Source organism: Corvus hawaiiensis, chromosome 5, assembly GCF_020740725.1.
Source record: "Corvus hawaiiensis isolate bCorHaw1 chromosome 5, bCorHaw1.pri.cur, whole genome shotgun sequence".
Classification (NCBI taxonomy): Eukaryota; Metazoa; Chordata; class Aves; order Passeriformes; family Corvidae; genus Corvus; species Corvus hawaiiensis.
In genome coordinates this window covers 9,429,239-9,573,417 of record NC_063217.1, presented here as the reverse complement: position 1 = coordinate 9,573,417, position 144,179 = coordinate 9,429,239, and the positions used below count along the sequence as shown (strand labels likewise).

The following is a 144,179-nucleotide window of genomic DNA, read 5'->3' as shown; positions in this document are numbered from 1 at the left end:
CTGCTCAGTATTTTACGCTTTCATTCTCCACATTTTGTCAGTTTATTTTTGAAGGAATTTCTGCCTTTCACTTACTGAGTTATGTTGATGAGGTGGTATTTGTATATGAGGATGCTGCTCAGGATCACTTTGAACCATAGAGGAACCACTGCATGTGTAAAGGTGATGAGATCAAGTTTTTACTGTTGAGCAGAAGATCCAAAATAGCTGTTGGGGATGGCAGCTTCCCCCAAAAAGCAGGAGTCAAAAAACTGAGTCCACTGAATATAGATACCTGACAACTTGGACACAGACTAAAACTTCTCTACAGGTCAGGAAGGAAATGAGTGATATAATGTCCAGGTTTCCAACACTGAAGGATGGGAAAATGCTATAAAAAGGGAGCAGAAGAGCCAAATTTTCCACTGTTTACCTCTGCTACCATCCATTTCCATGACACCAAACAAGGAAAGCAACAAAACTACTAAAAATATGGAAAAGATCTGATATGGCTCTCCAGTGTCAGTCTATTACTCTACAGGATATTTTATTAAAGATATGACAGATGCCACTTAGAAATGAAGATGCCCAGTGACTGCCAATTTCAAGGCACTGCTCCACCAAGTGTCAAGTATCGTGTTGGAAGTGAGGAACAGCAGCTGAATTCTTTTTTAACAGCATCATTTCTCAGCTTCTTCCATAATCTGTTTGACTTCACAGCAGTCAGATGGACATTTTTTTCTCCATTCTTTTTTAAAATAAATCAATACTAAGCCTGAATGTACATCAACATGTTTGGTACTATCATAATAATAGAAGGGAAGTGGCTGAGAGCTAAAAATGAAAGAGTTCAGGACAGAAACCTGAAACCTGAACATTTGTGGGAAAGGACATCAGACTCATACTGTCAGTGTAAACTCAGATGAATAATAAATTTAGTTTCAATGGCCTTGCCATGGTAAGTTTAAGTCAGCTGGCTCTGAAGAAGGGGTCAGGCTTATTTGAAGTGAGATGAGAAAAAAATCTGTGACAGGAAGAACTGAATCTCTGGTATCGAATTTGCCTCCTTCTCTAGAACAAAAGCTGGAGTTTTTTCCCTCCACTGGCCACAGTACACAGCATTACTAAAACCACAGCAGCTTTACTGGTAGCACAGAAGGAAACTGAGAAGCACCGTGTAAACTGCACTGTACATGATGGGAAAACGATGACACAGATGAAACTTGTGAAACAGCACATTCTCCTGTTGGTGTAAAAGCGCTTTTTGGCTTTGCATTTTTGATTCACCTTTTTCTTCTTTCTAGAAAAAAACATGTGGCAGTAATGTGGAAAAATGAGTGATGACGTCAGAACTGGCTTATGAAACAGAACGGTGTGTCTTTACAGTGAACAGGTATTAGAACAGATTTCACTTTGTCTCATGCTCTTTCTGACACCTCACCCTCCCCATTAAATTTCTTTATTTGGGCTCCTTTATATATTAATAAATACACCTGTTTTTTCTCTGCTTGTATTTTTAAATTGTCGCTTAGTTCCTCTTCATCCAAAGCTTCCTATCACTAAAAGGGGAATAAGAATACTGACTTATCTCTGTAAACTGTTAAAAAAGCAGATGAAGACTCTAGGTAACATTGCTGCTAAGAAATTGCAATTTGCAGTGTATTTTATCTGAGCCAGATAAACATTCTATATTTTTTATTAGATGTAAATCAATAATTCGAGGAAACATTAATGTTTAATAAATGTTAAATGAAATCTGTAACAGTTTCCTAGTAATTGCATCCATTCTGATGAATGTTTTGCTTTATTCAACATTTTAGAAAGGGCTCAACTGAATACATTTATTAATTAGGCTACAGGGATTTTTCTTCTCTTTTTGTATTGAATTAGAAAATTCTTGTGAGACTGTGGCTTCTACGAAGATGAGGCAAATCAATTTATTAGCCCAGGGTGACAAACTTGGTAAACTCACAGCGTGCACTTCCTTTTACTTTACTGAAAACCAAACATGTCACAGTCTCCTATTTAGATCACAAAAGAACAGAGAAAAGGAACAATTGGTAATGGGAAAATGTTTACAAATCTTACTGTAAAGTATTATTTGGACCTCTTTGTATTACAGCTTTCACACAGCTGTATTATGATGCAATGATGATGGAAATAACTTATGTTTTGAGAAAGATGTCAGTTCAGCACAAATCTATACATTACCAGAATCTGCTGGTTCAATTTCTTGAAGCCAAATGAGAACTTTTCTCCATTAAGAAGCACTACAGAAATGCACCTGTAAATATTAAAATCCTGTTGACTGAAACTAAATAGACCTCACAGGGTTGCTTACTTGTGACTAATTTACTTTGAAAATTTTTCACTTGTGATTTTCCTGCTGACCCCTATAGTAACCTTCCTGTACTTCTTGGTTTGTTTATATTGGGTGGGGTTCTTGTTTGTTTGCTTGCTTTGTTTTGTTTCTTTTTTTTTTTTAATGGAGAAACATAACCAGAAAATGGAACTGATCATAGTGTTACTTTTTTATCTTGGCCATGTGGTGTTAGAACTTTGAGCTATGGTGCCTGAGTAACATGTCAAGAGCATCAGGAACTCTGACCTGTTAGTAAACTGGGTACTACTAGAGTAAAAATTGATAAAAAATATATTAAGTAGAGGAGTGATTTCAGTTTCAGTTTCTCTGCGATGCTGTGACTCACAGGATTTCTGAAGTAAATGGGTGCAATCCATAATCTTTTGGTAAGACGACTGTATCAAACAAGAGTAGTTAATTATCAGCACATTGAAATACACTGCCTTAGGTCGAATTCTGAGACACACAAAATAAACCCACAGCCCAAGCTCAACAATCAAGGATCCAGCGTAACCAAAAACACTCATTACTGCTCTAAACAGAGTGAGGCACTCAACTGAACATAATCTGTCACTTTATAATCTAGATTTCTCCAGTATGTTGCATCACTTATGAACTATATTTGCCAAGACTGTAGAGCACTGGCTCTATGTGTGTGTGTCTACACATGCACACAAGTGTGAACTTACAATATATAAACAGCTCCTATGATATGCAATATCATTTCTATTTCTATACAACATTTTATAATAGCAGATAAGAAAAGTTCTTACTCCAGAGTTCTTCTATGAAAAGTTTTTTTCTTCTAAAAGCCTTGTAATTAGCCTTCAGGGAAAATCTGTATTTACATGGAAATAACACACTGAGGCAATGGGATCTTCTGTACCTTGCAACAACCCCAGTGAGCATGTTAGTGCCTATGAAAGATGTCTCAGATGGACAGATAAAGGGGAATACAAATTAAGAACTTGTTTTCACAAAGATCCCAAGTTAAAGAAACACAGGACCGGCATCACCCTGGCAAAGGAATAAGAAATGAATGATCCATGCCCTAAAAAATAACTGAACCCATGAAAAGGAATAAGAAAAAAGAAAATGCTGAAAAAAATGCTGAAAAAAAATGCTGAAAAAAACCCCAGAATGCTGAAAACTAACTGTAAATTATCTCCCCATTCTTTTTAATCTTGCTTTCTGTTTGCTGCTGGTTATGGGAAAGAAGCACAAGATGTTTTACCATCCATTGGTATTTTTCTGCAGGCATCAGGTGCATCTGAGTAAGCAGAGCTATTTTTACATCCCCGGCCGTCTCAACACAGTAAAGTAATCACATTAAGTGCAGAGTCATGCACAGCACACAGGGGAATCACTCCTCTTGGTTTGCAGCGTCATACACAGGGAAAGGCACACAAAGTGCATCCTGTAGATTTTCACGAGTCAGTGACAAAGTCTCAGTTTCAGACTCTGCCCTTACCCATAACAAAATGTTCTCAGAAATTTTCCTCTAGTTGCACTAACATGGTTAAGTCCAGATTCAGTCAGATTTCTTTTGGTGGCAAGAAAATTTCAGAAAGTCCCGAGTACAGCCGTGACAGCCACTTTCTTGGCTGACACATCAAGGAATGCACTGGGGACCTCCAGAACAAGAAACGTGACAGTCCTGAGCACTTAACCCTGATAACGCAAACTGCAGTGCTACAACTTCTGCTTTTGCTTGTTTGGCACACAGGCTTGAGTACTCGCTGCAGCTCATTAAATAGATACAACCAGAAACAAAGTTCAGAACTATGCACATTGGAAGAAATCACATATTTTCCCAGGAGGTGTCTAGGAAGTGTTGTGACATTAAATTGGCCTGATTGTTGTAGGTCAATCAGCATCATACAAGAAGAGATACTCAGCTAAACATTAACACGGCCCAGGGATGAATATATAAGCCGAGTGTATCCAAGTGGAGATGTTCTTCACAGAGGTGTGCTAATGGGGCCTGGCATCATTTATGCCAGGATCTGCACACAGCAGGATGTCACTGCAAATATTCTGACCTCCTGACATAACCTTGTTGAAGTTTGACATCACCTTTTAGAATTTTAAATGGAAACACCTCCAGAGTGACAGTGATAAATGTTGCTGAACCTTTCAGTATGTGCAGGCTAACCATTTTCAAGCGTATGGCAAAATTTCAACTTTCACTTCATCCAAGTACAATGCAGCACACAGACTTTAAACAAAAAACAACAGCAGGCATGTGGCAAGTAAAATAACCCAAGCTTTTCTTGGGGAAAATAAAACAGAGCTAATGCCATAAGGTCCTTTCTGTGCTTTTAGCAGCAGCTCAGACCCTGTGATAAGCCAGCTCCCCATAGAGATTTAAGGATTTATTCCATTTTGAAGTTCATTTCCTCCTGCATTCTGATCCCTGCTACCTAGTGTGTTAGTGAGCTCCTGGGTGTTCTTTTCGGGATAAAACAACTACATCATTAAGAGCACAGTAAGGGGACTATTTGGTCTCAATGGTCAGACAATATGCACAGGACTCAGCTGAGCTTTTTCCTCTTCCAGTAGCCTCACTCAGATGAAGGAGGAGAGCAATGCAAGGAGGAGTTACATGCCCAAACCCATGTGCTAGAGCATGTGCTATGTGCCTGAGACTATTAACATGAGAATCAGGAGGATACAAAGCAGTACTTCCGTAATTTTGGACACCTTAACAAAACAAGGAGACAGCAATGCAGGCAGGGGCAGCATCCTCACCATGAAAGCCACGGTCCCACAGGAGTCATTCCAGAAGCGCAGAGCAGCTCCTTGGGCAGGAACCAGGGACAGCCAACAGCTGCATATTTCCTAGATGAGTCCCTACGGAGGGAGGTGAGGGGCAGTGAGGGAGGGTCGGGGTCAACAAGGTCCATGGCCACTGTCCCAGGATCCCAGTGGTGCTCGGGCATGGACCAAGGCTGTTGACCTGAGCTAAAGGCAGCTGCAGAGCTGCTTGTCCACCCAGTGCAGGTTACATGTGCAATGCTGCTTGAAATACAGAAAGTTAAAAGCTCCTTGCATAGAAACTAGGATGTGAACCAAAGACTACTGGCTGTGCATCCATGGTTTTTAAGCTGGATGCTGCATCACACGGTCTGGGAAGCAGGATGATCTGCCAGCCTGATTCCTCAGGCAAAAGATGTGTGAAGGGGGCCTATTCTCAACCACTTTTTTTATGTCCCCCATCACTACAAGCCCCCACAGTGTTGCTGGGTGTTTTTCCCTGCTTCAGTGAAGGAGTAAAAATATGGAAAAACAATCTTTTTGAACAGTTTGCTTCATGTAAGCAGCAGGATGACTTCTGCATGTTAACCAACTACATCACACTTTGAATCGTCATCGGGCAAGAGTACATATTTCATAGAACCATGGAATTGTTTAGGTTGGAAAAGAACTTTAAGATCATTGAGCCCAAATGTTAACCCAGCATTGCCAAGTCCACCACTAAATCATGATCCCAAGTGCCACAGCTACAGATCTTTTAAAGACCTCCAGATGCTGATTTCACCACTGCCCTGGGCAGCCTGCTCCAGTGCTTGATAAACCTTCTGGTGAAAACTTTTTCCTAGTATCCAGCCTAAGCTTTTCCTGGCACAACTTGCAACAGATACACATGATGCAGGTATTTCCCTGTTGGTTTCCATACCAGTTGCTACACGTACATGTCTTTCCATCTTCTGCAAGAATCAAATAATATCATTTTACTTTAAAAGTGGTGAGGCACCTGCCGGGAAAATGAAGGACACATCTCACACAAATTTGAAATCAAGAACCATAAATGGCAGACATTTATTCAAATTAGTCAGCATCACCCTTCAGAAGTAACAGTAATAATACACTTTTGCCACTCGACATCATACTGAGCGTGCTACACTTAAAGAAAGGTATCACTTCCCCATTCTATCACATCTCATGTTGTATTTAGCTAAACCTATCCAGTCTGTGGACAAGCCATATGGGCCATAGTCACTGCAAGGCTGACACTCTCAGAGGGCTGGGGAGAATTATGGACATTATCCATTTCCACACACGGAAAAACCTGTGTAAACAAGGATAGGAGCAGAGAGGAGGGCCCTTCTCCCTCATTGTCTGCCCTCATGGATCCCAAAGACTCCAAGTTTCTTTGTAAGACTAAAGCCACAGCATGACAGATATGGACCAAATCACCAGGCTGACTCCTCTGACAAGGCTTTGAGCATCTGTGCATTAGTGAGGAACAGCCCTGAACTTCCCTGGAGCACTGACCCGCTCCAGACTGAAACAGCAGCACAGGGTTCACAAGCATGCAGAGACAGCACTCCTCTGCTCCATGAAAAAGCATCTCCTCTTTCCAACAGGGCACAAGACTCTCAAGCTGCTTCCCACACAGAGCAGCCAGGAAAGCCCTTTTATCACCGTGGTTCTCTCTCAATGCACAGGAAGGTCAGCTTCTCAATTCCATTTGCCTCTGGCCGAGGGAATTAGATCTCGGGTAGCAAACCCCTGTAGAGGCTGCTGCAGGAATAAATACACAGTGATCACCGTGGGGATAACAGCACTTTGAATGTCATGTGCTCAGTCAGAGCTGCAGAAAAGCCATTGGCATGACAGGGATCACAGTTCACTTGTGGCAAAGCCATCCTGTAGCTGTTATGGAGATATGCTGGGAAATTTTAAAGCTGTTATGGAGATATGCTGCTCTGGCAGAGACTAGTTCCATTTGGCTTATATTGCTCTGCAGGAAATGTACTTCTGAGAATTTTGCTGAGGTTGGAGACATTCTTAATAAAGACGGGAAAAGGAGAGGCTGGAAAATGTCTTTCAAGTGTAATCTTCCAGTATAAATTGACATTAATCCATGGGTAAACCTGGGAAAGAGACAATTTTTGTCTTCTGACCATTCTAACTATAATTTTTTCTATTAGCAGGAGTCATTAATGAATTCTTGATCCTATTATTATCAGATATTACATCTTGAAAACTGCCTATTCTTTTCCAATGTGTTTTCAGTGTTTTTAGCTCAAGGATTTTTTGCTTCTTCAGCTCATAATCTTTTGATATTATATGCAACTTCGAGCAAACCTCTTGGTATCTCATTGCTTCAGGTCTCCTCGTTCCAAAATAGAGAAAAAAAAAATCCTTGCCTGCTTTCATTCTGTCAAAAGAAACTTGAAAGAGCCTTGTAAGTGCTACAAAATATCAGTGATTTTCCCCACCTCTGTTTGGAGTAACACTTGTGGCACTGGGTGTGGTTGGGATGGAGCTAATTTTAATAACAGCAGCCCGAGCAATGCTGTGTTTTAGATCTGAGACCAAAGCAGTGCTGGTAACAGAGCAGTGCTTCAGCTATTGCTGAACAGTGCTTGCACAGCCTCAAGGCCTTCCCTGCTTCTCTCTCTGCCCCCACGAGAAGGCTGGGGTGGGCAGGAGGGAGAGGCCACGGCCAGGACAGCTGCCCCCAAATGACCAAAACAATTTTCTGTGCTGTTGCACATTGCTCAGCAATAGAACTGGGGGTGGGGATGGTGTGTCAAAACAAGCCATTACTCAGAGGTTGTCTGGCCATCGGGCTGCTGGTGGGAGGTGGTGAGTGATGCCTTTGCATCAGTTGTTTGGTTTCCTTTTCTTTTCTCTGTTATTAAACTGTCCTTACCTCAGCCCACAAGTTTTTCTTGCATTTGCCCCTCTGATTCTCTCCCCCATCCTGCTGGGGAGGGGACTGAGTGGCTGGGGGATTTTACCTGCCAGCTGGGAACCACCCATCACACTCCTCTAGTACCTCTGGAAATAAATAATGCCTGAAGCAGAGCTTTCTTCTCAACAGCTAATCAATCATTTGGCTACTCTCATTATCACACAAGTGAACTCCTTCACTCCACTTCCTTTAAATTTACAAGAAACCTATAATTTTGCCTACAGGAAAGAACCAAGATTCGGATTCATTATCTGGCAAATTCATAGCTTTTCTTTCATTCTGAGACACTTCCTGCATAGCTCACAGGAAATAAGAGATGGGGGCAATTCTGTTTAATTTTTTTTAAAGCTGTTGGGTGAGCTAATGGCCACCATCATGTCAAAAATCTGATTTAAAAAAATATTACAAGGAGTTGTTTTATCTCTAAGTCACAGTAGTGATCATGCAAATGTGATATACAGATATAATAGAAGCAAAGTTTGTAGGGAGAGAGAAACCAAGTAATCTGAGGAAGTAGAGATGATTTCAAAACATCTTTGCTCTTTTTCCAGATACAGCAGAGGGTCCAACAAAAACACTCTCCCTCCAAATCCACTCTTGTAACAATATCTCTATGGTTTTTTTAAAGGTGTAATTTCAGTAAATACAAGATAATGGCAATATTATAATCTGCTCTCAGAGAAAAGGGAGTATTTCCAAAGTGGGTTACAAGAAAATTGTGACTGGTGGAAATCCTCGAAGTTCAAACCCACCGTTTCTGAAACCAGTCCTTTTAAAGATGTCTATATATCTGCATGCCCTGAAACTGGAACATCACAATTATACTAAATCTGACTTACTAGCCCCCAAATGAGCCAGTATGTGGAGTATTCCAGTGTAGAGAACCTTTTTTATTTTGTTTATGCAAGGCCTAACACAGTTAACTTTCTCACAGCTGACTTCTAAGCATTTCAGTCAAAACCAGGTAAGTGCGTCAATTAAATGGTCATAATGGGTCATTCTGTTAAACCAGTTTGAAGTCAAAACTTTGATATTTTGTCTAAAAATTAGGTAAGGATAAGCACAGACTGATATGATCTTCATTCCACGGACCAAATACTTGATATTCTGCAGTTTTTTTGCCTTTAAGCCATCTACAGCAATGTCACTGTTGTCAGTAGTGGAAAATTCAAATGGCAAAGCAAACTAAGCTGTTACAAAACTTACTCAAAATCTAGCAGCAAATTCAAGGGAAGAGAGAGCAGAGATCAGTGTCAATCAATTCTTAAACTCACTCCATTAGGTGGTGGCCTCTCTATTTGTTCAGTTAAATATATTAGTAGCTCTCATCAGAAACTTCAATGAAAACCTTACATCTAGAATTCCCTGCAGTATTCCCTCTACAGCTTAGAGCACTAAGATAGTAAAGACTTTGCCAAACAGCCACCTACCCTAAAATGTACATTAACCCAGCAGTCATCATAACATATTGCATAAATTTAATGTAATTAATTGGAAAAAGTATTTAATTTAGAGCTGAAAATATTTATTCCTGTAGACAGAGGCATATTTCACTGTACCACAAGTGTAAGTTTCTGGGCCACTGGGTGGCTCAGACACATTCAGCCATGAAAAAGCTGCAGTGGCTTTTTTTCAGGAATTATCACTTCCAAGAAATACATTATTTTTTCTTATGGTCTGATTTAATCTTCTACAACCCATACCTACCTGCATGCCCACATTAGACTCATTTATTGTGCTAAGCCTGAGCAGGTACTGGCATGAAGGCTCCTCAGAAATACTATTTTTCCTTGTTCCATTAATTCTGTTTGAGAGCAGAAAGTGTCAAAATGCTTGTCTGCTTCAAGCATGACCTATGACTGAGAACATACTTACTCTGGCTTATAATAAAAATACACTTGAACAAGAGCTGAAGTTTTCAGCAGCTGGTATCTACATGGCATTAGTCCTTCACTTCAGCCTGCAAAGGACTACATTAATGACTTGAATTTAAAACTCTGCTGAGAACTGCTTTTCCCTTTCCTGCCAGGACAATTGATGGATTTTCTGCTTTAGAGATGGAGCTCCAGAGGAACATTACTGTACTGTGCTGTTTCTTGCCTCTGAACTGGACACTAGTCTGAATTTTGGGAAATGTTGCTACTTCTGTGGAAAAAGAGTGAATGGTGTGGTAAGGACACTTCCACTTTCTTGTTCTAGTTACTTAATTCCTCCAGACACTTCTTCAATATTATAGTTCTGAAAACTATTTCACCATCTAGTACCAAGGACATTCTAAGAAGCATCCAATATTTCTTTTCCTGATTTAGAATTCTAGTAGAATTGAATTTCTACTCAACTATTACTTCTTTTGAGGTTCCCGATAGACTTTGACTTTCCCCACCATCCTCTAAAACACACGTTTAAAATAAGATATTTAAATCAGAAAATTATCTAACCAAACTCTAGAGGTCTGTTTGCTCCCTAGGTCAGAAAAGCTAAATATTAAAAATATTTGAACAGGTTTTTGTTCTAGTTAGAATGAGTGGTCTGGATCAGAGACATCATGTACACTGCTTTAAGAAGTTTCATTACACAACATTAATATATCAAATAATTCTGCAAACAATTAGGTTTTCACCAGCGAACCTTTGGTTTCCAGTCTTGCAAGTGAATGCCAAGTACTTAGTGATACTTAATAATTTTATTTTTTCCCCCTCAAGTTAGCTTTACAACTGTCTGGCCTTTGAGGAAAGGTGAATAACAGAAACCAGAAAACTCACAGCATTCTATATTAACCAAAGCAGAAAATCCAATTAGTATATATAAAATCCCCAAAGAGTCTGTAATATGGATTTCATATTACAAGTTAGGAGAGTGTTTCCTGCAACACAAAAAAAGTTTGTCTGCAGTATTTCAAATTATCAGATTCGGAAAAAATGTCCTATGACAACTACAAGCCAACATATCCTGCACTGCTCAGCAGGAATAAAGAGATGTGCGCAAATCCCAAGGTTTTATCCGGTTCAAGCTCAAAAAAGTAACTTGCCTCTAAGTAGGAGCAGCTGAAGTGATCTAAGCCTGTGAGTAAGGAAACAGCCTCCACTTTTTGATAACTTACATTCACCAGAGAGATTTTTACATTCCTGTAAATAGAATCAGTGATATCATGATAGGGTTTTCTAAAGAACCAAGCAAACTGACCTTCTCGGATCCAGAGACAGCATCAGCACTACAATAAATTCCAGTCTGCAAGGTCAGACCCAGCCAAGTGGTACTATTGCGCCATGGGCAGACAAAAGAGAAACTGCTAAAAGTGAGAATATCCAGGGGAAACTAAAGCAGGGCTGAAATAGCTGGACTTCTGGGGGGATATAGACAGTACCAGTAAGCACAGGAAGGTGAACTGCAGCAAAGATCCAAAGCACTGAGGAATAACAATAACAATAATCTGATATACTCATGTAACAATAACAAGGCATAACAGAAACCTGTTGCCTGGATATGGACACACACAGATCAAGGGCCTAGTGAGAGACCCATACACGTACTTATGCAGCTCATCTACTAACACCCATGAGACTGAACCACCCTAGTCCATGTAAATGTGAAAGAAACACTTCTTAGGGAACAGAGATGTGACTGCTATGGATCTGACCAATGTCATGGCTTTTTATGGTTCATCCTGGTTATTTCAGCCTTACTGTGATTTAAGAACATGAGCCCTGGGACTCTGCCCTCTGCATCAAAACACTTTTGGTTTTTACATCCTCCTAAGTGCAAACCGTGCAAAAAATGCAGGGAAAATCTTACATTAGAATTAAATAAACCTTATTCTATTTCCCCTAGCTAAACTAAATATTTTCATGTGTGTAAACAGAAAACAAGATTGAAAAAAGGAATGTTGTGTTCCAAGTCAGAGCCTTGATGCAGAGAGATGGCCACATACATACTTCATAGCAATGAGTTCATCCAGTTTCGGGAATCCTGGAAGCCCTTGGGCCAACCTTTCAATAAGTTTGTCGTTCCAGCCGTAAAATATGTCGAACATTACATCATCAGAACATCCCACAGAGTGATGTATATAAAGGATGTTTAGTCCTGCCCATGGAAGAAGTGTAAACATGCCTGCAGTTCATAATCATTGTTAATCTATGAGTCACAAAAGCATCAACACTTCAGTTGCTCAGCATGACAATCAGATTTTTGGACCCACATAGACCTCTCAGGCAGGCATCTTATGTAGCAAGGAGTATATCAGATTATTTCTTTACAGGTTATTTTTCCCCTTTTGCACTGCAAAATCTACAGCAAAGGAAACGCAAATTTACCCTTTTTTTTTCAGCCTACAGCAGCCAGAGGATCACTTACTAATTTCTAATCAGTTCTGTTTAGGTAAATCAGCTCAAGGCAATTCTAACACTTTATATTTACCCTCCAGGACAATTAGTGGTGACTTAAGACCATGGGGTAAACCACAGCTTGATTGGCTGAACGACATCTGGAGTTCACAATGAAAAATACAATTTCTTACAAATTGAGCAGATGCCACTATTTAGAAAATGACAGAACCCCCCCATATGTTGTATAGTCATGTCCACAAAGAATTACTCTTTTAAATACAAAAACTCATAAGATTTTCACTAATATTACAGAACTAGAACTACCACATTCAGAGGAATTATTCTTACCACCTCTACAAAAAACTTATGCTTAAAAATGAAATTTTAAATATATCTACATCTATGAACCCTTAATTAATCTAACCATATCATTCACCTTTCTTTCTTCCTGCTTTCCTAGGAGCAGCTTCACTTCCTTTTTGTTTCTAGGCAGTATCTGATCACTTCTGTTCATGCACTGTATGGTGCGTCTCACACATTATAGTAAGTTCTCATGTGCACAGAATTACTTATTCAAAACCAATTTGTAAAGAGCTGTTTAACAAAACTCGAGGTTAAATTTTTCCCACATGGGTTTAGTATCCTGTTACACCCTATACTGAGAAAGAGTTAAAGTGAATTTCACCTTGTGTTTAATGTTGAAACCAGTACAATATGGAAAATGAAGTTTTTCTTTATATTGAGTCGTGCAGAGCATATTTGCTGTTCATACAGTACTTCATAAGCCCTCATGATTGTGCAAAGCCAAAAAAGGACAAGTGTGCCACAGCACAAACCAGCAGCTTTATCAACAAACAGGAAAACAGCATACAAGAGGCAATCCAGGAAAAGCCAGGTACTACGAAACACGGCTTAAGATGTGACTCATTCTTTGGCACAGTTTCTTTGACTGAATTCCCAGGAATTCCTCTGCATTTCAGAACTGACAAAAGGAAACAGTCATCTAAGGACATCCCCAAGAACACATGGGACCAGTTTCTTACTCAGCACTTACGCAGGTCAAATTTCCCTTAAGTCAGTGGTGTTTTCCTGGGGGAATGCTGGCTTCATCCAAGGCACTACTAATACCAAGTTTTCGGTAATGCTTCATTTTAATATACTAATACATACTACAAATACAACTGTATTATAAAGGATTCTATTTGGTAGCTAACTAAATTCCCTGGTGGTTGATCTAAGGATATCACTGCCCCATCTGCAAACATGGGATCGCTGAGTTTCCTTGTAGTTTGCTACTTAAATTGGCAGGAAACGAAACATTTCTCCATTACCAGGGCTTCATCATATGTTTCTACAAAATATTTTGACAGTCAGCAAAAGCAATCTCACTCCAAATTTGTCATTTAGCTCTGATTGTAACACAATAATGAAAATACAACATGAAGTCTATCTGGTTTTTTTGCTTTTCTAATGGATATGAAAGTGATAAGGTACAAGTATTTCAAAGCAGGAGCTTTCTTCACAGCAAAATTAGCATCTTAAGGTTCTAGAATATAACTCTGTACAAGTAAAAAGTCAAAATTTGTATTCCCTCAACTTCCACACAGATTTTTCATTGTCCTTAATCATTTGATATTTACAGTATTAGACGCAATAGCAAATATGCCAGAGACCTGTACCATAAACAAGTACTTTATCATTTTCTGTCACACAGGTCTTCTATGCAATAAAATTCTATAAAATTCAGTTATATTTTTAGAATCAGCTAACGAGCTGGTTTGAATTTATTATTCCTAATACTTGGGATAATTCTTTCTAGCATAATTAAGGTGACAAAATAATGACTTTCCACCTCGAAAAAGCTTAATTGAATCACAGGATAATTCATGTTGGGAGGAATCTCAGGAGGTCTTTAGCCCTTACTCCAGCACCCTATGTTTGATTATCCTTACAGAAAAATAGTTTTCCCTGTACTTGATTGCAACTTAGGTTGCTTGAATTTGCACCCATTGTCTTCATGAAAGGCTGAAATATTCTATCTTGTGTTTCATATGCATCATGAGGCTTCTGATCCATCACCAGTGCAACTGACAGTCTCAGCTTTGAAATTCACTATCTTTTCCTTTCATCATGTTCCTGTTCCTGTAAATTCTTCCACACAAATTATTCATTGCTGTCTTTTTACCCTGAGACCTGCTAACACAGGAGGCTGCTTTCTATCACATTATCTAAAGTCTTCTCTTTTTGCTGCCTCCACCAGTAGCATGTGGTGATTTTCACTTGCTGTATTTTGGGCACTTGGCCCAGAAACATCTCCTGTGATTGTGCTGAACCTTGTGTACTAAGGCTGTGTGCACACATGGAGCTCCACGTTGTACATGTTATGATGCACACGCATACACGTACACACAATAAACACTATTGCAAATAGTAACAAATGCAACCTGGGTCTTAATTTTGTACTGGTTTAAGGCTTTTTCCTCCCAGCTGGTTCCACCAGAATGGTAGCATGGACATAACGAAACCAATCCAAACCATGCTTTCTCTCAGTCCAGCTTATCATACTCTCCTCTTCCTATGAGAAATACTACAGCAGCATTATTCTCTGACAGGGATATTCTTGATTAACAAGTTCTGTCTCTACGTCACCAATAAAAAAGTTCTCCACTGCAAGGGCGCCCAGCAGGCACTAGTTTGTTCAGCGTCAGCCACTTAGTTTTGCCCTCATCGATTCATCCTGAGAGTATAAACACTGGCTGGTGATACTGATTTCGACGACCGAAGATTTTGTTCTCTTCGAGGTCCTTGCTAAGGAAGTTCCTCCTCTATACCTGCACAGGTACCCGGCTTGTGAAGAGGGATGTTCTTCTTTGCCTGTGTCTGGAGCCATTCCCTCACAACCGATGCAGACACACCAACAGATGATTCCTGGGTGTTTCTTCTCCTGCTGCTGCCCCGGGCATCGGGGCCGGGATCGGTCGGAGAGGTGAGAGCTCCATCCCGGCCGCCCCGGGGCCGCTCGGGCAGGCGGCGCGGGTAGAGCGGAGAGCCCCGGGGTCGACGCCAGCGGGGAAAGTCCCGCTCCGAGCCGGGAATTCCCGCAGCGGCGCCGGAAGGATGCCGCGCTCCGGGGCTTTCGCAATGCGGGGCCAGCGCCGCCCGCCAGCCCCCCGAGGGACCCTCGCTCCGCCGGGACCCCTTCTCCCCCTCAGAGCCCCGCCTGCAGCCGCCTGCCCGCATTCCCCCCGTTCAGCCGGGACTTCCCCCGTGCCCTCGGAGCCTCCCGCTCGCCCCACGCCTCTCCCTCGCCCCCAGGTTTCTCCTCCCGCCCCCAGCGCCGGTTCTCCCGCTCGCCCCTGCCGGGGTTCCCCGGGCAGCGCTGCCCCCGGGGTCGCATCCCGCGCTGGCCGCGGGGGAAAGCGCTCCCTGCTCGTCCGGGGCTCTCCCCGGGGGCGGAGCTCGGCGCGGCCCGGCCCCAGCTGTAGAAAAAAGCCGCCGCACAGGCGGGTCCTGCGAGCCCTTAAGGGGAGCGGCCGCCTCCTCCCGCGGCGGTGAAGGTGGAAGAGTGAAACTTCTGCTTCGGCCCTGCTCGGCTCCGGGGTTTTATGCACTTGTCCGGGCTCCTGCTCGCCCTGGAGAAGGAAGAGAAGGAACCTGCCCCGGCCATGTGCTCGGTAAGCGAGGCCGGCAGCACAGACCCCTTGGTGACCCGGTTTAGGCAGGTGGAGGAGACGCTGGAGAAGCTGCACCGGGAAAACAGGAGCTTGAAGAATAAAGTGCCTCGGTACAACGCGCTCTGCACCTTGTACCACGAGTCCGCGCAGCAGCTGAAGCACCTCCAGCTGCAGCTGGCGGCCAAGGAGGCGACGATCCGGGAGCTGCGGGGCAGCCTGGCCCAGCAGCGGCTGCCCCCGGCGCCGGGCGGGGATGCGGCGGCGGGCGCGGAGCCGGCCCGCTCGCTGGTGGAGAGCCTGCTGGAGCAGCTGGGGCAGGCCCGCGAGCAGCTGAGGGACAGCGAGCGGCTCTCGGCGCGGAGAGTGGAGGCGCTGAGCCAGGTAAAGCCGAGGGTGCGCAGGGAGCGGCGCAGCATCACCGCGCCTTTCCGCGCTGCTCCCTAGAAAGCGAGGGACTTGAGCGCAGTAGGGCCAGTGGTGGTGCGGAACGGAGGGTGCGGGCGTTCTGCCCCCAGAGCGCTCGCTGGGTGCTGGGAAGAGCTGGGGGCGCGCAGGAACCAGCGCTGACAGCGGGGGCTGAGCGAGGGTTTGAGCCCCGCCGAGCGATGCCGCTGCCTTTGACAAGACTTGCTCCATCCCCAGGTGCCCAAAGCAACTCGCCCGTCTGTATCCAATGGTAGCTCCCCCTGCGTTAAGATCAAAAAGGCAAACTATAAAATCCTAAACCAAAAGCTTAGCATGACACTATAGATCTTCATGCAACTATTTTCATAAGGAGAAAGAAAAATAGTAAAAAACTCCCTGAATTTAGCACATGCAACAACTTCATTCTCAAAGATAATCAGCTGATGCCACCAATTTTTCTATAAAAGTGGTTTGTTTAAAGTGCTCTTAGAAATGGATTTTTGTATTGACACTAAGGTAGCACATTCATATTTGAAGAAGTAACTGACAAGACTGGATTGTGAGGAGAGAGATTAGGGAAATCAGTATCTTTCTTGACAGAAGAAGTCTCAAAACGGCATCCCTCCCCATCCAGCACAAGTGCTGCTTTGGTTACTGTCATTAAGACTTTCCCAGGTTCAGTCTGAAATACTCAAAGATTTTTAAAGCATTTATTTCTAGATGAAGCTGTATAAAGTAATTTCCAAACCGAGCAGCAGTACTTAAAACTGAAACAAGTGTTTTTGTCATAAGTAATTTCTTGACCTAATGCTTATACAAAACATTTTCAATATATGACACTCACCTAAAATACATTTTAAGAAGTTAATGTTTGAAAATTTATTATAAGAGATGATCTCACTGACACTTTGCAGACAGATGACAAACCTGTGGTATCTGAACATATTTGAAAGGCTGGTGCTGAATATCTTTAAAGGGGAAGTTTAGCATTTAGCATGATGCTAAAGAATTTAAATGTCAGTAATAAGAACAAGTGCTGTTTATCTATATTAAACATTAATATTTATTTATTGAAAGAATAAAATGTTATGCCCAATCAGAACACCAAAAGAATTGGCACTAAATAATAACCAAATAAAAAAGACATTTTTGTTAAGTCAGAGACTAGTGTGCTGGCAAAGATGGGTGATCCCAGTGGTTTACAGCTCTATTAGCACTCCTGAGAACTGGAATGGTAGAGCTGAGATTGTAGCTGTCTCATGGTCTGCCACTCCACGGAGATCCCAGATTCTGGAGGAGCAGTGCTGCAGAGGTTTCTAGTACCAGCATCTGCTCCTTCTTGAGGGTGTGGAGTACAGCTTGTTTTTCACAAAGTCAGGACCAGTGCCTTTCAGGTGCATTGGAACTACAGGCGGTTTGCTCCAGTCACCAAGCAAACCTCTTCCTTCTCAAAACACCTACAGAGATGTTAATGCAGTGTGGATGATCCCACAGAGCTTCCAACAGGACAAGGAGATGTAGAAACAAGTTGCTTCCTCGGGGTGTATCAGACCCCCTCATGTACCTGGGAGTCAGCTGTGGCCAAACTAAAGCCTCTGCTGCCACATGGATTTTATTTTCTGCTTGTTTGTCCTTACCTTACCCATTCCCATCCTTTCCTAGGTGGGAAAGTTGCTCTGTGTACTGCCTCTGCTTTGTCCTTGTGACAGTGCCAGGCAGTGAATACACTTCACTGGATTCACTGGATTTGATGACTTTTCAGTTCTTTTTTTTTTTGACAAAAATCTCTATTATCTGATAATTTAGTGTGCGGGACCAATAAATATTTTTCAGTCTCCACAGTTATTAATTTTAAACTACTCTGTTTCTTGTTTTTGTTGCTGCTGTATAGTCATAAAATCTTCCTGAATTTTTGCTGCTTGTTCCTCCATTCTACTGATTAGAAAGTGTTTCCATGGCTGCCTGAGCAGTTTTGATTGATTGATCCATCAGTTTCAAGGTCTTGTGATCATACAGAAATGAAATGGATTTATTCTACTTTTTCAGTACTTTGCAATGAGTACAGGAGCAATAAGGAATTACTGCAATATGGAAGTCAGACATATTTTGGCTCTTGCTTTTAAATAACTTCCCTTCCCCCTCTGTTTAGGAAGTGCAGAAGTTGAATCAGCAGCTAGAGGAGAAAAATGGAGAGATACAGCAGATGATAAATCAGCCTCCATATGAAAAGGAGAGAGAAATCTTACGACTGCAGAAGACCTTGGCAGAGAGGGAAAAGGCTCAGGCCACCAGTGATGTTTTGTGCCGTTCACTCACTGATGAAACTCACCAACTTCAACGCAAATTAGCATCCACAGCAGAAATGTGTCAACATCTGGCAAAATGTCTAGAAGAGAAGCAAAGAAAAGAGAAGGGGAATTCAGATGACCAGATACCTACAGAAAGATCTAATCAGGTATTCTTACAGCTACTATGTGTCTCTAAAGTCTTATTAGCTTCTGAGGTGTTAATTATAATATGATAGCTGTAACTGGGGAATGGTGAGAAACAGCCTTTAAATAATGTCATGTAGGGTGTTAAGACAGCCATGGCAATGGTAAATAGTTCAGCGCATCTAAAATTTGGGATGGAACCACTTGTCTACCACTTCAACTCTGGCCATCTCATCATCAGAGGCTTTTTTTGGAGAGGAGAGCTAGAGAGGTTCCATCCAACCTCAGCAATGCCACAATTACAGTTCTTTCCTCTATACACGGGGACAGTACCTACCTTGTAGTACCCCTGCTTCTGTGCAGCACTAGGTGGTCCTGTGATTTTGAAGCCGATCTCTCCTGATTACTTCTTTAAGCATCAAAATCACAAAACAAAGTAGAGATATTTCAAAGTAGTATTTATATTAAGAACTCTGTAACATGTGGTCTTCTCAGATCAGGATTTGGCTTTGCACACGTAGTACAGACCTACAGAAAGTTGGTTTGGGGAATATGACTCTAGGTGTCTTACCTTTTTTTTTTTTTGGCTCTGGGATTCCCCCAGCCTCTGAGTGCAGGGCAATGTTTCTCTTCGGGAGGGATGTTTAAAAAAAATGCTTTATAATAGGACAGTGCCAGAAATGCTACTGCAGGGCACAAAGAAACACCTGGCTTTTGGTGTACTTTGCTAATGGCTGTTGAGGCTTCAGTTGAATTTCTCAGCATAGGGCAGAGGTAGATCATTGTTCTGTTGTTCCTGAAGTCCTGATGGCTGAGAGTCATTAGGTAATTCATTAAAATACCATACGGAAACAACATTAGCAGTGCTGCCTCTAGTAACAGATCAGAGTATTGAGTAGGGTGCTACAGACAGTTCTCACGAAAAAGAGTAATTCTGACTTATTCTCTTACTGCTACATGGCGGTAATGCTGTTTTTCACATGACCACTCATCTGTGCTGTTGTGATGAACTCTACACATGCTCATGTCTGCTTTGTCAAACATTCCAGCAGTGTTTCCAAAGAAAATTTATTCACATTAAAGTTACTTGTTAGAAATAGGGGTTGAGCAGATAGATGAGAAAAGGACTTTTTAAGGGACTTGAAGCATTTGGCATTATCATATTTAACATGTAATTGATAGACAGGAAACTTGATTGACTTTGATATATGTAATAAGAAGCTAACCTTGTACAGTGGGGACTTCCCTGTTGAAGAGGAGAAATTTCAGATGCCATTACTAGCTGATTCTAGGGAATTTTACACAAAAGTGTTCTATATTACTCATGTACACTGGGGTTTTTTTAAGCAGATGTCACAACTGTAAAAAAGAGGTATCATTTTAGTCAATTATATAGCAAGCAGGGTTTTTTCCCCTCAGTAATTTCTTCCTAGTACTGGCCAAAATTGACAGTAATAACAAAGCAAGATGAAGGCATATCTGTGCCTTTGTCATACATTCTCCCACTCCAGACAAGTAGTAGTTTTCCAAGGAGTTTGTCTAAACTGTTAAACTCTGTTGTCATCAGGTCTATTTAAAAGCAGTACCAAGGTCACAAGAAACAGAGTACATTTTTGCTTTTCTTAATAATAAAAGTTGTAGGGTATACTATTAATATTTAGAAATAAACCATATAGGAATAATAGACCTAGATGTATGTCATTACACATAACTTAAAAAAACCCCATTACTTCCAGTTTCACAGTATAGCCAAACAGCATCTGAGATTTTTAAGTTAAAGTAACATCTAACTTTATCTGAAAATTACAGCTTTTAGACAATGAAACTTCACTTCGAGCTCTTATCTGCAACCTACAAGAGGAAAACAGGATGTTAAAACAAAAAGTAGCTCACGTGAGTACTTTCATTTTGTTACAGATTAATATTTGTTAAGTATTTTAAATTAGAGTAAATTTGGAATAGATAAGGTCTGGTTAATCTAATTAAATGGCAGTTTAATGCAAGACAGTTTTTCTTAGTCATTTCAACATGGCACATAGTTTTTGTTCCCTTAGCTAAGAACAATTTGCTACATAGTTTTTAACATAGTGGGTTTTTGTTGTTAAAAACACAGTGCAGAAGAAAATTTTCATGTTCCTTCCATGGATCAGTATTCCAACCCAGAAGAACAGCACTAGGCCCAGAGTAACCACCAACCCCTCCCTTTCCATATTATTTAATACTGTCCCTTTGGACTGGGAGATGGGAAGGCTGCCCATGAAGAGTCTGCACAACCATCTCCTGCTCTCCTGCACAGTGACTTACCCACCCTCAGGGGTCGAGTCAGCATGTTGCATTATCCCCTAGAGAATTTTGGCCCTGCACAAATAGACAGCCTATAAAACCTTGGAAATTTGTGTCCTCCTGTTCTTCATGCCTCTCCTGGATAAACTTGCAGGTGGAAGATTTAAATGCAAAATGGCAGAAGTACGATGCGAGTAGGGATGAGTATGTGAAGCGACTCCACTTGCAGCTGAAGGAGATGAAGTCACAGCTGGAGCAGCACCATGGTGGAACTTCAGCACAAAGGAATTCTGACCTGATGCACAAGGAGATATTCCGGTTAAACAAGCTACTGGAAGAAAAAATGAACGAGTGCATAAAAACCAAGAAAGAACTAGAAGACATGAAGAAGGCTAGTGAAGGAGATCATGAGCGCATACAAATGCTGGAGCAACAGGTCATTAAGTTTCTTTTTCCTAGAGATGGGAATTCTTAGTGTCTTCCCAGACCACCGAAGTCCAAGGGGGAGAAATGGATTTTTTTTTTTTGACATTTGCCTGTTTTTGGACATTTGGCCATACAGATACGTAACAACACAGATTTAAAGGAAATCTTACTACTTAAAGAACCCCATGCAGTTCTGCTGGCCTTAATACAGAATATGAAAGATCTGTAAAAGAAATACAAACAGCATTGAAGTACAGATAGGATAGAGAAGATAATACTGAGATTCTGGGAATAGGTAACCAAGGAATCATAGCCTCAGCTTTTCAATCTAACCTGCCAATGCTCTAATTTATAAAATATTAACGTAATAATTCAATTTCAGGTCCTGGTTTATAAAGATGATTTCACATCTGAGAGATCAGACAGAGAACGAGCACAGAGTAAAATACAAGAACTTCAGGCGGAAGTTGCATGTCTGCAACACCAGCTAGCAAGAAGACAGGTAAGAAAGCAGCATGCTCCTTTTTTAATTTAAGCATGTCAACAGGACTGAAGACTAAAATATACTTTTAAATATATTTTAAAAATATCTTAGTATTTCTAAAAGAGTTTCAGCTCAGTGCAGCTATCAAAAACTTAGATTATTTCATAGTCAGTTCTGGTGGAGATGCTTCCCAGTTCAGATGTAATACCCCTTTCTAGTCCATTTTCCTTCTACTTTTGGATCAACATAGTAAGGGTGAATTCTTAGAAGGCAGAGGACAGCCGTAACTCTTGGCATCTTTAAAGTAGCACATTGGCTGTATTCTGTGTTTTCTACAAACCTTCTTTAGAACTATATTAACACTGAAAAAACTGATCAATAATTTATTTACAAGTCCTCTGATAAATATTTGAGTGGTGTTTCAGATAAAGGTGATAAAATATCACCTGTTAAAGAATATATTTTTACTGCATCTTTTTCAAGAGCTCTCCTTTCTCTTTCTAGGACTCAAGGGACACAAGTAGTCATTTCAGAGTTCACGCTGGTAACCAAAATAATTTGTACGTTCAGACGAATGTCGAACATCTACGAGGCAACAGCCCGGGCCAGACAAGCACGAGAAGAACAAACTCACAGTCTGAACAAGCTTCTCCTCCTGGGGATAATGGAAACTTGGGATCTGAAGGCAGGGCACAGGGTGAACTCAGATGCCCTCATTGCATGAGGTTTTTCAGTGATGAACTCAGTGATGAATTCCTCAAACATGTTGCTGAATGTTGTCAGTGACCACAGGATGTGAGGGGTGTAAGTTAATCACTACTTTTATAGACATAAAACTTGCTCTATACATATCTCCTACAGTCCTAAAAGAGAATAATTCAAATGGAGAGCTCTGGGAAATTAGGAGGATGAACAATACCTACCTCTTGCTTGATTTTGCCTTCTCTTGGACTGTGTGAAAGGCTTCAAGAGAAAGCATTTTTCTGAAGAATTATTTTTGACAGCTACAAGGAAGGCAAGTGTAATGCAGATTCTACTACAAACTAAACTGAAACCTACGGTGGTAGTTCAGCTTCAGAGCGCAGCTTGACTTTATTTGGATCTAATTCTCTACCGCAGTCTGATGGCTTGTGAAAAAAATTACTGAACTTGAAATTTTCCTCCTCTTCCAAAAAATGTAGGCTGAAGAACATTTTGGCAGAAGATAAGAAAAAGCTTACTGTGCTGTATCTGGATTAAAAGTGAAAGTATTTTCTTGACTCTTGAGGCTGAACTTTCAGACATCTAATCTGAAAATCCTTCTGTTTAATTGAAATCAGAAGAAGTGAAGAAAACATAAAAGGGCTGGTTATTGACTTAAAACCAGTCTGCATTTTTTGCACAGAAACAAGGTACAGGGATATTTATATTTTCTGTGCCAGATTTGTAAATGTATATCTGTGTAATTATTGATTGTATTCCTATTTGACGTAAGGATTATTTTTATAATAAAAATGATTGTGCATTTGCTTTACTACGTTAGTAAAGGGGTCAAAACATCTCTTTTGGTGTAAGTATTTAAATGTGAAATAGTCCCAGTAACTACACTAAGGGCTAATTAAATGTCATGGTTTCAGATATGAGTTATTTCATTACTTTAGTGATAACCAGCTTCTCAGACTATTTTCAAATATGTTGAAAAAAAAAAAATCATTCCTCATCTCTGAGCAGAAGATTGACCTTTCAGAGGCACAGGAAGACATTTAACCCCCTACCCTGCCACACACATGTGACTATGCCAGTGCTACCTTGAATTTCTTCTTGTCTGCACTGGAGAGAACCTTAACATCTAGCAGGGGACTGCTTTGAGAAGAGTATCAGCAATTAAAGTGTACAAATATAAGAGGTTTTTGCAGCCTTGGCTCCACGTGTTTCTCACTGTGTCAGAGCAGGGGTTAAGGAGGGGATAGAAAGTAAAGGTCTAGTGCAACCATCACACTTCATAATTAAAGAAAACTTGCTTAGTGTAACAACACTCCTGTCCTCTGCTTTGCTTCATTCCCTATTCTACACTTCAGGAGGAATGTGGATATTTTTCTGGATATTTCCTTTTCAGGATCCTGTTGCAGCCCCAAAAGAAGATGATGGTTTATGCCACTGTTGTGGGATATTACCAAAAGCAATGCCTAGGCCTTTGCATGCAGCAATGGTTGCTATTAACCTAATCTACAACTGATTGCAGTCCTGTGATTCACTACTAGCTTGTTCTTCCCAACACAACATGCAAAAACATGCAGAAAGTTTTATTTCTTTCTCTTTTTTTTAGTGACCATTTTTTACATTGCCTTTTAAGGTCTTAGAGATCAGAGGCAGCCCAGAGAATATAAGCTGAGAAACATGATTAAACTTCCTGTGGCATAAGCTAATCTTACTTTTTTTGACTGTTCTCATTAGACAAGCCTGGTTTACAGCTTCAATGTACATCAAGATGTAAACTGTAGTGCCAGTGATTGATACAGCAAAATAGGGACTTGACTTTTGTATTGACTCACACTAGAAGACACTTAAGAAAACACAACAGTAAAGTAAGTTAGATCTTGGCATCTTGGCAGTACCTTTTTTTAATTGCATTGAGATGATGACTGCTTTAATATATATCAGAAGCTGAAGTCTGCTGTAGGTTTCCACTGATGCTAATCCCTGTGGGTATAGAGTTGGATAGACTGACCTACAATAAGAAATAACAATTTCTAATAAGAAATAGATGCAGGAATTAGATAGGTGAATCTGCAGTACACAAAAATTAATAGTGCTTATCCTTGTGGATTTAAGTTCTGTGAATTAGTCCCCAGTCAAAGCAGTGGTTAGTTTCACACTAATCCTGGGGAAGGAGAGCACTTCAGTGCTGGGAAACTGGATATACCTACAGCAAGGACAACACTGGACCAACAAACAGGTGAAGTTACCGATCAAGCACAGATTAAAGCTACCACATAATGCAGTAAGAGCAATAAATGAGGACTGGCATTTGACTATCTGTGGCATAAATCTAGGACAAATCTGCTGGTTCTCTGTACAAAAATACCTCTCTTCAGAGCTCTTTGACTTTACTGAGATTTTTGGGTTTTTTTCCCCAGCTGGTAAAAAGTATAACTCTTTCTTGTTCTGGCTTAATCAAGAAACATTACACTATGAAGAACTACCAGTGTCTTACAGGCAAATGTTTGTTTCAGATGATGGGCCATAAACTATTGCTCCTAAGAAAAGCTGTCTGTTATGCAGTGCTTTGACTTTTACACCAAATTCACTGGTAGATCTCTTGATAAAACACTACAAAACCTTTACCTGCCCTCTCCTCACCAGGCAAAGCATACACACCAAGGCATCCCCAGCAACTGCCACCACCCCCTACCTGCACAAGTCACATTCTTCAACTTATAGACCAGAATGCATAAAACCTGTCAGCTTCACTATCCAACACTGAAGTGAAAGTGGTTGTGAGTTTCCAGCAATTCTGAACCCTCTAAATTAAGGAAAGCTCCTTCTGGTCTCACACTGGTACTCTCTTCTTGTTGGATGGTTGTCCAAATGGAGTATCTTACTTGGTTAAATGTTAACATCAACCCAGCTCCTTTCCTAAAACAAAGCAATAAAGGCATAATGAGTAAGAAAGTAACTGCATACAGTGAAAGGAACTTCAATAGCATAAACTTTGTGAACTTTCATTATCCATTTGTACTACACTCGTTCACTGAAACACGTCATCTGTAACACTGCAGAAACACATCCTCACACAAGAGATTCTTGAAATCATACAGAAAAACTGTGTATGTGGCTTAGTTCCTTATTTGCTGTATTGTTAACAAAAGGCATCCAAGAGAAATGAACCCTGTTTTCAGGCAAAGTTAATGCCTGTTTAGGCTTCTGTAGATCTCTCATTCAGGTGAACACTGCCTGTACTGCCGTGGCATGCCAATACCAGATAGAAGGCAGACAGAGGTATCACTGCAGTTCCACAGAGGCTGAGAGCAGGATAACTGCCTCTTCTGGGACTTGCAGGAATGTGTCTTAACATATTAACAGCTGCCAAGATGGATTTGTCCAATTACCTTCATGATTAGTCCCTTCTCCTAAAATTTCTCCTTCACCAAATAACTGTCCCCCAGTTTTGCTCTCCAAACCAACCTGAGTCCAGGCCCACGGCAACTCAGCTCCTGAGGAGCTGTCTCACCTCACCAGCAATGAGATTTTCAGACTGTATAATCTCCAGCTGGCTCTCATTTCTCCTGGACCTAATTATAATGTACCTTGTTCGGGATTTTAAAGTAAAGGCTGTTTACTAACAACCATGTTGGTTGCCATGCAGAAGTGGGCCCTTAGCACACAATCACAACAGCAGCTGTAGGCAACACTGACTCACTGCATCTTAGAAAATACAAATGCAAGAAGCCTCAGAAGTCAGTCCCTACCCTTAAAGCCCCAAGGGAGAAAAGATGAACAATAATGCTCTTTCCTTTAGCATGGGCAGTACAGAGCCTAAAAGGTCTATCAAATAACATGCAACTTCTAAGACAAGGTCTGCTTCCCCCTTCGATGATTTAGGATATCATATCTTTTAAAATAAGCCTTAAATGATGCCTCAAGATTAGGTGCTCACTAATAATAAAACCAACTACAAGAATAAAATTCGTTCAAGAAGCAGATACCTATGCTCTATGCTTTTTTTTTTAAAACTTCCATTTCCTGTGGCTTTGCTGCATGTGTATATATAGAAAGCAAGGGAAATTCCAAACAAGATGCCACACCATTATACTCAGAACAGCAGTGCTTCTCATTCTAAAAAAAGGGAAGTCTCACATGCTTTTTCTACAAAATCTATGTGAATTCAAAGTATGCTGTAGTAATATTTCATAGTACCATGCTCCAGTACCTATAAACTGGGGCACAGAGGGTGTTTCAGCTCAAAACCTAAAGCGTAAGAAATGCTTATGAAGCACTAGGTCAGTTCAGCAGTATCTCAGCAGAGCAACGGGATATAAGGTTAAGCACTCCTGCCTTCTAACCTGATGCCTCAAATTCCTCTCTGAGGGCAGAGCACAGCCCAGCACCCTCACTGTAGCATTCCCTGAAGCAGCCTGTCCTGGGGGTCAGGGCTCCAGCAAGGTCAGGTGGGGATTTACAGGGTGCTGCAGGAACTGCTTAAACAGGAGCTCCTGGAAGCACTAACCACCCCAAGGGGCACAGCACTTGTGTCTCCACTCCCACTGCTGCTCAGTGCATTATTCACCCTTTCTCATTAGTCCACTTTTTACCTCTCTTTTTACACTTGCTGGTGAGAAGCTGCTGGTGCAGGAACACTTCACACTATGTGAAGGATGTAAGGTGTCGATACAGGCCAACAGCCTCCCTCAGGACCTTGAGGTATTTCCATGTCACATGGGGCTCTGGTGTGGAGAGCACCAAATCAGATGGGGTTAAAAGACAGCTGATTTCAAATGGGCGTTTTTGGTGCCTTCTAGAAGCGTGTACTTAACCACACTCATTGCCTCACCACCCTTCCCCAGACCAACATTCCAACACATCTTCTGCTGATAGCTGGGCCAAGCAGAGCAGCTGGCTGCTCATGCTGACCCCCACCTCCTCAGAGTCACAGGAGCTCACCTTGCTTGAGGCTTTCACCCTCTCATTTCTGAAGGAGTGGGAGGGAGGAAAGAGCAGTGGGACCCTACTCCACCATCCTGCACTTATCAAATCTTTGTCAAATCTATCTTCATATAGAAAGCATTTCAATTGCATTTTTTTTTAAATCACAGGTAGACACCTTAGTTACACACAAATATCACAGGTCATTTATACAGGAGGGGCACCAGGCAGCCTGGTGTGTGCCCCATCAGCTCTTTGGCCAGCACTGGCACACCCCATGCCTGCTTAGCTTCTTGGTTCCTGCTGCAGCCAGACTTCCTTCAGCCCCATCCTCAAATTCCCCTGCACAGCCTAAAATGGCACACCTGAACAGAACAGTTGTCACTTTCTCAGCTCCACAGTAGTCTGGACTTGGGCAATACCCAGTTACCTTCTCTGCCGAGACAAGATGCTACACCATGGAAACAGTGCCTTGATGGCAGCGAGGGCAAGGTGATGTCATCTCCCTCCAGCTGTGCCCCCACAGCCCTCCCTGGGTTGTGCCAGCTGCAATTTAAAGGAGCCAACCACCTGCACCCACCACCTGGGCCCCGGGCTGGGAGGAGAGCCACAGGCACCCAGACCAGCTCTGGGAGCAGCCCCACTGTGACTGGGGTCACTGGTCCCACTCACAAAGCCCTGTTTCTTTCCTGCCCAGTACAAAGCAGGAAGGAGGTCTCAGACCATGCTGCAACAGGGTAGGGTCTCCATCTCTCTTAGGACTCAAAAGTGGGGAGGTGAGAGATGCTCAAATCTTGGACCAGTTGATCCCAGCTCATACAACAGGGAAAACAAGCAAAGAAAGGAGCTCAGACACCCACAGAACAATCAGCCCTCTATCACTACATCTCAGGGAAATTCAGACCTCCAGAGAGGCATGCAAAGGTCCACAGACAGTCGAGGAAAAAATATCACCTACCAAGAGAAAGTGGGACCCGGTGGGATGTGAAGTGACTCATGCACACACAGCTGAGCACACTCTAACAGAGCATCCTACTCCTCTTTCCCACCACCTGAGCTTGCCCTCAGTGGCGCAGATCTAATTCAGTGATTCTCAGCTCCTCTTCTGACCTCAGCATTGAGCACCTGCTCCACCTTCTGCAAGGCTTGTTCTTACCTCCCCAGGTGGAAGGACAGGGCTTGTATCACTCCCAATGGCAGCAGGCAGATGGGAAGCAGGCATCTCTGGAGGAAAAGGGATCTTCCTTTGATCCTGGCTGCTGTCATAAGGGGCGTCTCTATCCTCCAGTCTCTCTCTCTTGAGCAGTCCATTTACCGATTATCAGAGCCCACTTTTCCCCTATTCCAATCACAGTCAAACACAAAAATGGTTCTTGAACCATCAGTTCAATGTCACTCAGAGCCTGTGACACAGGCCAGACCAGCTGAGTGCCTCTAATCACCAAGCTTGGCCCCAAAAGCACCATGCAACTGCCCTTCTTGCTTCTTCAAGAATCTCTTCTATTAAAGACTGGTCATTGAAAGGCATTTCAGCTCCAGCAATAACATCATCACTTTCCCCTGTGGCACCTGGGAGGTTTTACACTTTTTCAGGGCCAGTCTTCTTGCAAGAGAGACACTCCAAAATAAACAGGTCACAGGTGGTGCCTGGTGGTCTGCTTAGCCCAAGGGGGAGGGGTCTCTGACAGCCCAGGAGGTTTATGCCATGTGCAAGCCAGGAATGGAGAGGATGGCTCTGGAGCACTTGCCACTGAGCAGAGAGGATCTGGAAAGGGGAATAAGGTAGAATTTGTTTTAAAGAAACACCAAGGCAAATTTATGGACTAGACCAGGGTGTTCGAGAGAATCAAGTCTGTGGCTGAGACTAGGAACCAGTGTGGGGTGCAGGCAGGCCTTCCCCTCCCACACAAGATCCATCCTTTGATAACCAGGTACGGAATCCCCTAAACTCTCAGCATGGTGACAGGTCCTGGGGACAGTGGAAAAAACTGATGAGCAGAACCACCTCATCACCCAAAGAATGGGCGACAACTTATTTTGTGAACTGTTTTGAGGTTTTGTTTTGTTGCACCTACACACATCGGTTGCATGGCACCACGCCCCCTCCTTCAAAATGTCAGTCTTCAACTCCTAACAATAACCACTGAGGGGGAAAATAGTGTGTGCTGGCCAGGGTAGCTCCTGTGCAGTGGGGACTGCACTGGTCTGGCCTTTCTCCTCAACTCAGGTTGCACCCACCTTGTCCTAAGTTTCTTGCTGGTGGTATCTCCTTTGATAGACAGTGGGCAAATATTAATTTTTACTTCTGTGGTTTCCAGGTGACTCTCTCAGGGAAAGTTTACTGGAGCTTTAATCTTCCTGAAATGGCAGCAAGACTGAATAACCACTTCCTCTTAGCACTGCTGAGGAACTTGAAATGTGGAGTTGTTGCAAAAGGGTGTGAGGACACTCTCCCCTCCTGCCTCTGCCGTACTCTCCTGCGTGCACTAATGTCACTTGTTACACACACTGGGCAGTAACAAGGTTGGGAAACACTTGAGCAGTAAAAGCCACTCTGACAGCCTGAAAAGGCGGGCAAGTGATACCTTTTACTCTTCCCTGCAGTCAGCTTATGCCTTTGTGTCCCCAGCAGCTGCAAACAACCTCTATCAGGCAGTCACCAAAATCTATACCTGGACCTCTTTCATAGCCTGGGCAATTGAGAGATTTTGAGCCAAGCCCCAAAAGGATGCCTGCACTATATGTACTTGCAAGTATTTCTGTTTTGCTGCAATAATGCAAAAACAAATAGCAAGAACAGACAATAACTTGCAACAGGTGTTCACGAAACTGATCTCTTAGGTTGCTTCTGTAACCAGAGGGACACATAACGTTCCCAGCACCCACAGAAAAGGACCCCAATGCCTATAATAAGAAGCTGGGTTTGTGTAACTCTTCAGCAGTTCTGAATCTTTGAGCAGCCTTCAACAAGCAGGGGTTCGTATTGTTATAAGGCTTAGTAACAAAATGGCTCATGTTTGACCGACTTTCAAAGTTCCAGTCTCCTCTATGCAGCTTTCTACTTAAGGAAGGCAGAGGGCTGCTGACTCGTTTAAGCTCTCCTTGTCACTTGCTAAGTGACAACACAGGGGCAACCCTGAAGTGTTTCTAGAGATGGTGCTAACACAAACCAGAACAAGCTTTGTGCAAAGAGTGCAACTGTTTTGATGTCATTCCAATGAGACAACCCTGTGATGTTATGGAAAAAGCCCTGAGCTGGATACACTAAAAATCTTGCCTCAGATCACCTGTACAAACTTTGTATTGTCACAGGCTACAGACTCCATTGAGGCTCTCCTTTCCATAGTTTTCCATATTATTGAACTGTTATCCTCCCCTGGTTGTGTACCCAAGTTCTCTTAGCCAGTTTTTGCCAGGACCAGCAAATTACCTCCACTGGCATTTTTTGGCAGCCACAGATTTGATGTTCCCAGGCTGAAGAGGCTACTCTGGGGCTTGATGCACTGCTGTAGTTTAAGGCTGTGCCCACATTCAGAGATAACAAATAATTACAATGACCATGCAACTTTTTAAGTGCACTATATAAATAAAACACAAATCCCCACCACCTTTGAAAGCTTTATTGACTAAAAAATCCCAGCTATAGAATACAGAGCAAGTCTCCGGTACACCCAGCCCCATCCCATTACTTGTCCACTAACAGGATGTGGTTCAAAATATGCCTTACTCAATATATATCAACACATCATTAACACCTATTTCCAAGTAGGCATGGTTTGAACAGTGAAAGTTCAGCTCCAAAGAGTTTTGGGAGCACTTGTAGTGGCAACACAACCTGCAAGTCACCAACAAGATCTTGAGGGCTTCAATGCACCAAACCAGTACAACCTGTAGCTACACAGTTGTTCATATTGGTGCAATTACTCCAATTCCTGATGCAATGGCTCATGAGTCAAGATGAGTCTGATCTACACAAGGGGCTGACAGTCAAGGCAGGTAACAAATTCAGACCCCAGGGTAAGCAGATCCTTCACATTTGGAAAGCCGAATCTCTTCCAAGTAACATTTGTGGACTACAGGTTTGGAAAATACCACTTTGTGTTTGTGTGTCCTGAAGTTTGGGATTTCCACTCCAGCTCTTTGCAAGTGAGAGGTCAAAGAGGGAAAAGCATAATATAAACACAGCAAAAGGCTATAACAGCTTATGGATTTGGAAGCCAAGACTGACCATAAAGGAAGGGACTTTTAGGAAATAAATAAAAGTAGAATAGCTTTTAATCATCCATTAAATCAATAATGGAAAATTCTGCATGCATGCAAGAGTACTTCAGAGAAAAGGACAAGGGCATGGAGCCAGTACTAAAGGAAACACAAAGAAACTTACTGGAACTTCTGAACGAAGACAACAGGTCTAGGCATGAATTATTTGCCTAAGCCAAATTTATGACTGCCACAGTCAATGGAAAGTTTTCAAATCCACAGAAGAACTGAACTTGGGAAGAGGAAGGTTTGAAGATCATGTAGTCCAACATCCCCTACTCAAAGCAGCGTCAGCTAGAGCAGGTTGCCTGGGGCTGTGACCAGTTCAGTTCTGACCATCTCAAGGATGAAGGGTCCACAACCTCTCTATGCAACCTACTCTTGGTTCCATCACCCTCACAGTAGAAAAGGTTTTCCTTACATTTAAATGGAATTTTGTATTTCAACTTGTGCCCCCTTGCTCTCTTGTTTTGTCATTGGATACCACTGAGAAAAGTCTGGATCCATCTTCTATACTACCCCCACATCAGGTATTTATACGCATTTGGAAGATCCCCCTGAGTCTTCTCTTCTACAGGTTGGGCAGTCCCAGCTCTCACCTCTCCTTGTTTGATGGATGCTCCAAGGCCTGAACCATCCTGGTGGTCCTTCGCTGGACTCTCTCCATGTCTGTCTCATCATACTGCAGAGTCCAGAACCAGACTGGTCCAGATGTGCGTCACTGAAGCTGAGCAGAGGGGAAGGATCCCCTCCCTTGACCTGGTGGCAGTGCTCTGCCCAACAGCTGCCACCTTTAGTACATGGCACACACCACTGGCTCATGTTCAACTTGCCTGCCAAGACCCCTGGGTTAACTTGAGCTTGAGCTATTTGGCACTGGTCAAGTAAAGGAGAAAGGAGTCTGTTTTTTGTCCTGCCCCTCCTCTCTGACACAAATCCTGAAAGGGATTTGATGTACTTTATTTATTAACCATCACATTCAAAGTATTCAAGATCTACAAGTAAATAAATACCCCATGAAGGTACAGGGGAGACACCTAAAACCTCAGCTAAAACACCAGACAAAGACCCTTATCTCAGAATCAGTGCTGAATAATCAGAAAAATGGCACATTTAGCACGGCTTTTAAAACAAGCACTTCTGCAAGTGTTTATAAGAAAGATGACACAGTCCATTGTTGGCAGGGATGGAGGGTGAAGAGGAAGGAAAGAAATCTTCCACTTAATTTTGGCAGACTATAGAAATTCCTCAATTCAAATGCACAGGCTTGTTTTGAAAACTCAGCTAACAGACTGGTAGAAAGAGAGAGAAACTTGAAAACCTGGGAGGTCTAATGCAGGAACCCATTTTACAGCTACGGTTCCCTAAATCACAGCAAGTTAAAATCCTGATAGAACAGTTTCACTACACATACATTAGACTGTCTCTCTTGCCTGGCTGAATGTTGATCAGAGCTATCCCTTCTTTCCTGACTTCATGGTCCATGACATCTGTATTTTTTTTGCAGCTTGTGCAGGTTTTATGGTAAGCCTGGGGTACAGCAATTGTTTCTGTTCTTTTATCACATCTGATTTCCTAATGGCTCAACTGGATGAGATTTCTAAACCTCTTTCTTTGTAGCTGCTCTCCCATTTTGTGAAGACTGTGAATCTCATCAGACCATGCACAAAACTATGGCGCGATACCACGGAAATCCCCCACACTCATTGTCAGTGCTCGGAGCATTCCCTCCTCTGTCTTACAACACTGATGCTGCTCCAATGCTCACAAAGGTGAGGCAACAGTGGCACTGACTAAAACCAAGCAACCGTTTTGGAAACTCTCCCATGAGCTTGTGAGTGCATCACAAAAGTGACCTGCATGAGGGCTGTCCTGAGATGCTGATCTACGTCTACTGAAGAACTAGAGTATGACCAAGCATAAAACACTAAATTTCTAAGTTTCTAAGCCAGGACCTGAATTGCTAGTACTTGAAGTGAAGAAAAGGGCATTGATTCACTGCTGACATGACTGCATTTCTGATCTCAATATGACAGTGAATCTGCATATAATGACATCAAACTTCAGCGTGTCCTTCTGAAACTCGCATGGGTCCATATGGCATTTAAGACCCTGATATTAAACTGAAAGAGGAAAAGAAAAGGAAGGACTTGGACTCTGACTGAGAGAAAAGGACTGAAATCTGATACAAGTGCAGAATTCCTGCTGTTCTTACCAAAGCCAGCTGTAACAGAGCAGAAAACACAACAAGCACAAGTGATAGCAAGGGACCATGAATTTAAACTAGGGATTCATGGGATACACTAGGTTTTTCAAAGTAACTAGGCTGCTGCTAATGATCAAAAAGTTTATAATAAAAAAACTGGTTGAATTTTTTAAATTCCCAAAGAGACTCAATCTTGTTTGGGAAGTAATGGATAAAACTCCAAGAGCCCAGAAAGAACTCAATTTCATCTTAAAAAAGAAAACAAACTAACTTCAATCTCCCCTCAAAGGAACAAGCAGATGATTTTTAAGTGCCTACCTGACAATAAAGAGATGATTTATTCTTGACAAATTCATGGTGGCTGCTACTCATGGTTAAACTGCTAACTGTTTCCTCCTTTTTCAGCGTAACAACAGCCCTGGTGAACAGAAGAAAAACAGTAGATACTGTGAAAGATAATGGGAGTTTCAATGCCTTTTTCACATCACATTTCAGAAAATAAACTCTGAAAAACATTATCTTCAGGGATGCAAAAACTGATGTGGGAGAATATACTAGCAAGGCTCCTTAAATATTGGTCCTGGATATAACAATGAGATATTTGCACTACTGCTTGGGGATGGGACAGAGAAGATGTATTAAATACACAGGCAGATCCCAAATGTAAATAAGGTGCCAATGCATAGGTAAAAGGAATCAAAATAGTTTAGCAAATAGATGGTTTGAAAAAAAGCTGGCAATTCAGCACGTACAGATGCAAATTTACATTGTTTGAGGACAACAAAATGCACAAATATGTGACAAGGAATCACTAATGGGCTAGTTCCTCAAAAAGGATCAGAGCCACAGGCTTCTGTGAATAAGCCAGACATGGAAGTGCAGAGGATAGAGAAGAGCTGTCAGTTGGATGTGAAGAAATCCCTCTGCTCTGCTTGGGGTTAACGAAGTGCAGCTGAAATAGTGCACTGTGCTTTGAAAATTATACATCAAGAAAAACATGGGGAAAAATAATAATAATAACAAAATGGGACAAAGAGCCACAGGACTTCAACAAAACAGTATAAAATATGACAGCAGAGCAGAAGATTGAGGGAACATCACTGGCTACATCATTGCAGGAGGCAAGGAAACCATGCAGCCTGCCTCCAGTCTTTTCAGTACAGCAAATTTCATTTGTTTCCCTGACTACCCTGATTAGAAAACTCCATGCAGTGTCCAGTTGGTCCCTAAAAAAAAGTTACCCTGTTTTCCTGTCACTGTGCTGTGTACTGCCCTCCCACAAGGAGCCTTTGCAGCCTGTGGAGCCTGCTGCAGCTCTCTGTCAGCTGGCAGCCCTGCCCTGCTCTGTGGGAGCATCTCCATGCACTCAGGAACATAGGCACTAGCAGCTGCCTCCTGCCAACCTACCCTCCTCAGACACAAGGTGCATCATGCAGTACCTTTGCAACAAACCAAAGAGAAAGAGCGCCGTGCACCCCCTGCCACAGCTGCTCACTACATTGCCTGCAAAGAATCTCCAAAATCCATGTATGTATATGTAGCAGGAGAGTGTACATATGAGCATGTGTGCATGTACATCTGGTGGTAGGACAGGAACCCTTCCTGCTGCAGGGCAATGCTCTAAGAGACAGGCTGTTCAGGGATACCTCTTCCATTCTGTCCTGGTGAAGTTTTTCCACTACATAGAGAAATCCTGACACGGGCTCAGCCGACTGTCTGGAAGGAGACCTGAAACTCACTCACCTGACCTCCAGATGGGCCCACTCTTAAGCTTAACCTTCTGGTTCACACAGGCTCTTTCTTTCTCTGTTTTATCTCCTCTGGTAGAATCAGAAGTTCAACTGAGGTTGAATTTCAATAAAAGCTTGTTGGTTCTGCTAAGTTAGCTTGCTCCAAAACCACCAGCTTTTCAAAACTCCCAGCTATCTCCAGGCCAGGAATTTTCAATTCTTTCAAACATCTCATCCTGCTTTCATTGATTCCTCAAATATCTTTATTTGGAAATTACTTAGTTCCATGGAAATTACTTGGTCCTGTGAAGTGCATGTCTGGGAGCTGCATCACTTGCATGCATCCTCTAAGCCAAGGACACAAAAGACAGACAAAAAATTCTGCATCCCCATTACATTAGTCAGGACCAGAGAAATTATAAAAGCCATGATTCTTCCAGCTTCCTAAAGCCTTCAGCTACACAGATCCAAGTTGTGCTCTCATGAAACTGCATGTTTAGAAGAAGCTGAAACCCCTTTGCCAGCTCTTCAGTTCCTCTTTGTGCCCACCTTCTCCCTTCTCTACCCTTCCAGGCTTAACCTTTTGTTCCTTTTTTCTTGGCTCCTGCACAAGCCTTTCCACTAAGCACCACCACCTTAGGGATGACTGAAATACGGTCTCCCATTGTTGGACTCAGTGATTGTGTCATTTGATCAGTTTTTCCTGCTCCTTGACACAGTGGTAATGGAGTCACTTCAATGTATTTAATCTGGGCTGGGCTTTAATCAGCACCAGTGAGTAATGCAAAACAATTGGAAACTAGAAAGGGGAAAAAAAAAAAAGTACACTCCCTGTGCCACCCCTCTATGTGTAATAAAAAAATCCCTGATCCCAGTGAACAAAGTTCTTGGATTTTTAATGCCTGGATCCAATTTCTCTCTCAGGCTCCTTTTTCTAGATGTCAGCCTCACAGCAGCAGGCTTTAATAAGAGTCTCATAGTGCTTAAAGCTCCTTCTGCTGCATTAAAACACAGCTGAGACTCGAGTAACATCCAAGAAATCTCCACTGCCAGGGACTGCTCAGCAGCTCCAGCAGAGGAGTGATGGGGTTTCACTGCCCACAGTGTGGGTGGAATGGGTCAGCGTGCAGCAGGATGCAGGCAAGTCTACAGCAGCAGAATATGGGCCAGCTTTGGAGCTTCCCAGTAACGCCAGCTCGTCCAATTTGGTGTTGCTAAGAGTGCCAAGCATTGCTGCAAAAAAAGACAGCATAGAAAGGTACTGAATTTATAAGCAAAAAGATGAGTGGAAGGGTTGATGTGGAAGAAAGGCCGAGAAAGCAATACTGTCTTTGGCAGCGCTGGTGAGAACTGCACATCTGGCTTCACCTCCTGCTTCCCTGCAATGTATCCCTGCAAGGTGGAGGCAGCTGTGCGAGCAGGGAACAGCCAGGGTGCTGCAGACACACTGCTACAGCCACTTCCCAGCTAAGGGGAGGTGCCTCTGGCTGCAGCCGGGTGCTCTGGCTTCAAAGGCAGAGGTATCACGTACCCGAAACCAGAAGACATTTGCCACAGGGCTGTCTCTTCTGATAGAAAAGAGAACACTTGCAAGGGCTGAGAAAAGTAAATAAAAAGGGCTGGGGGTCAACATAAAAGGCAGAAAACCAAGGGGATTTTGTCTGATAACAATGAGAGGAAAGCCAGGCAAAATTTCCTAGGAAAAGAATAAAAATCAAGTGTAACAGAAGAAAACATGATGAATACTTACTTAACACTGGCTTTGCATCACAGCCCAAATACAATGCAATTCCACACAGAGATACAGCAGAGGGGCTGGAGGGTAATAGAGTCCAGCAGAAATGGAAGTTAAACACCAGACTAAAGTCTGATGTTATCTTCGATATTATTTCAGGACAAGGGTTATAGAAAAATGCTATCTTTCACTAGACGAACTAATACCTTGGATAGAAGTCCAGACTTGAGTCCATAGAAGGGCAGTGGAGCTGGTGAAGGGTCTGGAGCACAAATCTGATGAGGAGCAGCTGAGGGAGCTGGGTGTGTTCAGCCTGGAGAAAAGGAGGCTCATGGGGGCCTTATCACTCTCTTACAACTGCCTGAAAGGAGATTGTAGCCACGTGCAGGTCAGCCTGTTCTCCCAGATAAACAGTGACAGGACACGAGGACACAGCCTTAAGCCACACCAGGGGAGGTTTAGGTTAGGCATTAGGAGGAATTTCTTCACAGAAAGGGTGATTAGACATTGGAATGGGCAGCCCAGGGAGGTGGCGGAGTCTCCATCCCTGGAGGTGTTTAAGTTAAGACTGGACGTGGCACTCAGTGCCATGGTCTGGTTGACATGGTGGTGCTTGGTCATAGGTTGGACTCTTATCTAAGAGGTCTTTTCCAACCTACTTGACTGTGATTCTGTGAAAACAGCTATCCCTCCACTTCAGCTTGGTCTGAAATAGTATTTTATTATTTTCCACATAATAAATGCAGCCTGTGCCATCTTTCTGGGACAGCAGAATTTGCTTTACTTGTGGCAAGGCTGAAAAATTACTTAAATTTTCCTTCCATTTTTTCCAAAAAGAAAAAGAACAACTGTTCGGAGTAAGACTAGTGCTTCAAAACATCTTAAATTTATTTTAAAAAATTCATTAAAAGCTTCAAAAATAGTACTGAAGTAATTTTCTTATATCACCTTCCAGAGCCTTCCTGAACAGCTACCTTCCTTAGCATACATGTGGACTTTTCAGTAGACCTGAAAAGAAACCTGGCATCTAAAGTTTTCATAGGATCAATTATATCAGCACTTATCATTGACCTTTAAAGTTTCTTTTTGCTTCTGCATTCCCCAAACCCCAAAAAGTAGATCAAACTAGTAAAGCCAATGGTGAAACTCCTCAGTTGCTGCAAAACTCCCAGCTCTTTCCATTCCTTAAGTGTAATTTTGGGAAGGCTTTTGAAATCGAATTCGATGCATGCAACACAGATTGGACTGCCAGGATCAGTTGCCTGTTTTGTTTCAGCTCCTCTTCTTATAATCAGAAGAAGAAAGTGATTTGCTTTTGTAATACTGGGAATTACTGATACTCTGAAGGAGAGCTCAGGTTGTTTTCCTTTGGAATCAGAAAAGAAACAAAAAACAATTTTTGAGAAGATTTTCCTTTCCGTTTCTTAGAGTTGTCTCATTTGGGAGGGGAGAGAGAGAAGGAAGAAAAACAGGCATGGAACTTGGAGAGGACCAGTAACTGTAACTTACAACAATATAAACCCATCCTCTCCCTCTCCAGCTAGTCAGCTTCTCTAAAAATCACAGGTCCTTAACTGATATGGATTGGCACACCACTCCAAACACAGTCTGAGTTGGTGCTTTTAGGCAGAGGATGTCTTGTGAGTCATTGGGGAACCTTAAGTCCTTGTCTGTATCCAGGTTAGTTTTAAGCTCCCTGAACAAACCAGGGCAGGGATCAGGTGCCACGACAAAGACAAAAAGAAGCTGGGAATTAGAGAGAGAAACCAAAGACTCTGTGCTATCTTATAAATCCATATCTCATCACCACTGTACAGCTTGGGCTGCCTTCCAATAAATTACATAAAGACAACATACAAAATACATAGGAAGGGAACCAAGTAGAGAGATACAGAAAGGCTTTCACCTAAGGAAAGATTAAATAAGCTCAAATCTAAGTAGAAAGAAGCAGGAAGAAGTTAAGAAACTTAAGTAGAAGGAAGAAAAAGGACTGATGGGTGAAGTTTATCAAACCAGGAGTGAGCAATGTGGTAAATGGATGATTAGTATGTGCTGCTTTTCATAATGCAGGGATTCAGTGTCAAGTGAAAAGAAATCCCCAAACAAACCCAAACCAAAAGGTCATTTCATATCAAAAGGTATAATCAGACTTGGGAACTCACTGCCATGGGATATTTTGGACGGCAAAAGGAAAAATGGGTTCAAAAATGATCAGATGAATTGAAGGAAGAAAGGTCTATTTGCTTTTAAGCACAAATGTGGATGACAACATCTGGCTCAGGAAGTCCTTAAATCACTAAGTGACAAAAGCCAACAGGGAATCCTCAGGGAAATAAAATTAGAAAAAGAACAAATACACTCATCAGTATACTATTCATTACTGCCCTCTGTCAGAGGCTGCTCCCAGATTCTTTATCAGTTTTCATATTCTGGCACACACACAGAAAGGGAACAAAGCTCTGTACCTCTTCTTGTTCTGGAAGATTCCTCAGAAATTCCATCTTGGCCTCGGGGTTTGTATAATTGATTTTAGTCCTGTTCACTCTAGCTCTATCTGGGAAACTGATATATGAGAGGTAAGAAATCAGATTAGTAGATAACACAATTCATTTTGATGACTGTAAATTATCTGCTGGTACTCATGTAATACCACTATACAGCCCAGCTACCTGAAGGACACACTGAAATTATGTGTCCAAAATAGTGTAATGCTCTTCTGGATCCAGAGGTCTCTCTACCCAACTTATTTCTGTAAAACACACCAAAAGGTCCACGCCAACTAAAAGAATAGACATCCCTATGGTACAAAGCAAGAAGTTGTTGGTTTCTGGCCATTCATCTACTTTTCCTCCTTCCTTTAAAATCCCTCAAAGAATTCTGATATTTATTAGAAACAACCCAAGACCTGAAAAATTACCAGTTAGATTTTCTTTATTGCAGACCACCTTCAGCTAGCTTGTTCAGCAGAAGAAAGATTTTGGATAGTGTTTGCCATTCAGCAGAGTGGTTCCTGGCACTATCAGCACAAAGCAAGGAGTCCAAAACCTCCAGTTTTGTACCACTGCTTTTTAAAGGGACCTTTTTGAGGAATTAGCTGTAATAGCTTTACTCTAAACACATCTTTTGGTGCTTGGAAGTAGTACCCTTTACAACAAGTATACTTTGACTACAGTCTGGTTATCATAGAGTGGTTTAGGTTGCAAGAGATCTTAAAGACTACACAGTTCCAAACCCCCTGCCACAGGCAGGGACACCTTCCACTAGACCAGCTTGCTCAAAGCCTCATCCAGCCTTGAACACTCTCAGGGAGGGGGCACCCACCACTTCTCTGGCCAATTACATATCTTGATATCTCTAAAAAAAGACAGAAGAGCTCAAAGATATCCGTGGCACAACACATCCCTCTCCACCCATTTAACAGAGCTGTTACAGAGTCGCTGAATGGACTAAAGGAATCTAAACCTAAAATTTTTAGTATGTTTCCACATCCTTCACCCTCAGGATTTTTTCTGTGAATGCCCACTGAATAACCTGGAGGAAGACACATGTATTGTGGTTTTCCACCTCTGCAGCAAAGTGAAATTCCCTTTGGTTAACCACTTGCTAGCTGTATAACATGGCATTTGCTTCACAGTGAAGCTTAACCAAAAGGCACACAGACAGCACAGCTGTTGGGTTCACACAACTCCACTACTGGAGATTTTTACTGTTGAAAATCCAGGCATTTTGCATCTATTTTTTTTAAAAAGGAGCTGCTTTTTGCAGTTCTCTAAACATGCCCTCACTTTACCCCACCAGTTTTGCCCAAGTACTTTTGACCGTGACATGCAGGCGCACAGAACGTTCACTTCCTTCTTCGGCTCACTGAAATTCCCTGATTTCATCATGCGCAGCCCGCTGTGACAGCCAGGACATGGCACAGGAAGCCAAGAAGCTCCCTTGTTAACGACAGCCTGAGGACAACCAGCTGCCTGGGAAATAACAAGAAACACTTTAATTTATTCAAACAAGATTTGCAAGCAGCCATGCACATGCGTGCACATAGAACACACATATTTATTATGAAACCTGGAGGGGACAGATAGAAGAAGTGTTTACTGCCACAGCTACAACCTTTTCCTAGAACATTGTGTTTTTAAACTTTCCACATCACAAAAACTTGGTGAAATAGGGAGCTCTCACCCCATCCAGCTTAACTTTTATTTGACCATGGGTTTTCAAACAATCCCAGGAATGAAAGTGCAGCACTAGAATCCCATCAGTCACTTCAATACCATAATGCCTCCATGTTACTTAAACTGACACGTATTACATCTGCAGTAAACAGGTTAAAAAATCCTTCCAGAGATTAGAGGAATTGCTTCAATTGATGTATTTCAGTACTGACCTGGAGAAAGCACCAATAACATCAGGAACTGAAATACTGAAACAAGGGCTGAGGAAACCTAAGGGTTGGGGTGGGGTTTTTTTGTTTGGTTGGTTTTTTGTTGCTTGAGGGGTTGGGGGGTGTTGTCCCATTTAAAAAACTTGAAACACATCTGCACAGCAAATCAGAAGAGCAGGAGGAAGTCTTGAGGTGTTCACCTTTAAAAAGCAAACTACGATCCACAGGAACCTCATGCAGAAATACCATCTGCTTGTTACTACCCTGCTACCTACTGCTGAGTAGCTCTGCTCATGTCTGCTCAGAGAAATCAGGAACAAAATCTCAGCAGCATTACTGAAGGGAACACAGGGGCCATATACAGCTCTTCATCCCTGGAAGATAAAGTGCACATCTGGAAGTGGTCCAAAGAGCACTGCTAAACACACCAAAGCAACACAACACAGCAGGGGCAGTTTCATTCATTCAGAGAGCTAATCAAGCCTCCTCCTCTCACCACCCTCCTCTGATTATATAGGAACAGGAGAGGATTTCCCACATTTCCTGCAAAGGAACACGGAATGTCACTCAAATCTGTTCCCAAGGTAGGATAGCTAATGTACAAAATAAAATCCCTGCATGTTAAAGGCTGTTACAAAACCATCAACATTCACGTAACCCCAAAGGACTGGCGTCACCCTGTATAACCCCGGGGACTCACAAGCAATGCGGAAATTCCATCCTTAAGTCATTGACTACGACATCCTTTGGCAGTTTTCATCACTAGTACTTCACATCAGAAAGAGAAAAAAATCTTTCATCTTACAGAGTGGCCCATTTTATGGCTTGCTACTTGAACTCTTACATGTACAGCTTTCTGGTTCAGTGTGCAGCCAGAGGGCCAAGAGGTTTTTTTGTCCTTTTAAAAGCAGCTTTTAAAATTCTTCTGGGTTTTCCCCCCAGTCTCCCCATCCAGAAACTGAATTATGTACCTGCGGTCAGAGCTGCCATGTGCCAGAGATCGCCTTGCAGTCATGTGGCCGGTCTTCCCCATCACACGGCCATGTGGGTTGTGTCACCTCTCATGAACAGATTTCTGGTGCTGCTTGTCCACTCTCTGTGACCAGGGACTGTTTATTGAAAAATGCAGGACCACATGCAGCAGAAGTACAAACCATGAATGAGCTTCAGATCATCTCTCTGAGATCATATTCAGACCATCTTTCTGAGCCTCAGAGGCAGAGGTGTGAAGGCTTTAGAGATGCAGGGCAGTGCTGAAGCATGAACAAATGACAGACCATGGCTGCTACATTCACTACGTCAAACTGCCCTTCTTCCACACAAATCTCTTCTTTCTCCTGCCTCAGGATTCTCATACTTTCACATCGTTTCCTTTTTCACTCTGGCATGAGCCACTAGTTAAAGACAAAAATGTACATGGTAACAACCATCAACTCTGCAAAAAGTCAAGGGGAAGGATGAAGGGAAAAAAATAGGAAAGAATGTATTTTTTCTCCTCACATGCATCACAGCTCTTAAGCTTCTTTGCTCCACAAGTGTTAAATCCAATTGTTTTGGTCTTTTTCCTTACAAGCAGAAGAGAGAATGAGACTTTGGAGCTTGTGGAAGACACTGATAACTCTGGTGGAGATCCCAGAGCAATATGACACAGAGGTGAGCTCCCACCTGCTGCCAAGGTCACACAAGAGAGAGGGGAGATTGCAGTCACTGTGTGTAGAGAACATCGATCTCCAAACGTGCTCCAGCCCTGACAGAGTGAGGGCTGAAAGGCATACTCCAGGTCAGCAAGGTCAGTCCATGGGCTCACAGCTTATCACTGCTCATTACTGCCCTGGGAAGGCAAACCAAACCACCTCTCCCACCTGAGATCTTGCCTGTAACAAGCACCAGCAGGAAAGGCAGCCCTGAAACACCCACACGGCTTCCTTCCCATCTCCTGGAATGAGAGGAAAAAAAAGTCATGGTTCCAAGAAGGTATAGAGAAACAACAGAATAGACACTGGAGGAGAGGAAATAAACTCCTTAATGGAAATCTAATTTATTCAGCATACTGGAAAAAAAATGCAGCATCACAGTGATCAGGCCTTACGAGATTATAGAAAAGGTATTGTTTATTATAGGAAATAAATAATAATTTTAAAAAGGGTAGAAAAAGTAATTTCTTATGTGGTCAACACAAGAAGCAGAATTCGGCCTTCCTCTAACTTGCTACAGATCTTGAGAATAAAGGAGAGTGAGTGTCATCAGTTCAGAAAATGAACTGTGAAAGTTGGATAAATCAGAGGGAAGTTGGAAAATTCAGATAAAGTTGAAAATTCTGAGAAAACCAAATTAATCAAATGTGACAGCACAGGAAGAGAGACTTTCAATGGATAAGCTGGAGTGTCACACAAAGCCAGGTTCTTAAAACCTCATTGTTTTATCAGAAAAAGTTATGTTACTGTTCCATGAGGATGCTGTCATTTCTGTGCAAATATTCCTGTATGCAAGGGAGGGGGGAAAAAAAAGATGCTTGTTAACTTCTGAACAAGTCAGGGTAGACATTTTTTACGTAACTCCTAGTTCCAGTTCTAGCTTGGTGCTAACTTACTATGGTACCTCTTTTGGGTTTTGTTCAAATGATTCCTTATACCATGAAAGGGAGCCAATGAGTGACTGCCATCCTCTAATAGCCCAAAGAGTGAATTCAACACAACTTGTGTTTGCTATGGGACAGGGAAAAAATAAAATTTTGTTTCTCCTGGTCCCATGGAGAATTACCATTAACATCAGTGATACACGTCTTTTTGTTAAAAAGTAGTATTTAAAATGAAATAGTTCAATCACATATAAAACTCACCATTACTGAGAAGGATATTTTCAGTTATCTTTTGTTTGTGCTCAGTACATTACCAGCCAATATAACAGCATTACCTAAAATCAGAAGAAGCATATTAAAAGGATGCCTGACAGGTAGCATTACTTTTCAGCAGAAAAAACCCCCATCCAACCATAGAGGCTTGTGGAGGACAAAGATGAATAGAGAACATAACTACTGATCCCTGGCACACTCCCAAAGCCAGGTATCACTAGTGCAAGTGGAAGGAATCCCCAGTTCTGCACTGATGTTAGATGAGCTGACATACTAGTAAAAACAGAAAGCCACCAGGCATGGGAAAGAAAAGGATGATGACAGTAGACAAAAAACGGCAATTTCAAAAAGGTTCCCGATGGCAGCTGAATTTTTTGTCCACTCTAACCAAACCCCAGCATGATCAACATGTGACCTCTTCAGCACACACACAACCTGAACAAGAACTCCTTCCCTTTTGGAGTTCACTCTGATGAAGGTAGAAGCAATACCTCTTCTCTCCTCACCCCAGAAAAAACACCTACCTCAACACTCTAAGAGGAATTGATATGAGCCTAAAGAGCACTGGCCCTTTTGAGGCAGAGACAGTGGAACATCTTGGGATTTCCTACCCAGTGTGTGCATTCCCACTGCAAAGCACTGAAATTCTTAGGGCTGTGAAACTGTGCCACCTATGTGATCTTTGAGATGGCTTTGGGGAGGGGGGTGTGTGATAATTCTGCTGCTGTGGTTTGGTTAAAGATGGTTTCCTGTGAGGCTGAGCCTTCAGCATACAAGTTTCAAAAGAGAGGAGAAGAAAAAGAAAACCAAAAAAACCCAAAAAACTGACGAGCAAGCAATACGCAAGCTTGGACTCTCCAGGAAACCACAAAATAACCCCTCTGAGGACTGCATGAAGTGCTATTTCTGCGCCTTTTACCATCTTTTAAGGAGACAAGAATGGAGGAGGAACAGCTAGAGAGGAGAGCTGAGCATGAAACCAGAGCTGAACACATGCTGAGCAAACATAGGCACAAAGGAAAGAACGACTGCGGAACGCCAAACCCTACTGAAGCCAATGGGAACTTCAGCAGCAGCTTCATGGAGCTGGGGCCACATACAAGGATGAAAACCCTTCTAGACTGGAACAAAGACAGACACTGACTGTCAGCATCAGAGCCATGCATGGGAATGCCCCTGTTGAGATGAGCAAGGTACGCATGAACAGTGTGCTGGAAATACCAAGGTGGTTTGAGCGACTGCAGGGTTAGGCCACCACAACCAGACTGTGGTTGAGGGATGCTGTTATTTTAAGCAGGTCTTCAGCACAGCAGGGAAGACAAACGAGGTGTGGAAATTGTTAGTGGGCTACCACCTGTGCATTAGCTGGTACAAGCCACCACCACGAGGGTTTGGAAGACAAATGGTCAAGAGCAGAGACTGGCCTCAACCCTGTCTGTAGCAGAGGTGTTCTGTATCTGCTCCAGCTCAAAAGCTGTCACTGAGAGACACATACCTTGAAAATGTAACATGGGAGTATAGCTCATCTGCTTCATTTGTTTTTAATGCTTAAAACTGGGCAACATTTCAAAAAGAGATCAGCTAGAAGAGGGAAAGCATTTATATCGGACTAATGGCTCTTAAATGACAATGAATTTACCTTTGCCTCTGCCATGCCTCATAATTCAAATTCATTTCCTAGCAGTGAAAAAACACAGAACACTGCATTCATTAGGCTGAACTCCAGCTTTAAATTATACCGGCACTCCTGGAAGCCACAGGCACCTAAGATTCTTCAAATTATGCTTGTTCTACTAAGCATTGGAGCAGAATTCAACCTTAAAAATTGAGAGGTATCAGTTGGTTTCAAGACCATCTGACCAAGGTGAAACAGTGCCTTGCTGGAAATTATGAGAAAGCTTTCCCCCATAATTTTCAAAATATTAAACAAGAAAAGCTCACCTAAATAATGAAGTCAAAATATGAAGTCAGAAAGTCCTCTGCAGCAGATGACAGGTCTGTGCTGTAAGAAATGAAGCACAGAGCATTTTTCAGCATCACTAACACATTTCTTAAACATCTATTTTGAACATAATAGTCTTTCAGTTAAGTGACTGCAGTTCCAAATAGATTCACATCTTGCATTTGAATCACATTATGTTTTATTTTAAACTTACATTCAGAACTGTATTAATAGTAGCAAGGTAACCTCTGCTTTTTAAAAAATCATTTGCTTCAAGTGAATGAAGCTATAGGAGAGAGAAGGAAAAGTACCTTTTCTTCTCATAACAGGAAAACCCTCCTTAGGAATAATGATTAGCCCATATTAACACAGACACTGCTAACTTGATACAAGAGCAACCTCTGTGTTCCACTATTGCTACAAAATTATTTAGTCTGTGTTCAAATGGGTCTCTCGTTTGAACAATAAGAAGAATCCATTGATAAGATAGGGATGCTCCATGCTCTGACTACTGCTTTCAGCGAGTCATTTAACTCCATTTACCCTCCTGTTGACCTTACAAATGTCATGAATGCCCTCAGCATCAATGTGTATATGAAAAGTGCAATCTAAGAACAAAACAATCTTATCGGACCACTTCTTTATTGATACTTGTTTACTAGCATGAATTACACTGAAAGGCTACAAGGGTTCCAAGTACAAGCACACTCCAAGTTAAGAAATGACTCTTCAGCAAAGCATCAGTTCAGCTCTTTCACACCCATACTATAGCTGCATTTTTATAGCTATATCCAAACCAGGAGATTCTTGCTTCACTGGAGGTGTAAGTGGACTTAGCTGGGGCAAGACTGCTGCAGTGAATGAGACATTGGACACCAGGCATTCTCCACATGAAGGCATGCCACAGAGAAATAAGAAATCCTAGGAAAAATCCTTCCTCCTTTGCTGGTACACCCTATCTTTCATCTCTTGAAATACAGGAGCTCTGCATTTGCTTCAACTGAGGAAGAGCTGAACCACGGCTGAAGCACAGGTATATCATACCTGCAGCAGGGAAGCCGTCTGGGTTTGGGCTGCCTCTTTATTCCTTTGGCCTCCCACTGTGGCTCAGGTCTACTTCTACATGGCACAGCTAAGCTCTCTGGCAGCTGTGCTTCCTTGGTCTCTGATGAGGGCTCATAAGAGACAGGACAAAGCAGCAGCACCCAAAGGAGAAAGGCTCTACCTCTGTGCTCCTCTGCAGAGACCAATGTGCCAGGTGGGATCAGAGATACACAGCAGATGCACCCCATGTGCCAGGTAGGAGTGGAGGCACAAGCTATGAGATACACAGCTGATGCTCCAGGGGATCAGAGAATGCAGTGGAGGGGGATAAAGCTTAATTTAGGAGTGGGTGTGGAAGGGTAAGTGCACAAGAATGAATGGAGCCAAAGCCTGCTTTGATAGAGCTCAGTATTTAAAGTTCCTTTGGACCGAACACCCTGTTACCACAATATTGTCACTATTAATGTACACAGTGACTTCTCAGATTATGTTTTAAGGAGCCATAAGTTTCATAAAACAGATGAATAACATTACTCAAAGAAGAGGAAAGGAAACAATGGTTTGCATGTAAAGCCTCAGTGCCCATACAGAACATGGGACAAACAGATAAGGACAGAGCATTCATTACACCTCAGATCAGAAAATGAGCCCAAAACACTACTCTGATAATCTTTTAACAACAGAAACAAGAAAAAACCGTAACTATGATTTCATCAAAACATACATGCCCTTAGATAAGTGGTAAGATGAGGAAATTACAGTAAGATATTCTTGTCCTGTCAAAGCATGTGAAAAGCTCTACTCCTTCTTGAAAAGAATTCCACTAATAACAGGTTGTTTCCATCCTCACATCTGCCTAGTAACAGGCTGCATGCAATAACATGACACAGCAAGGCACTCCATCCCAAGCTTTTACAGCTGCCACCAGACTCTGATCCATTTTATTGCAATGTTTTCACCACAATCAACCCTTGCAAGACACACTCTGCTGGATATAGGCAGATACAGTAAAGGAGAGAATGAGGCTGAGCAATCTGCTCACAGCAGCTGTATAGTCCAGGGACTTAGAGCACAGCTCTAAGAAAGAGTCTCTCAAACTACGTAGAGTAAAATCCCCTCAAGAAGTTACTAAGACACTTCAGCCAATGAGCACATCGTAACTTCCACAGCTATGGAGAAGTGCTCAGGGGAAGTGCGTACTGAGCTCCTAGCAATTATTCTAGGATAGTTCCTCTTCAGATAGTTGGTTTTGGAGCTATCATAGCCTGGGTGGAATTCACCTGAAGAACCCTGGACATGAAAAAAAATTCTAATCATCAATAGCTGCACACATCTGAGTAGAGATGAGGATGTGGGAGGAGGGAACTGCAATCTTCCAGCTTCTGAGAAGAGGAGGAAGTAAAGGGCCAATGCCAGCTGATTCTGCTCCCTTACATTGGAGAGAGGAAGAAAGAAGTTTCTTCCATTCTTCCTCAGTGGGGACTAAATCTCAAATCCACTGTGGGACATCCAGAGTCCACCATATGGAAAAATGCTGAAAAAAAGCAAAATCTGCATGAAGAAGGCCGAATAGAAATTATCACAGAGACAGAACAGGTGTGTTTGTGTAAGTGCATTTAAGTAGGTGAAAGAATGTATTAAAGTAAATCATCTGGAATTTAGAATATTTGAAAACTGTCATAAAGAGTGACCAATCCCTAAGAGGTAGACCAGCATCGTTCTACAGGTACACAAATTATGTCACAGAAGTTGAGTATGAAAGAGCTGGATTAGAAATGCCTGTTTCTAAAAGCGAACAAATCTCCTACTGTGTGCTCACTCACTCATGCCAGAAAGGGGTTATGAAAGGTTTTTTCACATGATTAACAGTACCCAGGAATTACATTCCTGACATTTCCTACACAAGTGGAGCAGCTTCTTTGCTTCACAAAAAGATTAACATCATGACAGCAGAACCCGTTCCACAGAAAAGGAAAATCAAGGAACAAATAGCAGCCAGTGTCCCTACTCTCTTTCCCAGACTCTCCCTCTCCCACCCTCCAGGCGTATCACACGAGCTATCTCTGAAGTACCTGTACACAAAAAATGCTGCAGAAAGGAAGAAATTGAAAATCCATGTGCAGGTACAAAGCTGTGATGTTTTTAGGAGTTGAGATATAGCGGGATAGTTTACATGATTGCACTGCTGAGATGGATGGATGGATGGACAGATGGATGGGTCTTCAGGAAGGTAAAAAGAGAAAAGTGAGACCTTGGGGCCATGTTCTTTGCAAAGACGTGACCTTAATGTGCAGAGCTTTGCAAAGCAATAGGTGACAGTTTGATCAAAAGCTTCAGAGTCAGGATTAGAGAGGAGACCAACAAGCATAATAGCGTGACTGGAGTCTGCTACAGGCCACCAAAATCAGGAGAAAGTTGATGAAATCAGCTGTCATCAGCTGGGAGGAGAAGCCTTTTGACTGCAGGCCCTGTTTCTCTCAGAAACAGGATAAGTGGACAGAACCTCAAGGTGTGCCAGGGAGGCTCAGGTGGGACATCAGGAAGAGTTTTGTCACTGGAAGGGTGGTTAAGCATTAGAACAGGCTGCCCAGGGAGGTGGTGGCGTCACCATTTGTGAAAGTGTTCATGAAATGATGGGTTGTGGCACTCAGTGCTGTGGCTTAGTTGATGGTGGTGTTCAGTTAGAAGTTGAACTCCATGATCCTGGAGGTCTTTTCCAACCTTAATGATTCTCTCTAAGGGGTTTCACCACGCCAGTATCTGCCTGAGAGGGCAACAATGAAGGGTGCAAGCAATCCCAGAGAGCTATCCTGAAGGGCACCTTTTTTCACAAAAGTTATAGACAAGTCGATTAGTACAGACACTCCCTGCTCAATCTGCTACTCATTAATGAAGATGAACTCGTTGAAGCTGTGGAAGTTGATCACAGCCTTGGCCACAGCAATCCTGAGGGTCATTTAAAAATCCTGAAAGAAGCGAGGTAGGTGGGTAGCAGAATAGAGATCTTGCCCTTCAGAACAGCAGATCTACACTTGTGCAGGGAACTGGCAGGCAGGATTCCACTGGAGCTAAGGCAAAGGGACCTAGGAGGCCAGCTGATCTCCAAGAACAGCCACGTAAAGCAGAACAGACCATCAGGACGTACAGGAAGCCAAGAAAATGTGGCAGGGGGCCAGCTCCGCCCAAGGGGGAATTCCTGACTGAGCTCAAACACTAATAGGAAGTGTACAGGAGGTGGAAGTGGGGACAGGCTACTTAGAAGGAGTATGGACACAATGCCTGAGCACATAGGAAGGCAGGAAAATAAAAGCTTCTCTGGAGTGAAACATGGAAGCTGTGCAGAATGCAACAAAAAGTATTTCAGCAGCAAGGAAAACACTGATCCATGGGCAAAGAACACAAAAAACCCCACCAAGGTATAAAACATCTACCTGGCTGGGAAAGTGCTCTCAGATCTCCCTGAAGGTAGGGGCAGAGTCTATGCAAGTGCAGCATGAGCCAAAGTAGAGAAAAAGCGGATTAGGGGCCACTTCAGCCAAGGAAGCATCACACAAGGTAGCAAGAGGCTGGACTAGATGGCCTGCAGAGGTCCCTTCTAACCTGAATTAGTCATGATTAAAATTCTGAGGGATCACCATTAACTCTTTGGCTATCCAAAGAAAAAACAAGAAAGAAGCATCATGTCATCTATTATCTTAACCACAACTATGCCAAAGCCAAAAAGCTGCTATATTTCAAGACAGAAGACATAACAGTGCATACCCAAAATGGTGATTTTAATTTCACTAACAGTTCTTATCCATATACACTACTCTGTCCGATGCTGACATCTCTAGAGTTATGTTTTCAGACACCAGTATCTTGGGTGAGAACAAGATGGGGCCAAACATAGTGCTGCCCTCTAAATCGGATCAGAAAAGCTGAGAGCATCATTGCTTCCCCCATTACCAAGGAGTTGACATCAGAGATTTGATGGCTGAAATGTAATCCTATAATACTCAATAAAGTCCTCAAGCACTTAGAGCATGTCAAAGCAGCCATTAGAGCAAAATAGAGGGGGAAAAGCCCCTACAGGGGCACCTTCCAGTGGAGCATAGTAACAGCCAATTAGAAGAAAAAGTACAAACAGGTATATTAGCTGTGTGAAGACAACAAACCAGACAAATATTATGAAAATAAGTAAAACATCAGTATATTATCAGGTCTCTGTAAAGATCCCTTCACTGAACTATCAGCCAGGCAAGTTCTTTTAGACGTTCCAAATTCATGGTTACCTTGCAAACACAGAAAGCCACTGTTTTAATTATGATTTTTAAATAAAGCAAGGTCAAGCACTATGGCAAGACTGCTGCAACAATCAAACACCAACTACACACTTATTCCCAGAGCTACAGCAGGAGGGAGCTGAGCAGTAACAGTCTGTGCCTCTGGACAATAAAGCTTTTGAAGTTCAAGTCTTTTTCAGACCCTTCTTAGAAGCTGAAACATTCTCAGCTGAGCACATGCACTCATAGATGTTTGCTTTAATGAACTGAAAGTGTCAACTTCCCATTGGTGCGTCAGATGGACTTTTTCTCAAGCAGTGGAAACAATTGTCTAGGCAGCACTTGCGTGGGGCTGCAGACACCACCGAGCTGCTAAAGTACCTTTTATAATAAATTTGAAACTATGAGGAGAGACCATTCATTCTTTACCTCTGAATCAGGAAGTCCATTCATTCAAGCAATCACCAGCTCCTGTAGCAAAATACATAACATTCACACCATCTCCACCACTCCTCCTCCGGATGTTAACTCACAAAAAGCCACTCAGAGGCTTCCTCAAGCCCACCTGGAAAACGAGCAGGGGCTTTTTGCAGATGTAGTTTATGGTACTCTAAGGTCAACAGCTAACTTCAGTTAGGGGAAGCCCATTGCCATTTATTTATTATTTCCTTAATGTAACTTACACAGAGTGAGTAGGTTATAAAGGGAAAGGCGTGCCACAGCTATGATGCAGCCAAAATGAAACAAGGCTCCCCATCAACAAGCCAGCCTGAGACAGTATTAACAAATGTATCACATCACATGCCAGGTTAATACAATATTCCACCACAAACAATCACTACTGCCGCAATGCCTACACCACTATTGTCACATAGTGGAAAAATCTGCCACAAGAACATGATCTCTAGGCTGATGTAAGGCAGGTGCTTCACAATGGCAATGCTGTTTTGTTTCACTTTGAAACTCTTGAAATGCATGGGTTAATCCCCACTCCTTCCCCAGAACTTCCTTAGAAGCCATAAATAAGCTTTCTGTCTCTATCGGTAAAAACAGAGACATGAAAGATGAGCCTAAAGGCTAGAAAGTAAATTAACAATAATAACAAATAGAAGGCAAATTTATTACAACCGATAAATCAATTAACAGATTGCCCAGACATGCTCCACTCTCTGTCCTAAAAGGTTTTCAAGGCCAAACCAGATAAAGACTGGAGTAACCTGATGCCATCTCAAAGCTGATCCTGCTTAGAGCAGGTGGTTGGACTGGAGAATTTCCCAAGTTCCTTTTGCCCTGAATTATTGTTTTGTATTCCTGCTACACAGCCTTTCCTTTCTGGGTTTAGCCTCTGACTAAAGAGACAATTTCTTCAAGCCTGGCAACATAGACATGTTCACATACAACCTTCAGAACTAAAACTCCCCTTGCAGGCATCCCAGCCTTAAAGTATTCAAGTGAGAAGGTTATTAACCCTCCAGCCCAGTAAAATCAAACCATCAGTTCCATGATCACCTATTGCCAGGTGGTGCAGCAGCTTTGAGAGCACAACAGCTAGCTGGGCAACAGCCCTTGAAACAACACAGGGAGGGTGCTAGAGAGTATCGAGAAGGAGGGCCAGGCTGTAATACATGTGCTAGACTTCACTACCCTGCCAGATTTCAGGGCTCACTAGAAACCACAATCCCCGTGAAGTCTGCAGCCCACACTTCATGTCTGCTGTTGGGCTGATGTACCAGCACAGCAAACAGGGCAGCAGCAGGTGGCATCTTGCAACTGGTGTGGCCTCAGCCCGTCTCCCGGAAGTGTCAAACTAGACTGAGTCAGACAGAATCAAAATTTGAAAGAAAAGCCAAAAACCTCTGCAAAATGCCAGTTTTCTGATTACTGGTGGCTAGCCCTCCACTGGGTGCAGACCTTCCCTGACTGCCACCTCGTGTCTTCTGAAAGCACTGCCAGTGGGAGCAGGATGCTGCACTAGGACTTTTTCTCTAGAGCTATCAGTCTTTACTCTGATTAACCAATACAGGAAGCAGTGCAATTAAAATTTAAGCCAAACTTGTAAAACGAATCTCTGATATCTGGGTTTTTTTATCAGTTCCTGTTTAGCAGCACCCCAGGCTAACTGCCTTAATGAGTTGGAACTCTCTTTGAGGACCCATTGGTTGTCACATTTCTTTTGACAAGAAGAATATTTAAACTACACCTGCATCTTTATTGTTACGTGAAAATTCACCACTTTTTTTTTTTTTTTTTCCTGGAGAGTGCAGCTAAATTCTGCTCAAAAACCTCCTCTGTCCTTTGAGGTGTGTCCACTGAAACACCACACATGGCATACCAGGCACAAAGAACTGGAAATTACTTAAAATTTGGATAATGTTTAAGATATTCCTGATGCTGATCCCTAAACATCTAGTATTGGCAATGGAAAACAGCAGTGGAGGATTACAGTGAACAAAAAAACAGGAAGTCCACTTGGCCACAAGGCACAAATTTCTGTACTGGCCACACCACTCTCACTTATAGGCAGAGCATTTCCTTTCCTGGGTGGCTTCTCCAACAAGGGACTGCCAGAATGCCACCATAAAAGGGAGCAGGAGTGTTTTAGTGACTCATCCTAGAGGAAAAGCAGGCCATAACTTCCACACTCCAAAAGAACAAGAACCACACAAATTATTTGTGTTTCCAACCAGTGAAATTTGGATGTAGTATGTTTTGAAAGCTGGGCTTTCAAAGTAACCAAGCTTCTGCCTTTGTTACACAGAAAAAGGCAACCAAATTCCACCTAGGTGAACATTACCCTGAAAAGGCACTTTAATCTTTCAGGTTAAACTTTGGGTTTCATCACCACTAAAAACAGTTACCCCTTTTACAACCCTGGCAAAGTCCACTTTAGCTGAAACACAGCAACTGATATGACTGATGATCTGCATAGATAATGGCAACTCTTAAGTGACACAAAAGTACCACACACTCCTTACAAAAATCTAGCATCTGATATCCTGTCTTGTTGGTTATAAAGGAAGATTATTTTCTCACCTGAAGACCAAGACATGGGAAAGCTGGTTATTTTTTTTTTCCAGACAATGTCAAATTTCATAGTAAATTCTCATTAAACAGCTTTAAGAGGCAACTTTTCATTCTATCAGAAGTTATCCCACCAGACCAAGATGCTTAAACATACTCGGCCAAGCTCTCCACATATACCTGTTGTCCTTCCTCTGTATTTGCACAGCAGATAATTTCAGCTCCTTCTACACTTCTCAGCAGGAAATGGCATGTAGTACCTCAATTAGCTGAACCCATTCTGAGCTGATCATTGGAAATTAGCTCACTCCCATGCAAATAAGTACATCTGCTATGAGACAAGGATCCTCACTCAATGCAAAACTTGCTGTTACTGACGAAAGCTCTCAGTTTCTTTCTATCAGCAAAAGTAAAGTGAACCAAGTAAGTCATGTGCTTTCCTGGAAATTAATTCCTAGTGGGTAGAAACCATTGCAATTCTACACAGTCCACAATCACTGCTGCAGATCACATTTATACCATAGCTGAACTACTTGAGGTCTTTCATATTTAGAGTTTCTTAAGCATTAAACGTGTAAGCCAGATAATTAACTTCCTCATACCCTGGACGGTGATACTGCACCGGGTAGCCAGTCCATGCAATACTGACCTCAAAATGCAACCTACACCATTAATTAGCATTTAATGTTTCCATCACCTCATTTATTAAATGTTTCTGCTAAACTTCTATACAGCACCTTTCAGATGAAAATTCTCCCCATCAGCCTGTTCCATGATCTAAAGACCAAACACCCTTCAGGGGTATAAAAGAAGTATTTAGCAACAACTGCCATATTTTAGAAGTACAAAAGTGATACCCAGTTTTAGGGTCACTCCACAGTTCTTACTCCCACCAAGAAATGTGGTCATGTATGACTGAAAACAGCAACCAGACTAACCTGATATGGTAAAACAAGACTGCTTTACTTAATCCCGGAGCAAGAGGCGAGATCAATCCATAGAAAACTGACTACTAAGGGTTTGGACTGCAATCTGGCCACAGCGCGTGAGGTACACGCTTCTTGATTTATGAGAATTTACCGAAAGAGACTACTACAGACGAGGAAATCCACAGCTCCTATCCATCCCAGTGACTGCCTCCTCCAGCAGAGGACATGCTGTTATTGTGACAGGAATGAATGAGGTAAGACAGAAACACCAGACCCCTCCTCTTTCTCTCATCCAATGCTGTTTAGAGAACAATGAGGAGTTTTACTTTGCTCTGACCCCATGGAGGTTACTCACAACATGTCTGACTACAGCACAGGGTACTCCATCACTTTTCAGTGATGCCACTGTTCACACATGGGAAGAAACGCTATAGCACGATGCTGGCACTTCAAGCATGCATCAAGTAACACTTTAACTGAACAAATGAAGCCCCATAGTATTAACTCTGAAGTTCTGCTGTCAAAAAGCCTGAGGAGAACATTACTGCTTACACAACCCAATCCTCAGGTATTTCCAGGCAACCTCAGCCACAAGGTCTGTAGGAGCAAGAAGACTGATGTGATGATCTGGGAGGTGGTGAGAGTAAACGGACAAGGAAGAGAACATGTAGTGCAAAAATCACCACAAAGCAAGAGGATAATGCTTCACAGTGCTCCTCCTCTCTTTTATCCAGTGACAGTTCTTTTCTAAATCCTCATGACATAAGACAGGCTTGTAATTCAGCCATAGACTTAAGTCTCTGAATGTCAGTGTTCAGGTTCCAGCTCTGTTTCAGAGGTGCACTGAGCTGAGGCAGCTCTGAGGCAAAGCTGTTTCAGCTCTATGCTGACGCTTCTTCTGTAAAATGGAGTCAATCCGTGTTTGCACAATGTCTTTCCTGCCTCACCTATTCCTATTATACATCAATGTGGGACACCAGTGCCAGCCTGAAGACATCTTTACCACAGTTCAGATCCTCATCAATAATCCTCCTAGGAAAGACCTATTCTCAGTGCAGTGATGAGTTACTGGATTGCAAGGACCACAATAAACCAGAAATACTGTCAGCTGGTTAGGGCAAAAACCATTTAAGAAAGTAGTTAAATTAGAGTTCATCACCAAAAGTAAGTAACGCATTTCCAAAGAGTCGAAGACACAAAACCTTGTATAAAAACTTACAACGATCTTTTCTACATGCTTTACAAAACAAGTTAAAATGCAAAAAGGAATTGCAAAAAACCTTATGATGAAAAAAACAAAATCTTTTTTTTTAAAGCTACTTTAAAATAGCTATTTTTTTCTTCTTCATTTACCCTCAGCTACCTAATTTCAGTTTTCATACAAGATACAACACCTGAAGCTGTGCAGAGCACAATACATGAAATGGCACATCTTATTAAGTTTAGGCCTATGGAACACTACCACAACACAAAAAAAAAAAATTAAAGAGGAAGTAGGTTCATCTCTATGCAATGTTTAAGCCTTATGCAATTAAAACAATGTTACCTTTAAGACCAAAACTATTTTAGATCATTACACATTAAAACAGGGCATCAATATTTACACGTGTAACTGAAGTAACATGCTTGTTTTTCATACTTATGCTGCATTATCTCCTGCAATCTAACACGCAAAATGCATTCCAGGCTATACCCAAAAGAATTAGGTTTTGTGGTGATGGGTTTTTTTTTTTTCCCCTCACAGTCATTTCAAAACACTATCACTTCCACAATTTCTCAACCAGCTGCACTGTTTCCTTATTGGGCGATTTTTGTTTGGGTGATTCTGTATTACAGCAACATTCAAGCTTGCTTAAGTTGCCAACAGCTAAACATTATGAAGTGTCAATTGACATCAAAACCAAATCCAAAGTAGAGATGGTAATCTCCCAGTCTAAATACGTAAGAGGTGCTAGGTTCACTTTTTTAAAAGACACTGTGCAATAAACAAGATCAGCCAGCCAGCCTGGAGACTGTGATCTGCAACTGTATTTGGGATCCAACTGGTTTTAATAAATGCTTCACCCACATCATCAGACCATGTCATGCTGATACATTGCTGGCGTGAGAAAACGGAACTGGCAGCAGGTCATGCCAGACCTTCTCTTTCCCTACACCACATCATTTAAAGGATTCCAACGCAAAGACAAACATACCTTTGTATGGAAATTACTTCAACATTTTAGGACTTCTCTTCCATGTTTATTCTATTTGCATGCATCATACAGATTAGCATGTCCTAGTCTAAGGCACTGCCTAAGTCTACTGCCAGTGCCTAATCCTTTCAAGTCCCTGACTCCTACACCTAAGATGTTCCAAGGCACGTAGTGATGACACTCCTGTTGCGCAAGTGTAGATTAGTGTCCAAAAAGGCATCTGCATGAGGAAAGAGAAAAAAAAAAATCAGGCTATACTAGTTAACTGTGATAAAAACAAGACACAAAGTTCAGACCACATGAGAACAAGCCAACTCTCTCCAGCAACTCAACTCTGACCAGTCTGGATTGACCAATTGTTAAGATGGGCTAAAAATGGATTTCAGAAGAGTAGTTACAGTAATGTTCACAATTGGTGGTCTTGGAGTGAACTGAAATTAAGAAATATCTTGGAAGAGATTAACAGTCCTGATGTGGCAAGATGACTGACCTGCTTAACTCCTGCATTTCCACTTACCTCCCTATCAAGCATTACAACCCCAGCTGCAGCCCTGCAGCAAACTTAATAAACATCTGAAACATCTTACAACTTTATGCATGTATTTACATAACTTTCACTATCTGTTATGCTTCTGTACCACTTAAAAAACCAGCAAAAGACAGTATGGAGAAGCTGAGTGATGTACTTAAAACCTTCTCTGGCAGGCTGTTCAATGAATTATTTTGCTTCATGTTAAACAAAAGCTCTAAGCAAGAATAAGGAGCATCACATAACAGACTTAAGCCTTTTACCTCATAATTCTATTCTTACCTGTACAGTTTATTAAGCCAGCTCCTCCCACAATTACACTTGAATACTGCAGGCAGTCTCAGAATTTTTTATTACTATTATTATTTTAATACCCCACCCCCCCAGTCAATACACAATTTCATGCCTTTTGACTCAAGGAGCATAACTCATGATACAGAAAGGATAGGATTTTCTGCAAGACTGCCTTCGGAAAGCTTCCCCACCTGGGGAAATATGCAAGTATGACCAATGTCAACGACAAAAAGGCTCACAAGGCAGCTGGGGAATGAATAAAAGAAAGAATTTCACTTTAGACCACAAAATGGCTTGGGCAAGTGACATGCACCACAATTACATTACTGAAAAGGTTCATTAATTCTTCAAATGGACTTTTCAAACATGAACTCAGAGTCTAAGAAGGAATGAGACATCACCTTTAAAAGCTTTTAAAATAGATTGATGGCAGAAAAAGGAAAAGGTAGAAGGCCCATATATGATAAATGCCAGCAAACTGCATTTTCATTTCGCTCTTCAAATGGAAAAGTTTTTTTACTTGCTAACTAGAAGACAAGGACTTTATCTGCAGACTGTTACAGAAAGTAAGAGTACACCCAATTAAGAAATCTCAGAGGTGACCTTGCATTAAAGGATAAAGGCGACAGTACTGTTGCTATGTTAGGTACTAGGGTATCAGGGCACTCTTCCCCTCCCACTTTCAAATACTTCTAGCCATCACATCTTTCAGTCAGCAAGACTACACAACTATGGCTCTGCTTCCAGCCTTGAAATTTCACTCCCAACAGCAAAGAGCTCATAGCCTGATACAAACAACATATGTAAGTGAAGAGGCTTAGAACTTGGCTTTCCCTGTTACTCTGTTAAGAGTGCCCCAAGACGGCCTCTCTTGCAAGCCAGTTGTATCTAATTTGCCCTCAACTTAATTGATTTGAAAACAAACCATCCAAAAAACCATGAAAACCTCAATTTAACTGCCTTTAGCAATACTGTGGAATTTATTTAGTGGTCAAGCAATAGTTGGACAAAAACCAGTACCAGGTCTTGAAGACAGACTGTATGAGACAAGTATGTATGGTCAAATATCTGACTTCAAGTGACTTGATTCCTGTGTTTTTTCCCCTCTTGGTAAAAGAGGGCTTTGCTGTTTATACATTTCCAGCTGAACCACTCTCCCATGAGCTGACACAGATGAGTGGATTGAAGCATGAAGTCTGTTGAAGCAACAGCAGGCAGCAATACACTCATCTGATCTGATGAGTTTGGCATTGCAGCTTTACTACTCTAAACCCCTGGATTCAAATCTTGTATTTCAGTCACAAGCAAAACAACCTTGTACATCATCATGTTGCTTGCATGCAACTCCCCCGCTCTCTCAAAACCAGCACAAGCCATTGTAGCAACTTGATTTGAGTGAACAGGCTGTTTAAGGGAAACCAGAATGGGACAAGTCCAGACATCTTTCCTTCAGAAAAATCAAACTTGTGTAAGCTGGTTGAGTGACATACTTGGTGTAGAATGCATGCTAGTTTATGCAGTATCAGTGACAATCATTTGTGAGTACATCGGTATAGATTTTTACTTATTCTTCCATTTAATACTATGTGTCTCTTTCTTCACAGATATTGCACCTGCCCACTGCCTCGTCTCTTCGTTGATAGCAAACTGGATGTAAGTACTATTTACAGCAAAAACATTACCTTGTCATGTGTTCCTCACCAGTCAATGAATATGAAATTTTCAGCTTATGGGTATTACAGCACTGTCCGAGATCTTCGTATTACTTTTCTGTTCAGCTTCCAGAATAAAATGGTAAAAGTAAGGGAGGTTAAGAGTTGATACGAGATTCCTGAACGCTCCTCACTGTCAGAGAGTTTGACTTTGGGCAATTTCTAGAAAACAAGTGTCCAGTAGATCCCTCTTGACACATTGCATCTATGCAGATCTGGGGACTGCTGTACTTCTGCAATACAGACAAACTGGAAGGAAAAATTAGGTTAAAGAAACATCCTCTCCTCTCCTGGCAACTCTGCCCAAGGAGCCATTAACAACACAAAAAAAGACTGCTTATTTCTTGTGAAAGAGCAAGGTTAAAGGCTATGGACCTGTGATTCAGGTGAGATCCCACTTCAAGCCACTCTAAAATGAGACATTTAAACTAGTAGGTTTAATAACAGTATTTTAGAAGAACTTATCAGAGAAGACACAATCAATACAACTCCTTTGGGTTTTCACAGAGATAGAAACTGGACACCACCTGTTTTAAAATCCCATTTATACTTATCTCTATAAGCAAACCAGTAAAAAACTCAGAAGTAGTTACAGGAAAACATAGGTTTACCTGGCATGTTTTTCAACAGTGTACGTAGATCCAGAGTGCATCAATAAGTTCCTTTCACATCTCTAAGCACTGAGCTAGGAGAGGCGCAACTCTCCTAAAAGCAGCAGCAAAGCTGAAACCAAATACAGACCTGTGAAGAACAGAAATGAGGCCCACCTCCCCCCCCCAAAAAAAAGGGCTGGCATTGCTACTTCTTTGTTCATTGGGGAAAACAAAGAGAAAAACATCTCCCTTTCAAGTGATGTTCACTTACATCAGGTGCTTGTAGCAGCAGTAAAAAACATGATATTTTTATGCTTAACATTTTCAGTAAATGACAAACAGGGTAACAGCTGGCAGACAAGTTGTTGGCCAGTAGGAAGGCACTTAAAATCTGGAAAACTGGAATTCTTCTCAGAAGTCTTTTCTGGTGGGCAGGAAGAAGAAAGGAGACATCTCAAATCAACACTTCCGTGACTTCACTTCAGAGAATTCCCCTATCAAAGGTTTGAGTCTTCAGATTTCCTGGAGGTTTAAATAGAAAGAGCCAAAGACAACAAAGATACTACACTCCTAATCTTGCTCAGATGTTACAACAGAGCAAGTAGGGGTTTTGTTTTGGTGTTTTGGTTTTTTTTTTTGATTCTGCAATTGCAAGTGGCACACCTTAATTTGTACTGGGAGATGTGTGAATATTAGTGTAAACTTTTACTCCAGAAACCATTGCATTTCTCCATTATAATACAACAGAATCCATACTAAAGTGAAGGAAAACTAATCTTTCTCTGGAACAGAAGGCAACTTGCAAAGCCTTTTTGAACAGCAGTGAGCACAACAAACACCTACACACTTAACAGTCACTATATGAATTAGTTTTTAACACATGAAATCATCTTTTTAGCCTATGGTAAGATCTGTGTTGCCAGCATGCTGAACACCTCAGCTACACAGTTTTAAGCACCAATGATGCCACACCAAAAAGACATCCTGAAGATTTCTGAACTCTCGGTTACATCACCTCAGGAAGCAGCAGCAGTGAATGCCAATCAGAAATAAGACATCCCTGTTTAAGAGTTGTCTTAGAGCATCCAAAATCAACACTGTTCAAGATAGACACATTTTGTGCAGTTATGCCCTCTTCTGTCAAGTAAATGCATGACAGTACCACACCCTCAGATTCAGCAGCAGCACTGGTATGAGCAGAAAGGCATAAAATAGATATGCCACCAGCCACCTCCAGAACTTAAGAACTTAATCTTTCATACAGTTTAACACGAGTAAAGAATAGGGGCATAAACTACACTACAGCTGTCGAAGTTGGAATTATTTCCCCTTCCAAGTCTCATGAGAACTCTTAACTTACTCAGTAATGATATATTATTTACAGAGGTCACCTCTACTCAAAGTTAGCTTGAAATGTATTTTATCTGAACTACACAAATACCAATAAGGAACATTTATGCTTCCAATAAGTTGTACCTCAACAGACTTCACATAGCTACTTACTTAATTTAGGCATTAAGAAACAAGCTCATAATTCAGCAAATCCTTAATAAAACCACTTAATGAATGGAGTAACAGTAACTAATTTGCCCAAGGCCACAGTGTGCTAGAATTGAAGCCAGTACTTTTCATAGACTCATGGAATCATTTAGGTTGGAAAAGACCTCAGAGATCATTAAGTCCAACCTTGATCCAATCACTATCATGTTACCACTAAATCATGTTCCCAAGCGCCACATGCACACATTTTTTTAATACTTCTAGAGACAGTAATTCCACCATCTCCTTCACAGCCTGTTTCAATGCCTGACCACCCTTTCAGTGAATAAATTTTTCCTAGCATTGAACCTAAACCTCCCCTGACACAACTTGAGGCTATTACCTCTTACCATGTCACTGGTTACCTGGGAGAAGAGACCAAGCCCCACCTGACTACAACCCCCCTTCAAATCTCCCAGACTAAACCACGCTTATCTTCACTGAATTATGAAATTATTATAAAAAAGTATGATTTCCCTTTAACTTCTTGTCAAGGTACACAACAGCAGATCCATGGAGACTCATTCTTGGCGCTTTCCGTTCAGAGTGTGGGAGCACATTACTTGTACCAATATACCACAGTGGAGCACATGGCACATAGCTTTGAATGATACTACAAATACATACATACATTCCTCAAACGCAAAAAGTACTTCTGTTGTCTGAAGCCAGGATTTTAAAATAAAAAGCAGTCATATTATGTATCACTCTTTAAACTGCTTTGTTAGTAGGGAATAAAGCCAACTTTCTTACCCAATTCCTAGTGAAAACAAAAGTTATGAGTTTTCTAGCACCATTAAAAGTCTCAGTACCTTCAAAGCATTCCAACTCTAGAGAAGGTGTGATTTGCACCAATATTCACCCATGTGACATCAAACAGATTTCCCAACCCAGGTCTCAATTTCTTGAGATCCTTGATGACATGCACTGCCATCTTGTGTTATGGTTTAGAACTGAAGAAGTCTGAGAAGCTGGGTTTCACACATGCATCCAGCTTCCGCTGTTTTAGCAGGAATTTTTTCCCCAGCCACTGTTCCACATGAGGAGTCTCTCCAGTAATGTTGTACATACATAACTCAGATCTAACTCAGGCTGCAACAGATGCGAGCCTCCATGATTCCAAGGAACAAAGTTCATTCCTTTCCACTAACTGTTTCAAGAGCACATAGTTTTGTAGTTTTGCCGGGACAGCTGGTGCTGAATGGCATGGATACTACCTTTTAGGTTTAAGCTGCTATTCTTCTAGCACAAGCAAACAAATCCATTGACAAACACTACATTGACAAAAAAAGTGAGTCTAAGCTATTAATTCCTTCCTCAACTTTAATCTGAATAAGAATAATAGATGTCCCTTTTATGTCCCTGAACTCTATTTTGGAAACAGGTATTGTTCTCAAAATCTCCTCTGCAAGAGGAGACTAAGGGTTCATTTACCTGCAATGTCTGGGTATTAGGTGAGCAACTATATTCTGTACCAGGAGCACACACTGGGATAGGAGCTCCAGAACAAAAAAGAAGGATGTGAAGTTGTAGGTATTTCAGTGGTCTGCAGCCAACCCAATCCTGCTACATCCGTGCCTCACAGGGGACATGAAAGAAATCATTTGTTAAACTCTCCCAAGTCCAAAGCTGCGTGTAATTACACTGTGTCTTGCAATTCAGTCCCAAGCCCAGGGGGTGGATCATAGAAAAATATGTGCTAACAAGTAGCAGAAAGAAAACTGTGGAACAGTTCTGGGAAAGGACATTAATGGGCTTTGAAGCTGTATTGTACTTTTAAATATGTGCTGAGTGGAAGATCAGTTTTCTTAAAAAAAAAAAAAAAAAAGGAAGACTGCCTCCTTAAATTTGGGTATGATCATCTGGAGTAAAAAAGCTTCTGTTGTCTCTGAAGAGAGTATCAGAAAACTTCTACAAGTGTGCTACCTTTACACACCTCAAACTCCTAAATCACCCATATTTTCTCTCACTAGGCATACTCTGGAACTGTTATTGAACTGTAAACCACTACTATATTGTTAACCATTTACCTGAGAGCAGTATTGAACCTACCTACTTCACTTCTGCACTGATATTAAACTGGAAATTTTTGTATTACCTTGTTTCTCACAATTATCCACTGAAATAGAAACATTACAGTAATTCACAGAAACTTAGTTCCAGCATTCAGGAGGAGTCTTTCTTGCTCTAGCAGATAGTTTTTCCTATCATGTGAGCTGGCAAACAGAGAATATATTAAAGTTGATAAGGCTTCACTGACCAATTTTGACACAAGCTGAAATTCAGTTTACAAAATTTTTTTGTATATTTCTTTCTTCCCTTTCCCCACCCAAGCAGAAAAAAGCAAGACACAAGTCATCTGCCATACTAATGTATTCCATCTTTCAAAAAGAAAGACATGATTTTAATATCACTTAACAATATGTTAAAAAAGTAGCCAGTTAGGCTTCAGTGTTAATACAATTATACACTCTATAACAGATTTGATAGTGTGAGTACTGTTCTTTTTTAAATTTTCTCATTCTGCAAGTATTCTTACACAAGCTGGCTACAAGTCAGGAAGAAAAAAATCAAAACACAAATAGCGTAACTTGTACACTCTTAAACAGTAGATTGTGAAAGAACTGAGGGAATACTTGTCCCATAAGAGCCTCTTTTTCATGAAGTCCTGTCAGGAGAATTCTGGAGCAGATGAAAGCACAACTGACTAGGTCCATTCCTTTGTCAGGAGTCAGAATGACAAAACATAGCTAGATGCAGAAGTGACAGGAGCCACTGCAGATGATGCAACCTAGTATTTTGGCCTCCACCCAAGCCTAAGCAATTTAAAGTCTCTGAGGCCAAGGCATTCAGAAGGAGATGGAAAAGAGCTATTGTTCCAACTCCAACGGCATACAGCTACAATCAAGTAAGTCTCACTCACAGACTACAAGCACACAAGCTAACAAATTCAGGTAGAAAGTGGCAATTTTTCAGTCCGCAAGAATTATCAGGCCAAAGGGTTCAGTGCAGATCCACACAGCACTGGGGACAAGGCAAGGCAGCACTGGCTCAAGACCAGATAAGCTCTCAGCACAGCAGGACAGGTAAGTGGAGTTGTCATTCATTGATTCCTGCAGGGTTCCCTCCCCATATTGTGTCATTTCAATGTGCAGCAAAGGTGGTTTTTTTTAAGCTAAAATTGGACCAGTTGATGGAAAGTCTCTGCCTTGTCTGTCTGGCAGAATCCAAGCAGAATCTGAAAAGAAAAAGAGCAATAAAGTGAAACCAATATACTTAAAATCAAACCATGTGTGTTATCCCTCTTTTGGAGAGTAGCTCTCATTCAGAAAGATAAAACCTCTTAACAAAACCATACATAAAAAAAAAAAATCACTTGTCCATCACTCAAATACATCATAAACCAGTTACTTTTAACACCACTGCATTATCACAACTAAGTGAAGGAGGCAGCAAAGAATGCTGCACATTCAGCAGCACAGAATATTGAATGTTAACTAGGAACAGAAATGGCATTGCTGTATTCACCAAAAGTTCTGAAAGGGTAAGAATGAGTGGTAGATGGTGTGCAAAGCATCATCAGTAATGGCACGGGACACTGCTGCTTCTCTTCTTAATACAGCAAAGCTGCATTGGAGACAAAGACCTAGGAAAAGAAGGTCTCTTTATAGTACAGCAGATAAGTAGCCCACGTGCCTGGAAGAAACACCTCTAGAACAAAAACCCTCTTATTTGCTTTCACTGACCACAGTTTATGCAATAACTGTGGAAAAGGCTGCCACATGCAGGCTTTTCAGGGACTGTTAAACTGTGCTGAAGAACTTTATCAAGGCTTGCTTAGGCTAAAGGCTGCATGACTGCATCACAGCAGTGCAAACCTCTCTCTGGAAGGTTACAATGCTTCTGTAACAACTGAAAGCGAAAAAAGGGCGACAGACAGAAGGAGCACAATAAAACAGGTACAGTGGAAGGTTACAATCAGACTTATTTTGTTCTTTCTGTGCTAAAGTTAGAAGCAGCATACAATATTAATCATGATGTCAGGGTGTAATTAAAGTATCCATCTATTACACCACTACAAAGCAGGAAGAAAAGATGATGAATGAACTACGAGTAAAAAATATGAATTCAGTAGGCCTGGGCAGTTCACTGCCATGGAGGGTTACTAAAACAAGCCATGCTACTAGCCTTCCAAGTATTATGCTGGGAATTACCAAATGGTAGAACCTAGGCATTAAAGGAGCCTTAAAGGCATTAAGTAGCTGTTTTTCCTCCTCTAAAATAGCATCTATCAGGGCTTTTCAGACACCTTTTCTAAACAGGCATATATAAAAAAAATGAGACAGTTGCACACTCTTCCTAACAGATGACAGCAAAGGAGTACATTCTGCCAATTACTGAATGGATTACTAAATTGCATGCTTTAAAGTGCTAACTCTTCACTTGGAATCACATTTGTCAAGTTCATCTCCAGAATTCAACTGCACCTCTACAAATGTAAGACACTGTTTCATTCATCCTGTTGAGAGTAAATAACTGATGAACATAACTCTTCTATTTACTGCAGATACTGCAAACTTGAAGGAAGCTAAGAATATTCCATAACAAAGGCTTATGCTATAGCAACACTAGCAGTACCTAACACATGCCACATTTCACCTGTAAAGCCTACATTTTGATTTAAAAAAAAAATCCTTTAATTGGCACCACTCAAAAAATAATTTTTGAGACTAGAGACCATGTACCCATGACAATTTCATTGTCTTGCACATTGTAACTCCAAAAATAATCAGATATATGCATTTTGTAGCAATAATAAGCAGCAGTTGCACTCAGTTCTTTGCAAGACCCACACACACATTACATCCCAGGCATGTAGGCTGTGAAAACTATATAAATTTAGAAAAGAAATACATACTGAAAGCCCTTTCTTGAAACAAATGGCTTGTGTTGCTTTGTGAAATACTACTGCTGTGTCCTAAGTTATGTAATTACTGGAAACTGAGTTACTTGTAACATTTCAGATTTGGCTACCATAATGAAAGGCTCACTAGATGTATTCATGGGGCACTAGCACAACCAGACACCACTGAAGAACAAATTTGAACAGATTTCTGTACTGTGGAAGAACATGTGCTACACTATTTAAACATAAGCTCATATTTGAGGACTACAGAGGTAACTAATATCACAGAATATTCTGAGTTGGAAGGGACCCACAAGGATCATTGAGTCCAACTCTCAATATGATGCACAAATCCTAAAATCAACCAAAGAGTACAGAAGAAAAAGCTTTCACAAGCACCAGTGTATATTATTCTTTTAGTGTTGCTGTACTAGGTCAGGTTGAATGGGGCTTTGAGCAACTTGTTCTAGTAGAGGGTGTCCCTGCCCATGGCGGGGGGGTTAGGACGAGATGGTCTTTTAACATTCCTTCCAATCCAAACCATTCCATGATTCCAGGATAAGAATCTCCTCTTAAAGACTGGCATAAGCTACTATCCCACAGTTATACACCTCTACTTCATGTGCAATATAAAATTCCCAACTAACAGTTTCTGTAAACAAGGAAGAAAACAAAATGAACAGACCTTTCTGAAGTATCTGTCTGCAAACTTATACCTAATAGCTTTTTTTTTTTAAACACTAATCAGTAGTTGGCCTGTGTGGATAACAGAAGAAATATTCACAACAACTTTGCTTATAAATAATGGTAATTGAGAATATTCTGAAGGCCTTGATGAGAACCTGGGGGACACACAGATAATTCTGGCGCTCACTTCTGAATATGTGCTATTCAGCTATGAGCTGTGCCCACAGATCACAGCTCTGGTGATTGTTACAGTGTTCAGAATGTCAGCTGTAAAAGGATTTGCTTTGTTACAACACAGGCTTTTCTGCCAGGAGTTAGTTATTAAATTGTGGGTTGGTGTTGTTTTTCCTTGTTTTACAACCATGACATATGGAAAGAAGCAACAACAGCTTTATGTACAGGGATTACAGCACTTTACCTTTTAAAATACTCCACTTCTCGTTCTGTTTCATCCATTTCCACGCTGTCTAGATCAATGTCTTTGGGTAGAAACACATCATCTACAAAGGAAAAATGATGACATTGTGTTAGATTCCAAGGGGAAGGGGGAAGGAGAGAGGAAGAAGCTGCATTAAAGATGTCTTTGGAGAACTGACTGAACCGTGTAGACTATTCATTATTCATATTTACACTGAATTAATATACACTTATAATTAAAAAGACACTTCTTAAAAACCCTATACTAGTATCTCTGCCCAGACTTGAAGGAGTCACATTGGTAAAAAGGAAGAGATGAATCAACAGTAAACTTCCTGATTGCATGGGCGGCAAAAGATACCATAAACCTGAAATACACGTAAGAGTAGCCAATATAGAGAGGGCTTGATGAATCAGATAGCTGTTGAATGCCTGAAATTTTTTGGTATTACTACTGAAAAGGTAGCTCTAGAAATATTTTTAAAACAGTATTTATAAAGAAAAATACTTTGAAACTTCTGGGTTGTAGAGCTGCTGTACGCCCTCTGGGACATGATGATCAGGCTGTGTCTGCAAGAGTTTGTCATGATAGTAACCATTAGACTTTATTAAAAAAACCCCAACCCAAATATTAGCACATTAACATATGACTTGAATTGCATGGCCTCAGCTATCACAAAGAAGTCACTGTAGAGCCTGTTGGTATATTGTACTGCCTTGGGGTGATTGTATCCCATATCGCTGTTCTATGCCCAGAAATTAATTTTGTGCCTTTCTATACCTTTAAACTGAGCCTGAGAGGGGAGAGAGAAAAAAAACCGAGCAAACTCTTCAAAGCAGTTTGCAGTTTGTTTTCATGTTTCAAGGACACACAGAGATCCAGACTCCTCTCTGTGTTCTGCTGCAGCAAGAGAGAGGAGCGGGAGGAAGCACTGCTTGCTTTCCAGCCAGCCTTCGGCTACTTTTTCTCCAGAGAGAGACAGAGTTGAACTTTTGTTTTCCTGGGACTTTGATTTTTTCCCTTTTTCTCTGCTGGACTGTCTTCAACATCAGAACACATCGGGAGTTTTTCCACCGAGGTGGAAGCCCTGGAGGTGGGCCCATCATGACCCCGGCTCCAAGGCGGGGGAGAGAGGCTACCTACAGAAGGACTCTGAAATTTTCCCAGGTTTTCTCTCCACAGTGAGAGGTTTTATTATTTAGCATTATTTTCCTTTTCCCGTGTGTTTGTTAAATAAATAGTTTTATCTCTTTCACTTTCCTTCGAGGAAAATTTATTTTTTCCCGAACCTGGTGGGGAGGGGTGGTTGTAACCTGCCTTCTATCAGAGGATATTTTCCTCCAAATTTGTCCAAACTAGCACATATCTCAGCATATGGTTCTCTTTGGTACTTTAAAAAGAAATGCATCAGAAAGCACACATTTTTGTAGAAACCAATTTGAACGTATTCCTCTTGAAGTTTCCTTCTCACTACATATACACTCCAATCTCATTCCTGAAGCAGCTCTACAATACATTCCAAAAAATGGGTGAGACAAAGAAAGTAACCAAAACCAACAAATACACACTGGACTCCAGAATCCTTGAGATTAGGAGAACAGACAACTCATGGTAAAGACACTTAAGGCAGTTTAAAAGTTGCATGTATTTGCCATTCGACTTACTTCTGAAGAAGCAGAAAGTCCTACAAACACTCCTAGCGTTCTTCAGCCTCTTTATAACAAGTTAAAATACTCTTCCAGAAGAGATTTCTTTAAGAAACAGAGATTTCATCAAAAGCAGTAATATTCACTGCTTTAACACTTCCTTTTAAAACTTAGCTAAAACCCCCTAGCTTTGTTTCCCTCTTTTCATGGTCTCTCAATTACCCTAGTTCTACTTGTTTTTTTCTTAGTTCAATTTCTGTGTCTTTGCTAATTTGGTACATCAACCCTATATCTTAAAAACATTATAACTACATGAAAAATCATGTATTACAGTATCTTTCTTGTAGCTCTCAAGTCAGAATTACTTAAAAGTAAAAATCCAGTCCCAACTCTACAGAGAACAGCACAACGTTTTCTTGATAAATTTAGAAACATGTCCCTGTATTTTTTCACACTTGAACATTAACTTTTGGAAATTGTAAGTATACCCGATTAAAACAGGAGAAAAAAAACGGTGGAGGCAGGGAAGAGGACAAGATGCAGGAAGGTACCTGCATTCTCCTACAGTAAACACCCTCCACCACCTCCCTCTTCCATATTTTCTCTTTCAAATGTCTCCAGTCTTCTTTTTCTGCTCCCAGTTCTAGAGTTCTGTCTTGCTTCAATCACTGGAGTACATTCTTCTTGATAAATTAAAAGAGCCAAAACCCAAACACCACAACAGAGTATGCACAAGAACTAATATCAGAGAAAATGGTTCTCTACTGTATTGCTGCTCGACTGATATAGAATGGAAACATCAGGCATCAGATTTAAGAACAAAGATAGTGGGCTCACCCAACCCAACAATGAAATCACTAAAAAAAAAACCCCTTAGCACTTCCAGCAACCAGGAATTAGGTTTACATTTTTGTAACAAAGCTTAACAAATGTAAGTATTTTCAAACACTGGCAGCAACTGCCAAGGCATGAAGGTCTATCTTGTTGTGCTTACCAGTCAGAACAGCAGCGTGATTTGGCGTACATTGAATTTATGCAACATTACCACTCAGCTACCAGGTGATCCCAGGGGAATGACCAGGTGCTCTGAGCAGACAAGTGTCCATTAAAAAACTGCCATCCCAACTGGTAGTCCCAGTAGGGATCAAGGATGTGCAGGAATAAAGAGGTGCCGGAGAACAGCAGTTTGATTATTGTGCTGACAAAGCCAAGGGGCCAGAACTGCACACGCTTTTCAGCTCTGGTATTAGTTGTTGGCTATGTTCAGGCAAACAAAAAAGTAAGTTGGAAATAATTTTATTCAAGTGCAACTTACTTAAGTCAATCTTCTATGGTTTTATTATTTCTGTCTGAGAAATAAAAATATGCTGTTTACTAGAACGAGCTAATATGGAGAACACACTCAATTTGATCAACTAATTAACATCCTGCTGCAACTTTTCACTCCGGCAAATAAAAAATAGTAAATTAGTTTTTTGTATTCATTTACTTAGCTGCTAATGTAATTAATGTAAGAAAGGAATTATTTCCACTCAAAAAAATGCATATTTATGCATGAATGACCATTCTTTGACTGCAGAATCCCCTTACTTCCCTTGCCTAAAGACCAACTTCATACTATACTCTTAATGCTGCATAAGAAACAATCTTGCTTTTAAAGAAATTCAAAATGGATTTCAGCATACTATTGAATTAAATGATGTATTTATTTTAAGCAAGGAAAAAAAGCGAGACTCCTGGAAAGTCTAACTGACAAAACCCCCTACAAAACCTACAGCACATGCTCGTACATTTATTTTTGAAAGCATCCTACACCTCTTTACTAGAACACTATCTCTTAATTGTTATAATTCTGATGACTTGAGTTTTCCTGGCACCAGTTTTTCAGTTTCTCTAATTTACATTGGCAGGAATGCCTAAAGATAAAGATGTCAGACTTCTGGAATTAAATGGTAACAACAGAAAATAACCCAAGTTCTTCAACTTTTTTACACACTTACCAATGGAACTGTTGACTTTGTCCCCTTTTTTCTTCTTGTTTTTCTTGTTCTTGCCTTTTGGTTGAGGAGAATCTGCAAGTATTAGCTTATTATTTTGCTGCTGTTCACTTGGTGATGGGGATTCACTTGTTACAGGTGCTTTCTCTTCCTTTACATGGTTCAACTGTTTTTTGTTGTTATTGTTTAATTTCTTCTCATCTTTTTTAGGTTCTGCAAGTGTTGGGAGCTCTGCTGCTTTTGCTTTGGATTCTATTTGGTTTCTGGTTTTAGTCTGAATCTCAGCTGCTTTGGGGGATTCAGCAGGCTTTTTCACTTGTTCAACACACTGTTTGTTCATCTGTTTTAGCTTCTGTTTGCTGTTTCCTTCTTTATGTTGATGCATAATATCAAGCAGAAAAGAGAGGGGCTCATGCTGCTTTACACTGCCCTCTTTCTGATAAAGCAGCTTTGAGTCTCTAGTGTTTACAGCATTGGACAGTTCACAGCCCGTCTCTAGAACTGGCCTCTGTTCAGTGTGGTTCACATGTCTTGACAGTGAACCGGCTGAGGTTTCCATCTTTTCTGATTGCTCAAGGGTACCATTCTGAATGTCTTCAGGTGCATTTGAGACAGGTTCCTTCACTGCCTGGCAGTTCCTAGTGAGCAGGTCCACCTTCGGACAGTCCTTACTTGTTCGCTCTTTCTTCTTTTTCTTTACAGCCCTCAACTGCTGAAGCTCTTGGAGTCGTTGTAATTCCTGTTTCAGTCTCTCTTCTTCCTCTTCCTCACGCCGCCTCTGCTCCTCAAGCAACTGGTGATGCTCCCTCTCCCTGGCTTCAGCTTCAAGTCGAGCTTTTTCCTCAAGCTGCAAAGTAGTAATAGGTTTATTGAAAGTGACAAATATTTTGGAAATTTAAGAGTCTTACGGATTATTACTACTTTTCTTCATGAACGTTATAAATCCTAGGATGTGAACATATGAGCATACTTAATCTGTAAGTCTGCAGAGCAAACAAATGAGTATACAAAGGCTGCCCTTTTAAATACATTACAATCCTTTATTCACATTTTCTATGTTTCTGTAACTCATTTGACCATTGTTAATACCAGCTCTTGATCTTTTCTTCACTACTGCTAAGCCTAACACAGTCAAAGTTTTCTATTTCCACAAAACACTCAGTTTCTTTCTCAAAGACTGTGTGTATTACTAAGGTAACTCAGGTTTGCATCAGTTGTATCATTTACCTGTTCTCTTGCTTTGGTAGCAGAGTTGCTCTGTTTCAGACTTCAGGAATGTTAGGAAGAACAATCATTAAAAACAGTCCGCACCAAAATACTAAGCAATTAATAGTTACATCAGAAGATGTCAAAAATTCTAAGGATGGCAGTTTTCTATTGTCAGCCATTCGTTCATTAACCAAAACAAAGTCACAAGGGATTTTTGCCAGCCATTGCTGCCAATGCCTAAAACTTTGCTGTGCAGCACTGATCTTGCAAGCATCATTAGCAAAATGAAACAGTCATACAATGAGAACAATCACGACCATTTATTTTCTTGCACATTTAGAGGTGCCTGTATGGCATTACTTTTTCACAGTTATGGAAGTCATTCAAAAAACCCTATGAGAATTTTCCATGTCTTATGCTCAAACTGCACTGTAAGAGCAAAGTGAATTGTGCATTGCAAATTTTACAAAGTTAGTTTTATTTATAAATAATCCACTAAACCCTCAAGATGCTGAATATTGCTACAACATGAACATAAAGAATTTAACTTGTGAACATTAGGTCTTGCAAACCCATGGAAGCATTTAAAGAATGCAAAAGTAGTGCCAGAAGAAAATCCACAAACAAGAAAATATTTACAGTGAGATCACATAACACGCTTAGCAGAAACTAAAAACATTCAGCAACCAATCTCACTGTGCCTTGAACTTTATACTTAAGGCTGATACTTGAACTGCTGTAAGAAAAGGTCTCCTGCTTGTTCCAGCTCAAAAAAAAAAGGGTCTTTCCTCTATTATTCCTCTTTCATATTTTCTCTATCTTATCTTCAGCAAATACCGTTTCCAAAAAATAATTTCACTGTTAGACACTGGAGTTTTGTAGAAACCTTTTTTGCCAATTTTTATTTGAAAGCAACCTGTAATTTTTTCTTCCCTTACCCCCTCCCTGAAGCTTGCCACTCCAGCTTGGGATAACCCTTTGCATCATCACGTGGCACAGCACTTAACCTCTGTCAATCAGGACAGCAAGGTGCTCAGTGCAATTATTCTAAAAATACCAAATCACAACTCTTCCTCTCTCATAAAAGCACTGACCTACGTTTTGTGGCTTCCTACAGAGATACTTTACCAAAACCTATATCCCAATACAGCGACACTGACTTTCTAACTTTGCCCACTTTTACAAGTCAATGCTACAAAACTGTAAAATTTGTTACATTTCTGATACTCAGAAATAACCTTCTGAAGTGTGGAAAATTCCAATATAAAGCTGACTTGCACCAAAACACATGACAATGGCATTGTAAGGAATCCTCCCAGTCTAGTACATAACTCCTCAGGTAGCACCAGAACAGGTAAGTCAGCTGTGTAAAAACAAACTGGCAGTGTATCACAAACGACACAGAAAACAATTACAGCATTAGGATAAATCAGTATACTGTTTTATCCTAATGGCATACTTAAGGAGAGTGCACAGATTTAAAAATGTGAGGTCTAGAATAAATACATTTTTATGTCTTACCTTTCTTTGCTTATGCCTGGCTCGCTTGGCTGCACGAGAACTGCTTACTGGTTTGGTTTCAGAGCTGTTTATAAATTGTAGCAAGTCTTCCACCTTTCGATGGTCAACAACACTTTCCCTTTCAGAGATCTGATCTGGTTTCTTCGGCTGTTCCTCCTTCCTTTTTGTTAAACGTAAACGAAGCTTTTCTCTCATCTCTGCATAATTTCTACTGGTTGGTGCAGCTGGAGGCTGAAGGACACAAGACAAAAATTTAGTGACTAAAAGGAAAAATTTCACTGACTTAATGCTTTTGAGATTTTGAAATTTCAGAGACCTTCAAATAACATGGGAGGTCCAAACCTGACTGCCAAACTCATTGTTTGTATGTGAACCTAAAGTATATTTAACAGGCAACAGACCTGCCAGACTTGGTGATGGCTTCTGAACTACACTTTCCAACTGAAAGAACAGCTGATCTTGAGGAGGATGGCATGAGTGAGAAGACAAAGAAATAACCTCTAAAAGCAAGAAAAAAATACTGTGACTTATATTTCCATATTCTCTTGTGATTGGTATGCCGTATTTGAAAATTTCAAAGGAGCAGACATTTGCTCTGTTTTTATTTCCTATGAAATCTGTTTCAGAGGTTGGGCTACACAGGCCTCTGGGCTGTACCTGTGAAGGGCTGATTATCCTGCACTGAAGCCTGCCAGCACACCCTCCAGCAGAGTCCCATCAATAACTTAACACTGCTGCAAGTGGAATCCTTGCACCATGTTTTATATCTGTATTCCCAACCGCTGCTCCTGCCTCTCAACTTCTCATTGCTTCTCCCCTCCTGATGCCTTACCCCCTCTGCTCCTGTACCAGATCTGGTGCCCATCTGTTCGCAGCTACACCAGTTCAACTCACTAAACCAGCAAAAGAAAGCCTATTAACTTAAAAATCCTGTCGTGTTCTGCCACTTCAGCGAAATGAGTAACTTACTGTGCTGTCAGATAACTATCAAACAGATCAAGCATGGACATAGTGGGAACATGCAAGGAGAAATGGGATCCCCTCCTGGCCACTTTAAGCCACAGGGCAGGGGCTTTTATTTCACTTGAAGCATTAACATGAAACTGCACCTGATCAAATACACGGCAAAAAAACTGAGCTTTTACTTCAAATAGGAAAAATGCCAGCAACTCAAATTGTACCAGTAAACTGATTATTAAAACTGGTCATACATAGATTTACAAGTTAAGAAAAAATTAATGTGTTACATTTTAGCTAAGAATCTAGAGTTTTTTTCTCCTTTTTAAAAATCATATTGAAGTGACTACTTTGAGGATTGCTATTTTTACAGATAGCAGACTAGCTCATAAATTGCCATAAAGATTTAAACTAATACCCTATATAAAGTGTACTCTTACCCAACCTCATCACATTAATTGTAACTACAGTACTACAGAGGAGCAAATGAATTTTGTGAAGTTACTTAAATGGCTCAATGCCACTGTTTGCAGTTTCAGTCAAACATGGTACCTATTATTCAAGTCAGTTGCTTCCTAAATCTTTTAGTCATTTTTATTGCTCTTAAATGCTTTGAACTGGAAACGTTTATATCAATTCTTCATTTCAAAGAAGAAAATTACTTTTTAACTCCTTTTACAACTTCTTGAGTGAGTTCCAATGCCATTCCCTTAGATGCAGTCTGATAAATCACATGCAACTGATGACAAGTAAGTGACAAAAAAGCAAACAAAAGCAATTTAAAATACAAAAACTTACTCCTCCATGGCCGAAGAACTCACAGTAACAGCAGTCACAGTATTTTCCTTCCTTCTGATTTGTAGAAGTTGAGGTACTGGAGCTATGCTCTGAACAGCTATCTTCATCCTGGCTCTCCTCTCCATCATACTGCTGATGATCGTACGTGTTACTGTTCTCACAGCGATGGCCCTCACAATCAGGATCACTATGTCAAATTAAAAAAAAAATGCTTATAAAACTCTAATGGTAATAAATAAGATATATAATGTTATAATTATATATATATATGTTAAAAAAACAATAATGAAGTTTTTTTTTAAAAAAACATATACAGTTATATCTGCATCTTCCAGGAATAATGGTTCTCATTGGTGGTGATATCAGCCACCAGTGATGTATCAAATCCTAAAGCCTTCATCCACTAGCTTGCAAATGGAGACATTCAAAACCAAGCAGTAGGATAAAATGATACACAGGAAAGTGCTTTATAAAAAACCAGTTTAGTGACTCCCTGAAAAAGCAGCCTAGAGAGTGAGTTTTGAAACTGTTTTTCCTGGCTTTAAACAGGCAAACTATTTTAGAAGTAGCGACTCTAGCTTTTTAAAATGGAATAGTTTTGAAACTGCTGCCCATCTCACCACTTATGGTGAGTTTCAAATGCAGTTGCAATTCCCTGGTTTTAGATAGATTTTCAACCTCTTGACTTAAAGAAAAAATCCAATGTCAGCTAAAACCAAAAAGTGCCCATTATCCTGTCTGCAACTTGATTCTGAAGGGGAACTACTAGCACATCTCTTCAATAAGAAGGTACATGGCAGTTGATTCCCCCCGAACTCTGTGTAACTGTGCACACAACTTTTCCACTGTCCAGGTCTTCTAAAACTCATGCGATTTTGCTTCAAAATAAAGTATTTTAAAAAACCCCCTCTCATCCGTCATTAGTATTTCTTTGTTCTCATGCTAGAAAGGTGAAAACAGGCCATAGTGTCTTATCTAGCAAATATGTATAAATCTTCTCTCTAACCTCACTTCCCCTCCCCAGAATGCAATCACTGCTTCTGGGTCTCTCCCAGTTCTCTTTTTTATTTTTATTTTTTTTTAAATTAAAATATCATGTTAGAACCTGGAAAGGACGATAAAAAGTTGGATTTCTACAGTGTCCAATAGTCTATATTCAATTATTTCCCTGCGCTAGGTAAGAAAATTTCTTCACAAAATTGCAGTAATTTCTCAAGTATGAAAGAACACTTATCTCGAGATATCATCAATAAAACCAGGTGATAACATAAATAAGGGCATTTTTAAACGTATTTACCAAATTCTACCTAAATCTCACATCATCTTCTGAAAACTTACAGCAGCCAGAAGACTACATTCACAGCATCCATGATCACAGCCTTACAGGTCACAGAGAGCTCAGAGCAATGATTCAACTGCTTTTCTGTTATGCCTCCCCCCTTCAGACACATCAAAGAGCTGGCACCATTGTCAGCCTGCCACAGTACATAACACTACCAGAAGACAGCTCCAGCAAAGTCCTTCCTACCTCCAAGACCTTAGAAAACCTTCAGAAATCGCAACATCCTTCCACACTATAACCACTGCATAAATGTTAGGACTGATATCCAAGAAGTCTTAGGTGTAGTCAGGAAAATGTGTCACTACGTGGCAGGTTTCAAGACGACGTATGACCTCTCTATAGTTTTAGCTAAACTGCAGACCAAGTTTTCACAGCTTTTAATTCCTGCTTGCCATGTAATGCCAAAATGATAGAAAACAGGTATGTTATACAAGAGATTTGTGTCTCAGCAGCAGCAATCGTTACCAGCAACAAGAGTAAGAAAGATTAGTTTGACTTGTATATCCCAGGTAACATTTCTAAAAGTGAACAAATGTTTGTTTGCCTCTAAATTCAGTAACTGGACTTCACCATGGAAATCATATTTGTGAAGTCTCACACCAAGTTACATACTAAATATCTGCATTTGGTTTCATTTGCCGAACACAAACACAGCCTTCATGCTACAACCAGCGGCAAAGGAGATGAGGTATCTGTATTTTCATTTCCCTTCTATTGTAAAAAAGAATGGCAAGAATAACAATGAACTTACCTGCAGACACTTGGTGGGGCACTTACAGAGCTGTCTGTGGTTGAAGTAGGAGGTGCAACTGTAGTAGGACAAAGACCTGAATGAGGATCCACAAATCCAGGGGCTGTTGCAGCAGTTTTGGGGAAAGAAGGAGCAGCAAGATTTGGAAGATGTGGCGTAGAGGCTGGAGACAATGCAACAGGAGACAGTGAAGGGAGGGATGCTAAACTGGTAGGACTATTTCGTGGTGCAACTGGTGCAGAATGTCTATGGTCCTCTTTATTAATATTGTGGAACACTTCACCTAAATTGGGGGAAAAAAGAAACCACTTACAATTAAAAATAATTAGTAAGTCCGCATAAACTATCCAAAAAATCATACAAAGTACTGTATATTCTCAGTTTCTGTAAAAATCAGTAATATTTCAACACATTTCTATTACCAATTTCAAACCCTAACATCAAGATCTTTCACAAAGTTATTTAGTTCAGGAGTACAGAGACTAACTCAGGAGTAATAACAGCAGCAATTAACCAAAATCATCAAGATACATAATATTACTAAATTAAACACTTACATAAATCCTTATGGTTAGCTAAAAGTACTTGAGCCAGTTACTGATGCTGTACGTGAGTTACAAATCCTTACCTATCGACGAAGGTCTCTTGGATGATACTTTGAACTGGTTGCTGCTTGACTGCACTGTAGTTGCTGTGCAGGAGACAGAAGAAGTGGCAGAAGAAGTTGCCATGACAACTTTATTAGCTTCCATAAAGGCATCCTGGAAATTATACAGACATTTCTTCTTTGCAGCATTTTTTTTCTCTTTGCTGTCAGTAACTGCTGTAGTTTCATTGCTAGATGTAGTAGGAAGTGCTTCGGGTCTCATTTCTGAGAGTGCTGGTGCCAATATATCACTCCCTTCAATTGAAACACACAGAGCAATTAAGAATCACATAATTACTGAAGTGTCTTTATAGGATTTAGAATTACACATTCAATAATTCAGATGCAGACATAGGATATATTGTTAATGTTGGCTTAGTAGGATTAGTGAAGGGAATCCTCCTTTCCCCCTCCATCCTCCCAAATAATGTAGTTGTAACAAAATGTGCTGGGAAGTCTCAGAGCAGAATCACAAACCCTAAAAATACAATTTTAAGGATGTTACTAAATATGTTAACAAGTAGCAAATGTGCTACAGATATCTTCATCCATTTATTATTAAAAAATTTAAATTGCACACCATTTTACATGCTATGTATATAATCTTCACTATCTGAAATCCAGGCTGGCCACAAAACAATTATAAGATGGAACAACATATCCTTTTATCAATACAAAATGATAAACCATTTATTTATTTATTTGAAATTCCAGTTAACAGAAAGACCTTTGTGATAGACCTTCCAGATGAGTCTGCCACCAACCATCTGTTGGAACAGCTACCCATAACTACATTTGTAAATGGATGAGCTGTCCTACTGGGGAAGTTTTCTGGATGTTTTTAATGCTTTTCTTTTTAAGTATCACTGTAGTAGCTTGACACAACTTAGCAGCAGATGAGTCTGAAAAAGAAAGCCAACACACAAAACCCCCAAGCCTCCTTTTTCATACAAGTCAAATAAACCAAAAAAAGCTTTTTAGTATTTGCTAGGATGTGAAGGGAAAGATCTCTCTCTCATTTTCCTTTTATTCTCTTTCACTTTAACCATTAGGATTTCCAAATGCTTCCTGGCTAAAATTAATTTTTTTCTTGACTTATGCCTCTGTCTTCCTGAATGACAATTCAGTTATCTGTGTGCATTGTAAGAAGTAGGACACAGTACCACGTTACTAGTGCTCTTACTACCCTGTAGAAGTAAGTCAGGTTTTTGTGGCAGAAGTCTAGAAGCTATTTAAGTTTCCCTTTACTTGCCATTTCTCTACAATACTAAACTTCTGAAGACAAACATAACTCTACAATGACCATAGGTGAAAAGCAGCATGCTATTTGTTTGCCTTTAGCATCTTCTCCCCAGTATGTAAGAATTTATTCTTCAATTTTCAGCCCCACTGGAGTAGAAGTGGCAGCAAATCTGCCAGAATCCCATCTTTAAAAACCATGGTGATAAAACCCACCATTCCTAAAAAGAAACATAAACCAGAAGGCTTTTAACTAGTCAGTGCGAAGTAGTAACAAACCCTCACCAGGAATCGTGTCAGGCAAAAATGTAGCAGGATTCCAGTTCTTGTCATTCATCACCTCTGAACCCCAAAGACTTATAAATTTAGAGCTATTCCAATCTGGAGTGCTCCCAAAACAGCTTGGATAAATATGATCTTGGAGAGATGCATTGAATACTTGATGCTTGTTTGTATGATTCTGAACTGGAGCTGGTGGTAATGCCTACAAAAACAGAGTATTTTCTCCATTAATATTCTGTTTGCTTATACAGTCACTCCAACAGCAATATTCAAATCATAGTGTTTTAATTGCAAAAAGCATTATCAAAAGCAAAATAGAGAGTATTTCCCAGAATGATAAAAAGACTGATTTGCTGATAATTAATGCAGATAATATATTACGTAGATTGCATGTACATGTATATATTTTATACTCACAAAGCATTGCTTTTAGAAGCAACGAAATGATGAATACAAATATTCAAATCTCAAAAAATATTTGTGTTAATATATAATTAAAACCAGTATTTGTATGAATTTAGAACTTGTTAGGAATTACTACTTTTCAAAGCACAAGCTGCCTAAACAAACTAATCTTCTCTGACATTACAATTATTTCCACAGAAGACAGTTGTAAAAAAGGGATTACAGACACTTCATCATTGAAAATAAGGACAAGAGAAAAAGAAATAAAACACATAAACCAAAAGTTTTTCTTCTGTTTTTTTCATTTTCAAGTATTAAGTGGTTCCTTACTTAAAATCAACAGGCCAGGAATACACCCTTTCCTTTTAAGAATGAACTGGTGGAAAAAAAAAAAAAGGGAAGCAAACACTTTCTCTTGTTTTACAGAAACAAGTTGTTCTGGCTCACCCCATTTCTTCTGGCTGAAATTGTTTACACACATTCTAAAACAAACTTTCTCCCAGAGACTTCATGCAACACAAACATTATATTCAGTTACTGCCACCTTTAAAAAGACCAAGGCAAAGCAGGTTTGTTCTCTTTTTACACTAGATTTGATGCACATTAAAAGCTATGCAGAAGTATAGATATTAAAAATATCAGTTAAGTCCAGTGACATTTCAGACATGAAACTCCTGGCCAAACAACTTACATATCCAGTCTCCCTTTTTTATACAGAAGCATTTTCATTATCTGACTAATGGTGAATGTGCAAGGGGCTGGAATAACCTGCATTAAAAGAAAATTCATATACATGGGTGCAAAGAAATACTTATCATGGTTTCCAAAGGACAGCAGTGGGTTGTTGCTGGTACATTGCAGCTATGGAACAGAGGTAAGGAAGGGACACCCAAGGCAGGAAAACCCAAAGTGGACGTTAAGAAGGACAAAAAGTGCAAGGAACAGTCATCTTGGTGAACTATTCTACTCTCTTTGCAACCACAGGATCACTGGATCAGACCAGGAGATGGACAAAGATGTACCTAATGACAAAGACTTTGCCCCTCTCAGCAGCACCCACACTTCAACCACTTTAAACAGTATGGGAAACAACATCCCATTAGCAGGAATGGCTTGGTTTTGACTCGTATTTCTGAAAAGCTGTCACTTGGTCCCAATTCTTGTTCCACACCTTTCTCTCATTTATTACTTACAAGTTTAAGGTCAAAAGAATTTTGCAGAACCTGCAAAAACTCAAGTTCTTTTGAATGACAAAAACCCCTTACAACTATGAAGACTCCTACGTGTTTTCTCAAAAAAACCCCAACAAACCCCACCAAAAAGAGAGAATAAATCACTAACATTTTGAACCACAAATCTTAGCATATTATTGCCAAAATGGAATACTAAATTTTTCTTATAAGAAATGATGATTTAATTAGTCCTCTTACACTGACTGAAGTCCCATCACTGCTTCTACCACTGAAGACTCATTTCACTCAACATGCTTTCTAATCACAGTAAAGGCATTATCAGTCTTCCTGACACAAAAATACCCTCAGTCATTCTGTACGAACCTTCCAGCAGTTCTGAATCTGTCTTACTCCCTACCCCTCACCGTTCCTTGCAAAAGGAATACTATAACCAAACCACAATTTAAAGCAACAAAATTTTTTCTGGGATGAAGATGCATCCATCTCCTTGGTCAGTCTTACCTTATTGTGTGTGAAGGGAGAAGCAGTGTACAAGGTGGGATGGATAAGTGGACGAGGCAGATGAGGAATCGTATGCAATGGTATATGTCCATGGATGTGAGGATAAAGATGAAGTGCAGGATGTGCAGGTTTTTCAGGATTCATAAACTGGTGCCCAGCAGGCAAGCGTCCAGTTGCAAGTGCAGAGGCTGTTAGTCCTGAGGCTTCTTGTTTGCAAACATGACATTCACAAGCATTTGGACCTTGGTCAGCCTGTAAAAAACCCCAACAAAACCCATTAAAAAATTCAATCTACTCAACAGACATAAAATCTTAGTAATCAGTAGTATCATTTCATTTGGCATACATCAATTAATACTTTCAGAGCATCCACAGAATTTTTTTCTAGTACCAATAAAAAAGCCTCATAGTGAAGCAAAAGCACTAGTGAAAAATCTTTCTTACTTAAAAGAATACCCTAAAACCTGAGAGCATTTCATACCATACAGAGACTTAATGTCCACTATCAGTGACAACAAGCAAAATACTGATACAAACCTTGACAGCATTTGATCACTACTAGACAATTACCCCAGTACAAAAAGAAAAAAAATCAAACTAGCTAATATTTTCCACAGTTTTTCAAGCATATGGAAAAAAATACGTGTAGGAAGTAGTGGTAAGGGTTGATTAGCTGATAAAATTGGAAGCAGTCCTCAGCTGCATTAGGCAGAGCACAAACAGCATGTCAAGGGAGGCAATCTTTCCACTCTGCTCAGTACTGGTGAGACCAGTGCCAGGCTCAGTTCTAGGCTACCAAGTACGAGGCACATGGATGCACTGCTGTCAGTCCAGTGAAGGACCACAAAGATGGGAGCATCTGTCAAGGAGAGAATGAGAGCACTAGGACTGTTCAGCCTCAACAGAAAAGACTCAGTGGGATCTTATCAGTGTGTGTTCCCTGGATGGGGAAGTACAGAAAGGACAGATCCAGGCTCCTCTCAGTGGTATCCCATGAAAGGATCAGAGGAAATGGGCACAGACTGAAATACAGGAAATTCCACTCAAACCATTCATTTGTGAGAGTGGCTGAACACTGGAATGTATCACCCACAGCAGTTCTAGAGTGTCCATCCATGGCAATATTCAAACCCCAATTGGACACTGTGCTGACCCCACCTTCTCTAGATGACCTTGCTTTGACCAGGAAAGCTGGTCTAGATTACCTGCACAAGCCCCTTCGAAACTCAACTACTCCATAAATATGTGAGGCTGACATTTCTCATAAAAATTTCATAATTGCACCAACCATGAAAAATCCACACTTTAGAAACTTGTACTGATCTCAAGGCATAATCAGCCTCTCTTGCCTCAAAAGAACTGAAGACTTTAGAAGAAAAGCAGCCTGGGAAAGAGAAGCTCCATTTCCCTCTCAGCTCATTACTTTTTCCTGCCACTGTCACCTGACATTTCACTGGTAGATAATTTTACCAGAAGCAATACCAAGAACACTTCCCAATTTCTGTTTTTCCCACCAATGTGACAGTTCACATTTTTCCACAAGTATAACATTAAGTATTAGCTTTCTAGAGAAGAACTGACAGGTGATGCTCTTCTTAAATATGCCTTCCTCTCAGAAACAAGTAACTCATCATTCTCACTTAAAAGCATTACAGCCTCTAACACGAGGTATATTTTAATAAATAACAGATTTCATAAATCAAAGATTGAATTAATTTCATGTATAAAGAAAACAACCCCTCCCCCACCTTTATAACAAAAAAATTAGTACTATCCAGAAATCAACACTAATCAACTAACAAATGAAAACAGAAAAAAGATTTCAAACAAACTGTTGAGACTCAAAACCCAATTCTGACAAATTGGGTACTGAAAAGGAGTCCAAGAGAAATAGAGATCCTGAGTAAATTAGCAATCTCAAGAGGTGAATTTGAGATTTTTTGGCATTATATGACATGTACCAGTGAAATCGATCACTTAAATACAACACTACACTACTCAGCTCTGATTAGAGGATTAGACTAAAAAAAGAAAGTCATTAAGAGTTCCTCAGAGTCATTCTCAGAAAATTCTTATTCCTCAAAGAAAAAAAGAGAAAGGCTAAATCCATCTTTTTATCCTGCATTTTAGTTTGCTTCCCTAAGGCAAGTAGACTTATATAATCTCATTTGATTTTCCACAACAAATACTGGATCTCTTCACCAGTTTCAAACTAGTCTGACAGAGGCCTCACCTCATGTAATTTTTATGGCATTGGTCAGCCATACATAGAAAAAACCCTCAACATACTTGCTGAAAGAAAATCAGTTTAATACTCTTAACACATGAGAAATTACTTCCAGTGGAAGGTCTTAAAATATCCTAATCAGAGGATAACATCTACTGGGAGATGACTGCTGTCTAAGCTCTCAGAAGTGCACCACTGTGGATTCTCTTGTGCAATAAGACATAAAAGTGACAGTCTCTCTCAAAGCAGGGAGCCCACGTTGTAGCTGCAGGGTAGCTCAGATTGAAATCCATGTGGTTACAAAGACAAGTCCATCAGATACTTTGCTTTGGTGCTCAGCTGCTAAACCAAACACCACTACTTGCTGAGCAGATCGTCTAGGCATGGTTCTCTAGGTGGTCTGATGACCTTACAGTCAAGAGCTTCATAATCTTAAACCACTAAAAACAAACAAAAAATCCAACACCCCAAGAACCATGACATAAGTCACACAATGGATTTAAATACACAAGGAAAGGTAGTCCTCAAATAGAGTATGAAAAAAAATACATTAACTAAGTATTCGTAACATCCAGCCCCCACCCTAATTTATTTCAAATAACATAACATTAATATTTAGCAAAGTCCAGGCTGATCTTCCGAACAGACATGCTTGTTAGTTTATGTTTCTAATTGACACAGGTGGTAATAAGCTTTTTCCCCTTTTCCTGAAGCCACTTTCAATATAACTAATATATTTCAGGTTTTGACTAGAAGATTATTTGACATGACAATGCAACAATTAGTTATTTTAGGTATCATACTTACCTACTGACAACTTAAAATATTAAGTTAAAAAATCAATTGATGACATAAATGTCGTCTCATTCAAACAGACAAATTTCAGAAACTCATCTACTACAAGATGCTTTTAGATGACTGTACCTGCTGAGTGGGGTAAGAAGGTGGTGGACTATCCATTTTTGTGTCATCTTTCCTTAATGCCCTTTTTCCTAGAGACATTTCCTCCTTTTGAGTCCCTGGTGGCTCACCACTGCTCTCCCCATCTGCTTCTTCATCATCTGCTTCTGAGGAACTGCTGCTAGTACTGCTCACCTGAGGAGACTGGACAAGATTAACTCATTAACATGGGGACATTAACAAGGACAAGCATTTCTCCAGTGAGCACATCCAAATACCAGAAAAAACTAGAACACTGTGAATGCTGTACCTCATCTTTCAATGCCATGTTTTCACCGCCGCCGTTTATCTCGCTGTGGATTCCATTCATGTTGGCTACAACCTCTGCATCATCATAATTATTCAGTGGGTAGATATCAGCAAATTTTGCTGATAATGGTGCAACATCATCATCATCACTACCACTGAGGGGAAAAGAGGCTTAGATAAATCACAGTGCTCAGTTATAGTGAAAGCAGCTAGAATACCAAGATGAAATAAAGCTGAGGGTATCCCTTGTATAAATGTTCCAATTAGGAGTCAAGGATGGTCTTCCAAGTTCAACTGAATTTACTTTTTCAAGTAAGTAAAATCAAGCAACCTGCCACATAATCCTACTGAATGTAGCAGTGACATGCCTGAATGTGACAGGCTTGATCGAAAGTAAGATTCTCTCCTGGCTTTGGGTAAAAGATTTTTCAAACACTGTTTTCTGACCAAGAATCTATGGAATTAATAATTCCAGGATATTGATGACCTTTAATTTGATGAAAAAAGCCCTATGCCAATGTCTTCCTTCACAGAAATTGCAAAGTGGAAAAAAACACAATATAAAATTCAAGTTTTTCCACACATCAAATGTCACACCAGTGAGAAGGGAACACTGAACACATCACAGTACCTCTTAAATTTCTCAATAGCAATTAGTCTGTAGACAATCCCACATCTTTCTGCTTTTCAGAATCTGCACTAAAATACTTAATGGAATTTTTTGCTGTACAAACAGATACTAAAAGAACATGCACATTTAATTACTCACTCCAGGGAAGTGTTGCAAAGATTGGTTAGTTTATGTTGCTACAATAATCCAGAGCTCTTAAACTGTGCACTTTATCTTGTTGCATTCCATAAAATACTGAGCCAAAATTTAATTACATGATGGCACCATTAGGCATATTTCAAATGTGCAATGAAGAAATAAAACACAGCAGATAGTATGAGACATAAAATGGCACTTCCCCAAGGAGCAGTGGTATTTCCCTAAAAATAGGCTTCCTACAGTAAATAATACTTGGATTCAACTGAACTAGCTTCTGAAGAGACAAATTGAACAATTTTTGACATTTCAGCACCAACACTAGTAAGAGTTTATAGAAATCGCAAAGCGCACACTTAAGAATATGTAGCTGTTTTCAAGTGCTCCCCGAATGGGTTCAGAAACTAAAACTCTGTAATGAAAGATTAAACATTTATCTACTACTATTGGTGGTAGTAGATAAATATTTAGAGGAAATGGAACTTAGTGACTGACAGTCACCAGACACATCCCACACATCTGCACTCTCCTTGTTCATCACACCATATTAACATGGAACACTAAAGGCAAATTTCCTTGACTGTACCTACAGCAGTTATTTAATTATTTCAGTGCTCCCACCACTCAAGTACCCAAGCTGGGGTTTTTAAGTATTCCTTTAGAATGTCACATGATAGGGGAGCTGGTTAGCTGTACCCATAGTGAGTAAAAAGCCAGCCCACCAAGAAGCTTTAACCCTTTGGAATTATGAAGGGGCAGAAGTCCACCATTAAACTAATGTCTCAAATCTGATGGTGACTGAATGGAGTGTAAGAAAGTGGGTGGCAGATACTTCTGATAGGGACTGTAATTTTTGATGCAAGACACATATTAACACAGGTTCAACAATCCTAAAAGCCATACAATAAAGGCTTTTTGGAACTAAAGCAATTCATATGAAAGGACAATACTTCAGAGAAAAGAATGCCAGTTCCCTTGCTCAGTTTAGGAAAATCTGACATTTTAACACAACGCTCCAAAGTAGATCAATATCTGATGTCCTTGTAATTGCAAAGCAGGAAAGCACACACTACAAACACTTCTGGCAATACTGTTAATGCAGTATCTTCAGAAATTTTCAGAAATTTGGCAGGATTTTTTTTATTACACATATGTTTGCACAACGTACAGCACTGCAGTTGTGGTCAGCTGAATACAGCACCACTATTAAATAATTTTCTGAGGCAAAACTAGCATTACATAATGATAGCCTGCCAATGTCATTTGCCTGCTTAAGTTCAATTCACTACAAAAACTTAAAATGGAAAAAAGAACTTACAAAGTTGGTGCAGAACCATTATCTGTGAGGATCAGTCTGGGATGTTGCTGAATTGTGATAGGTGAGCTGGAACCCGATCCTGAACTTGCTGAAGACATACTGGGTGGGCGGATCTCAGATAAATAATCCGGAGCAGAATCAATTTGTAGTGGTAACTGGTTAATGTGGATATCATCCGTTATGGGAGAATCCATGATGCCACACGTTAAAATATGTGAAAGACTGCAGTCATCACAAGTACATCTGTTCAAGAATTAAATTACAGATTTTTATCACCTTATTTAACTAGCATTTATTTAAAGTAACCACACTCTTTGTTCCAATAATGTTTTCTTTTTGCCTTGAACAGGAAAGTAATGATTTATTATGATTTCATACTAAAAACATCAGCTCACCTTCTTCTATAATTACAGTTGGGACAGTCAGGCATGCTCAAACGTGATGACAGCATGTGTCTCATTGTGTCTGTGAAGTTGTTCTCCCCAGATAGTGCTTTCTTGTTATTAAGCTGCAGTAAATGGTAAAGGCAGTGTTTTAGTAGTGCAAGTCTTCCCGTTAAAAATTCAATGGCACGTAATGACAAGTTACATAACCAAAAAGGGTTCTTTGGACAAAATAATTTAAAAGCAGAATAATGCAGAATTTCATGAAGGTGGCATTTTGATCACGAGTATAAAAGGAAGCTCAAAGTTACAAACAACAAACATTTGGCATCAATACTGTTCAAATAAAATATGTTTCTACTATGAAATAGGAAAGTAGACAAGTCCATGTCCTTGACTCATTCATACATACATCTTGCATGGTATATCTGCTGATGCATTCTGAACTAGAGCAGTTTTTGTCTTGGTTCATGGTATGCACAAAAGGACACTGCTGACAAACGGAGAAAGCAAACTGATCCTTAACTTGCAAAACAAAAAAATTAGGACTAATTTGGTAGCTACAATGGTATAGAGTCAAGAGTAGCTGCCCAAAACAGGACTTGACTGCATTAGTGAAAAAATGCTATCCAAATAATCTCCACCTGGCAGAGGCCTAATCCTGAAAGCACCTAATTTCATTAGATACCTACAAGCCTTAGGTTAAACAAGGATGTGCCTAAGCTCTACTTCTATGGATGCCCAGACCTGATCCTTACCTAAGCAGCCATGGTCACTTAAGGCCAGTTAGGATCAAGGAAAAAGAGGATTCTTCCTCAAGTCCTCTGAGGAGACCTGTATACCAGATGTTCTGAAGACATGGTTAACACAGGCTTACGTTCCTTATAGGAAAAAGTACTTACTGATGACTGCTCTGAGACATTGCCAATTTTAGCTTAAGATTAAGTTTATTAAAATGTACTATCATACTCTCTCTGGCTCATGACTAGCGTTTCTTTCTGCATACTGGTACAGGAACGGAGAGGCTCTCCATCCAGAGTTGACTCTATCCGAAGCCCACTGTACTCTTATGGAAAGCATGATGCACACTTGAACACTTCTAGGCTGCAGAAGAGAGTACTGAGTCTTAAACAGCAGTTTTATAATAAGGTAGAAACTTCTATTGGCCCCTCTCTGGCTACAGCTTGAAAAAAGGAACACAGTTCTGCTCAGCCTTTTCCCCCACAAAACACATGCAGGAGCTATCTCCAGAGTCTCAACAGGTGGAATTACCTGCCCTGATACTGTGGCTCATACTCCTGCACACACACAGGCACATGTTAAAATCTTGAGCACAATACTCCCTACCATGTACATCAAGACAGCTCCACACTCAATGTATTGGCTGCTTTGGATCCCACTCTAAGGCAACAAAAATCCCCCCTTTTTTTTGTACAAAGATTTTTAAATACCTGGCATTCAGTCCTAAGACTACAGTGTTTATGTTTTACCTTGCAGTAACTGAGATTACATACTTTTACCTGCTCTTCTTGGATTTTACTTTTCTGTATTTTAGCTGAGCAAATTTCATGCCCAGCATAGTTGCAGAATTAGATTGCACAGAACTAGTACAACATACTACACTCATGTTTGCATCTTGCAAATATATGTGTAGCATTAATATAACTTAGAATGGAATGAAAAAAAAAATCCTACCTGCTCTTCAATAAAACGCCTCTGTTTAAAAAATTCCCAGTCTTCCTTTAGCATGCGTTGTTTTGTTTTCATTGCCATCTAAAACACAATTTGAGGAAAACTCATTGATTTAACAATAAAAAACCTACTTTGTTGTCAATTGGCCATCAGTTACATTAAACCTAGCTTATCTATACTATTCTGCAAGTACTTACACAGTCAATATGAAATGTATTTTACTTGCTAATAATTTCAGTCACTTAAAAGATTTGATATTCATTGACATGATTTTTCACTCTGATTTTTTCCACTGTTTCCTTATGTTAACATTTCTTTGCATTAAATAGTTTTGGAACATTTTTAATAAAATGTGATTGGTATTAAATACTCAACATCTCAGATTCACTAAAATCCATTAAAATCTAGAGATATTAGACTTATGGCAAGGCCTTAATGCAGGCTCAAGTGTAAACCCTAAAGTCCCACATGTGGAACTGATCAGCCAAAGAGTCAAAAGAATCAGAAGTAGTGACCTAGACTAACACTATTTAGCACATTTATTCCTCAAAGTTTTTCATGCCCCTTGGTTTTTCTCAGGCTGGAAAAAACACTTTATAATTACTTGTCTCCTGAATCATATCGCCATAAATGCACATAGAGTCACTAATTTTTGTACACAAATGATATTTTTCTGATTTAGTAAATAAATTGACTCTGACAGAACACAAAAGCTTTTATGAACTTTAACACAACAAAATGCAAGAACAAAGTTCCTCCTGTGGTACCTTACATTTTAACAGCATTACTTCATCAGTGACAATAAACATCTACCTGGGTTATCTTTTACAGTCCTTTTTTTTATTTACCTAAATAATCATCATCATCATCTATCACCATATAGAATATAAGAAATTGCTTCATAAAAACAGGTTAGTGAGCCAAAGACCAGTAGGTTACACCGTTAGCAACATTCTTTTTATCTTCAAAAGCATGCCTCCAGAAATTCATACTTGATCAAAAGTTTAAAGTCCTACTATTAAGCTAAGTATATTACTGCTATTATCATTATTTAACTTGGGAAGATGAAATTTTAAGCTGGGGATCTGAAGCAGTATTAAGTGGTAAAATTTTGCCTAACTAATTTCTAAAACTATCAGCATCATACTTTAATTACTACTGTGGATTTGGATTTCCTTTGCTCCAGTGAGATTACACTAACACCAAAGAGGAGTTTACCATGTCCATGTGTGTTTAAAAAAAAAAAAAAAAAAAAAAAAGGCACCCACGAAATAGTCTTAAATCGCTCATACCATTTCTTAGACACACTAAAAGGTACTGCAGAGCCTGTGGCAAGCAACATCAGAAATTTCATCCTGGGTGCACTATCAGCTCCTGAGAACCCTTGAGCTATATTTAAAGTCAGCAATACTCACTGGCTTAGGTGCCCTGACACCTGAACCCTCACCATCAAAGTCAGCCACCCCCATTCACTATACTTTGTAAGAGAAGACTTTTAATGCCAGAGAACAACATTTAAAACAGCCAGTGCATTAACTGGGAGCTGCCTGCTCAAGCCTGCCAAGAAACTATCACAGCAAACAGCACGGGATAAGTCTTGGTACCCATGCATTAACAGGAACAGGAGCTGACACTCAAGTTTTCCTACTTCTACCTTTGCAGCCTTTCCAATACTCCATGTCTGTAAGTGTCTTAAGTTAAGGATTCCATAAATAATAGAAACCCACTTCTCTCCCTTATTTCTTCTCCCCAGCAAATATTTATTTCACCAGAGCAAAGCAGCTGCAATACAAACCTCGTGAATCATGCCCAAGAACTCTGCTAGGGAGTGGGAGATAAATTCAAATGCCATCAGAAAAAAAAAAAAATTACACTTCAGTCTTGTACATCTGTACTGAGTAAGCTACTACCACTGCCCAATGGAGAAGAGAGGGCCACTACCACCCTCTTCCTTCCTCCCTGTTTATTTGAGGCTAAAAAGTATTTGAGCTCCATCAGACAAGCGAGACAGACAGGTAAACAAGTATTTTTCCATTCAGAAATGGATTTACTAATGAAACAAAGCCAGCAGTCTGGTCAGAACAGAAACATAACATTAAGTCATCTGTGAAAACTCTGATGTCCATACATATATCACAGGATGCTTGTTCCTTCCAAATTTTAAAGCCTGCACCAAATGTGAATCGCAAATCTCAGCTACCAATTTCCATGTATGAATATATTTTCTTATATTTCACTAGAAATAATAAAAATAATTCCTCCTATCACAAACTCTTAGCACACAAAAATACTGACTGCTTCAATTATCTACACAGCCACCATAAAGACAAAAGCCAATTAAACTCATACTACTTTGCCTACTGAATTGACCAGGACTGTAAAAAAAATAAAAATCACACACTAATATGGAGAGACAAGCAAGAAGTTCTCCCTGGGCAAAAACATTTCAGTTAAAAAAAAACCCAACAAACAAAAAAGGAAACACTTTTACACAAAGTATATATGACTATCTAGTCATTGACTTGTTGAAATAACCCAGGACCTCCTCAGGTAAATGTAGTGTCAGTTTGGTAAGGAAACTAGGATCTGGAGGTACAGGATGCATACACTTAAAACTCTCCTGTGCTCCAGACACTCCAAAGATCTTCCTCAGATTTAACATATGATTAATACAGGCACTGATACAGACGACTCCTTATTCTAAACTTTATCACAACATAAACACGTGGCCCACCAGTGCATTAAGTTATATGTCTGTACATGACACAGATATCTTACACAGTCTTAAACAATTAATAGTTGTATTGCTTGCAAGAGCTATTCACTTTTTTTACCAAAAAGTAACAGAACACACAGTAGTGGAGGGTCCATTAATTATCTCTGCTAATACCCTGTTTTGGGTATAGTTCCCCAACAGATAAACAAGAACCATTCTTCCATCTCCTTTTCTTTTTAACCTTTCAAACACTACCAACAAAACCTCGTAACTTTGTTAAGCCAAGAGGCAAGCAACTAATGAACATGGATTCACTTGTCAAGAGCCACAGTTTCTATAGCAGCAGGGCTTTCTGATTCCTACCTTGTTGACAAAAATATCACTGCAAATTCAAGTATGATGGTCATACTGAATGACATATTTTTAAACACGAGAGTATAACCAGAGGTTATCACCAATGTGGGGTTTAAGGCATGATTGTGAAAATGCTTTTTCCTACATATAAACACCAATATAAATATCAGTATCTTCTTTAAAATTTGATGGTTTAAGTTTTAGAATTGTTTCCCCTACATACACCCCCTTGCAGGTATTTTTGGTCATTCGGAAATAAGTTATCACATTAAATTCCCCCAACTGGGAGAAGGGTGCCTGTTTGCATCAGGATACAGGTTTCACTGAGCAAATTAAAAAAATGCTACAAGATGGGACTTGTGGCAGCTGCATGGTCACTTGATAAAAAAAAAAATACAGAAAACTCAGTTAAGAGCTGTTTATCAAGTGGTGCAGAACAACCAGTCGGAAGCCAAATATGAACGTGACTCTACTGAAATGCCACTTAAAAAAAAAAAAAAAAAGCTGAACGATGAAGTGAAGTGTGCTTCCTTTCTTACTAGAGAGGCAATATCAGACAGCCATGACACCCTGACACCATGGGAAAGATGACTTCTAGTAGCATACAATGTGAGATGATGACATTTTACTGAGCTGCAATATTTAGGTGCACAAAAGCAGCCAGACCAAGATAAAACTTAGTAACTCATAGCTCACAGATGCAGACCCCAAATATAGAGCAATCTGTAAAAATAAAACTAGTTATATCTTGTCTCCATCTTGAAGGCACTGGAATTAATGGTAAAAGTTCACTTAAATCTTCAATGCAAGGAACCACTTCTGAAGGACATTTACAGTGTACTGTAAGACTAAAGTATGCTTGTCATCTATAGAAGCAACATAGCATTACTGAATCTCAAATTAGTTCTCCATATTCCTACTGCTCATAAAACTTCAAAACAGAAGGAAAGTTCTATAAAATTCTCTATCTTTGGTTATTTCCAAGACATTTTTTCTTCCAGTACACTTATGATTGAGCTAAGCAAACTTTAGTTCTTATCCTGAGGTGCTTTAAAAAAATTAAGTTTTTCGAGCGTGAGACAAAAGCCACAGGAGAAATTTTTGAAGAGTATAAACAACCTCTTGCAAAATAAACAGCTATTTTCCTGAAAATGAAGCTCTCAACAATGTTGGAGTTAGTACAATAGCATGACTGTTTTCTGAAACGTAGCACAAATTCAGAAGAATAAGCTATCAGATCATATGCTTGATTAAAAGACTACTTCAGAGGTCTCACATTTATGCATTGAGACAAACTGCAGCTCCCGTTTTGACAACTGTACAATGACCATCAACACACTATGAAACATGCCATAATTTTTAAAAGCTACCTCTTCCTCTGGATTTCATTTTGTTCACTTACTATTTTGAAAGATTAGGGAGTTTTGTGGAATGGGTTATTTTTCTTTCCTATGGCTCATTTATTGGCTAATGTAATTAAAAAATGTTCAAAGACCATCTCTAAACAACAACACACCAATCTGCTTTAACAATTTGAATATGTCATTGTACAATCATCACTAAGTATTGGTAAGTTAGTGCTTCTCTACTGTGAATGACAAACATGAATGAAAAAAGTTACATTTTGTTGCTTCAAAGCCCTGGACAAAAATACCCAAGAAATTATTCTTCACTGAAGGCACAGTCCTGCATGGGCTGCTCCCTACATAATCAATCTTGAGACTGTTTGCATGACTCTTACCTGTTCATCAACATAATCATCTATTCTTTTCTGGCATTCAAGCCATGCTTCAGCAACTTGGCCCATTTCCTGTTCCAGCTGATGATACCTTTGTAGCAAGGTACTATACATATCTTCACTACAGGAATCGTGTGTTGTTCCAAGCCTAAAAGTTCAAATAGCACTTGTTATGGAAGAGACATTTCACTGAAGAATCACACTTTTAAGTTCTGCCAGCCAAAAAGAATGTTGTGAAAATGTGATTATTGACACACCTGGGCCCACGTAGCTGCTTGTATCCCAAATATTGAGTATTTTTAGTAGTTTTTCAAAAATTATCCAAACCCTGCTTATTCCAATCTTCTGCAACCAACAATAGCGAGAATGTGGGAAGTGCCACATTGCTAGAGCCTCTTTCCCATGAGCAACAAGATGACAAACCTATTTGTTCAAATTTTGTTGCTTGATATATTTATCCTTCCAAATTCTATGGGCTAAATATACACGTTGACAAACCACTGCAGAGCTACGTAATAAAAATAAAGCCAGAAGCTTGTTAAGCAGAACTCTCATGACCAGTGCTAAAAAGATTACTGGATGAGTTGGAGTTCCAGGTGGGAAACGTGCTGTAGAATGAGGCAAGTGAGATACTAGCAGCTGTCTACTATCACTTGAGCAGCAAGGAATTCAAAACGTGGGTATGCCAGTCACTGATGACTGTCTCTGTGAGGAGCCCCAGAAACAGGCGACAGACTTACCTCCCTTCCTACTCCTGCATCTTTGCACAGCATAATGCTTCCTAAGTAAGTATGTCAACTTCCAGTACACTGACTTTAGAAATAATAAAAGACAAAATTCTACTCAGTAACATGTGTTTAAACCACACTGAACTGTAATGACCTGTCAATTGACACAAATAAACTGAAGCTTTACAATATTTTTCTACTCAGTAATTAAGGAGAAACTGTGTGATAATTAATTAGTCACAGAGGTTGTGTAGCAAATCAAAGCCAGTACCAAAATAAACCAAAATTGAAGCATCTCAAAATGTGTTACTTAAGCCCAGTTCCAGCATTTCAGGGAGGTTTGTTACATATAGATTTTCATTGCAACAGGATGCCAACCCAACCTCAGAACCACATAGTCCTGCCTGTCACCTAGCAAAGAACTAAGCCCTTAATTTTAACTTGGCAACTAACCATAATGAAGAGCTAAGCAAACAGACAACTCAGTAAGCACCAAGTTACTGCTGATAGTGTGACTTTGCCAATAAATTCAAATTTGTTTTGTTGTTTTTGCCCAGAACCTGCAACACAATCACTTATGAAGGGTGCACAAGCAACTCTGTGCATTAAAACTTGGGATGTCCATGGTTTGAAGAGTACAGAAAGTTTCAAAGGATACAGTGGCTTCAGGATACAACACTTCCTTACTATACTGCAAACACTGTCAACTCCTGTTACTAGACCACAGTTCACTACTTTTTTTGGAACCTGTTTCTGACATTATGTAATTATGTGAAAATCAGATCCCTACTGTACAGAAATCAGTAATTTGTTCTCATATCTGCTCCTGAGTAGTACTAGTCTTTCAAGCAGTAGTTGCACACAGAATCTTTTTTAAAATATGCTCTAAAGTTACAAGCGAAAGAAGTCAATTAAAAAAATTTTGTATTAGCAATACAACAGCATTTACACTTTAATTTTTTATTGTGACTCTGAGTAAAGCTAACGTGATACTAGTAAATACACTTTCACCCCCCAAGGCAAGTATAAAGTAACAATCTAGGTAACATTTCAGTCCTCTAGACAGAGGCAGAATATATTCCAGGACAGCAGTATAAAAAAAGGTAATAAAAAGAATAACACATACATAAAAATTAACAAGAACTGCTCACTTTAAAGTAACCAAGACTTCCAAGCCATACCTGCTGACAAACTGTATGCCTACATATTTTGATCAGGAGCACAATTTTTTTGAACAGCATTTAACCACAGCTCTACTAATACCCTCACCACTGTCCCATTCCATGCTGGGAAAGCAAGGGGGCAGAGAAGCCCCACTTATCAGTCACTCCATTACCACACCCCAATAAAGCAATCTGGTGAATGCAGGAGGCATGTCAGAGGCTGCATATAATCAGAAGCATCTTAATCCAATCAATATCATTTAACCTCTAAAAAACTCTTCATATTGACACCTTCATCAGGAAGTACTGCCCACTCACATTTGAAAGGACTGAATTTCCTTAAATAATCATTATGAAAATACATCCTTATGAAATGCTGTGTCTGACCTAGAAGCCCTGATGACTAATTAACTCTTGCTAAGCCAGGACAGCCCTTACAGCTGGTCTGCAGATTGTGCCGCTGAGCTGCCTCCTAAACAAGCCACAGCTGCTGACTGTGTAGCCAAACAGGATACAACACATTAAGATCCTGGTAGTTTACGCCAGCAGATGTCCCCTGTCAACTGTGGAATACTGGCACAGCTGATCTTGTATCAGTTAAGCAATCTCCATCCCCATAAAGCTGCTGTTTAAACCTCCCTATGCGAACACCTTTTCTAGTCAGACATCTGATAAGCACCCTTGGAACTAACCACAGAACACCAACTACATGTGCTGAAAAAGCCAGAGATTAACAAAAAAATTTTGTGATTTAAGCAAAGGATGAAAGAAAGGATGAACACCCAAAATCTAAGTAAAGCTGAAATGTCAAAATGCCATTTCACATTTCTCCTCAGGAAGAGAAAATAATGAGGCCAATGCTCTTTTGTAAAGAAACTCTGGCAATACTTGCTCTACTGCACATAAGTGATTCTCTGTTGACCAAATGTCTAGAGGCCTAGGCTGATCCCTGCTTTTCTGTGTGAGGCTTCTGTGATAGAACATTTCTCCACCAATTTCCAATGGAAGGCAGAAATGTATCCTTCCAAGAGAAATCTAATTCTGTCACTTCAAGACACAGAGAACTCAACAGTAAAATCCTGAGAGTCCATGAATACAAACACAGATTACGTTTATCAAAGAAAAGCAGGACACACACTATAAAACCTAGAAACGGGTTCTGCTGAACCTTTCCTATCTAAAAATGATTCATGTGAATCAAACTACGTAAAACAGTAAGTTTAAGGGTGTTTCACATAAGCTACCTAGCAAACACAAATGCACTGGAAAAGAAACTCCTGCAGGAAGAGATTCTGATTTCATCATATTTTAAGATTTGAGGGTGGCTGTCACCACAGTGACAGCAGAAAAACAACTTGTGTTGCTCCGACTTTAATTGCAGTAGCAGTTGAGAAGAACAGGTAAATGAAATGAAAAATGCTTTTGTTAAGAAATGATCATAAAGCTCACTTAGACCATTCTTAGCTCTGCAGATGAAGGCAATTTAAACATTTTTATATAGTCAGGAGATGAAGAGAGGCCTTGTCAAAAAGCATGGACATGATGGAGAACAGTGACAGAAAAAGAAGCCACAGACCACTGGAAAAATACACAATTAAACAACATGTTGTTGAACATAGCAACAAAATTAGCTGTTGGGAGGGGGGGTAAGAAAGGTTTTCAGTATCAACCCAGTTTCATCTACATGAATTGGGTAACTTACAAGAGACCTTAGACTTCTTGCTGAGTCTGGCAACAATTAAAGTTTTTTGTCTTTTTTTGTTTTCCTTTCTAGTATCTGCTAGCAGAAGGAGGACTCAAAAGAAATTTCTTCATTCACTGTGAGCAACATCACTTGTGACAGAATTAGATGAAGTGCTCTTGTACCGGGGAAACTTATCCAAGACAATACCTTTAAAACACGCGTACACAGATCATAAATGCGACTTCATCACAAAGAAGACTGAGAGTTCAAGATGAACCACCTATGACTGTATGTTAAAAATGTTCAGATTTAGGGTAAAGAAAATTTCTATTAACACCTCTTCCCTAGAAAAACCAAATGCTTTGGCAGTACACAAATTACAAGCAGAGCAACCCTACTAAGAAAAAATGCAATTTAATGCCTCAGGAGCTTTAAAGCCACAAGACCTACAAGCATACAGCAAGGGGGGAGTGTATCTTTTGCTTTCTCCAATGAAAAAAGGTTTAAAACTCCAAATTCAGTTCTGTGCACTATGGGAAGTAGAAGACAGTGAGGCTTTAATTTACCCGTAGAGCTGTAAAAACTGCAGCAACGCCTGATAATTGAAAACAGTACAATTCAGTCATACTATCAGTATTTACATAGGATGCTGTCATTTTACTGGGTAACCTACAACTAAGCAAATGAGAGTTGTAATTTTCAAGAGAGATCCACAAAGATTTTTACCAATTCAGTTGTAGCAGCAGATTTTTTTTTCCCCTGTGGTTGCCAACATGGGTTTTCATTTCTTCTTGAAACCACAAAACAAAAGTTAAACTCTACCTTAGCTGTGACACCAACGTTGGCAAGCTATTCTGCAAGAGTGGCTCAGAAAATACCAGATTTTCAAATAGATGCTTGTTGTGCAATTCCCATGTCACCTGAAATTTCTTCAAATGTTCATTTTCCTGTAATGATAAAACAACCAGAAATAAGCCAGGGTTAGAGAAAAAAAATAAATTTTGTCCAAGGCAAGATTTTTTTTAAAAGTCTAATTTCCAACCTAAAGGCTGGATGAACCAGCTCAGATCTTATGCAGTTTTAATACCCAAAACCTCAGAATTTAAGCAATTTTTAATGACTTAAATAACCATAGCATCATTCCTTCTAAATTGTCATGAATTAAAAAAAAAGTCTACATTATTCAAAGTTCTCATACATTTCTGCACCAAAAGATGTATTTTATGATCTGAACCTGTAATTTTCACGTTTTCTTGTCAAGCAATTGTCATTTCTGATTATTTTTCAGTTTTTCGAACTTATCTTGTAAGACACATATGCAATGTCACCTATAATCTGTATTCAAAACTGACATAAAATCAAATAAACAGTTCTTCTCAATTACAGCCTAAAAAATGAAGTTCTCTAAACAGACAAGACCAACAACTTACTTCTCTAGTAAGCAGAACATTTTTGTATTTGAGGTTACTTAACACATAATTGGATGTAATTTCAAGAGCTAAACCTTAAAACTACTATAATTAAAACATAAGAATTCAAAACACTTATATTTTTCAAGGCAGCAATTTTTCCCACATATAGCCAGCAGTATGGAGGTTTTCTACACCAGGACTCACCCACACAGCAGAATTAAATGCAAGCATTCTGGCTCTCAGATCACCAAGTGGATCTTAAGCACTATAACCCCTAGCACCCAGAAACACCATTATGCTTCGGAATCTTATAGTTTTTTTAATCATAGTAGGTTAAAAAATAAACCAATCAAACATATTTATATCACACCTGAAGACAAGACTACCAGAATTTAAAAAAACAATTAAGTTTGAAGCATTATTATTAAGAAGGGTGGGCAGCGGGGTTTTTTGTGGCACAAGACGTGTACTTTTTCATTTTGAATATTATATCTTCAAAATATTTTATATTTCTATAAAATGCTAATAATTTCTCAAGGGTCACTGGGGCATTTCGATTTCTTAAGGAATTTCCATATTATGCTGTGAACAAAACTGTCAACACTTATCTACAAAATCTTGAGTATGTTTGCACAGATTATGGTGTTTCTCACGAAGAAATACCAGGCAAGTTTTCCTCTCTAGTCTGCTATGCTGTGGACTTGAGGGCCCTTCTGTACTGACCACAATCTTTCCAAATTGCTGTCAGTAAAATCTGTCATTCCCTACATTGGTAGGGCACATGGCTTTAGTTCCTGCTCTTGAAGTCCTCTGAAAGGAAGGACAACTGTTCATAATTTCATTGAGAAATCAGTTTCTCACAGGTGGAGGTTCAAGGGATTATATGCCTTTATACAGTACACTATGTGCAAAGCTTTTATCTTTAAAACGAAGGCAGCACTAAGTTTAGAGATCTTGGCTGCCTTTTATGTTTTCAGCTGAAAAGATTCCTTCTTCCATAGTGCACTGGTATCTTGAGAGGAAACATCCATGCACACTGAAAAAGCTAGTGACCCTACCACCTGTACTGAAAGCTGTGACATACCACTCCATTTAATAAAAAGGTTATTTAATAAATCGAAGAAATGTATGACAAGAGACAGTATCCTACATTCTCACATTTCAGTTTCTCAATGTCACAGCTTAGTAGAAAGACGTTTTCAGTACTTAATTGCAGGGTTGCAGAAGGAAAAAGACAAGAAAAATCTGGCGTATTTTGTGTTTTCTTATACTTTGTTTTTTAAAAGACAAGAGGAATTTTATTTTACTTTTAAGTTTTGTCACAAAAGGGGTTGACTAGCAAAGTTCAAGCATCTTCTGTTTTCTCATGGCTATTATTTCAATCTCCCATATCTACCAAGTTTTCACAATTACTAGCTCACAGAAATTGCCAGGGAAAAGGTATAAAATGGTTATTTTCTGATCAGCTGTGTAATTTTGGCACTAATGGGTTCATTATTGGCAGATCCACCTTGAGAAAGCTAAGGGGTACTGCAAATCATTCGTTTTACAGCTGAAGAAGCTGCAATGCAAATCAACCTGAAGAGCAATCCTCTCTCAAGCACCTTATTAGAAACTTAATGACTGTTAAAAGCAGCCAATAAACAGGAGATAGCAGTGACCTCACCTCTGTATCTAAGTGATAAAGCTGGGGAAGATAATACAGACAACAGCAAATACAGAGCACTGACAACAGAAAAAAAAGCAGTAGATATGCTCAAGCTTCTTAATAGAAACATCTTCCTGTTTTGCAAGTTTAATTTTATGAACTACCTCAGTAAAGAAACTCTGCTTCCTCTCCACTTTATAGCCTCACCTGCAGCCATCATAATCTATGTAGTATCTATTTTTTCCTCTCTTTACCCATTTGGACAGTCACTTTCACCTAACTGGCAATAAAATCCAAATTCCCCATTTTATCCACCTTTTTTTTTCTACTTGCAGAAAGTTTACACAAGAAAAGGGTTGGACAGGATAAGGACATTAACAAAGGATGCACAAGAAAGGATTAATAACAAAATAGGATTAATAACCCTCTAAGACCTTAAACAAATAGAATTACAGAACTTGTTTACTGTATTACTGACTCAATGGACAGTTACTCAAGAAGAAATTTTTAAGGCTACTGCCTCTTTTATACCCAAAAATGTAATCCCAAGTCTAACATCACAATCAGTTGACAAAAAAAAAAAAAACATTTATGGACGAACTTTAGAGATAATAAATTACATAGCAGTTTAAGTCTGAGGCAACACAATCTTTTCAAGTAGCCATCCTAGACTGTGAAAAGTTGAACAATTTAAGTTAGCACTACACACAGAAGTTGGTGCGACCTAATCATGGTTGTCAAGAAACCATTAAAGATTAACAGAGAAGTGTGTTCCACATTAGAATATCTAGTATTTGTAAATCTGCTTAAAGATTTGTTTCAGAGTAAGTGCCACAAACAATTTCCCAGCTTCTTCTCTGCGAACAAGATAATTTCATCAAGCCACTCTAAGAAATGCCTACTCCACACTTCTGAATATTTAATCTGCATTTTCAGAACCTCCCTGTCTCTAAGGATGAAAAATGAACCTTACAATTTACAACTACAGAAGACACCTGAAAGAGCCCAGAAACAACTCTGTCAGCATTAGCCCTGGCAAGCAGGAGCACACAGGCTGTTTTTTCAGTCTTACCAGAGTAACTAGGAAGGCGCTGATTGTACACGCTGCCTGACAGAGTGCACTGTATTCTTCAAGTAGGAGTGAGATGAACTGCTGTGCCTGGGGTGGCCCTTCTGTCGCTAACGTTGATGCAACCTTAGATCCCAGGGACAAGTGTCTGAGCAGACGAACCTTCATTTCAAGCACATATTCCCTAGCCTGCTGTTCCAACCGTTGATAAAGCTGATATGGATCTCTTTCACAAAGCCTTTATTTTTAGAATATTTGTGACAGAAAAGAAAAAAAAAAAAAAAGAGAGCATGTAATCAACAGTTTTCATTTTCCTAGAAGTATTTACCAGTTACCATTATCATCCTCAAAAATAATCTCAGTGGCTCAGGTTTAGAGAACTACTTTAAACCTCAGAGAACAAGTCCAGTCCCCTCCTTCAAAACTACAGAACTGAGCTCCTTTGGGACTAGGATGCTTGCACACGTGAGGAGCAAACTGATTTAGGGCTTTACAATTTCATTTCAACTTGCGAGCTCAAAATCTTAACTTCATTTGCATCCAACCCTACAGGCACCCAGACTCTTCAGATAAGGCTCTTCACAACTGCTCCATGTTCTTCTTAACGTGGGACAAATTTGTGTCTACAGAAGAAAACTGAACACAATGGCTGCTTTGAGCCACTTTAAATAATTCAATTTCATTCTAAATTTCTGTGCATGGAGTTTAAGCATGCACAGAACGCTTTGGTTTTTTTACAGTACAGGGAGGTGGGGAAGAAGAAATGAATGGGGTAAGTACTTAAGAGTTAGGAGAATAGAAGTCTGCACCTATCTAATCCATGCTTTTCCCTCACCACTCAAAACCAGTCCTATTATATTGCCATCAAGTATTCCAACATACAATAGGGACATTACTTGGCACCACTACTTATTCCAACAAAGATGACTAGACACTCCATTTTTGCCAGCAGTGTCTAACAAGAGCTGAGCATGGAACTGGGAACTTCTGCCTTTTAAACCCAGCTACTCAGCTGTAACATGGTCTTCTGCATACTACCTAAATGGAGGATTTTTCTGGGGTTTTTTTATGCATTCAATACCTACAGTGACTATCTTTGTGAAAAAATTCTGCATGACATTAGCACCACAGACTGGACACACTGGTGCCTGCCCAAACTTCATCCTTTTTTATTTTACACTTTAGAGACCATAAGAAACTCAAGTGAAAAATAATCCAACTGACATTTAAGGTTTCCTTTGAGATCCTGTTTCTGTCTTTGTATTTTAATAATCTCTCTCAAAAGTGAAAAACAGTTCTGAGTAATCAAAGCTCCTGAGTACATAAGAAAGCTACACAGTGTACGTTTTGATTTCCAAAGTTTTTCCATTAAGGAGAAAATGCATAACGTCAACAACCATTTTAGCTGTGATTCCGTTTTAATTACCAACACACTATGCAACATTTGAACATCTTTGATTTCCAAGCCTATATTGTGTGTTTTGATCACTTACAAGTGTGACTAATAGGGAGGGACACTGTATTACTCTGCTTGTACACAACTCATGTTCAAAACCAAACAGTTTTTATATAAGCAATGTGCAATACACTTATTTAATTATCTCTTGAAGCCAGTTCAGGTGTACAGTCATATTAAGAGCAGTGCTAGATTAATTTCTCTTTCAAACGCCTCTTTACCTCACCAGAATTTGGGTTCAACTAGAAATTGCACATATGAGAACTACAGCTGGTTACACTGGTCAGATCTCAATATATTAATAACATGTGAAACCACGGAGAACAAGAACTCCTTGATCACACACTGAGTTAGACAGAAACTGAGATGATCCTACTGGAGCCCTTTAAGGTTTGCCACACTACTCTTAAAAAGCAAAAAACCCACCACTGAGGATCTCATTAAGCCCATCTTCAAATTCACTTCAATACCTAGAAAAGTTACAATTGAGACTTCTAAAATAAGAATGAAATTCTTGGACTCCACCTAATCTAGTGATCAATGTCCAATATAACTTTTTTTTATTTTTATGAAATTTCTTCCAGGTGATACAATCACAGTAAGGTGCAAGGACTAACTACTACTACTAATTCAGGCTAATTCCACAAGGTAAGACTTTCACGTGGGGCAATTCAAACTTAACACTGTCTTATGAATAAGGTCTTCTGAAGAGTAAGATTCTGGGACCCTTTCATAATTATACATTTATATTCCTACTGCAAACAGCATATGAATTTAATAGCTTCCCATGCATCCAAACTAGTATTGAAAAATCCTGAACAAAATAGAATTAATATTCTTTGGAGTGATATACCTATCCACCAGCTCCTTCATTCCTTCTTTATCTGGTACCAACGACTGGTCTTGGTCATCTGCCAAAGGGGTCCCAGCTTGGCGATAAATACACCGAACCATGTATCTGACTTCGGACCAGTAATTCTGAAGCTGCTGAGGTTCACGTTCAGGCTCTGCTGAGTTTTCTCTGCATGTGAAGACAAAAATAATTACCCTCTATTTGTATACATCACATAGGTGTATTGATTCCTACTATTCCAGAAAAAAGAAAGTACATCTGAAAATGCCTAGAATAAAGTATTAAGTTGGGTAAATACTGCCATCTAGAAATTACTGTTACTGTCAGACAACTGGTTTCAAGAGTTTAAGCACACATGTACAAACAAGCTACAATACTGCCAAAGTCTGACTACAACAACCATGCTGCTGAGGTTGAGTTCAGTTCTTACCTGCGTTCATTACAGGCCTCACAGTTGCATGCTATGTCTGAAGGAGAGGAATTGCTAAGATCTGCAGCAGGCACCGTCTGTGCACCAACAGTTATTCTTCCTCCTCCTACAGATTCCTGCTGTGATCCACTGTTTCCAAGAGGCATGTGCAAAAGGAAATCTTGGCTCTGAAAAAAACCCAAACCCAAGCAGGTAGCCTTCAGTTTGTAAGGTCTGAAATGTTATTAGGTAGGCAAATATTGAAGTGGCAATTCTTAATGCTGCATGTGTTTTGGGAGGACACTCAATCAGGCACAAAGAATTAGTCTTCCAAAAGCCTAATAAATGCAAGATATGGACTGAGACGACCGACAATACAAACAGAGCTTTGTTTCTAATGACCAAAGTATGCTGGTTATAATTATCACCTTTATGTGATAAACATAAACATAAACAATAAACTAAGCTAAAGGAAGGCTTGCATCATCCACACTTAATCATAAACCAGCACTATTTCTTCAGTCTTCATGTAGCAGTATGTTTGGCTTCCAGAGTGTAACAATCCATTCTAGCAAAAATCATAAAATCTCCTTGTTTGTACAGCCAGACACAGTATTTCATAGCAATGGATGTTAGAAAGCTGCTGCCATTGGAAATGGATGCCATCTCCTGTGCACAGTGCTGTTCAAATCTAGCAGATGACACAGACCACTTGCCCAAGACAGCTGCTATTTTTGTCTCCAGTTTCTCTCCTTTCTCTGTGCTCCAGCCTCAGGCACACGCCATGCTTCTCTCCTGCACCTTCCCAAGTCTGCCACCAGATTTCTCTGGCACCAGGCAGAGACCTCTCCCACATCAGTAGTATGATTGAAGATGGTTCTTTTTGTGCTCCAAATCCTGGATCAGGATGCAGACATAGGTAAGAACAAACCTGCATGCAGTTGCTACCAAGGAAGCTAATGAGAGCAAGAGCAACCTGAGCACAGGAACATCTACAGCAAACCACCTGTACTCTGACTTGCAGTCACTGGTAACAATTTTTGTTGGTTTGGTTTTTTTTTTAGCTAATTTTGGCTTTTTTTCCCAACTGGCTTCTCTAATTTGACTAGCCACCTAATTCATATAGTGATCTTTTTATGTCAAGCTTCCAATCTGGAAAATCCATTTGCTGTCTACTTTTAAAAATTCCTCTTTAAAAAAGAAAACAGTTGCCAAATTAAAAAAAAAAAAATGCAAATTTTTATTTACACCTGGAGTATCTATAACTTAACAAAACACTTAGAAAGCAAATCCTGCCTTCCTTGCATATCTAGGACACTTTTTTTTTTTACTAGTTTCTTAAACAGAACTTAAATGTGTCAAAAATTTTGACTCAACTGAACAATAATGTGCCTCAGTCTTTCTGTGCTTTCAACTCTCTAGGATGTGTTTACTACCACACCACCATTGTAATTTCCTTAGATGTAACTTCTTTTGATTAGTTTTACTACCCTTGTTAACAGCAACATTATCTGTAAACACATGTTGTATACAAGTGATACACTCTTTAAATTTTCCTCACAAAAACGTTTTTAACTATGCTTTTAACATGAGCGTAATGACACCCTCTATACAATCCCTCTTCACAGTGATTTACTGAAATAAAAATCTGTATGTGCACAGCCTATTAGCTCTCTGCAAGGAGATGTCAGCTGCAATCTTCAGTACTTCCAATTATCCCAAGTGTGTGACTTCCCAGGTCAATCCTGAAGACTTGGTTCTGCAGTATAATATAGTTTACTTCCAATGTGGTTTTGCTGGACCTGGCAATGAACTTTTAGTATCTTCCTGCAACACTAAGCACAGCTCTTACACGAGGCTGAATTTATGACTTGAAATATTAGTACCACGTATTAAATTGTTGCTTGCAGAGCTACCAAGACTAGGAAACTGTTACATTCATGCAAAGTTGTGCTTCTTTATTAAAAAATACAGGAAAGAAAAGACAATGACGCTCAGAAATCTGCAGGGAGGTGTCAGTGCCAAGTGCAGTGACTCAAGAAATCTACTGAAAGAACAAAGAAGATTCAGATAGCTTACCTATCACAAAGAGAGGAAAACACAACATGAGAAGACAGAATAGAAAAATGTGTAATGAGTAAGGTCATGTTGGAAAGAGCAGAAGAAACTGAATTTAAGTAAAGTGGATAAGGACAAAGCTTGAGATCCAATGAATTAAAAGCAAAAACCTCAGTAAAAAATGGATCCAAACCTTGCTCTACTTAAAACTCCACAACTTAGAACCAGAACTCCTCGCTTTTGGAACAACTTGCCTGTTCAGTTTATCTCATAAGAAAACCAACTCAGAATCTCCTAAAATGCTTTTTAAGCATTTACAGTTCCAGTGGTTCCAAGGCACAAAGTGACATGTAGCCCATAATTAAGCATCTTCTCAGTCTACTGAAGAACTTACCACGAGAGATTGCTCTATTGTAGCGTGCCTCTCCTCCTTTTCGACTGTTCTTCGACAGTCTGGACACACCCACAGTGGAAGATGCAGCATATTGTTTGCTTTTGGAGATGTGGAAAGTGCTGTTTTGCTAGAATTTTTTATTCCGCTCTCTGGAAGCGAAGTATCTTTTCGTTCACTTCTACAAAGAAGACAATGCTCGCCAGTTGTATATGGTGCCCTTTGGCCCAAGCCAAAGGTAAATGGTGTCTGCAAACAAGTGTTTTGATAGGTAACTGGTTATTCACAGAATACATACCAGAAAAACTTATTCTGACATTTGAAACAAACAACAAAACCCCCAAAAAACAACACATGTATTTTACTAGTCGTTATAAAACGGTGAATATTTGGAGTGTCCCAAAACCAAACACAGCAGTCTCAATATCCATGGGGCAAACAATTCTGACTACTAATACACTCCCATTTAGAAAGAAATGTTTTCAGGGAGCATGGCCTACAGTCTTTCCCTCTAAAATATTTCAGCCTAGATGTAATAATCTAGTAAGTAAAAATAAAAAGGGATAGTACAAATTCCTTTTACTGTCATCTTTTACAGACAAAAAAGAAAAATAACATCTTTGAAGCTCTGTGACACTTCCTTTTATAATACTGAAATATGAATGAATAATACCTGAAACAAAGTAACTTTCAGCTAAGCTTATTACAAAATAAAAGTTTAAATCAGTTTCAACAAAACAAATCAGTGGGGTCCTAAAATCCACTATCAGCTATTGAATAAAGTAGACTTGGCAACATAGGACAGAGGTAGTTCAAAATCTAAATTCTTTCCCAAGATACTACAGTGCATGAAACTATGGTTCAGCCATGAAATGCTGATTCTTCACCAAGACTGACAGTCAAAAACAAGTCAGACAGCACAAGGCAAAGAGAACCCAACTTTATCAGACGTAAGAGAAGACGACTGGAACAAAATATCATTTAATAGCAGGATCACAGAGTTGCCCAATTATATTAGAACTACTAACTCTGCCTTAGTTAGCAACATATTCTATGTGCATCAAAACAGCTAAATTCTTTCTCAAAGAAAAACTTTTAGTAGTTCAAGCATTGCTCTCGATGCTGCTCCAATCTCAATACTAACAAAAAGACAGCTTTAATGATCTTGTAAGGCTGAACTGCACAAGGACAGGTGAACACTTCTTTAGGGCAAAGGACCAGTTAAAGCTAAACCATAATTCACTCTCTTTTTGTCTTAACAACAACAAATCAATTCTCTATTGCTGACATCTAAAGAAAAACAGCAGAGCATTATAAACTGTGATTTTTGTGCTCTTCACATTTGGAAAACTGACAGACTCAGCAATATGGAAAGACAAACTAAGAATTCTAGACATAAAAACCCAAAAGACACACTGAATTCATCTCCACAAGTATCTTCCTATCTTTCAGAAGTTCATGAGAAATTTAACAGATTTAGTAAGAACAGCTAACCTTTTCTCACTGTTACCACTTCTAGAATTTGCACCTAAGCACTAAGGCAGGAAAAAGAACACAATTTCTCCAGGAGCCTGCTGCAGATTTTCAGGAAACCTTCTCAAGCAGGAAGACTCCCTCTGCCACCTGAAAGGCTGGGACTGACCAACTCCTTTATTGGCTCTACAAGCACCAACAGATTTCTCAAGTTAGACATTCCTTTTGGCTGACCTGCACTCAACTGAAGATCTCATTCATGCCTAAAAACCCTGCATGCAGGAGGCCATGGCTGCTCATGCCTTAGCCCTGAAAGTTTCCTTCTTAAACGAATTTTTTTTAAAAGCCAGGTTAAGACCCTGTAAGAATGATGACATCTTCATAGCTATTTTGCAGACAAATCCTTATGAACACTATTTGCAGGACATCTTCCAACAAGTAGGAAAAGAAGAGGACAAAAATGTAAAAGTTCAGAAGTTAAGACAACCTGACACTTTTTTGCAAAGGTAAAGGTCATGGCAAACACACCTCAGCCACTCTGCAGGGACTTCTAGAAGTGGTGTTTGTGTAACTTGGTTAAAGCTGCACCACAATCATTAAAAAGCCATGGCAAACACAGGAGGAACAATAATCTTTGTTCTGGCCAGACTCAGTGAAACCCTAACAATCTCCCCACTGGGTCCATATTTACAACAAATTTGAAGCTCAAATTAAAGCCTTTGGTTCCTAGAGCACAATGCAAACCAAGAATGAAAATCGGAACTTTGACAAAATCTAGACCATAAGCATCTCTGATACCTGTTATGATTCTGTCCTACTAAAATGAAGCTATAAACTGCAGTTTCTCATTTATTTAAAATGTGATGAATGCAGTGACTGTTCATGTGATCATTTCAACAGGAGCAGTAAACTCTTGCTGGATTAGGAGAGCTTGCAATTAGGTCACATTTGTATGTCTCTTCAGCATCATCAGAGCAAAGTGCAACTTTTGGGAAAAGCAAGATATTTTTCCACTAGTCAAGCTTCAAAAAATGTGGGCTGCATCTCTACAAGAAAAAACCCAGTCTCACTCACACTCTGAAACACGTTCAGATATAGCATTCATAAATGAAAGCTGGAAGTAGGACAAGTTGGAACAGAAGTAACTGCATCTCTGCTATGTATTTAGATTTATTTGCAAGAATAACTTTATTACCATAAAACAGCATAGGTTTTTTTAATATCCGTGTCCAATTTCAAGCATACTACAACAATCAAATTTTACTTTAAAAAAAAAGCTTCCACTGCTTTTTGAAGCTTGAATAGGGAATCATCAGAAACTGACTTCAATTAGCAAAGTCCCAATCTCACACAGCATTCTTTTTGAAGAGTTTGCTTTAGTACCTTTAATACTGCTTAATATCTCCCATTAGTAAATAATTCTGCTTTTATATACACCCACAAAATTTGACTGCACATACCTGAGAAACACCTGTGAATTCTGATCCAACAGAACTGTCTGTAAACTGTGTACCATTTAGCGAAACCTGGGAAAAAGTAACAACAGATTGGTGACAATAGTTTATTGTTAAAAGAGCTTTATAAAAATTAAACAAAATCTTCCTCAGTATCTTAAGACTGATACAACAGCTTTTGCAATTTGAATCATTGTTCTACTGCAGAGATGGAAATCTCCTTTTCTTCTGTAAAAAAGTTCTACGGATGCAAAAGTTTGGATTTTAAACTTTTGCACTAAAGCTATTTCAGTAGTAACTCCGAGCTGAAATAACTGATACAGGAAAAGAGAAGAGTCATAAGAAAAATTACATTTTTCCTTCAGTATTTGATTGTTTGCATTTAGCTTTTATATTTGTATTGTAAATCAGAACAATTAACAAAGATTCTTGCATTTTGAAAGTTCAATACCATACTGCTTAGAAAAATAGGCAGTGTTAACCAGAAGAGTATTCCACACCAAGCCTCCCAATGGCATTGAGCTATTCCACTGCAGCAGCTTTCCTCCTGCCCCAGGTTATAACTCATACAGAAACCTCCAAGATCTCATCTACACAAGTGCTACAGAGACTACACCGGATAGCAATGAAGTGCCTTTTACAAGCCCCAAGTGTTCTCACACAGCATTATTTGAGGACACTAAATCAAGAGTAAAGCCAAGACAATGTATGAATTCAAGCCAGTGACAATGAAGAGCTCTAGATCACACCAAGTTGAAGAAAAGGCATTTCATTTTTGAATAATGAGAAAGGAGAAATAAAGTCAGTCAATTTTTAGTCTCTCTCTCTTCTTGAGCACTCGTTGAGGATTTGAATTTCAGGTATCAATTACCTCATGCCTCTGTTCCACCTTTCACATGTTTTTGCTAAACTCTTTTTGCCCTCCAGTTTCCCACCTATTGCTGTTGCGTATTAACGTTTCTAAGACTGCTGTAAAGAGCACAACAAAACCAGTCTGTTTGATGCAAGAACCCCGACATCTTGTGTGTTGTATTGACAGAGTTCAGAAAACATTTCTGCCCTGTCCCCAAACCATACTCTGACTGGAGTCATCCTCAGTGCAAAGGAGCATCCTTCAGGTTTTACACATCCACAGCATTACCAACTGCTCGGTTTAGAGACAGGGAGATTATTGCAAAGTCACTGCCTTCAGCTGAATTTTTCCAAAGGCAAAGAGGTGGATTGTCAAATCACTGCTAGAGAAAATACAAGTAAGAACTCGCACAACTTCACTTCCATACCCTATGCTATCTTTCCAGAGTAGATATTTACAAAAAAACCCCTCATACGCAAGGCAAGCATCTCAGGTCTAAAATTATGGGAACAAAAACGCTTGCTGTGTTCCCTATTTTTACTCAGACACTTTCCAAAAAGTGGAAAAAAAAAGGGTTCTTTGCTTAGAAGAAGTCTACTTCAACAAGAAAAGTTATCCTCCAGTCCGGAGGTCCACTGGTTATTGGCATGCATATACATTAAAAAACAAAGAAACCAGTATGAAAGTTTAGAATGAAATAGTTATCTGCAGCCAAAACCATTTTTTTGGAGAAAATTAATGAATAGAGAAGTTTATCTGAAGACATTACTTATTCATTAAGAGAGTACATTTATCTTCTTTACATTCAGGACAGTGATAATGAGAAATACACGAGCCATCACATTGAAACATGCAGGCATTGAGTGACCAAGCCAAAGGTACTCAGAAATGTTACAAAAGCAAAGACAAAAACAATGGGAGGTTTTTCTTATGCACTAAATGACACATGAAGCCATGAACACCAGGAAAGACTCCTTCATGGAACGAGCTGTCAGAAAAGCCGTCTCTTGATCCTAAGCACTGTGCAGAATTTGCTTAAAAATATTAGAGTAACCCTCCCCCAGAATTTAACAGTGATCTAAATATCTGCAGGAGCAACAAACACCAAGGAATTTAATGAAAGGAATTAAGACAAATAGGAGGAAACAAAGAGAATCATCAAAAACTAAGTGTCTGTAGGCAATGAGATATAAGACATATGTGAGGCCTAGAGGAAATATAAAAATCACAAAAAAAGAAGGACTTTAGTGGGGATGCATAATGACATGACAGGCAAGGAAGGAGATGGCTAAATAACATTTTAGAGAAAATATTAGAAGAATTTTGTAAAAGCTGTCCAAATGAGGCTCAAACAATAGCAAGTTAAAAACAGACAAAAAAAAATTCAATGAGACAGTCCCGCAAGTAATTTAGGGAAGGAAAAAAAAAAGTATAAAAACTACAACTAAATCCTTTCTTGAGGCACATGAGAAGCAAGGAGCCTGTCAGGATCAGTAAGGCTAAAGTAAGTAAACTAATAGAAGCATTAAAAAAAAGCTTATATAAGCTAAGGTCAGGGCAAAATGACCAGAATTATTTTTTGCATGTTCATGTTCATTATGGAGGAACTTATTTTCCCAGTAAAAGGCTTCTTTACAGAAGATGCATTAGAGGATCTGTTTCAAAGCAAAGCACTGCTAGAAGAAAAAAACCAGTACAGAGAAAATGGACAAGAGAAAAATTAGCAAACCACCAAGAGTGGATGACATTCAGCCAAGAGTCCTAAAGAAGCTCAAGGACTTCAGAGTTGCACTAATAATTTCAGTATGTTAATGCTTGCTTTGTACTTCACTAGTACTAGAGGAGTAGATTATTTTTTTTATTATTTATTTATTAAGCTTTCAAAAGAGAAATTGCTGTTAGCCAAAGTCTGTAACAAGAAAGTGCCTCAGATGACAAAGTTAGCTAATAGCACTAAATTCTTCATGTAACTAAAGAGACTGAAGAATGGCAGAAGGACCTTCCAAGATCTAGTTACTGTGCCATATGTTGACAGATAAATTCTGTGTGCAGAGAATTCAAGTGGAAGTGACAAGCTAGACAGCTGTCACTTCTGGATAACCCTAACTTTTTTTATTTAATTTTAAAAAGCCTTATTTTTTCATTCCTTAGTATCCTTTTCAAAGATTTTAAAGTTTTGTGTTTTAAAAAGCTATTTTATGAAGGTAAATGCCATAAGGAAGGCTGACACGGATCGATCATCAGGAACATCTGAACCTCCACAAGCACTTTTCACCATAATGAAAAGCGTGTGTGTGTGTGAGGTATTTCTGTTCTTACTATAAATGTTATTTACAATGGAAAATATACAGAGAAATATATCTTGTGTTCCTTGGAAGTTACTGTCACACTAACCTACCTTCTCCAAAACATTGATTTTTCTGGAGAATAAGGCATGCAACATTTTGGCACAGCATAATTCATACCAGAAAGCATGAAGAAAGAGGGAATCACAGTTTAAACAATACTGCCTGATTACACCAGAATGACCTTGAAGAACCAGTTGAGCAATCAGAAAATAAGCACTCAGAGACTACCACTATTTGCTCTAATAGCCTGTCACTATTAGACCTTCAGGAGGCTGACACATTACTAGACAACACACCCCCACCTCTCTTGCAACTGAAGCCTTGTGATGCCACACAAGCATCATGAAAGTGAGAGTGATGCAAGATCTCAGGAGAGCCCAGGAACAGAAAAGCACAGGAAGGAAATTTAGACTCAATTCACCGTCACTGAACCTTAAACGGTTCAAAAGAAATGTGATGCTCAAAAAAAGCAAAAAAAAAAAAAAAAAGGCAAAAAAAGACAAAACAAAAAAAAAACCAAACCAAGATTGAATCAAATTTCTCCCAGAGAAAAACAGCAAGGATAAATTGCACTGATTTTCTCAGGTGCATTAAGAAAGACAGACCAGAAAAAAACCAATGTTACCAAGAGACAATTACGGCCACACTTAATTCTACAAGGTCCTAATATAATAACTGTATTCCATACCACTAGAATCAATTAGTTTATTTTTATATAGGGAGTTGAAAAATTAAGTTTGTTGAAACATCTGTAAGTATCTGAGTAACACTAAAGAAACTTTGGCCAGCTACCCCTCCCAAAACCCATCCAGACGTCTTGTCCATGCCACTTGTTCTACTGCCTGCATTTTAAAGCCAAAACCCATTTGCCATGGCTGTCCTGTGCTCAGCCTTCTCTCAGGCACCTCCAGCAGCAAGCCCACCCCAACACTGCTTGGAGCAGCTCTGCCTCACCTCCCATTGCTGTCACCCATCACCCTACGGCAGCAGCTCTCTCAAGTCCCACTCTCTGTTCAAGACCTCCCTCCCTGCAGCCCCAGTGAAGCTCTGACTTGGGCACACTCCAGTCGCAGCCTGAACTGTTCCTCTCTTCTCCCAGACACAGCTACATTGGTGACAGAACTGCTGCTGGCAGATGAGTGATGCTTACAAAATCCTAAGTGACTTGCAGATATGAGGAATGATTTCTTTATGCCTTTACTTCAACAGATAGCAAACAATCTGATTTCAGTAAGTGAAAATCTAGGATCCTTCCCCCCTAACTCAAACTGATTTAATGATAAGCCATTGTCAAAGTCAAATGCCTGGTGCATGAGGGGAAAGAATGATAATAAATGCATCAGAGAGACATTCAACATAGTTAACAAACAGAATCTGATGCAGGAGACCCCTGGACTGGTAAGACCTGTGAAAGCACACAGCAGGAGGATTATTCTACACATGCAGGCAGGTCTCTCCATTCTCTAGCAGCAAGTACTGTCAGACAGGACAACATGCTGGCCAGACCTCTAGCACGGCAGGGCTTTGAGGTTTGCTTTAAAAAGCACTGCTCCTGAACACAGGCAGGAGTGACCGCAGCCTCTGCAATGACAGTAGCCTGTGCAAAACATGTATTACAACACCATAGAGATATGATGATGCAAAACACAGCAGTAAACTATCAACACTTAGCCCTTCCTTAATCCTTTTTTAAGTCCACATTATACCCAGTTAACATCTGGTATAACCCAGTTTTTCAGAGGAAGAACAAACTGAAACAGTTCTACTTGGCAGTGTCATCACTCTTGCCTACGAAATTTCATTTATTTCAATATACTGATTATTTTTCATCTGCTTTAAGAAACCCATGAGCATTTTTAAAGGCATTGGAAGTATATTACCAAGAGACTAAGCAAAGTACTGCCTGGTTTCTCACAGAAAAGGTTGTCTTGGCCATACTCTGGACAGGCCAGTGCCATGCACCCACCCACTTGAAAGCCAGAACAAACTCCTCCACCAAAATGCCATAAGCCCCTACAAGATATCAAGTACTGCAAAGCTGAAGCAAACCAAAGCATATGCCCAATAAAGCAGAACATACTCTACAAAAAAATAGTGTCTTCTGTCATTTTTTCATCAAAGTACTTGTTGTTAAGGGTGGTCTAACACTGAAAGAAACAGTCCAGGGAGGTCTTGGAATCAGATAATGATTACCCAGAACTACATTCAGGAATCCTCTTGGAGAGGATGACCACATCCAAATATTTACGGTCAATAACAACATGGCCAAGAAATGCAGAAGTGCCCTCTATCACAGCATGCCTGGGCCTGCTGCACTCCAGCTAGGCTGGCCCAAGGTCACAGATGGTCCCTGTCCACAGTCATGAAAGTCTGACACCCAAGTGGAGGTGAACAGGAAACTTTTCTAATAGAAGGGAAGATAGAAGTCTGAGGAGTTCTTATTTTTCGTTTTTAAATAACCCCCAAAAATACAAGAGCTTTTGTAGTAGAAGAGCATGATCTCTAAGAAAAGAATACTAAAATGATATTTTTAAAAAGATTAGAGGTAAAGGTTTTCTTCCTAGAAACCTCCACTGGAGTAAGGAGAATGCAAAATTAGCATGCCCAACAGCAGGCAGGAAAATAATCAGTACTGTGCAACACATTTACAGGTTCATTAGCACAGCAACATTGAAGCAGATTTTAGAGTCTTATTATTCATTTGGAGGGGAGGGAAAAAGTCTTTTGCCATCAGTTATACAAAATTTAATTTCTAAGAGTTTTGAATCAGTAGCTTTAAAATAGGTAAATATTTGATGGGCAAAAGGGAAAAGCTTGGAAGTTCCTACTCCAAACGTAGCTATGGTTTAGCATGAGGCAGTAGTGAAACGTGTCTTGGCGGGGGAGGAATGTATAGACCACCAATTAGTTTTATTAACTATAAAGATAAAAGATGAACGAACTACCATAGTATCCCTCCTTGATCTAGGAGTGTTTTGATTAAGAAACTGACAAATATCTAAATTTTTCATGCCATAATCACACACATCTCTAATGACACTGAACAGAATGTAGTTGTACATCCTAACATAGACTTGCTTGCCAAGGAGTCTCAGGATTATAGAAGAGAAACAGATAAAGTGGTTATTAATTATCTGCAACCATCGCCAACAGGGAAAGTTGTGAAGGTTTCCTACGCAAAAAGATCCTTGATTTTACTAAGGGTGCCAAAATACCGAATAAAAACCAGCACAAGCAAAGACAAGGTGATAATAATTGAAGTTCAACTATTCATATTAAGGCAGCCAACACTTGATCTGGCCAATTGAGTAACTTTGCAGACTATCAATTCATTTTACCAAGTGTTCTGTCCTTGGCATTAATATTCACAAACACCTCAATTATCCTTTCCCAGCCTAGCCTGCATTATTCTAGTGTAGTCCATACTCTTGAGATTGAAAACATGTCAGTGAAGAAAAAAATACACATAAACAAGTCAGTGATACCATGAGTCAGTCCCCTGGTACTCCTTTGAAAAGCTACTGGACTACACATAATTTCCAACAACCTTTAAATCTTTATGTCAATTATCAGGGATATAAAAAAAGTGAAAGCTGAGAAAGAACAGGCATTCCAAGGAGTGTTAAAGGCTTTTGTGACTCTCTTGATATATAGATTTTTTTTTAAATTTTGATATTATTTTCAAATATAAATAAACTACTTTTTAGATATTAAATAATTCAGAAGCAGGAGAAATGGAAGTTGTCAGAAGCTGAACAACAGTCAAGAGTAAAGCGTTCATGACAAGCCTGGCAGAGGCTCCAGAGGGCAAAAGCTCTGCACATGAATACAGCCAACATGTTGACTCAGCCCTTATATTGGCACCTAGTGCAGAGCACATCTATGTTCAATAGCTTTAGTACTTAACAGAAATCATTAAGAAGAGATTTGCTGCAGAACACCACGTGAGATACATCAACTAGCTCTGAAAACCAACACATCACAGATTCATGTACCATCTTGTGTATATGTATTCGGATGGGGCAGGGTGGAAATCCTGTGACTGTAGAGCACTCCAGCCAATTGTACCATGCTCCCTCCATCATGCTTCACCAGAGGGAATTACACAGTCAAGGACTAAACACAGGAAATGACCTATGAAGATGGAAGGAGGAAGAGAGACAGTGCTGGCTCTAAGAAAAGGTTGTTCATCAACTTGAGAATTCACACTTACTTTGTTTGTAAAGACAACCAAGAAGCAGAAATATGCAGAGCAGAGAGCAAGCATTACACTCAACTGCAAACCCAAATAATTGCAAGGAGCTAACAAGGCTACTGTTGAGGCCACTCAATTTAGCCCTCCAACAGGTGAAGTATGATATTACTTCATATTAGGGACAACATATTGAGATAAAGATATACTTGGCAATAGACAGCCAACATATTAAACCGAAATTAGGTACTCCCTATCCAAGCATCTTCCCAGAAAATGCTTATGAAAACTGTTTCTCTCTCTGTTGAAATGTGCTACTGCCAAAATAAACTTTGTAAGATTCCAGGTTAAATCCTCTTTAGCCAATATAACAAACATTCTTATATGAATAATGAGGAAAATAAAAATAAAACCAACATTATGAGACTTCAGTAATTTTAGTGACACTTCTATTGCAATGGTCATATTTTTTATGTAATAACATTGAGCTGCAGCGTTTTCTTTATTAAGTCAGACTCTTTATTATAGAATCTGACTAACCTGCAAGACAGGTTCTCTGAAGGCTTCCCTTCTTCAACAAGTCATATCATTAAAACTTATCACTTTGCTTTAAGTAAACATAACACTATTTTCATAGTTTAGTAAAAGCTAGTCCTAAAGTAAATTACTGATGTCAAGCAAGCCAACAAGCTGAGGGTGGGGAGGTTTAATCTAGAAAGCTCCATCTACCTTGCATGTAGGTAACAAAGCAAGTGTACTATAAATGGCTAAAATCCCCCCAAAATTATTCCTCTCCCCATACCCACAAGATCTCAAATCTGAATTGCTTCTTTTCCAACAGTGAAATCCTTTAAGACCTTTGATAAGAAGTCAAAATGTCAATGGAGTTTTCAGCAGAAACTGAAATTATTTCATATTATACTTTTTCCAGTTGAGGTCTTTGTTTTTACAGAAGTTCAGTCTAAGGAAAGGAATTATAAAATTATAAGTAGCAGGCATATACAGGACTTTTTCAAAAAGACCAATGCTTTCTGGTTTAGCAACAGTTTTGTATTAAGAGTGAGATCAGGGTGGGCGGGGAGGCTGTCCCCATTTCACCCATTTGGGGAGATACCCTATAACAGAACCAAGATGACAAGTGCCTACTACTTCCTGCTAAAACTCATGTCTAAGATATTTGGCCAACAAGACTTTTTCCCAAAGAATTTTTTTAAGAAGCAAATATTTATAGCTAATTACAGGGATGGAGGAGGAAGGAGAATAAATCACCTGTACCCAGAGCTGTTTTTCAAAATAAGGCATAATATTAGTAGTCTGAGAAAGTTAAAGGTATCTTTTCCTCCACATTTTGCAGAAGTGCTCATCATGCACTGTCAGCTTCTGGCAGATCAAATACATGGATGACTTTTAAAAGTCTGTGCAAAAAGTATACATAATTAAGTTTTTGTTTTGTTTTTGTTTGCCCAGATATACACAAAGCCTTTAAAAACAGAGCAGGGAGGAAGGAAATCAGACAGCACTGGACAATGGAGAAGAAAAAGAAAATCAGTTTTCTTTCTACTTCTAGTTCTGTAAGACTCAAGACCTCTGAAAATTAAGTAAAATCACCACTTCTGGTGGATTTACACAGAACTGATTATTTACCTGCTACATTTATTTTTCCCTTGGATTCTCAGTGCCAAAATAAAACAATTCCATTGTAGCACAGTAATCAGAACAAACTGAAGTCTAAACAGCTCTTTAAAATTCACAAGCCCATCAAACCTGGACTGACAAAAATCTATACTCAGAAACAGAGCCATCTTAAATGACACCATCTGCACTGCAAAGAACAGCACATGAAACTTCCCAGGGCAAGTTTTTTCTCAGTAGTACCTCAAAAAGACAACTTTGAAGTAGTACTTTGAAAAGAACACAGATACTGTTACTCTGTAATAAGGAGGCAACATCTATATTCTGTGCCATTCCTCCCACGCATTCTTCAATAGCACACTCTGTTTTCTTTTAGATGAATCAATCTAAATTCAGGAAATGAGCACCTGTTAGGAAATAAGGAGTTCACAGGTTATATTTCACAATATGAAAATGTCAGCACACACAAAAAAGCCATGATCTTTACAGGAACTGGGAAGAATTTATAATCCAAAATTAAAAAGATGAAACCCCGATCTATATCCTGTTATAAGACAGAACAATCTACAATCATGTAACTTTTTAAATGGAAGTTAAAGCAAAGTTGTACTCGAATAATGTTTTTTTAATCTATTTCACTTTGTTGAACAAATGACTTCCTTGGCCGTTAATTTGAATGATGCCAACTTTAACTATTTATTCCATTAAATTTACAGATGGGTATGTTCAGCCCTACCTCAACAACTGCCACAGAATTCACCTTCCCTGTTCTTTTATTTTAAGAAGTCTCATGTGACAACTGATCACTATCAAATAATACTCTAAGAAAAAAAATAACTAAGAAATAAACAGCTGCTTTGTAGAATGGAGTGTCCAGACCCCACTAGAAGTCCCTTCTGTGCTCCGTAGATACTCTGAATTAAATTCCACCATTAAAACGAAACCTACATAAGCTGTAATTAAGAAATAGATCTAGGCACTGCCTGGCACATGATCTCATGAAATTTGTCTTGACAAAGGCCAAAGACCTTCCTGAACTAATTACTGTTGGGGGCTTTTTCCATAAGCAATGATCTGGGATAACCCCTATTTAAAAACTGCAAGTAGCAAATAATCTCTAAGAGAATTCATCTAGGCTCAGATTCAAATATAAATAGTGGTCTTCATCATCACTTTTCTTCTGTTACATATTCAGATGCTTTTATCTGATGAGCCATTTTCTCCTTACATTCCAATAAAGTGGAAAGGGTTAGACAACAGGCCCTCGGAAGTCAGGGACACAGACAATTACATCATCCCTCCTACTAAATACTCACAAGAACTGGTAATTCTGGAAGAAATCCCTGCTGGATACCTGATAATCTCCCATCTGACACCACTGTGAAGAGATTAAAGGACCAGGATTGTCTTTTTCTTTTTAATTCACAGAATATTGTGCAGCCAGACAGAGGCCATCAGCACAGTCATCCTAAAGGTCACTCTACCTAAGTCACATGACATTTGGCAATGCTTCCATCAATACTGTTTGCAGCATACGAACAAGTACCGGGTTTTGTCAATCAGTCAGAGTTCTGACTGTCCCTTTCCAAATCACTATATCCCCGACAAGCTTTATCAATATAATTTTATGTTTTCTTCCAACTAACACAAAAAGAAAAACAGCATTACCACAATTTCCTATAGCCTACTAGCAAACCCATTACTGAAGGTTTTCCATGACAAAAAGCTGGAAGATCCATGTCATCTGGGAACAAAAATACTCCTATTGCATTTGAACCTAACAAGCTGAAGTCCCCCATACTTTTTCAAAAGCAGTGAACAGTAGGTGCAGTGCTGCCCCACCCTGAAGATAAAACTGCCCAGCTGTCTCCATGGCCCTGCCCATGCTCCTTCTTAAGGAAGATGAACATGTCCAAGCAAGTGTTAATAATGCCATAGCGGATCTGACTGCAGTCTCTGGTGGTTAATGGCTAATTGCCTTCCAGCAGAGAAGGATCACTACAGGAGAAAGCAACAGATCCCTGATGCCATGAAAAGTGTCTATGCTTGCAAATCCCAACTTGTTACTTTATCTTCCTTTGAACCTAAAACTGTCTTACCTCACAAAAACTGAGAAGTATCAGAATCTCAATTTCTACCATGCTTACATTTATAAACATATACTAGAAAAATATGTAACATCTACCATACAGAAATACATGTTGTATTGCAAGAAATGAAAGATTTTACCCTTGGAGGGGCAGGAGGGGGAAGAGAAACCTAAACTTACACTTTTGTCCAACTGTCAAGCTTTACTTTGCAAACTGCAGCATCACTATTTGTACAAATGGCAGCTGCAGCTGATGATCCATTTCCTCACAGCATCATAAGTAGAGGAAAAATTCACTTCCACAGTAAAATAAAATTATTTTGGTTATTAAAACTAATTTTTAAAAATCTACATTTAAGCTTGAGTAAGTTAAAACAGCACTTAGCGTAGAAATATTACAGCCTACTTAGCGTAACAAATAATGACACTACAGCAAAGAAATGGTGAAGATAGTAAGAATCAAAGCCCTACATTTTGAAGGAAAATTTAAATACCAGTCAGAAAGCTGCAAACCATAACATAAGCTTGTGTTCATCTTCTTTATAATTATGTCTTCATTTTTCTCAAAGAAAAATGCTTTTAAACAGAACAAAACTCAACCAACTACAATACACAGGAGGCTATCAGCTCTTAAATTGCGGGAAACTAAGACAATACAGCATGCCTATACTTGTGCAACCAATTACTTGGCTAAATAAGACCATTTATTCAGATTAAAGACAGCAGAATTAATATCCTTATCTCCTTAATATTTTGCATTGCATTGATCTGAGGTACTGCATGTAAATTAAGAATACATTACTAGAAATTGGTTACTTTTTAAGAAGTATAGTCGTGCACATGCATATTTAATTATTTGTATTGATGATTCCATAATTTCTTCTCTTTCATTATATTCAATTCATTATTCATAGTTCACATTTCCAACTGTCAGAATTTTTCAATTCCCATCTCCAAATCAAAAAACTGCACATCTTAAAGGTGCATTGACACTGAAAAGCGTCTCGTGCTGTATTTGCAACCAAAGAGCCTTTCTCAGATTAATCCTCTATCATGACTGGAAGTGAACAGGGATTTTGTTATACCAGTGGCTGATGCTCATCACTACAACTGTGAAAAGGAAACATGATTCCAAGATGCATCACACTGTTTTCAAGAGACACTGGGAAGGATGGATTAGTGCTGCTTCACAGCTCTCTGGAGGAGACCTCATTTGATCAACCACCTTCAAGAAATGCCTAACTGGAACAGACATGGTGACAGCCAAACTGGGTCGTCAGCAAGAGACCTGGCTCATTTAGCTTAGCAAAGCAATGCTGTTCTCTCTGAGGGTACTGGAGATAGGCAGAAAACAACAATTAAACTGAGCACAGGGAAGCAGAGTCAAGTGTCCTGGAATACATTCAAACTGAAGGACAAGACTATCAGTCACAGCATGAAGGATATGAAGCAGAAGTGAAGATACAGACAGTGAAGATCTATTTCAAATGAAGTTGAATCAGTTAGTGAAAGGCATTTTACATATTTCTACAGATAGGCAGAATCAAAACAGCTGCCCAGATCCCTTCACATTTTTGTCACCATTCACATGAAAAAGCTTTGCAGCCACCCAAATACATCTGCAACTCAACTATAACGTAAGAGCTGCCTTTGTCTTCTGGGTGGTTTTTTCAGCAACAAGGGAGAGGAAGGGAAATTTGTCTACCAGAGTTTTTACAAAGCTCTTGCATACCTTTTAACACTGCATTTAAAATAAAAAGCAAAAACAAATTAGTATTTTGTGTAAAGGTATGGATAATTTACAAGGTAAAGCAAACTTGAAAACCTGAAACCAAATTAAAATCATAGGGGGAGGAAATCAGGTCTTTTACTGGTGGATGTGCAGGAATTAACCGTATTTAATGAGTTTTCAGCGCAGCATTAAATGCTATCCCCTAGCTGACAAGTGAAATGGCAGCAAGTACACAAAATAACAGAACTAATTTAAGTGCAGACAAGCTTAGGCTTGAGTGAAAACATACTTGTATCTGTAATACTCGCATGTGCAGCTACCAAGAACCAAGCCTTTCAGTGGAAAAAGAGAGGGAAGGAAATTTTGTTTTAATTACACACATTACAAATTCTTTAGAAGCACATGTCCCTTCCCACATGCAATACTTCCCTTCTTTGTAGCTAAATATGACACAGCAGAACACAGCCAATCCACCTCCTACCAGGATTCTGCCTTTTCTGTTCTAGGAATATGTTCAACATTTTCCCAGTGATTTTGCAGCCGCATGTGCTAAAAAAAGATATCAAAAGCTAATAATGAACACGATTCAAGCATTCATTTTCCCAAGCACAATGAGCAAAGTGTTCTGAGCAGGTAGTTAAAACACCCCAAAATTCTCTCAACTAGCCCTGACAGGTAACAACCATGCATACAATTTTTTTTCCTAGTCAGAGTTGTTAGAGCTTTAATCTGTTGTTTCAACTTCAATACTAAACATAAATATGTAAAATTAATAGGATTACACACAACCAACCCAACCCCAAGATGTGCTAGCAGTTTCTTTATGAAGAGTAGAAAGCACTCATCCAAAGGCAAGCTTAAGATGTGTAAGACCACGTTTAGGAATTAACTACCTGACTATGTATATGTAACTTCAATGCAAAAACTGTAGATGCCCTATTCCTGGAATTATGCTACAAGAAAATGACCCCACCTGTTAACTCTTTAAGAGTTAAACATACACCCTCCTGGCAGCAAAATCTCATAAAGCATTGAGGAAAGCCACATTCTGGACATGGGAGAGGCCATTTTCAGAATGATCCACCAAATGCAATTTCTAAAACTAGCCATGTTTTTCCCACAACAGATAAAAAGAAATGGCAGGCAAATTGCATATGCTGTACTAGAATATGACACTGAGAGTACAAGCCAGAGAAATAATTCTCTATTTCTAAGCTGTTTCAATTCTGCAGAAATCAGCATCAGTAAGAAGCAGAATCCTAGTTTAGTAGTTAAGAGCAATCAGCAAAATTACGGGAGAAGATGCAGCAAGTAAGCTTTAACATCAGAACTGCACTCAAAGGTTGTGTTTCTAACAATTCACTACAGAGTTAATAAAACTCCAAGTTAAGCCAATATCCACAAAAGATTACCTCAGTCCTTGCATTTCCTTATCCTCAAACTGCTGAGCTCTCAATGCTCACCATACACACATACATCACATCACATACTAGTTTCTTATGGACATGTGAAATACACAACTGAAACACATGTTTTGCTTCAAGTACCACCATGGGAGGGACCAGACACTTACTGAATCAAATGAGGAAATGTATAAAGCTTGAAGTCCTTTGACCCAAATTTACTGCTGCAACTTAAGAAGCAGAGATCAGAGTCCAGGAGTTGATTCAGCTATCCCTCACCAAAATGCAGGGGTGTAAATGGCAGGAAGACAATCATGATCCCAACACACATATAAGGAACAAAATATGAAAGTGGCATCTCCAAAACTTTCATCTGAAATGTTCCCTGACCCAAGAATGAAAAGGTTATAATGAGACAGAGAGACAAATTTATATCTTGGACTGGATTTGTAGGAACACTTGCCTATATTTCCTGTATCAAGGAAGATTACAAGGAAAACAGACAGTGCACTAAGTTCTACATTACAGATTCTTAGAAAGTGGTTTTGAGATTTGGATTGTGTGGTTTGTTTTTGGGGGTGAGGCATTAAGGAGAAGCAAGAGGCAGCTGAGCTGAGACATCTGTGACTGCAAAGTCTTTAAGGCAATTCAAGAGGAGAGTGCAAAAGACAAAGCCAAGTAAACAGCTGTATCAGAAAAAACACCATAGAGAACAAGCTGTATACTGGCCCTACTTGGGTGTATACTGCTCCAGATGTTCTTTGCTTCTCTCAGACCCAAGAAAATAAAAGCTGTTCAATGTTCATTCATCACACCAACTGCTCTTTATGGATACTACTAACAACAACTGAGAACAAGTAAGATGCTCACAATCAGCTCTCCACACCCTAACGCTGTCAGGAACAAACTCTCCTTGCAGATGACCCCATGAGTTTGAAAATGCTATCAAAGGACAGCTTTGGCCCCTCCGACCATGTGATGAGGTTCCATGTTCTGGTAGTTGATAATGCAGAAGATTACAAGGAACTAACATACAAAAAAAGCCTTTCCTGGTTGTTAACTTGAGGGAAGACTATTTTTCACTAGAATCATGAGCAAAACATCAGGAGTCCAAAGATGATATACCAGGGCAAGAGCCTAGAAGCAAGGACAAGTAATTATTCACAGAAGTTCATAAAATCCAAGTAACCAATCCATCAGTCTTAGACAAATGCATACTAAGGTATAAAGCATAAGAAAAGGAGCTAGAATTCTGTGAATGAGATTGAGACTATGATCTACTCCATAAGAGTCCCTTTCCCACTGGAATATTAACACAAAGAGGATCCAGACAGTTCACAGAAAAAAAACCACAACAAAAACCTAAACACACAAACAAAAACCCAAACCAAACAAATCCAAGTGCTGAGGAGGGTTATGCCCTATAGCCAAAGGATACAAGCAGAAAAAGGTATCCTGAAACTCTGCAAATAATAAAAGGAGGAAAGCACAAGTGCTATCAAGCTGCAAGCTTACTAGAGACCATCAAAAAAGGCCAACAGACAGATGATACTCTTTCTGAAAGGGGAAAAAAAAAAACACTCCTCGTTACAAGGAGATAACAAGAACCTAGGCACCTACTGGGAATGATTCAAGGAATTTAATTTTTAAAACACAGAAAGCAACTGGAGACACTTCCTTTAGCTGTAGCTGCAAAAAAAAAAAAAAAAAAGTAATTGACAGTAAACAATAAGAGACAGTTTCACTGGAAGTGAACCATCAATTCAATGGCTACTAAAGAGGGAAAGGAAGGAAGAACAGCAAGAGACAGATTTCACATCACCAAATAAGAGTTCACACAAGACAAGTCTACAGCAAGGAAGAGCTAATTCTCAAATGACACAATAGAAACAAACAAATTCAAGAAAACCAAGCACAGCAAGAGAACAGAAAACATAGCAAGAGAATAATGACTCAGAAAAAGGACACATAAAGGGAGTAACAAGCTTAACAATGGCAAGAGAATAAGAGGGACAAGTATAAAAGGCTAAAGGCATAAAATGAAGTAATTCTTACAAAACAGCTTGAGGCTACTAAGAAATCATTCTATCACTATGCTACTACTACTACTAGAATTTCTCCATTACTGAATGAACAGAGAAAACAGATTGATGAAGAAAAAGTCCTCACCAAAGAGATCAACTACAAGCAGGTGACCAGCACAATTAGCACAAGTAAATGAGTAAAAATATCCACCCAGAATCAGCTGACTATTGGAAACAGCCATACTTATATTTTTTCCAAGTAGGCTAGACCTGATAACATTCAAGAAACTTCCTCAGGAAATCCTTTGAGCCACCTCAAAATCAATAATCCTATCTTTGAAAACTTAGGGAGGATGCCTTAGATAATCAGAAGCTTAGAAAAAGGTGAACTATTTAAACCCTTTCTTTAAAACAAAGAAACAACCTCACCCCTCAAAGAAAACCCAACCCTCCACCCAAAAAATATTTTAAAAACACCCAAAAATTGACAGAGGAAAAAAAAGGATAGTGAAGATAGAAACACCTGAGGAATGGTTTGTCTTCACCTCCCAGGAAAGTTAAATATATCCAAACAAAATTTTTAAGCACTTAGATGATATGGAGAGCAGTAACAGCCACCTTGCTTGTGGTCAAACCAGTAAAATTTTCTTCAGTGAAAGAGTTACACAGGGGAGGAAGAATAAATGTCATTATTTACTTGATTAATGTTCTTGACAGCCTTAACTACTGAAACTTTCTCATGACCAAACTAAATAGTAAGATCTTGACAATTACCATGAATTTCCAAATAGACCTAAGTGACTGTATGCAAAAGAGCAGTCAACAAGGTCAGACTGTTGGAAAAAGCTAATGCTACCTTGGGATGCATAGCTTATGTGACACAGGACATAATCCTTTCACCTAATACTGCTCCAGTAAGTGTCAGAGGGACAACTGTAACTCATTCTGAACACAGGTCTTCAAGCCAGACAGGGACAGCTAGAGAAATGCCACAACAGAATTACCACCAGACACAGACAGTATCACCTGAAAGGCTGAAAGAACTGGGGACACCAACCTTACAGACCAAAATACTGAGGGGAGAGAGGAAGAGTCAGTTCTGTCTATCCACAGCAAACAGAATAAGCAATAAAATGTTTGACTTGCAGCAAGGGAGATTTCTATGCAATAGAAAATTAACAGCAAAGTAGTTAAGAGTGAAAATAGGCTGCTTCGTGAGGTTGTGGAGTCTCCATCAAATAGGTCATTTTAAGAGCAGGTTATACAAACAAGTAACAAAAGTAGAATCAGTACTGTCTCCACTGGCCAGAAGACAGAGAGATGAACAAGATAAAAATAAGGATGGAAAAAACCTTGAAGTTAAGACTTTATAGCACTGATAAGATATTCTGGAATATTATATTCAACTTCAGTGTCAGTTTTAAGGAGCTGGTTTAAAGATAGTTGCTTGGATTTGTGTCTACTTCCTAGACTGCAATTAAAAAACCCCAAAACAACAACAACAACTCAACAAAAAAACACAACAAAATGATCTTAAAGAAAATCAATTGCATTTTTCAGACAAATCATCCACCTTTTAATATGTATCAAGATATATAATTACAAATACTAATGTGCTTTAACATTTTAAAAGAAGATTAAAAGCTCAAGAATTAGTGGAGTCCACCTCAGATGATTCACAAACAGGAAAAAACAGGCCCAAAAAGCTCAACTTCCCTGGAAGCTACCCAGCTCCTGATACACCGTGGTGGTCAGACTACCTCCCTACTCAGTGCCTGCTCACCAGTTACCCACACGTGCTCTTCTCTCACAAATGCACAAGTGTGATTAAGAAAATGGAAAAAAAAAGACAGCCTAATTAGGAGGATAAATCCACACAGTAGCAGTGCGACACACATCCTTTCTGCCTCTCCCACCCCTATTTATGGCAATATAGTGGAGTTGTAAGCCTCTCCAGTATAATTTCCCTCCACGTAGGCCAACTAGCTCAGGACGTCTAACAGCGAGGACTGGTTTTCCATGAAGAGGAGCTACTGACATCCTCCCTGTTCAACAGTGTCAGTCAAATTTTGCTTAAGAGGAAAAGAATCCCAACAGCATATTGGAAGATCAGACACAACAGGTGCCAGAAAGACATCATCTTCCAGTGATCCTCTCGTGCTTTAACAACAGGGATTCGTGCTCCACTAAACCCCAGGAAAGCCCACTAAGCAGAGACACCTACAAAAGAAATAATCATCAGACTTAACACCTTCCTGATCATGTAATAACACTCATTAATAGATTACTGCTATAGTTATGCAAACTCTCTCGTGCCACAAATATCCCCCTACACAAGATCCATTTTGGTGAAAAAGATTAAGACAAGGACACTAAAAATTTACTAGTCATAAATAAAAAGTCTAAAAAGCACCAATAAAGGCAGTCCATTGCATTAGCTAATTTTTGCTGATCATGAGTTAATACCAACACTAAAAAAACTTCGCATGTAACTTCAAAAAGTTACATTACTCAAGCACACTATACAAAGAATATATTTGTGGCAGAAGTGTCAGAGACAGGACAATGCAAGTAAAATAAAACAGTGAAGACTAACTTCCTGTTATAAAAAAGAAGGAAATACATGAGTAACAAAGAAACCATAGAAAAATTTGTTTCCATCAGAAGAATTCATCCCTAACTTGGGAAAAACAAAATATAAAAATACAATTATTTGGGAATTATTTTTTAATATTAGGGCAATACTTCATATACTGAGGGTTGGAGTGGGAGTGTTGATCTGCTGGAAGGTAGGAAGACTCTGCAAAGGAATCTGGACAGCTGGATCAGTGGGCCCAGTGGTCTGAGGTTCAACAAGGCCAAGTGCCAGGTCCTGCCCCTGGGTCACAACAACCCCTGCAGTGCTACAGGCTGGGGCAGAGTGGCTGGAAAGGGCACGGTGGAAAAGGACCTGGGGGTGCTGGTTGAGAGTGGCTGAACATGAACCAGGTGTGCCCAGGTAGCCAAGAAGGCCAAGGGCACCTGGCCTGGATCAGCAATAGTGTGTCCAGCAGGACCAGGGCAGTGACCATCACCCTGTACTCAGCGCTGGTGAGGAGGCCTCACCTTGAGTCCTGGGGTTCAGTTCTCAGCTGATCACTACAAGAAAGTCATTGAGGTCCAGAGAAGGGACATGGAGCTGGTGATGGGTCTAGAGGACAAGTCCCATGAAGAGTGGTTGAGGGTGAAGGGGTGTTTAGCCTGGAGGAGGCTCAGGGGTGACCTTACTGCTTTCTACAACTACCTGAAAGGAGGCTGTAGCCAGGTGGGGGTCAGTCTCTTCTTCCAGGCAACCAGCAACAGGACAAGAGGAAAAAGCCTCAAGCTGTGCCAGGGGAGGTTTAGGTTGGACATTAGGAGGAATTTCTTCATGAAAATGGTTGTTAAACATTGGAATGGACTGGCCATGGAAGTGGTAGAGTCACCATCCCTGAGGGTGTTCAAGAAATGACTGGACATGGCACTTAGTGCTATGGTTTAGCTGACATGGTGGTGATCAGTCAAAGGCTGGACTCCATAATCTCAGAGGTCTTTTCCAACCTAATTGACTGTGTGATTCTGTATCCTCCTTTTTGTAACATTGCACACTATTTATAAACTGTTTCACCAAGTGAAGACTCCATGTAAAAAGCTAATGATAAGGATGTTGACTTTCTCAGGATTATCACAAATATAAACAGGGTTGGGAGTAACTTTCTTTGGGTTTGTTTTTTTTTTTTACTGTTTTCAGTGCAACAGAGCTCTAACACCAGTTAGGATCCTCTAGTCTTTAGCAGATGAGACACAGACTACCGTGGACTTTTGCAGCTTAGTCATCAAATCATCAGTAACACCTTACTGACTGAGAGGATGAGCCAATCTCACCAACAGGTAACACCATCAGGTGCAACCTGCTAACTTCAGAGTTTGTTTCAAAACTGGCTTCACCTGTAGACGAATGCTCATTTCTGTGACCTTAGTCCAAAGCCACAAAGACAAGCACACATTCAGACTTGTCTGAACATTCTACTTAAAGAATAAATTACCACAGGCCATTACTACCAATGTCTTAAATTTCTAGGGATCAGAACAATCCCCTAAACCTTATACAATCACTAGATTTTTCACCTGACTAAAAATGAAAACATAGGCTCAGAATGACTTTAAATGTTGACAGAAGACTGTTCCTCTTCATTTTTTAAGATACAGCCATCAAGTTTACAAAAAACCTACAACAAGCAGTCAAAATAATATTCAATATGTGATTGTCATAATTTCCACATAATTCTGAAAAGCAGTAAGGTCACCAATGACAGTACTTCCAAATACAGTAAATAATAATTAACATTTAACTTAGTTCCTATGCAATGTTTCTCAGTACACAGTTCCATATCCTCCTACATAAGGTTTCAAACCTGTAACTAGTGGATACTGTACCAGTATGGCAGCCTGTTTTCCACACAGAAAAAAAAGTAACTGTAATTTTTTTCCTTTGAAAGCATAAGAATCTTTTTTGAAAGCTTCTTTATATTAAAAATGATGGAACTTTAATTTTAATTATTCTTGTGGTTCAGACTCTTATGATGCTAAAAAAGCCCCAACCTAGTCAGCTTCAGGCCATTGCTGCAAGCTGTCTCAAATCACAGCAGAGACCAGTACAATTCCCTGCAGACTCCTTTAAAAGAAGTGGAGAATGACAGTATAGTGGAGACAAATCTTGGGAGTAGCCAGTAAAAAAAGTGAAGATAAAACAAAGATGATCACACAGATAAAACTGAGAAGTTTCTTTGACAGTAAAGGAGAGTTCCATCTCTTGCTGGGTGATAAAGTAAAACCTTAATTCATCTGAAGCTTATTCCAGTGAAGGTTTGGGTTTCAACTACACTTTAGCTACAGCCACATAGATAAGGCCATTTAAAAAAAAATTGTGAAAAACATCTAGTGAACCTCAGCTAAAACACTAGCTTGCCATCTGTTGGGGCAGCAGCTTATTGAAGATAAGCAGCCTGGAAGCATTATGGCAATTAAGAAATCTTTTGGTCATTAACTCCACACCAATTAAACACTAAAGGCTGGCAGAACCATTCTGTGGCTCAGAACTGCATTTTAAGGCAAACTCTTCTGTTCCCAATGACTGGTTTCATGATGAGACACGGTGTGGCAAAGAACCTTTAAACATTTACTGAGATACTTCTTTGTCCACTGGTAGCCCACATATGTGCGTGTTCTCCTACTCAAAAATAATTTCCGTGCACACATACAAAGTACTTACTTCATTCCTACACTTACATGGCAACCTCTTTAACCCACATTCAAAAATACCATGTTTCAAAAAGCCTCAGTTCATGTACACACACATCCTCACTCACTGCATCTGTCCATATAAGCGTCTCTGGGCTTGCATCACCATTAGTGTTATCCAAATTCAGAACCTCATATCTATCTCTGTGAAATATTCCCTACAATACGTTTGAAATAGTCAACTGTTGGGTTTAATATGGTTATAGAATTTGAAAGAGGTTCCTTAACTTGCTGTTATATTTATAAACTAACAAAAGTCTGCCTATGACAACATGCTTTACTCAAGGCATTCTTAAATTAAACTACCAATCTCAGTGGATAAAAACACCTAATATTAGAAATATCTGAAATACCGTTCAGCCTCGAGAAGAAGAGAAGACTGAGAGGGTACATCTTATCAGTGTCTATAAGCATCAGAAAGGAGGGTGTCAAGCAGATGGAGCCAGGTTCTACTCAGTGGTGCCAGGCAATAGGACAAGAGGCAAGAGAGGCAAGAGGTGGAAACTGATGCATAGGAAGTTCCACCTGAACAAGAGAAAGAACTTCTTCACTGTGCAGGTTACTGAGCCCTGGAACAGGCTGCCCAGAGAGGCTGTGGAGTCTCCCTCACTGGAGATATTCAATCACTATCTGGAAACAATCTGGTGCAATGTGCTCTAGGAAGACCCTACTCGAGCAGGCAGGTTGGACCAGATGACCCCACCAGTGGTCTCATCCAACTTCAGCAATTCTGTGTACAATTCAATGGTATCATCACATTCCCATCTTAGGAAGACTTCTGCTCTGACAGCTAAAGTTTCTATTTCTGCACACAGGGAAAGAAACAAACAAACAAACCCAAAAACACCCCACCACCAAAAACCAGAAAACAAGCTTTGGTATTAAAAAAAAAAAAAAATCTTAGTTTAAAACCATAATTATTTTAGCCCCGAAACACAGAAGAAATCACAAATTTGCAGTGCCCACAGTTAGTGTACTGACTTCAACCACATCAACAAACAGCTGTTTGTACTAGTTCTCTCACTTTGAAAAGAGCCTCAAAGAGAGAAGTGGGTGGCAGAGTGTGTTCAAGTCTGGCACCCCTGCCTAAAGCCGCATCTTTTGCTTGTAAGGAGCCATCATTGATGCAGTTTGACAGCACAAAGCTGAAAGCTGACCAGGAGTCAAGGTAGTGCCTTATCACACTTTAGAACACTACGTGTACATTACGTTTAATACTGTTTCCAACATATTTCAACACTATATACATAATGAGATATGTCCTAATACACACTTTAGAGTCATGGCTTGCATTAATTAACAGACTTTCAGAAAAAGGATTCAACTGACAGCCTTCTTTTCCTTACCTCACTTTACAATGCTGGTATCATGACAGACACTCAAAACCTGAGGGACATGACCAGAACTTCTCAGACAAATTCAAAAAACAAGTCTACATCATGCTGTGCTTAGCTAGCATGTTCAAGAGTCTCTTTTTTTCTTGAACTCGCTTGCCCATTTCAAAAGGCCAAGCATAGCTCATGTAACATCAATAACGCTTGCTCTTTTACTGCTTTCTCCCCGCATTCACATTAACTCATCTCCTTCATCCAAAAGGAAAAAAAAGACCCATTTTAGTTTTATTCTATCCTTTGAAAGACCCCACCCTCATTCACTACCCACACACTTCTGTTAACTTACCAGGCCTGTAACTGCCACCTGTTTCTTCTGACATACGAGAATAAAAGCAGACCAAAAAAGACCAGTCCCCAAGAAAGCAGTGGGTTTTCTACATATGAAGTACATAAAAAGATGCTGCTTCAGGGCCTTGCTCAGGTGTCAGTCTAGCTGGCAAATATCCATGTTTATAGCTTCTGAATGATTGTTGGTGGTAAAGAAAGAACATTCAATGGGTAGAGCTCAACACTAACACTGAGTTATCCTGCACTAGCTCTGGCAGCAGCCAGCTCTGCCAGCACACAGCTGTGCTGAGCCCACCTGAGAGGAAAATTACTACCGTAAGTCCAGATCATGTATTAGCTTAGATGACCAATTTTTGATAACAGCTGGCTCAGGAGATAGATGGTCATAACACGACACGGATATGCATTTCCCCCCTTCTCAACAGCTTTATGAGTGTTACAACTAAATGAGATTCCCAGTACTGTAAAACTTCTTTCAGCTTCTGATGCTGTAGAGAAACATGCCTACTACTATACTCTTTACTCTCCAGTACCCTTTCTGAGGACTAATTTCAGAGGCTACTTCTGCTATGCCTGCAGGTTTCCTAAAGGAGGTGAAACCTTAAGGGGGAAGGGAAAAGATAACTACAAAAAAACATATCTCACAATTAATTCACTGTTGTCCACAGAAGTCTAAGTAGTAAAACCCTTAGTGTAGACTTCAGTTGCCAGTGTTTCTATTCCTAATTCAGAAAACTACAAATAGTTATGGGTCCATGGAGCCCTTACATTTTTAAACGGCAATTGCTGGATTTAATTACTACAGATAACTTATCAACCATATATTATTTAATAAACAGATATCAATCACTAGAGTTGTATATGCCAGTGATACATGCATGTGTTAATACCCCATCTTTTAAAAGTTCATGTCTACAGCACATGTACAGGTTTGTGACATAAACCAACCACTACCCAGTTCTCTACACAGTTTGGTCTTGCTTTAAGTAGAGAAGCTACTACTTCCAAAAAGAGCAACAACTGACTTAAGAATCAAAGTGAGCAAAGCTGACATTGCAATGCAAGCCATGACTAAACAATCACTTTTGCTATTGTAGGCATAATTAATATCTAAAAGAATAAAGATGGGCATCTGAAAATTTACATCTAGAACAGTGAAGTCTCCTGTGCTGCCAGCCAGACGCTTCTATCCAGCCTGCTACCTTTCCCTGGAGAAGACAAGAAATAGCTATTTAGAGCAGCAAACACTGCCCCAACAGCTGATCACATCCTCCATCTGTCTGCAGCTCAACACAGACCACTGAACTGCTGCCAAAGCAGTTAAAGGAAAAAAAAAAAAAAAAAAAAACAGCAGCTTTTTCCTAAGAGCAACTGCCACCCATGCACCCTCCCAGAAATTAGTCCTCACTGCCTGTTGTGGCCCCTCCTGGACCACAAGACGCCAGCCACATTCTAAGAGGAGTAGGAGATGAGTCCATAAGAGAGCCCTGAAGTCCACATGCCATAACTGATAAGTCTGCTCAAGATCCAGGCAGTCCACAGATCAGGACTTCAAAATAATTACTTCTGTGACCTTGTAAAAATTATTTACCTGGATGATTGTGGTCTCATGTTTTTGAACATCCTTCACAAGTAACCACCTGACAAAGCTACCACAAGACGACTTCAACAGATCAGTGTGTGAAAGGAGGACAATTGTAAAGATCTACTGTGCATGAGGACTTAACGTTGTGATGTTCCACCCTAAGTAACAATACAGAGGCACCTACAACCTATTGTGTTTTATTCCTCTAGGCCTGAGGAGGGACTGTGCATAGGAATATTTCATGGAAGTACCCAAAGATTTTCTTCTGAAAAATGTACAGTGGAGTAAATCTTATGTTTCCTCCTTATAAAAGAACAAAGTTACTCCTTAAGTTTTAAGATATGACCTGAGGGACCACTTAACATAACCTTTTTGAGCTCAAACTTTCTTTTGTTTTTAAAGAGGAAAAAACCATAACTGAGTAAGCAGGTAGAGGCTACGCATGGCCTCCTACGTAGATTTTTCATCACATTATGCAACTTCAGGCACTCAGCTTGTACCAAAATCTTCCAGGCTTCCCTTCATAAAGAGTGGAGAGAGATGGCCACTCTACAGAGTGATGCAGAACAGGAAGGCCTTCCTCTCAGATGCCTGAGTGGGTTCTATCATCACTAGGAATTTTGAGATGGAGAGAACTATCTTTGTGGCTTTTGCACAAGAAGGCTGATTATTTAAGAACATGGTTAAAGTACCCACCCCAAGGAATTTTTTCACCAGTGCTATCACCAGTCCAACATGAACAACTTCAGTTCAACAGCCTGGAACAGGCTCATAGGCAGCCCCATTAATTTTCCCCCTAAAATCCACTTTGCAAAACAGCGCCTGGACTAACTTCTGCATCACTAAAGCAGCTGTACATTCACTATTAAAAAAACTAAATATCAAGAAAATATTTAGGAAAAAATATTTACCTCAGGTAAATGCTATGTTGCTCGGACCTATCTTTAATAGTATTTCTGGTGTGTTTTCTCACAGGCGAGGAGGTGAAGGTCAGTAATGTCATAGGCTGCCTTCAATTTTTACAACACAAAATTAAGTAATTATTGTGTCAAAAAAAAAAAAAAAGGCATATTTATTCAATTGCATTTTTAGATAAGCCTCAAGTTGGGCAGTTCCCATAATACCATTAAGAGTGACATCAAAAATGTCATTTCCCTGTTGAACTCTTCATTTGCAGCAAAGAAGGAACCAAACTGCAGTATTCTTCTAGACATTTAACTCAAAATTTTCATTATGTTTAATTATCCTAAGAAAATTCCACATATGGAATATTCTTTCTCAGAACAGACTAGTCCAAAGCCACCTTGGTCACCATTAAAATTTAAAAAAAATATATCAGAAGAAAGTAAAATGTAGGGACTGTTTTTCATTACCTTAATAAAAGGGGATATATGACCTCCCTTCCCACCAGCGAAGGAGCCCCAATAAATATTAAACCTTCTTTGATTACTCAGATCCATATAAACCCAGAACACTACCCAGCACTGCCCATTCATGAAGTCCTGTACATCCTAAGCAAAGCAAGTTTATTTCCCAGTTATTTCTCCCAATCACTTCTCCACCACAGGTCTTCAGCGGACCTGAATTTGTTCAGGACCAGCCTTGCTACACACACGTATCAGGGTCTAAACATTAGTCTCACAGGCACCAAGCACCACCAAATGAATCTCCACATCCACTCAGCTCTCCTTGCCAGGCCAGAAGAGGCTGATTGGACCTCTCACTGTAAAGGAGAAAGGATCCAAGACTCCCCCTCAAGATGGGACACCACTACAACATAGTAACAGGATAAATGCCGTAACCGAGAAAATAATGTAATATGAAATACCTAAATAAAGCTTGCAGGAGAAGAACTGGACAAGAACCCTGAATATTCTCATCAATATACACCTATTTCAGAACCAACTTTTCAAACTAATCTAGCTCCAAATTAAATCAACAAAGTTTTGCTTTCACAGTCAGGAAACAAAAGGGAAGAGGGAAGGGAGTCACTATGTATTTTAGAGTAAAAAAATCTTCTCTCTCTCAGTCTTTCACAAACATTTTGCAGCCAATACAGCAAGGGAAAAAAAATCGTCTGCCTTCACACCCAGAATCGAATGTCTCCTAACAAAGCCAAAGGAGGATCCTTACCTCATACGGATTAAGACACCACTGAACCAGATGCCATTTTTTCAGACACACTTTTGGTATGTTTCATTTAACAATCCACAACCAATTATTCTCATTATCAGTTGACCATGATTTTGCAGGTGCAGGAGGTGGAGAGAAATGGAGTGCTCAGGGACTGGATATACATCAAGGTCATGACTGCACACAGGCACACACTTCCCAGGAGCAGCATTACGAGATCTGACCCAATCACCGGTACGTGTGCCTGTGGTCTCAGGTCTATTAGCTGAAAAATGCCTTAACTGAGCATGGGAAGAAGCTACGAAAGAACTAATCATGTGAATGTTATGTAACCACTAAGCTTGCTTTTTAAGTTTGAAATGTTCTGTTTAGATTCTCCTTCTAAATTAGCAAGTTAACTCAACCATACCATCTAAAGCAAATCCTAATAGTTTTATCCCACTCTGTTTCATCTCCTTTTATTTAAAAAAGCAGAGCATAAGCTCTTCAGGGCAGGCACTGCATGTCTATTAAAAAAAAAAAAAATTAAAAATGAGTGAACTACCTTTAGTCAGAGGAACAAATTTACTACCTGACTGTCAAAAAGGCTTACTTTTCTTCAAGTCAGTGTTAAGAGTGTTTGTAAGAACCTGCTTCCTCAGCCTGAGGAGCAGAGGTTATAATACTGTTTTATTAGTTGGCATTTATCTAGTTTACCTGAGCCTTGACAAAAATTGGCCAAAATAAGTTTGCTTTTGGAGAGGAGGCCCTCCAAAAGCACAAAAGCTAGTTATTTGCTGAACTTCTGAGCTCCTGACAAAGCTCCTTTTTTGAATGTTTCCTTCCTTTTGAGTGTTAGAATCATGGAAGGAGAGGAGAGAACAGGGAAAATCTCCAATCACAAATCAAACACAGATATCAGTAAAATGCAACAAGCTACAAAGCTGCTGAAGAAACTGGCAATGGATAGTCTACATATAGACTCTCTATTTAAAAAACAGTACCCCATGATAAAGAAATAGTCCACTGAAGTATTCTATAAAATTCTAAAACAGCTCTCAAATGTAAGAAGATTTAATACATTACTACACTTGACATACAATACTTCGAAAAATGCACGTGAGAGAATTGTAAAATGGCTACTAAATGACTCCCTTTAATAGCACAAAATTTGTCAGGCCTGTAACAAAAAGTACTTCTGCAGCTGATCAGCTACTGACACACCACTCTTCACCCCAAAATACCTGAAGATAGCAAAGAATGACCTATTTCACTATAGCGTATGCATGAACTATGCAGTGGTTGCTAAAGATAATCAAATGCCTCTCACAACATCAATAATCCAACTGTCAATCAAAAATTTATAGGATCAAATTAAGAAAGCCTGATGCAATGCATTACTGAATTAAACCAAAACCAAACAAAACAGAAAGTAAGATCTATTTCTATAAATAAGCATATTAGAAGAAAAAATGCTAGGAGTCCTGCAGCAGCACTGGACAACTAAGGGACTTGGTTTCCAGTTCCAGTTAAAGTTGACACAGTTACAGGTTTCCAAACTGAGACTCCCTTGCGGTGATAGACTGCCAAAGCACCCTTAATTTCACTATCACTCCGAAACATCTGACAGTGCTTCAGAGGACGAATTCAGATGCTATAAAGCATGTGCATGGAATAACATACCTTCCAGGAAGATTCCATTAGAAGTTGCCCACTTGCATCCCAGAACAAGACTTAGCCTGTACTCTAAGGCAGAATTTAGCCTACAGTCTTAAAAAACCTCCAGATAAGATGTATGAAAACCTCAATTCAAATATATTTGTTAGCTCTAACAGGGTTAGCTAGAATTACAATACTGGCACATGAGCTTTTAGTTTGAACCATAAATACATTCATTTTTAAACTATATTTGATCTGTTTTATAAAGCAGGTTCAAGTATACATTATTCTGAATAATTACTGACACACAAGATAGGACCATTCCTTTAACATCCTGTTTCATTCTGTCTTTTAGACAAGTTTTGGAAGAAACACCTAACAGAACACTAGCACGAGGATGTGCCCACCCCATCCAGAATGGCTGCCCTAAAACCAGGTAAGTGACAAAAGCTGGAAACTACATGACAGCAATGAGAGCATGCGAACAAGTAGAACACACTATGCTGTGCAGCAAACACTCAATTCAGGGGGAGCTCATGGTTATATTTTACATATTTTCAAAGATTAAACATTTAAGTTTGTTCAGCAGAGAATTGGCTGATGACTTCTCTTATGCACCAAGGGAACTTCACAATATTCTGGGTAAGATGAAAGCAAAGCAAGTCTGGTTACTACTTTACAGCTATTAATGTGTTGCTTACTCTCCATCCAGCCAAAATAAACATTGCACCTAATTTAGAAGTGATCTGCCACGTAAAATACAGCTTTCTTTCTCAACTTCATCCAGAAAAAACATCTGCTAGTCTTTCACTTATAAAACCAAGTCTTGTTTTGACCATCTACCCTTAACTATCAAATTTTTACATGCCATTAAGGCGATTGTATTTGCACAACAGCAAGAGTCATGTAATGATGCTTTAAGATTTCACCTTTGCAACAAAATTATCACTGAACTTCTATGTAATGGCAATTTTCATGTCACAACCGTTGGAAAGCTATTGACGGTGTCAAGAAAGAGGTCACTGAAACCACTATGGAGGAAGAACACCAACTTTCAAGGAGCATTATGGGGTATAAGCATTTACCTTCCAAAAAACTGAGCACAGGGATTTACCTATCCTCAAAACCGTATTCCAATATGCTTACTGTTTGATTGATCAAGGTCTCTGCTGCAGGCTTATTCATCTACCTGATCTGTTTGTTTAACTGACTTAACTCCCCACTTGCCCATCAGTCTTCAGAACCACTTGTACCACACAACAAAGTGAAATTTGACAAATCACATACACATCTAAGAGTAGAGGCAAAAAAAGATCAATTAAGACAAAGTTACAAATGCATTAAGTCACATGTTGTGTGCACTTACAAAAGTACGCATAACATGTAAGCAAGTGTAATAGACAGATGTATTCTCCCAAAAATTTAGTGCTGAAACACTGTATTTAATTTTCAAGACATGAATACTTTCAGAGAGACTGAGAAATTTTATTAGGAACTACCTAGTCTGAAAGAAACAAGAAACATGAAGTAGGTAGACTAGCAGTGATTTTGGCTTTTAAGATAAATTTCAAAAAGATCCCATACGGTCTGATGAGAACCAAAGTTCTAGACTACACATAATGACAAGACACAAACATCAAAATATTGGGGGTAGTGGAACCACATCAATGTCCCATTTTGAGCATCACTTCACTGCTGGTTTTATTTCCCTTGGCATGATGTTTAACAATACCTAGGAACCTGTGCCGGTAAAAGCTTGTGATCTAAGATGTAAAACAAAACAAGATGCATCTTCTCGCTAGAGGTTTAGTTAGAACAGTGTTGAGTGATGACTTGCAAAGTTGTAAATAAAAACTTGCACACTTCTTTGCCATTATGTGCATCATTCTTCTGGATATTTAAGTCACATAAAAGCTACTGTCCCAAGAGGAAATTATGCCCAAAGTAAGTATCATATTAGGACAGACATACAGACATAGTTAATCTAAAGTACCTTGGAATTTGGGTAGCCAAGTATGAAAGAGTATGAACCCAAGTTTTAAAGGTGGGGGGGGGGGGGGAAAAGTCAACCTAAACCACCAGATTGTTGACCCAGCAAAATAGATGGGCACAAAACTACATGGAGAACAAAATAAACCCATTTGTTATATCATGGTATTTCGGACACACTACATCACAAAAGCCAATTCTTTAATTTCCCCTTCACATGCTCAACAAGTTTATGAGAGCAAGAGGAAATGGAGCAGGTGGTATGACATGCTCATGGAGGCCTGAAGATGCTGTCAGCAGGAAATGCTGCTGTAAATATGATACCTGAACACAAGCTCTGTGTTGATAACAAAAAACTTGAGGTAACCTTTATGAGAGAAAGGAACATGAACTTATTTGCTCTTTTGCTACTTGAACCAATACAATACCTTTTGAAGGGCTTAATCCTTGAGTATTTTTTCTTGGGGAAAAAAAAATCAATGAAACTATACAATCTGCTCCCAATAAATTTCACCGTAATATGAAATAATATAACAGATCTGAATTATTCCGAGGCACCAGAGTGCCAACCACAGTCCAAGCTACAATGAACCTTCTATGCTTAATAACGAAGTTGACTACCGCAAAAAGGGCTTAATAGTGAGAAAAAAAAAAAAAAAAAAAAAAAAAGAGATATACAGGTGTATTTTTGCTTTCTCAAGGCCTGCCCGCCTATTTCTTACAGCTCCTCCATTAAGGTGAGACCCCGGGGATGGGGACGCTGGAGCCGATTTCAGGACAAACCCGAGAACGACACGGCCCCGCGCAGCCGGCGCGGCCCTTCCCCCACAAAGGGTGGGGAGCCGAGGCCGCCGCCGAGCCCCGCCGCCCCCTCCCCGCCGCCCCAGGGCCCAGCCCCGCGACCCCCGCCGGAGCCCGAGCGGGCCGGGGGCACGGGGGGATGGCGCGGCGCAGCCCCCCGGCTGCCAGCGCGGGTGTGCGATGTCACCGCGCCCGCCCCGGCCCCGCTCACCTCGCCGTGTCCCGCCGCGGCCCCGGCGCCGCCCGGGGCTCCGTTGCCGCCGCCCGGCGCTGACAGCAGGGCGCCCACCGCGCCCGGCGGGGCGGGGGCCGCTCCCACCGCACCCCCGGCCTTGCCCAGCCCGCCGGTGCCGCCGCTGGGTCCCGGCCCACTGGTACTGCCGAGGCCGCCGCCCCGCTTGTTCTTCCGGCGCTTCGCTCCGCGCTTGGCGTCGGCCGGACTCATGGTGCTGACACCCGGGCACGGGAGGAGGGAGCGCCGGGGAGGAGGAGGAGGTGGGGGGAAGGGGCGCGGAGTCGCGCCGAGCGCCCGGGGGTGGCGAGGCCGGGCGGGGCCGGGCGGGGCCGGGGCTCCCCGGGCGGCACGGGCGGAGCGGGGCTGTCACGGCCGCGGGCACTCGCTCGGCCCCGGCGCCGCTGGGCAGAGTTACCGTCCAATATGGCGGACACAAGGGGAAAGTGATCCCCCTTTACGTTGGGGGGCTCCCCCTCGGCGCTGACGGGAACCCGCCGCGCGCGGCACGCTGGGAGGCGTAGTTCCACGCCTCGCCATAACCTATCACCGGTCCTGACGTCGGACTACAATTCCCAGCGTGCATCGCGACGCCCGCCTGGGCGCGGCGGGTGAGCTCATCCGTTCTCGCGGTGGCTGCTGGGAGTTGTAGTCCCCCGCGCTGCCGTTAGCCGTGCCGGCCAGCGTTGCCACCCCGGTCAAGGGACTACAGCGCCGCCCAAAAGCCACGTGACGCCTTAAAGGGGCCGCAGTGCTCGGGGATGAGGCATGAGGGGATGGTTTAGGCAAAGCCCCGCGTCAGGGGCCGCAGCCTGCCCGCCGCTCCGACATAACACAGCCCTTCAGTGTAGGGCTGCTTTGTCATCCTGTCTCTATGCAACCATCTCTCAGAACCACAAAGGC

The 144,179-nt window shown here is 40.1% G+C and overlaps 2 protein-coding genes across 5 annotated transcripts; one reads left to right on the top strand and one right to left on the bottom strand.

Annotated features, from left to right (window-relative positions):
- Positions 1-15,884: 15,884 nt before the first annotated feature.
- On the top strand, positions 15,885-23,615 carry TNIP2 (TNFAIP3 interacting protein 2). 2 transcript variants are annotated; one of them, XM_048305083.1, is made up of 6 exons: positions 15,887-16,425; positions 18,599-18,904; positions 20,691-20,774; positions 21,319-21,600; positions 21,973-22,092; positions 22,579-23,615. In XM_048305083.1, the coding sequence occupies exons 1-6, from the start codon at positions 15,976-15,978 to the stop codon at positions 22,858-22,860; spliced, it is 1,524 nt and encodes a 507-aa protein (XP_048161040.1). In that variant the 5' UTR covers positions 15,887-15,975; the 3' UTR covers positions 22,861-23,615. The 2 variants fall into 2 exon arrangements, with proteins under 2 accessions (XP_048161041.1, XP_048161040.1); XM_048305084.1 differs by lacking the exon at positions 21,319-21,600 and having other exon boundaries at positions 15,885-16,425.
- A 41,665-nt stretch (positions 23,616-65,280) lies between these two features.
- On the bottom strand, positions 65,281-143,589 carry FAM193A (family with sequence similarity 193 member A). Of its 3 annotated transcripts, XM_048304425.1 has the most exons (23): positions 143,256-143,589; positions 111,631-111,696; positions 108,701-108,946; positions 106,270-106,436; positions 105,840-106,007; positions 103,534-103,768; positions 100,224-100,348; positions 95,830-95,974; positions 91,022-91,099; positions 89,739-89,819; positions 89,339-89,451; positions 88,944-89,186; positions 86,861-87,014; positions 86,575-86,754; positions 83,424-83,675; positions 81,328-81,526; positions 79,786-80,058; positions 79,158-79,440; positions 77,065-77,251; positions 75,310-75,540; positions 72,583-73,426; positions 68,937-69,018; positions 65,281-66,163 (listed from the first exon to the last, which is right to left on the bottom strand). In XM_048304425.1, the coding sequence occupies exons 1-23, from the start codon at positions 143,487-143,489 to the stop codon at positions 66,070-66,072; spliced, it is 4,680 nt and encodes a 1,559-aa protein (XP_048160382.1). In that variant the 5' UTR covers positions 143,490-143,589; the 3' UTR covers positions 65,281-66,069. The 3 variants fall into 3 exon arrangements, with proteins under 3 accessions (XP_048160382.1, XP_048160379.1, XP_048160381.1); XM_048304422.1 differs by lacking the exon at positions 89,739-89,819 and having other exon boundaries at positions 143,256-143,588; XM_048304424.1 differs by lacking the exons at positions 89,739-89,819; positions 91,022-91,099 and having other exon boundaries at positions 143,256-143,588.
- Between the last annotated feature and the right edge of the window lie 590 nt (positions 143,590-144,179).

Excerpts from the sequence above, each read along its gene's own strand:
- TNIP2 (XM_048305083.1), top strand. The coding sequence starts at position 15,976 with ATGCACTTGTCCGGGCTCCTGCTCGCCCTGGAGAAGGAAGAGAAGGAA. Across the intron at positions 21,601-21,972 it reads TACAAATGCTGGAGCAACAG|GTCCTGGTTTATAAAGATGA; the intron begins GTCATTAAGTTT and ends ATTCAATTTCAG. Across the intron at positions 22,093-22,578 it reads ACCAGCTAGCAAGAAGACAG|GACTCAAGGGACACAAGTAG; the intron begins GTAAGAAAGCAG and ends TTCTCTTTCTAG.
- FAM193A (XM_048304425.1), bottom strand. The coding sequence starts at position 143,489 with ATGAGTCCGGCCGACGCCAAGCGCGGAGCGAAGCGCCGGAAGAACAAG. Across the intron at positions 79,441-79,785 it reads CAAGAGACCTTCGTCGATAG|GTGAAGTGTTCCACAATATT; the intron begins GTAAGGATTTGT and ends CCCCCAATTTAG. Across the intron at positions 77,252-79,157 it reads GCCCCACCAAGTGTCTGCAG|TGATCCTGATTGTGAGGGCC; the intron begins GTAAGTTCATTG and ends AATTTGACATAG.